Source organism: Panicum virgatum, chromosome 3K (genome assembly GCF_016808335.1).
Source record: "Panicum virgatum strain AP13 chromosome 3K, P.virgatum_v5, whole genome shotgun sequence".
In the NCBI taxonomy this organism is placed as follows: domain Eukaryota; kingdom Viridiplantae; phylum Streptophyta; class Magnoliopsida; order Poales; family Poaceae; genus Panicum; species Panicum virgatum.
In genome coordinates, this window is record NC_053138.1 from 13,683,800 (window position 1) to 13,815,884 (window position 132,085).

Genomic DNA, 132,085 nt, shown 5'->3' on the forward strand with positions numbered 1-132,085 from the left:
TGTATGCAGAACTTATGAACCACATCAGATTTTGCTTATGCAGGTAAAAAAAAATCATATATATATATTATGAATTTATAAACATAGAAATTATGCATAGAATTTTTTTACAGAAATAGATGCCTTGATCTCACCTGAATGCTTGAGAATTGGTGGGCTTCAAAGTCTTGTTTCCGAGCTATCAATGAGCCTTGGTCTCACCTGCACACATTAGGAGTTTAGTAAGCTTCTTGTTAATGTGGACACATCATGGTCACAACTCACAAAATAAAATTCACCATAATTTAGAAAAATAAAAGGACCCTACTGTGCAAATGCCTTGGCGAATTGCTACAAATACTAGCAACTCAAAACGCATTAGTTTCATTTTTTATGGAGAGTGCTAGGCACAGTAAGGTATTTTTTTCAAAAATAATAGTATTCATAAACTTTGTATTAGCACATCTTCGAACATTTTACTCCTAGATACAGAACTTTGTGCTCCAAAATCAGAAACTAACTTAAAACTTGGCATTTTGAAGTTGGGAACTTTGTACTAGACTATTAAAAACTTTTGGCTCTCATATATAAAACTTTTAACATATATATACAATATTTTCTATATCTAAACTCTCATATTGCATACCAGAATCTTTCTACTAGAATATTGCAAACTTCTAAATTATAAATATAGAACTTTGGTCTAGCATTCAAATTATGGATATAAACTGATGAATTTTGGCCAGAACACAAACTTTAAAGTAAAAAAATTTAAAAGAAAATTGAGGTTCAACCAATGTACAAAAACAATATATCTGCATGATTGAGGAGGCTATGTTTAGTTCAAAAAGATAATCTAGGTCTGTAGTGTAGTGCTGTTGTTTGTAAGATGTCGTATTGTGACAAAGGTATAGAACAATTATTAAGAAAAAAAATGCGCCCGGGGAGGGGGAGTTGAAACGCCCCCCACCGTATTTCATTAAGAGGAAGCGACAACGGCTTCTCCGTCTGCAGAAAAAAAACCAATCATGGCCATGCCCACAAGGGCCATGCCATTCGGCGAGCACATCGAAGGGTTTTTTTTAACCACGGGCTGAAATTCGCCCCAGCCGGGGTTCGAACTCGCGACCTGTAGGGTGCCAATCGGCTGCTGTCGCCACTTGGGCTAGCAACCTTAGGCATAGAACAATTATTAAGGCAATGATATTACTCATTCTAGTGCTAAAAGAGCACTTATCTAGCTAGTTTCTTTGAGGACTAGTTAGATGCAAGGTTAAACTTTCATGCAAAAAAGTTAAAGAGAGCCGAGAAAGGACCATTTGAGCATTTTTCAACTAGTAGTCTGCCCCATTGACTCATTGAGATGTTGGCTAGTTAGGGAGCATTGTACATACCGAAAATATTTTGGATAATTACATATTCACAAGTAAAAGCTTTTATATTACAGATTGCAATATTTTAGCCCATTGGGTATTGAAAAGATTTTAATTACATGTACAAAACTTCCTACTCATCATATATCTGAAACTTAGCGCTAGCATATATTGAACATTACATTTGTAGACCAAGAGTTTTATATAAAAACTCATTATCCTTTTCAAGTTGACTCATGATGCAGTAAACATAACCTAGTAGTGATATCTGAAACATACATCTAGCTAGTCCTAATATCATTCAAAAATAGCATGTACAAAAGAGAATCTATGCAAATCCCAGCCTGTGGGCAAATGAAGAGAATTTTAGAAAACATGGAAGAAATAATATGTACCTTCTTCTCCATGGCACAGTGCACTTGCTCCTACCAAAAAACAGTAAACTTTGCAGCTGTCTAGGCAAAAATATCCTGCAAAAAAATGGGAACATGCTAACATGTTGGTGTTTTTTATGTTGAAGAAACCTCTCCAAACAATGATACAGTCAAAAACTTTGGATGCTGCAAACTTTCAAGTATTATGGCAAAAACTTTGTAACTGAAAGCTAAATAACTATAATGTCATGTTCTAAAAACTTCATATGTCACTTTCTTTTCAAGCCACATGGCTAAAAACACATTCAGTGCATACTATTTGTAAACTTAGAATACATATAATCAATAGTTTTTCTCTAAATTTCAGATAATTACTTTGCCTATATGTAGCCCATGATGCCTCTATGTTGAAATTTTCAGAGAAAACAACTATGCATGCTTGTTTCTGAAAAGAAAATCTTGATGGGAACATGTCTTCCTTGTTAGTGAATAAAAAAAGAACAGAGGATCCTTGATTTGAACAATATGTATAATGATATGTTGAATTCAATCTCTCCGGTGATATTGCCAAAAGCCTGAAATCTTATAATGTTGTGATGAAAATTTACCTACTAAAGCTAGGCTTCTGCAGGCAGCTCATCAGATGAGATGAATAATCAGATGCAAAAACCTAAGATCAAAATCCTACGGATGCTTGTGTGCAGGTGCTTCCCCTAGCAAGGTGCTGTCGTGGTGGTGTGCAGGAGGAAGATATCGTGGTGCTATGCAGGAGGAACATGCCATGGATTCGAGGGACAGGCAGGAAGGGGCGATGTAGCTCACCTGAAATTGAAGGCCAGCGACGGTTGCTGCGGTCGATGTCAACGAGGAGGATAGATCCCCCCTCAAAAGCAGGGCGTCTCGAACAAAAAAGCAGCAGGGGAGGCAATTGCAATCCCCTTCTACCTCGGTGTCGATACGCATCGATCCACTAGGTGCAGGCGAAACGACGGCGCACGACGAGCTTGGCGTGGCTTCCCTTCTCTTCTCCGGTGTACTTCAGCTCGATGCAGACGAAACGAAGACGCAGAAAGCTCGGTGTGGCTTGCCTTCTCTTTCTCCGTCGTACTCTGCCTCGATGCAGTCAAAATGACGGCTGCGACATTGGCGCATCTGCCTCCTCGGCTCCGACATACCCCCACCCACGATGCAGGGAACTGAAGTGCGGCGGAGCTCGGTGCGGCTGCCTCCTCGTCTCCGGCGTACTCCCCACGAAGCAGGCAAAACGGAGGCGTGGCGAGCTCGGCGTCGGCGCAGCTTCCGCTCGCTTCTCGTGCGTAATCCGCCTCGGCGTGGATGAATCGCACGGCAAGCGCGGTGTGCGACGTCGAGATCAAGACGAATTTCTGGCGATTCGCCGCCTTGTCTCCCTCGAATCACCTCAAATCCAGTGATCCCCTTTTGCCTACACCTCGAGACCAAAGGAAGGGGAAAAGGGAAATGAATAAAAAAAAATGTGTCTAGAAATTTCGAAATAACGTTGGAATACGAATCAGTACCTGGGAAATGGCCGCCGCGGGCTGAATACGAAGTGAAATTGGGAAGCAGTATCTCTAGTAAGGACACGTGGCCATCGTTCGCTCCAATCAGTAGCGGCGCGCGAGCGCTCTATAAGGATTTCGTGTATCTACGCTAGCCAGCGGAGTACGTACAGTAACCCGTCCGTATAGCATGTGTCGGTGTCGCTAATTAGATAGGACCGTGGTGCTACGAAATCGTATGCATACGTGGCCAGGCACGAGCCAATTAATACGTACAGCTGCGAGTACCTAATTGTATACGCGTAAACAGACGATCCATAGCCATAGATACGGCAGATCGGTCGATCGACCGAGTGGGTGCCCATCACCATCATCATATATCACACACACACACACACACAAAAAAAACGGGACGTGCTAAACTTTGCGTATGTCTCGAGGTGCGACATGAGAAATATGAAATAACCAATCACTGAAACGATCAAAGTCTGTAGCCAATTTATTTTCATTCGCATTATTTTCGTTCTACGCGTAGCTTGTACACGTACGAACGGTCCCGTGCCGGGGCGACAGCTGTCTTGATCTTGCTATCTACGCCTACCTGCTGTTATCTTTAATTACTTAATTTGCACGTACGAGTACGACGCGTCCTTGGGCTACCTCTCGACGACGTGTACGAACGATTCTTCCTCCCATGGCGGCAACCGTCGCCGGTGAGGCTTCCGGCGACGACGGTGGTCGCGCATGGCTCAAGTTCACATGGCATGGGTGATCGAGACATGGATGGACCTTGCATTGCTTTTACCTGGGGTCCAATCCAACCCAACCCAACGGAATCCAAATTAAACGACCGATCCTTTGATCATCAGCGCCACTGGCAGCCAAACCGTGTGTAGCCATTCACCAATCCATCCATGAACCCATGGGTGAATAATACAAATAAGGTGACAAGGAAAGCCACAGCCGGGCTACCTCTACCTGCATGCATGCTAGTGTGGTCCGTATACATGTACACTACCAGTTGAGAGCTTCCATCAGCTAGCAGCGCACGGCCGAGATCACATCGACCAGCCATACTACTAGCTACTTGAGCGCGCGGCTGGCCGGCCGGGGTATTCCGAAGCGGGATGCATGTGAGCAACGGAGACCCATCATGCTGCATCCGTGCATGCGGTACCGTCCAATGTATGAAGGATGGTATTTCGGTGCATATGCGTGCGCGGACCCGAGCCAGATAGCTGATTATGTACATATATACACGCGTATATACACGTGAGGGAAAATGGCAAGAGAGATGGATATCCACCGATTAATCCATATAAGTACACGTGGCGGTTATATGCATATAGAGCCGATGCATTGTGCGGTTTGTCGAGACGCGTACGAGATGTTACGATATATACCTAGATAAGTGGTGCGTTTTTTAGACGGTCGTGATTTTTTCTCATTTTCTCGGTTATCATGATTAGGGGTACCCTAACCAGGTGTCTAAAATCGCCTTAAAACGCAAATACATGTTAGGCAACCCGGCCCACGAAGGCCTACAGCCTCCTTCCAATCCGGAAGAAAGTAAAGGACTCAAAGAAGCCCAATACGCGGCCCACGTACATAGTGCGGCCCATCCGCACCCCCCTCGAACCCGCGGGGCGATCTCCGCCTAGCTCGAGGGCTCCCCGCCGAGACCCCCGACCGCGCCCCGCGTCTCCGCCTCGCTCAAGGGTAGCGAGCCTACCCTTGGGGGAGCGGATCATCTCCGCCTCGCTCGAGGGTAGCGAGCCTACCCTCGAGGGAGCGGATCATCTCCGCCTCGCTCGAGGCCGCCCCTCAACGGAAAGGACAAACGGCCCTTCCGCTCACCCGCTCGCCGTACGGAGGCATTAAACGTCAACCACTCCTTCACAGCGCCCGGGTCAGACAGCGTCAGGCCGCCATTTCCCACAGTGGCTGTGACCGGAGTCCCGTCCGCCAACTCCGGTCACTGCTCCGCCATCCCGGATGCTGTGGCAACACTATGGGAACCTGCGACGCAGTGCAAGATGTACTCGGCACTGCTCCAGCCACTGTACTGCCAACTCCCCATACCTCCTTCGTACTTTCCCCTCTGCGGAGCCCTCGAACGACATGGGCACGACCCCCCGGAAGCGGCTTCAGCCTTGACCAGGACAAGACCCTGGCCTGCAAGACCCTCGGAACGTCGCCACGTCACGCCTGGAGGACGGTACCCCCTACAGTAACGACCACGCCGCCCGCTGGAGCAACAAGGACGCCGACGCGATCTCCGCAAGGCCAAGGACGACACCCAGGATGACTACCATGCCAGGCGCCATACCCCACGATGTACTTCCCACAGTGTTCAACCACTGCACCCCCGCGATTCGGGTAGAAGACGACGACTTCCACGACCTCCTAAGCATGTACACCCACTAGTAGAAAACAAGCCAAAGGTCCACTCTAAAAGTACCGTTATGAAAATGAACTAGCATAGGTACCGGTTCATCTTCATACCGGTACTTTTGGGGTTGATGGAATCTATGGATGAGCCTTAAATACCGGTTGGTAACACCAACCGGTACCTAAGGCTCACCATAGGTACCGGGTGATAACTTTTACATTAGTACCGGGTGGTACCATCAACCGGTACCTATGGATGAGCCTTAAGTACCGGTTGGTAACACCAACCGGTACCTTAAGAGCCTTAGGTACCGGTTGGTGTTACCAACCGGTACCTAAGGCTCATCCAAGGGTTACTTCAAAAGGAAAATATCTCTCTTCCCATCACAAGTGATGTGTAGGTGAGATGGTAAGAAAGGTGCACGTGACACAAGAAGTCACAAGTTCGAATCCCAGCCACCACCGCATGCATATTTTTGACAAAAATGAATGCCATTGGTACCGGTTGTGTTACCCGGTGCTAAAACCAAGAGCCTTTGGTCTTGGTTGCGGGGTACTGGTTGGAAAAACCGGTACCTAAGACCCTATTCAACCGGTGCCTAAGGGCCTTTTTCCAGTAGTGACCGCCCCTCCTTGCGTCTATAAAAGGAGGAGGCGGGCTTTATCTTGGGGGACCGGAGGATTCACACGCACGTAACTCGCAGAACATGCACACCCGCTCCCCAGAACACGATATTGGCACTCGCCTCAATCAACTCCTCTTCTAGCAGAGACCTAGGAGCCTCCCTCCCTCTTTCGCCTCGCTTGTACCCCCTACTACAGGCACCCTCGGTGCAAGACAGTACAGTGCTCTCGCACACCCCTTTGCTGGACGTACGGCCCCGCGGCCAGAACCAGGATAAAACCGTGCGTGACTATGTTGCCTCTTGCATCAAACATCTGGGACGAGTAACACGCAGCATCATCACTAGTTGGTGCCCGACCCCTGGGTCAGGACACCGACACACTTTTTTCCAACGTGGAAAATATATTCGCGTTATTCTCTGTCTTGTTGGATTGGATATATAGGCGTTATCCGTGCCTGCTCGTGAAAAGAAAAAAATTAAAATCCATATTCTATACTATATAAATGTTGAAACAACGGAAACTATTTCTCTCCAGAATAGGTCCACCTTGCTCCTCACGGAGGCCTCACTTGTCAGCACGCGCCGGAGGTTTGACAGGAGGTGTGGAGGGCCATGCTAATATTTTTTACACCAGCAATTTTCTATAACTATCTTTTATACTCTCTTATTACTTTCCTTTGGCACATTTTTTACTTTCCTTTGCACATACATTCACCCATAATTTGCGTCATTATTTGTTTTGGAAGAATAATAATTGACATCATTGTTTTATGGAATGAAAAAATGTGTATTATTTTTGAAAGGAAAATAAATGACATCGATAGAAAATTTAGATCTTACAGATAGACGTTTACATAAAAGGATTAAACTCACAATACAAAGCGAGGAAAAAATTCATGAAAAAAAACTAAGATATATCTGGGGCGCCACACGCTCGAAAGCGTAAATTGGTCTCCTCCTTAACCAACTGCAACACGGTGAATGGCTGGACCTCCTTGGCTTCAAAAATTCTCTTGTTCCTCTCTTTCCAAAGGTTCCAAGCAGTGTGCATTGATCATCGCCGCCTTAGTTCATCATTGATCCTTCGACATATTTTGCAATGACTAAATCCACCGGTACTCAGGGCCTGTTTGGCAGGGCTCCGGCTCCTCCAAAAACAGCTCCGACTCTGACTCCTCAGATGAAGCGGCTTCTCTGGTGGAGCTGGAGCCGTTTTAAAAAATGTTTGGCAAAATAGCTTCACTTGTTAGATTAATGTGTAAGCCGCGTGAAGCCACGATTTCATGGTTTCACCTTGCCTGTGTAAGCCGCCGATGGCTTCAGGACCGGCTTCACACGTGAAGCCGGTTACAAAACTACCGTTTGGGAGGGCTTCGCCTGGAGCCGCTCCAGAAGCCCTCCCAAACGGGCCTCAATGTTTGCATCCATTGCCGGCTTTGTAACTAAATCATCATGCGTCCAAATTTGAACTAGCTCCCACCCGCTGTGCAAAGGGGCACTGCTGCGAATTAATGTGCTGGGTTGTTTTATTTCAGGCGCTGAGCCGCGGAGTGGGCATAGGGGATTACAAGGCCAACACATATCAAGTGGGAGACAAGATGGTAGAATATCAAGAGATCACTCACCAGACAAATAGCCTGCTTGTGCTAGAGGAGGCTGCCACAGGCGCTGGAGACTGGAGTTGGACCAGACTGAAATGAATTACTGTTGCTCCCGAGCAGTTTAGCTCTTCAGCCTTCCCCACCCACAGCACAGCCAGTCAGCCACCGGCACTATGCGTGGCGATGCACTGGCTCCAACTGGCCGCCCACCATCTCGTGACTCATCTCGCGCACAAAATTACGAAGATGAGTCACAAAAAAAAAATACGAAGAAAGACAAGCAAACGGCCTTTCCTCTTTTTTTCCCTTTCTGTTTTCGAATATAAAAAAAAGACATTCACAATACACACGCAGCTCATTGCCACGACAAAATCACATCAACAAAAGACCGTTGAAAAGCTGAACGAAATTCATATCAATGCATTGCCATGGGAAAATTCAGTTCATTTCCTTCCAAGCACAAGAATAGTTTACATTAGCTTTTGTCCCTTTCTTATTTTTTTTTAAAGTTAGCCCTTTCTTAATTTGATTTGATTTATGTTTGTTTTGGGTCCTGTGGCCATGCTTTACCACTCCCCCTCCCTCCGAGTATTCGACTATTCCTTTCCTTCCCTCTCACTTCTTCCTCCTACCCCTCACTTTGCAGTTGTAGCTGGGCGCTCTCTCCCTCAGTTGGGAGAGGAGAGCACAGCACGGAGACCCACCGCCCATACATACACGCACCTCTCCTCCGTCTCTTCTCGGAGCGCCAACTCGCTTCTGTTGTCCTTGTTCACCAGCTGTGTACTTCTCTTGCATGCCTGCCTGCGCTTGGTCGCCGAGGGGAGAGCTGCTGCTCGTGTCGGCCGCTGCGCTGTGACCGAGCTCCGGGGATGGCCGAGGCTGACCGGATGCGCCTGCGCGCCGCGGCGCTCGCGCTCCACGACGACGAGGGCGTCAGGGACAAGCCGGATCGGAAGGCGGACGTCTTCGCGGATCTCGGCTCGCCGGTCTCGCCGCTGCGCCTGCGCCCGACCGCGGCGACGCCGTCGTCCTCGTCCTCGTCGGCCGGGTCCGCCAAGTCGCCGGCGCCTGGCAATGCGGCTGCGGCGGCCGTGGGGAGAGGCGGCAGCCGGGGGAACCACTCGGGCGAGCTGGACGGCAGCAACCCGCCGCGCCCGCCCGGCCACCGCCGCTCCGGATCTGGCCCGCTTATTTTCTCCGGCGGCAGCAGCAGCGCGGGGAGCGTCGGGGGATGTGGCGGCGGCGGCGGGAGCACCGCGAGCTCGCCGCTCACCAATGCGCTCCCCACGGGCAACATCTGCCCATCAGGCCGCGTCGCTGGGGCGGCGGCAGCGCCGCAGCCGCCGCGCGCTCGCCCGGTCGTGCTCGGATCCGGCACGGGGCACTACGGCCACGGCAGCATCATGCGCGGCGGCGGCGGAAGTGCCGGAGGAGCGACTCCCGCGAGAACCAGCATTGACGCGGCTCCGCTCCACAGCAGCTCGTCGAGGTCTCCGGCGAGCTGCCCGGCGCCGCCGCCGGCCAGCAGTTCTGGTCTTCAAGAAATCACTCGCACCGGGAACGAGTGGTACAAGAAGGGCCGCTACGGGGAGGCGCTGAGGCACTACGACCGTGCCGTGGCGCTGTGCCCGGACAGCGCCGCCTGCCGCAGCAACCGCGCCGCCGCGCTCATCGGGCTCGGCCGCCTGGCAGAAGCGTTCCGCGAGTGCGAGGAGGCCGTCCGTCTCGATCCGGCGAGCGGCCGTGCGCACGGCCGCCTCGCCGGCTTATGTGTCCGGTGAGATTTCTTACCCTTCTGCAGTGGAATGGAATTACATCCACAGATCTCGCCTCCTTGTCTCCGCTTTGCTTGCGTGCAAATCCCATATGCTGTTCCTTTTCTTGTCAGTTCCTTTCGTCATGTTTATCTGATTTGGGATCATTACAGTTATGGTGCTGATCATTACCATTTGTTCTGTTCCTTGTTTTGGAAGTAAAAGCTCTGATCCTGTGATTACATGAGAAGCATGAGAAAGTTTGCATCTTTAGTTGGTAGTATGTTGTAGTGAGTTAATGAGGCCTTAATACGATGTGCATCACACAATGCAGCTGACAGGGACTGCTTACCTGCAGTATCGATTGTGCTTTGACCACAACAGGCAGAATCGCATATTCGTTGAACAGTGGTCCTAGTTCTTCTTTTGAGTTTACAAGTGTACAATGACGAATGGAAGTTTTACCCCATTGCAAAATGATTACCGTATCGCAGGCTTGGGATGGTTGACAAGGCAAGGATGCACTTCACACTGGCTGGGAGTGTAAACCCATCTGATCATGCTGAGTGGCAGAAGCTGCATGAGGTGGAAAGCCATCAGGGGAGATGCATGGATGCAAGGAAAATCGGAGATTGGAAGAGTGCACTAAGGGAAGTTGATGCGGCAATTGCCAATGGAGCGGACTCCTCTCAATTGGTAACCCCTCCGTACATTGTACTTGAAATCATGTTACTTGTTCTCGGTAGTTGAACCATTCACAAGGGAATTAATTTTCGCCTGCAGCTTCTTGCCTTGAGGTCAGAAGCACTTCTTCGGTTGCACAAGTTAGAGGAAGCTGATTCAACTATTACAAGTTTATTGAAATTGGACAATGCATCACTACCTTCAATACCAACCAAACTCTCAGGAATGGCATCTGATTCTTACATGCTTATTGTCCAAGCCCAGGTCAACATGGCATTTGGAAGGTACAAATATCAAACCTTGAGAATTGTGATAACTACTTTCCCTGGCTGTACGTTGTAGTGACACAATTATTGAAATTTGTTTCTGCAGGTTTGATTCAGCTGTTCAATTGGCTGAGAAGGCTAGACTTATTGATCGTGGTAACTCAGAAGTTGAAGTGATCGTAAATAACGTGAGGCTAGTTGCAATGGCTCGAACCCAGGGGAATGACCTTTTTAAGGCTGGCAAGTTTGCTGAGGCGTCCATAGCCTATGGAGAGGGGCTCAAATATGATCCCTCAAATCCAGTACTTTACTGCAATCGGGCAGCTTGCTGGTCGAAGTTAGGTCGGTGGGTGAAAGCTGTTGAGGACTGCAATGAGGCCCTAAGAGTCCAACCTAACTACACAAAGGCGTTGTTAAGACGCGCAGCATCCTATGCAAAGGTAAGAAATTTACATGCATCGCTATGCCTATGATAATTCACCAATTGTCCAATCATGGTATTGACGCCTCCCTTAACACTTTCATAGCTTGAGCATTGGGCTGATTGTGTGCGGGACTATGAGGTGCTGCGCAAGGATCTTCCTGGTGACACAGAGGTTGCAGAATCTTTATTCCGTGCACAAGTCGCATTGAAGACAGCCCGTGGAGAGGAGGTGTCAAATATGAAGTTTGGAGGGGAGGTTGAGGCAGTTACGAGCTTAGAGCAACTCCGAGATGCTATCCATTCACCTGGTGAGTTTCTTCTCTAGTACAAATCTACTGTTGTACCCTAGGCCCTGGCCTGTCATAATCATTCTCACCTCCCTATTGATTCTCGCTGTGCTAATCAGTGGATAGATAACCAGGCCTGTATGTTGCAATATTTTCAGAATGTTGTTTCATATGTATAAATAACCTGTTATTTGTGTGGCCTGTCTGCAGGTGTATCTGTTCTTTACTTCATGGCAACAATTAATCAGCAATGCGCGCAGATTTCCCCATCCGTGGACTCCCTTTGCTCCGAGTGCCCTTCAGTGAATTTCCTGAAGGTATTCCACCAAATATATCACGCTATTAGACGCTGCACTTAATTGCATTTGACGAGAGCTCCAAAATCGCTAACCAATCATCTGTATACAAACGCGCAGGTAAATGTTGATGAGAGTCCTATGGTAGCAAGGGCAGAGAACGTGCGCGTAGTCCCAACCTTCAAGATTTACAAGGATGGCACGAGAGTGAAGGAGATGATCTGCCCTAGCTTACAGGTCTTGCGCTATTCAGTGAGGCACTATGTTGTCTCCAGCTCGTAAGGTCTGGTACTCAGTTCTTTGGTCCTGTTAGTGTCCACCTGCCAACATTTCACCAACAAATTGTTCCTATATAATATCGCAGCCTCCACAGCATTTTCACCAGCTCGGTATAACCCCCTATTAGGCATGTTGAGCAAGCTTGGTATACAAAGAAGGAACCTCCTATGCATTTCCCCCTTCCATGTGTTGCTAGTCTTGTGCATTCCTCCTCTTGCAACTATTTCTACCCACATTTGACCCAGCTTAAGCAACCCTTCCATCTCACGCATTGCTTGGCTTTGTGCCTAAATGACAATTGCGCTCCTGAAGAAAGCCTCCCTGTGATGTTCCTTGGATGCATGTCGCTATAGAGACGAGGATAGATGGCTGGCTGGCTTTCTCATTACATGTACATATAGCATATAGCAATACATCAAACCCATTGATAGATTGGTTTTCTGGTGGAGAGAAGGTGGTACCAGATTTGGGCATTTGGCGGCCGATGGAGATTGGACAGTAGAGGTGTAGTTGCCATTGTAGAGGAGGGGATAGTTGAAGAAAGATAATGTATTATTGGTATGTAGAGAGAGAGAGAGAGAGAGAGAGAGAGAGAGAGAGAGAGAGAGAGAGAAAGAGGGAGGTGTCTGGTGTCGTTGATGTCATTTGCATAGATATGCCTTTCTGGTGGCCTGTGGCGCTGATATACATATATATATATATATATATAGTTCATGCTGACATTGGTTTCTATGAATAAAAGATAGCTCGACATTCTTTCCCATTTTGGACTCAAGCTGGCAAATCTGCTCAATCTCCCTGTGGTTTCCATACTTGCAAGTGAGATTCCATTCTGCATCACACAGAAGGCCCATGTCATCAAACTCTAGGCTTTTGCTGTTGCTGATACTGTTGTGAGCTTTACTGTTGTTGACTGTCTAGCATGATAATACATGTCGGCATGTGGCATGAGAGGGCCGGATCATGTAGATGTAGGGATGAAGAAGCTAGGAATTGGACCCTGTGCCGTGTGTTGCTCGCTTGTCTGCTTGGGACTCGAGGCCCGTTCAGCGCCTGCCTAGACGAACCACCTACCATCTCGTCGGCTAGGAGTAGCAGGCACTTGTCAGTGCTCCCAACGGAGCTTTGGAGTGACAGAAAGGGAAGGCTTTTCAGCTGGAGATTGCTGGATCCGCCATAGATTGCATCTGCGAGCGAAGGGGGGCAATGATTTGGGTCCCGGTGCCGACTTCTCCAGTTCTCCTTCTGAAAGCGCTTCTTTTTAGCGCCTGAATGCGAATGCGTTGGTTGGTCGGTTGGTGCCGTTGATTGCTAGCTTGGGCACAGCATGACCAGTTCATATATGCTAATACTACACGCAAAAAAAATGCTAGTACTAACATGTCTGCGCAATCATAGGCTCATAGCGCAATGCAAAAGACCCCGGGCGATTCAGAATGGTTGCTACTCTGTCCATGTGTTCACGAGGCAAGATTGAGTATGGACGCCAAAGTTTTTCGAGTCCCAAATGGAGTTCCTGTACTAGTATATGTGTGTGTGTTCTCAGCGATGGAGTTGTACTGGACCTAGCTATAGATTATTATCCGCAGATGCTCTGCACGCGTGCCAAAGGCCTGCAGGCTCCATCTGTCTCTCTCCTTTCGAAGAAAACGCTCCCTGTCCGGAGCATTTTTTTTGTTCTCCCCTGTAGTACGTTCTGCTGCCGACAAGAGCATTTGAGCAAACAATGTTTCAGGCGTCCAATGAGGAAAGGAGCAAACAAACATAGGCCCTTGCTCTTGCAAGGTGTACAAGTCAAGTAACCTTTGCTCTTGCTCTATTCTGCGCAAGGAGTAGCAGCACGTCTAGAGAGAGAGAGAGAGAGAGAGAGAGAGAGAGAGAGAGAGAGAGAGAGAGAGAGAGAGATCTGATCTCGTTCGTGCCGTTGCGCGCCGCTCGGCCAGGCTGCCCTAGTCGAGCTTGGCTCGCAATACGAGCAGTGCCGTCGTCAGCCCGCGCCGACTTCGTCGTTCTGGCCGGCCGCGGCCGGAACAGAACGGAATTGTTTGGCACCGTCGGCCGTCGGGGTCCGGCCATGCCGACGCCTTGTGCCTAGGCCTGCGGCGGCAGCTTTTGCGTGGGATCCAGCGACACCGTCACGCGCGCGCCCTTGGTCCACCACGGTAATCGGCTCGCGGTCGCGCCGGTTGGGCGGCTCCGGCTCCGCTCCGGACAACAGCTAGCGTCGCGTAGAGAGCACGGCCGCCGGCACCTGGACTGCTCGTCGAACAGGGCTCGGGATTGGGAGACGTTGCGATGATCATGCGACGAGTACAATAGGTAAACGGTAAACCACCATGGATCTTTTCAAAAGATTAAAAAAATGAAAAAAAAGCCAGTTGAGAGTGTGATAACGGATGAGTGATGACACGGCAGCTTGCTAGTTGAAACTTACTTCGTTTCCTCTTTGAATGACAACTCTTGGTATTCTTAGCTTGTTTTGTTTGTAGCGATCTTTGTCAATTAACGTACAAATACAACTAAAAAACCGCCCTACAAAATAGTGTACCAAAGGAGTGGAGACTGATCCCAAATGTTCTACCGCTACTACAGTAGCTGATAGGCTTGCGCTGATGCCATTGTGACTTGTGGTCTGGTTGAGTATGATGCATTTCAACATCAACACGTGTGTGAGAGATTCAGAGGTGGTGATCGAAAAGAAGAAGGGGGTGCCTGTCTGCTTATGGCTTCTGTGAGAACCATCTAGGCTGCTAACACCCGACACTACTCCCACTATGGTTTGGACTTGGGAGTGACAGAATAAAGTTTATTTCAAAAAAAAAAGTGATAGAATAAAGAGAGGCTTTTCAGCTCTGCTTGCTGGATCAGCCGAGGCCAAGCCATAGAATAAAGAGATTGCAAGGGAGGGAGCAATAATTTGGATGTCGGTCCCAGTGCCGAGTTCTGACCAACGTCCTCCCAGAAATTTTCGTTTGTGGGGAAACGGAACTATCTGTAGAAATACAAAGAACTCAAAACCTTTGAGGCCAGTCTCAATGGAGATTTCATGGAGGGTTTCATGACATTAAATGCCATCAATTTTGCTGATGTGGCAAGGAGAGAGAAGCATGGAGTTTCATGAGATGTGAGGAGAGTTTCATCACCATGAAACTCATCTCGCATGGTTACCTAGTTTCCAGTCTAGGTATCTGTGCCTATGAAGCTCCCACTAAGACTGGCCTGAGAAATGGAGGGGGAAACGAAATTGAACAGGCCAATTTCTGGGAAATGGAGGTTCGAGTTCTACACTGTGTTCTGGGAAAGTTTGGTCGGATAATATCAGTTTTCCTAGAACAAGAATACTCAGACTTTCAACTATCTTTCCTCCCAGAAAGACAATTATCTGTATTTTTGTTTAGTTTGTGGGGATCCTCTAGTGTTAACCTAGAAATACAAAGAAGGCAGCCCTACAAAATCCTCTACAAAAGAGGTGGCAACTGCCTTTCGAAACCCTCCAATATCTAATGATTCCAAGTCTACTAACACACAAACTGATATTAGTTCTACGTTCTACTGAAAGTAGCAGCGCCTATACAGCTAAAACAAAATTCTGTCCTGATAGATGTCCAGTGACTCGATGATCTTCTGCAGGAGCATCTTCCGGTGCAGACGGTACCTGTGCATAGAATAAGGGAATGTAAACTTAACAAGCTAGTATTGAAAAGCTAAATATTTCATGACCTAATGCAGGCCCAAAGTTGAAAAAAAAATCACTAGCACCATAACAAATAGGTTGTTGACATACTTGACTGCAATTTCCCGCGTTTTGCTGATATGCACATCGGAATCTGGAACATTTGTCGGAATAAGTTTCAGCTCAAAGTGTAACTCAGAAACACAAAGTCGCTATGAAGAAACATGAAATAATTTACCTAAGATCTGCTGGTCTTGTTCAATAGTAGTTGAGAATGAATCCAACATTTGGCGGCACTCCTCTTGTAACACTTGAGCAGATTTTCTCTCCACACTCGGTATTGCAGGTACATCACCATCCGACCATGTTGGCAATGCTCTAGCTGCTGCTACAACAGCTCCATCCACGAAGTTAGTTTCTACTGAGGGCAATGCGGCTGAAAGCAAACACAAACAGGATGGCTTGAATTAATATTATGGGTTTAACAAACACAGTATGATTCATAGGGAAGTATTGCAGAACAGTTCCTACAGTTGTGGTACAGCTCGTCATGCAAACCGGCAATATTGAAGACTGATAAAAAGGAATCCATGTGAATCTTCGCAGGGCTCGAGAAATTTATAAGTTCCCAAGGATTCTGCAGAATTTGTTTCACACCAAGGCAGATAGGATGTCAATTAAAAAATGGTACACCAAAAGTTGTAGAAAATGGTTTTGTACAACAGGTTATTGTGATGCTTATGAAAGCAACAGAGAATATTTTAGTAAGCAAGATCTTTGAATCCAAAGTACAATTTTAACTGAAACAATTTTATGATACCAAACAAACGGTTAAAAAAACTTCCCTGCATCCTTGTACACAAAAAGAAGTGGTAACAAGATACAAGTGCATGCCCATACCGTTGGTGATGAGAAACCATATCTTTCCATAAATTTGCTGTTTACTCCACTCATATAATCTATTGTCATCTGTACATGGACCAAAGGCATACATAAGGAAAAAGAACTGGCCTGAAATTTTTGAAAGAATAGCCTTTGTGGAATAGTATACTTCAACTAAGACTAATAGAACAAGGTTGTGCGAAGATATTTCTCATATTTCTATTGCTATGTGCAGTAGTCGATTCACAAGTTCAATTTCAATATGAAACTGAATAAATTTGGCTTCACTAGCAACATAAACCAAGTAATTATTTGCTCAGAAAAAAGGTAAAGATGAGCACACATCCTAAACAATACCTCATCTCCTTTCTTGATTGCATGTCCAGCCTTAATCATAACTTCGAGCATACGATCTTTAAAGCGCCAATGCAGGAAGCAATTAGCATTGGGTGAGTGGTTCAACATATCTGGAAAGAAAATGACAAGTCATAATTTAGCTTTGGTATTCCTAATCAGAAGATTGGGAGGTGTGCTAGCAGTGACACGAATATAAATTGACTTAAGGTGAATAACTATAATGTTTGGGAGAATTAAAGATGCAAAGCACTTGTGTGAAATATGACAGTAGATGTATTTATTATGGCTTTTAGCTCAGGAGTTCTACTTTTGTGCAGGTAATAGTGTTAATATAAGAGAGATTATCTACTATTAGTATTTAACTTACATTTCATACTGATTCAAACACTCGAATATGCTGTATTATGCAGCAGTAAAAAAACAAGCATAGCAGCATACAAAGCCACAAAACAAAGTAGAGTTAAGGTCCAATGAAAGTACATGGTTAAATACAATTATTGTGATTATCATCTCTCAGGCTCATACACTAGAGCTTTGTTGTTGATTTTAGTACCTAATACATATTGAAAAGCTGTAAATAGGGAAACATGAAAAGAAAAAAAAAGGAAAAAAAAAAGAAATACCGGCATAAGGAGCTAGGATATTTGCATCTTGGATAAAGGCTCCCATTCTCATCTTCAAGTTGACAGAGCGAGACTGAACAATACTCAGTGCCCAGAGAAATCTCTCATGGTCACGGGCAAGGCGTTTTAGCTTTAGAGGAACTGCTTTGTCCTGGGACTCATAAAGCTAATGTTAGAGGAGCCCAGGAAGCAAAGCTGGTAAAATAATACAGTGTACAGAAGTGTACCCAATGCTTTTGCCAGAAGTCAATTGCTCGTTGCTGGTGTTTTAACATTTCTGAGGCAAGATCTTCATCTTCTAGTTCCATCAGATCCTCCTAGAAATCCAGGCATGTAAATTCATTCAAACTGTAGAATCAGATATAAGAAGCTTCTGGCTCAAAAAAAAAAGGACAAAGTAGAAGTTTACTTTTAGTTAGCTTTTGGATACCTTCGGTGCCAGCAGCAAACTAGTGCATTCATCAGGCCCTGGCAAAAAATCACCATATAACTGCCAAAAGTTGTCTTGTATATCAAATGCATAGAGAAGAAGGCAAGCCAATCTTAGATCCCAATCCATCTGCAGGAATAATACAAATCACATTAGCTTGCAGTCTGCATCACTATTGAAGCTTGACATCAGTGAAGGAGGAAAACATGATTTATGTTTTTGACAATGGTGTCATTTGTTCTCTTATTTAACAGTGAGGATAGTGAGTTGACAAATTCAATCATATAGATGGAATGTACAGTCGAATTGCTGTCGATTCTCAATTACTGTTCAACTGCCAGTGCTACAAGAACTAAAATATTCTATGAATACCGAAATTGCATGATATAAATGCAACTTCAACACAGAAGCATTAAAGGGCTCCAGACTTTTACAATGATGTATTCGATTACCACACCCACACTTATTTGCGTGAACAATCCATTCACCAAGCTAACTCAACTAAAACATCTAAAATAAACCAGCGAGTCTGCGACAGCATTAATAGTGTGGTTAATCCATTTACCTCTGGATCTGTTGATTCAATAATGTCGAATATAGGATGACCTAGTGGAATAATGTCAGGGAAAAACATCCAAGGTTTCTTTTGAGTTATAGTCAGCATTAGCTCTAAGGGAATCTCCATAATTACCTGAAAAAAGCAAGCAGAATCAATATTCATTTGAGCATATCAATACTGTGTACTAAAACTAAATTTATTATTGAAAAAGTTGGAGCATCCTCGTCAAATTGTATCATTGTTTCTGAACAAGACCATTGTACTACAGCATTATGAAGAAGTAACATGTGGGCATTGGATTTGGCAAAGTGCATGGGAACAAACTTGTAGTTCTATGCCATTATTTTTGGCAGCACCACGAAGTAGCATAAGCAACTGACTTCCACTGGCGATTATATAGAAGATACTATACATGGGCATGGAAATTGAAATATAGTGTTGGTAAAACACGCATTGACAAGAAGCAAGTACCAATTTAAACCACTATGCTGCAGAACTCACTTATTGACAAGGCAATGTCATGACTAATCACAAACTACATCCATCACACAAGAGACTAACTAATGTGGTGAATCGCATATTCGCATCCTGTTGCGTCGAACTGATGGTTTGAACCTCAAATTGATTAGAAGGCTCTAGTTAGAGGTCTGAGAATCACTGAAATGTCTCACTCTAGCTCTGCGGAGCGGCTCCACGTCCCGGGAAGCATACACACCCATCCCGTCCGGCCCTTCCAGGAACTCAATCCCGTACGCGCGCATCATCCGCGCGTATCCTATCCGGTAGAAATCAGGGTCCGCGGGCTCCATCTGCACAATGCCAACGCGCACATGAGCAATCCAAATGCCAGTACGACGGCCGAAACGGAGAAGACAAGGAGCATCACAAAGCCATGAGAAGCTCATTTCCATCGGCGGCAGAATCAGAAGCTTTCGCGGCAGTTTAAAACACCCAGGAACAAGAAATTCCAGGGGTTGGGAAGATACGGGGACCTCGGGCGGGAAGGGGTCCTCCTCCTGCGGCGGCTCGAGCAGCCTGAGCGGAGGCGTGACGTCCTGCTGCTCGGCGACCTCCTCCGCCGCGGGAGGCGCTGGCGGCGGCGCCTGCAGGCGCGGGCGGCCGGCGCGCAGAGGCTGCGCGAGGCGCCGGACGCCCGGGGCAGCGACGTGGCGGGGCGGGAGGCGAAGAGACGGAGGAGGGAGAGGGGAGGGGTGGAGGAGAGCGGAAGCCGTGGGGGTTGCCATGGCAGGGCAGGAAGGAGGGAAGCGGAGTGTGAAGTGGACCGAGACGTTATCTATTGGGTAGCGGGCGGCGCAGGGCATCTTGTTTCTTGAGTCCGCCTTCCAAACGGGGAGACGTAATCCTGGGCCGTTCCGTCTACTGGCGATATTCAAAAGAAATTTTGAATAGTATATAGCAGCAGCAATATACTGCATTTTCAAAATAAATTATGGAATCACATGTTGAAGAAATAGTATAAAATTTTATACTAAAGAGGGTTTGAGGTGCACTTAAGGGTCATCCATTTGCACCCCTAAAGAGCACCTTTGGAAAATATCGCTGATACAATACATGGTAACAAACCTTTCAAGATTTAAAACATTAAGGATAGAATCATGTGCCTTTTGGTCCAAGAAGGCCATAAATGTTAAGTTTTTATAAGAGATAAATGTACTTTAGCACATACAGTAGAACACGAGGTGTGTTTTACATACCTTTAACAACAGATGAATATGCTCGATTTTTTGTTATCAAAAATATGTGAAGCAGGTGGGGATCTTAACCCAAGAAATTGGTAAAAAAAAATGTAATTCCTGATTTATACTTTAATCCGACCACAAGTTCCTAGCAATTTATATTCGAAAAGTTCCTACGGCATGTTTCAATTTCATCAAGTTTTCAACTGACAAGCTCAGCACAAACAACAGCTTGAGCGGTTGGGCCTTCTCCCCACATTCCTGACATGTGGCCCATCCGTAATTCTCGGCCCGCATTTTTGCCCTTGGAGACCCAGTAGCAGGCGCCGCTCAGCCCGCGACAACACCGCCATGCCGCTCCGATACTTCCGACCGAACGCAAATTCTCATTGCTCGCTTACATCTGGGCCTAGAAAAATCTTAACCCCACACGTCAGTGTTCAAATAGCCACAGGACCAGGTCGCCCGACTCCCAGGTGTTCACGCCTCCCGAGCCACGTACGCACATTAAAAAATAATAATAAAATAAACCCGATAAAATTATTTAAGAAGGGAGGGCGAGAGCATGCTCCTCTCCTCCTCTTCTTCCCTTGCCTGGGCTTTCATCTGATCTCACCTCACGCGCACACTCTCCCGATCACTCCCCCCTTCTCCGCCTCCAGCTCATACCCACCGCCCCACCCCTTCCTCCCCCTCGCACTCAAATCCAGCGCCTCGCAGATCCGCCGCCTCCCCGATCCAATCGCCTCGGCATCCTCCCGATCGGATCCCACAGGTGAGCTCCGCCCCATTGCTCCGGCTCCCCGTGCGCGGTTTCCTGTTCGAATTTGAAGTGGCCTTGCATCTGAGCTCCGTGTCTGATGGTGCTGCTGCTGCTAGGGTTTGGGTGTCTGCTGCGATTTAGATGGTTTACGATGGCGCCGTGAAGGACCAGGATAGCGCGGCGAACACAGCGTCTTCATCGTCAGTGGTGTCGGAGGTGTCGGGGGATTCGCCCGCAGCGTCGGAGGCGGCGAGCGCGAGACCCTCGGCGAGGCCGCCGCACGATAAGAGGCTCGGCGTGCGGCACCCCTTAAGCACCGCCGGTTCCGTGCCGGGGGAGATGATGGTGGAGCCAGGAGGGGTGCCGCCCGCTCAGGCTGTGGCAGAAGGGGAGAAGGGGAGAAGGAGGAAGCCAGCGAGGTGGAAGAGGAAGAGGCGGCGGCTGAGGAGGAGGCCTCGTCCACGGAGACGGAGACGGAGCGAGGTGGGTACAAACGATGGAGGTGGAGGGGGGGGCGAAATGGAGGCATCACCTCAGCGGTGGCTGTGGGGGACACAGACGAGGTTTCGTCCATCACGGTGACGGTGGCACAGGGGGAGAGGAAGCAGAAGACCGCACCTGCAACTTCTACTGTTATATATACGGATCTTTTCTTCATCCACGCATGGTAATTTTTTTATCTTTAAAATTCTGAATTTATATTTTTTTTAGTTGTATTTGATATTGACTCTTTGGGTTAATGTATTTGTTAGTCGTATTGGCTATGGTCTCTTTAGCCTAGTCAATTGTTAGTTGTATTGAGCATGGACTCTTTAGGCTACTACAAGCCAATGTATTTGTTAGTCGTATCGGATACAGTCTCTTTATCCTAGTCAATTGTTAGTCGTATTGGAAATGTACTCTTTGGATTACTACAGACCGTCAGATCTTTATAAAATTCGACGGTCCAAATTCTTCTTTTTTTGAATTAATTATATTAGACGTGGACTCTTTGGGCTACTACATGCTAATATATTTGTTAGTCGTATCGGATACAGTCTCTTTAGCCTAGTCAATTGTTAGTCATATTGGATATGGACTCTTTAGGTTACTACAGACCGTCAGATCTTCATAAAATCCGACGGTCCAAATCCTTCTTTTTTTGAATTAACGTGGGAATTTATTGGCTTTCTCGGCGAACGTGATGGCTTCTTCTAACACTCAAAGATATTTATAAAATCCGACGGTCTAATTTTTTTAATTAATTGTATTGGATATGGACACTTTAGGCTACTACAGGCCAATGTATTTGTTAGTCGTATCGGATATAGTCTCTTTAGCCTATTTAATTGTTAGTTGTATTGAACATGGATTCTTTGGGTTACTACGGACCGTCAAATCTTTATAAAATCTAACGGTCAAAATCCTTCTTTTTTGAATTAACATGGGAATTTTTTTGACTCTCTCAACGAACGAACTAACAGCTTCTTCTAACACCATATAATAGATAGATTTATCGAGAGTCGACCTTGAGCCACCTGATCCAGGTCGAACTTTTCCCCACATTACTACTGCAATCGGACAAGACAGCAGCAAGATGTTTTGATTCCTCTTCTCTTTGCAACGGACAACGGGCAAGGCAGCAGCAAGATGTTTTGATTCCTCTGCTCTTTACAACAGCTTCTTGCCGCTGTAGCTGTAAATCGGGAATCTTGCGCGCTCTGTCTCCACAAGCGCTGCTGTGTCTGCTTGCGCTCGCTGCCTCGCTGGTTGTCGCGGGAACTGGCGCGGCTGGCCTGACGGGACGCGGCCTCCTAGATGGCAAGTGGCAACGGTATGTAGCCGAGGGGTATTGGTCACCTATATCCACATTTATCAAAACTAAATCTATCTATCTATTATATTAATATTTGAAGATCAAAGGAAGCTACCACGTTCGTCGAGAAGGTCTAGAAATTCTTACGTTAATTTAAAAAAGAAAAGTCCTCCACCGTCGAATTTTATGAAGATCTAACGGTCTAGATTCAAGAGAGCCTAGAAATTCCCACGTTAATCTGAAAAAAGAAAAAGGCATCTACCGTCGGATTTTATGAAGATCTAACGGTCTACATTCAAGAGGGCATATAAATTCCCACGTTAATCTGAAAAAAGAAAAACCCTCCACCATCGAATTTTATGAAGATCTAACAGTCTAGATTTAATATTATAATTAAATTATTTGAACATCAAAAGGAGCCACCACATTTAATCTGAAAAAAGAAAAAACCCTCCACCGTTGGATTTTATGAAGATCTAAGGATCAAAATTCAATATTATATTAATTGAGCCACCATGTTTAATCTGAAAAAAGAAAAATCCTCCACCGTCGGATTTTATGAAGATCTAACGGTTTAGATTCAATATTATATTAATTATTTGAAGATTAAAATGAGCCACCACGTTCGCCGAGAGGGCCTAGAAATTACTACATTGATCTGAAAAAAGAAAAGCCATCCACCGTCGGATTTTATGAAGATCTAACGGTCTAGATTCAACAGCCTAACAAATAATATTAGCCTTTCTGAAACGTGCTAAAAAAGGCAGAAGCACTGTGTTAATCCCAGGATAGTGGCCACACGGCAGCACGGGCCGACTTGGGCACAAGGTTAGGGCAGCAGCGGCGGGAGAGTAGCAGAAGCACCTCACCTAGGATTGCCATATCTTGGTGCCGCTGGGGGGTGGGAGAGGGAGGGAGTAACAACAAAACACCAGCAACGTACGAGCAGACGAGCCCAACAACTGCTTAGGGATGGGCAAAGCAGAGCATATGGTTAGCGTGGGAAAATGATAAAGAGCGAGGTTGAACGGACAAGGAAGGTAGAAAAAGTGAGAAGAGAAAAGGAAAGTAGAAAAATAAGAGAAATAACGAAGAAGGAGAAAATAAAAATTATTAATTTAATAAGTATGTTTATTATTATGTAATTTCATATAAAATTATATTATTATGAAATCATATTATAAATTATAGGAAAATATAAAATCCATCTATACAACGAGTTATATAGATAGAGTAATATATGATATTTGACATCTTCCATGTATTTGTGAACAAAATAGGTTCCAGCTCCATCCAAGAATGAAACTGTTCTACCAAATATATTTTTAAAAGATTCAGCTTCATCACAGAAGCTGCTTCATCTGAGGAGCCACAGTCAGAGACGTTTAATCCACAGTTAGAACTCTGCCAAACTATCTCTAAGCCGATAACTATAGATAGAAAACTGCATGTAGTATTCAACGAGAGCGAACGAGGGGTACGGTAAATAAAGTACCAAATACATCTATTCTATTAAGATAAAAATATCCAAAAACTAAATAAAAAAACTAGCTACCTGCACTAATAGCGTGGGCCACCTTGCTAGTTTTATCTATTGGGTTACCTATACCCAGTTAAAAAATGTTTCCATACTCGCACTCGCATGAGTAATTTATAACCAACAGGTAACCCGCACCCGAAAGCATACCCGAGAAATATATATAAATATCAGACATTCACATGAAAAATAAATCATTCCAAACTTCATTGCAACTAGATAATAGAAATACGGCATATGGCTCATTAGCTCGTTGCAGCAAGCTAATAGAAATTGGATTTGTGCCAAATTCATTGGGCATATGGGCTAAAATGAGTTAGGTACTTAGGCTGGCTTATTTTTTTCTGCAGGTATTTTTTACCCGCGGATAGACGGGTATGGGTAGTATACATCCGCACCCGTACCTGCCATACCCGATGGGTATAGGATTTTGCCCAATAACGTAACCACAGCTAGAAAACTTATTTCATACCTGTCTTCTTATCAGGTAAACCCGTCGGGTACTCGAGTTTCGGGTACCCGTTGCCATCTTGACTCTTAAGTCCACTCTTAAGTCCACGTCTAGATTGATATTTGAGGGTTTCTGGAGCTGCAAAAGAGGTGCTCCGCAACTCCATGTTATTTGCACTGCAGCTTTAGAGTTGGGGAAGCTCTAGAGTTAAGGAACATTAGGGTGTTGGCTAGAAAAATATTTGAAGCTGGTGGAGTTGAGTTCCAGAGCCATAATAGGCTCTAAGTTTTGGTGGGCTCAGGAAATTTGAGCAGCTCCCATTAGCCTTTAGAGGCCCTAAATTAGGGGCAATTGCTAGACTTGTTGCATGTGAAGAAAAATATATTTTAATATGTTGAGGATTTTATCATAACATACAAGGCCTGATGCAATAATATCAGCTTAAAGAAAAATATCATCTCATGTGGGGACGGCATGCAAAGCCGGACGCAACATGTTATTGCATATAGGGTCTGTTGGGTTATTTTTTTAACTCACCCCAAATAGCTCTAAATAGCTCAAGGGGAGCTAAACAAGAGGGCTATTGTAACATCCCGAAATTTACCGAATCAAATCGTTTGCTAAAACCGCCATTTTAATCGTTGAGCTCGGAACTTTTCCGCCCGATCTCCCGATCCCCGAAAGACCCGACCCCGACACCCGAATCCATCACCCTGTTCGCCCTTGACCCGTGCACGCGCCCGGCCGCGCACGCACCCGACCGTGCACGCGTGATCGGCGCTGCGCGTGGCCGACCGCGCGCCGCGGATCCGGCGCGAATCTCTCTCCCCCTCTCTTCTTTCTCTCTCCCCCTCTCTTCTTTCTCTCTCTCTCCCCTCCTTTTCTTTTTCTCCCTCCCATTTTCCTTATCTTCTTTTCTTTCCCTCTCTCCTTCCCTCCTCCTCTGCTGCGCGGCCCGACCGCGCCACCCTCCCCACTCCCGGCCCGCTCTGCTCCGCTTGGCCTAGCCCCCCTCCTCTCTCTCGCCTCCTGGTCGGCCCGCTCCAGCGCCGCGCCTCTCTCCTTCCCCGCGCGCTCGGCCCTTCAATCCTCTCTCTCTGCTCCCGAGCGCCGCCCGACCCGGCTTTTCCCCCCTCCTGCTCCGCTCGGCCGCGCGCACGCCGCCTGCCCGCGCGCGCCTCCTGGCCGTGCGCCCCGCCTGCCCAGCCCGCACACACGCACACACCACGCCGTGGCGCCCCGAGCCGTGCGCGCGCCCACGCCACGCCACGGCCGCCTGGCCGCGCCCGCGCGCGCCGCACCACGCCGTCCGGTCCCGCTCGCCCAGCACCCCTCGTGCACCGCCCCGCCGCTCGACGCGTCACATCGCCGGCCGCATCACCAACCCGCACGCACACGCCGTCGCCCCTGGGCGCACAGCGCCGCCTGCGACGGTCGCCGCCTGCCCGAGGCATCGCGTCACCTCTCCGTACGCGCCCCGCCCGCCGTTGACGCCCGCACAGCGCCGAGCCGGCCCCACAGCCATTAACTCGGTCGCCGGCCTCCGCCCGCGTCCCGCCAAGCCGTTACCGCCTTGCTCACCTATAAAGAGCCCCCCCCCCCGAGCTCCACAGCCACCGCCGCACAGCTTCCTCCCGAGCCCCAGCACCGCCACCGCCACCGTAGCCACCAAGTGCCGCCCGCAGCCGTGGAGAGCCATCCACAGGACGCCACTACCCAAGGTGAGCAGGTGAATCGAGTTCCCGGAGCCCCGTGATGCTTTTCCCCCTCCCCTTGCTCACTGTCGCGCCTCTGGGACGCTGGCCCGAAGCTACCGCCGCCCGCCGTCGCGGCCAGACCGCCCTGGGACCACCCCGCCCGAGCTGCGGCCGGGGATCGACCCCGCGGGCCTCCCCTCTCCTTTTCCCCTTAACCCGGAGCCGCCCCGAGCCCCTGACCGCCGGAATCGGCACCGCCGGTGAGCCGTCTCCCCCTCCCCTGTTTCCCAGTGCGAGGGGAGGAAGAGGACAGGGCATTTTGCCCATAACCCCCTGGCCCTTCCTCTATTTACTCAAAAACCCTTCCACCTTTTAACATGTTTGCAAATAAAACCCTTCTCTTTAATATATTTCGAAATAAACCCTCCTCCCATATAAACATAGTTATAAATAAACCCCTGACTCTTTTAGAATAACCCAAATAATTGATAAAATACAAACCAAGCCCCTGCCTTCTTAAACTTAATTACAAATAGGCCCCTGGACCCTGATTTAACCCCTAACCCTTTATGTAACCTATCATTTCTTGCACCAAACGAACTCTGATCAACCCGAAACTCTACCACACCTTTCTTAACCTAGTTTCGGCCATGCCATTAAGAAACCACCCAAAAATACTACTCCGAACTCCACATCTTAATTACTTCCGATTCGAGCTCAACGATAAAACTCTTATTTCTTTTTCTTGATTGTGTGTTTGCTTGTACGTGTCGTAGACCGCGGTGTGAACGAAGGAGAGCCCATTGACGAGCAGTCCTGTGAGCCTGTGAATGAAGACCAGATCCACGACCCCGAGCCCGAAGGACAGTGCTTCGACCAGGACACCCCCCCCCCCCGAAGGCTTCGAAGACGACAAGTTCAATCCCATCCTTTGATGCATATTTATGTCCTAGTTTTTATAAACACAACCCAATGGCCTGCTTTATAAAATTGCATATATTTTGCTTGCATAAAAACATGGTTGGATAGCCACCCCTTGATTTGTGATGACCATTCCTTGACCACCTAGATTAATGTCTGATTTTGCTTGGACGTTAATCGTTATTAGAATGCTTAGGACTTTACTCATAATACGATTTAATTTATAAGGAAAATGTGTGCGTATGTGGGATGGGATAAATGTGGTGTTTTTGTAAAGAAAGTTTAGACGGGATGGATGGCATTTCTCCGGATCTGCCATTTGGTGTGCTCGTGCCAATGTGGCAGGGCAAAGAAGGGAGATATCCATCTTGTCGTGTCTAAGGACCGAGTTGGTGTGTCATCTCACCTAACTCCACTATCATGCAAACCACTCGACCGTTGAATGGGCAACGGCTTAGCATAAACCCCACTAGTTGATGTGATAGCCATCAGGAGGGCTGAGAGCAACGGGTGATCAAGGAGAAGGGATATGTTCAGTATGACTTATACCCCGGTCGTACCTCAGAGATAGGTCGATGACCCCTTGGTGAATCCTGTGATGGCGAATCAGGTCTAGCTAAGGTGGGTAATGGCTATGTCGGGATCTACACCGACACTACGGTGTTCGTGTTGTGGTAACCCGCTTGTGGGTAAAGTTGCACACCAATGCAGAGTTAAAAGCTATTCGAGTAGCCGTGCCCACGGTATTGGGCGAGTTACGATGTGGTCACATAACTAGTGTTTCTTTGGGGATGGGTTAGCGTGAGTTGTTTTGGAGTTGTGTCCGGCAGTTGTGCCGTGTGCTACGACGGACGGGGAGTCCGGTAGCTGTTTAAAGCTTGAACTCCGTGTTACCCAATATAAAAACTAGTTTCTGAAATGTTTTTAGCTAAACAAACCCCTGCATAAAACTTAGCTTTCCGAAAATTAAACCGTAACCTTACCCTTGATTTATCTGTGCATATTATTCTGATATAACCCCCTCCGTGGGTGTGGTTGGACTTGCTTAGTACGTTTGTACTCACCCCCTTCTTACTTTTTATAGAGGAAGACCCAGACTTCATACCAGACGACGCCGAGTATGGTTATCATTCTACACCCAACCTTGCCTGTGGAACCGACCCTGTTCGAGATGATTTCGTTGACGCAGTACTCTGAGCCCGAGCTAGATCCCATGTGGATCGCGCTCTGGTGTTATGTCGTAGCTTGGTTACTTATTATTATCATCTGTATCGAGTGTCCTCCTCGGAGGTTTGTACGGTAATGAACCATCTGATGTAATAAATGTGGCATCAGCCTCCTGGGACTGATGTTTGTATCACGTTTAAGTTCTCTCTTATGAGGGGACGCTTCAGGTGGTATCAGAGCCGTAGGTTGGCCGTAGGACGTGACCCTAGGAGCGAAACCCTGTTTTAGGCCCTTTCACACTAGGATTTTTCCTTCCTTAACCCTTTCTTCACATAAACACTCAACGCTGGTTCTTGCCCTGTTCCAGATGGCTGACAATGGATGGATCGGCGGAATCTGTCACGCAGAGCCCGACCTTCCTTAGTTGTTGATACTCAGCCTGGAACGCATCGGAGTTGTGGACCCACCAGAGTTTCTTTACCGGGAGTACGACTCCAAGGGCACTCTTCGGTGCGACCTAATGATCTTCGTGGCAAGGAGCACCTGCTACCCTGATGTGGACCCTTGGTTCATTTCCACCACTGGTTTTCGCTTCCCGGACACCTATCGAAAAGCCGCCCGTAAAGCCTTGCGACGCCTACGCGTGATCTACACGCATCACCTTCAGCTGACTCCTATGGGATTTTTCCCGTCGACTGAAGGAAGAGGACGCACATGGATTGCCCGGATGAGGGGACTTGGAAGGGAAGAAGAAGACCTAGAAGACACGGTCTCTCACCTATCTATCTATCTCACCGGCCTGGATGAGCTCTACCGTGAACAAGCAGTACAACTGAAGCAACAAGTCCACAGAGCAGAGAAGACAACCCAAGAGCTGGAAGAACAACGGACAAGAGCAGTACACGCCGAGTATTCCCTATCCGCTCTCCAAATCCAAATGCAAGAGCGTGAGGCAGAACTGGAAGAACAACAGGCAAAAGCCACACGCGCCGAGAATTTCCTAGCCGCTCTCCAAGCCCGAATGCGAGAGTACGATGCTCGCAGAGGAATAGGTGGATGGATAGTGGAAGAAGAAGAAGAAGAGGAAGAACCCATGGAAACCCATTGGGATGTTGGTACTCAGACCGAAGAGGAAGAACCCGAAGAAACCCATTGGGATAAAGGTACTCAGACCGAAGATGACATGATGGATCAATATCTCCCACTGAAGAAGCGCCCTCTTAGGATCGAGGAAGAGTCTCCATGATAGGAGTAGCACCCCAAGCTAGAACCTTTGCCCTAATAATCGTGTAACCATGAAGTTGTACCCCACCATGTTGCAATAATAAATATCATCTACTCCCTTTGCGTACCTCAAATATTTGTGCAAGTTCTTCACTCTATCTTTGTTTTCTGATGGCTGAGGAAGGATGGACCCAGGGCGACTGCCAAGCTGCACCTGGCTTCCCCAGCCTCTTGATCAACGCCCTGGAAAGCCTTGGCGTCACGGAACGCCCAAGGTACTACAACAGAGAGTACGAGCATCATGGCACTCTCCGCTGTAGGGTGATCCTAGTCATCGCCAGAAGTGACCGCTACCCCGACATCCAGTCATGGCGAGTGACCGCTACAGGGTTTAGGCACCAGGACACCTATCCCTTAGCCGTCAGGAAAGCACTCCGTTACTTGTGCCGGATTTTCGAAAGACACCTCGCCCCCACACCAATGAGGTTCTTTCCGCCGGCCATCAGAACCCCAGTTTGGGAAGCTCGAATGAGAAGTCTGGAACGGCGCCGCCATGAAGAAGGCCTCCTGTACCAAGTGGCCACCTACCTAGCCTCCTTGGATCAGCTCTTTGACGAGCAAGCCAACTTGCTGAGGGAGCAGACCCATCGAGCCGAGCAAGCAGAACTCGCGGTAAGACTGCAACAGATCCGAGCAGTCCAAGCCGAGGCAAGAGGCGCAGCCGCGGTCAGCAGTGAAGCAGTTGCGCAGGAGAGCCTCAGGCAAGCCCGGGACCGGCGTATGCAGGAGTGGGCTAGAAGTGGAACCCCAGTCCCGGCAATAGGAGAAGACCATGTTCTGCTCGGAACGCCCGTCTTAGGATGGGGACCACTCTTTGGAAACCCACAAGCCCCACCCGAGAACCCTGGAAGGTCTACGGCCGCCGCCGCAAGAGAAGCCACTACGCAACCCCGGGAAAACGGAGATCTAGAGGACGACGAGCAAGGACCGCTCAGTCCCCTGGAAGACATGAGTTCTCTTCCAAGGGAAGAACCCACTCAAGCCAATGAGTTTGCCTAGGGCGCTAGCGACCGTCAAGGGATGAAGCCGTGTGGTCCGAAGAAGATTTGTGCCCCCCTTGTTCTTTTGAAGTTGTGTACCCAGATGTGTAGTACGCGTTGGCCTTGCCCCGTGTTGTACCCTCCTTTGCAGTAATAAATTTGTTTGTGCTTATTGTTTGGTATGTTGTGTGTTTGTGTGCTTTCGGCAGAAGGTAGATTCTGCCTTTTCAAAAATACGATTTAAACAACTTAAACATCACTTAACCCCAATCTCACAAAAACTCTACCCATTTTACAGATGGCTTCCCGAAGCGTTACGAGGGCCTCCCGCATTCGGAAACCTGCAGTCGCTGACATGGGAGTGCAGCCAAATGGGCAGAACCCTCCCCAGGATGAACAGGAAGTGAGCCAGGGCAGAGGAGAAAATGACGGAGTGCCACTGCCACCCCCCTCCACCCCTTGGAGACCTGGCACAGATAATCCACAATCAGACCCTCATCCTAGAAACACTGGCCAATGCCCTTGTCAATAGGCAGCCACGAGGACAAACCATGAATGACAAGCTGACAATTTTCCTGAGGACCAAGCCGCCCACCTATGCTGGATCCAGCAACCCTTTGGATGCAGATGACTGGCTGCGTGTGATCCAGAGGAAGCTTGAGCCATTCGAGTGCCAGGATCGAGATAAAGTTCTGCTGGCAGCACATCAACTCACCGGGTCTGCCTTAGCCTGGTGGGAGAATTACTGCGCTGCTGCCAAAGATGCCTCCACCATCACTTGGAATGAATTCGTGAAGGAGTTCCGCCGTTATCACATCCCCTTGGCCACCATGAAGCGCAAAGCAGATGAATTCTGTGCACTTCAGCAGGGAAGTATGTCGGTGGAAGAGTATACTCACCAATTTATGGAACTGGCTCGCTATGCACCAGAAGAAGTGAACGACGACGAGAAGAAGCAGGATATGTTCAAGAAGAGACTAAACCCAGAACTCAGGACCCTGCTCACCCCTCAGATCTATCCGGATTTCAACACCTTGATGAACAAGGCAATCCTCACCGAGAAGGCTAAGATTGATGAAAGGAAAGATAACAAGCGCAAGTTCCTGGAAAGCAAGTCTCGCCAGCAAGATCGTTTCCAGAAGCCCAGAAGCTTCAGCTATAACGCATCAAGGTCCCAAGCCCCAATGCAGTACAGAACTCAGTCTCAAGTGACAGGACCACGGGCCCCTAACACCCAGCCCAGAAGCCAGAACACCATGAGGGCCCCGCAGAGTAATGCAAGCCAGGTCACCACCAACAACAGCAATGTGAGGGCCTGCTTCAACTGCCGAGAGACGGGGCACTTCATCGCCGACTGTCCCTATGCCAAGAACAAGCCCGCTACGTCAGCATTCTCCAACACGGTGAACGGACCAAAGCCAGTCCTGACCGGTGCCAACCGAGTGCCCATCCGCAACAACAGCAACACCAACAACAACAGTCAACAGATGAGGCAGCCTCAACAGTCATTTGGACGAGCCCGCGTCAACCACATCGACGCACAGGAAGCTCAAGGAGCTCAGGGCGTAGTACTCGGTGAGTACCTAGTCAGCTCAACCCTCGCAACAGTACTGTTTGATTCTGGAGCATCACACTCATTCATATCCTCAAGTTTTGTGGAGAAACATAAAATACCTACAGTACTACTAAAAACACCCCTACTAACCCGGACACCCGGAGGTGACATTAGGTGTCAACTGGGTTGTCTACGGGTAAGGATCAATTTAAGTGGGGTAGAATTTCTAGCGGACCTAGTAGTACTTAAGTCAGAGAGGATAGACGTGATCCTTGGAATGGATTAGTTAAGCCGACACAATGGTCTCATAGGCTGTACTGATAAGGTGGTACACCTAACAAACCCAGAAGGAGTACGAGTGACCTGTCATACCCGAGAAAGTGGATCGAACCCCATGGTATTTAGCATAGAAGCCAAGTCCTTGGAAGAAGTCCCAGTAGTGAATGAGTACCCAGATGTTTTCCCCGAAGAACTTCCCGGAATGCCACCAGATAGGGATGTAGAGTTTGTTATTGACCTTGTCCCTGGAACTGCCCCTATAGCTAAGAGACCCTATAGAATGGCAGCCTCTGAATTGGTAGAACTGAAGAAACAACTAGAACAACTACAACGAATCGGCTTTATCAGGCCAAGTTCGTCTCCTTAGGGAGCCCCGGTTCTATTTGTCAAGAAGAAGGACGGAAGTATGAGGTTGTGTGTAGATTACCGGGCACTAAACGAAGTCACTATCAAGAACAAGTACCCCCCTTCCCAGGATCGATGACCTTTTTGATCAGTTAAAAGGAGCCAAGTACTTCTCCAAGATTGATCTCAGGTCAGGATATTTTCAGCTCAAGATTAGGGAGAGCGACATCCCAAAGACAGCTTTCGTCACCCGGTACGGGAAGTTTGAGTTCACTGTGATGTCCTTTGGACTCACTAATGTACCTGCATATTTCATGAATCTCATGAACAAGGTGTTTATGGACGAGTTAGATAAGTTTGTCGTAGTCTTCATCGACGACATACTTATTTACTCGAAGACTATTCAGGAGCACGAGCAGCACCTGAGGGTAGTTTTGGAAAAGCTGAGAGTGCATAGGCTATACGCCAAATTCAGCAAGTGTGAATTCTGGCTGGAGAAAGTAGCATTCCTTGGTCATATTCTGACCGTGGAAGGAGTAGCAGTGGATCTCGAGAAAGTCAGAGCAGTGTCCAACTGGCAGAAACCGATCAACGTCAGTGAGATCAGAAGTTTTCTGGGATTAGCTGGGTATTATCGGAGATTCATTGAAGGATTTTCTAAGATAGCCCGACCCATGACAGAGCTGCTCAAGAAGGAGAAGGAATTCACCTGGACAGAGTCATGTGAAAGGAGTTTCCAGGAACTGAAGCGAAGATTGACTACCGCTCCAGTACTGACCCTACCAGATATTCATCGGGATTTTGTCATCTATTGTGATGCATCCCGACAAAGATTGGGTTGTGTACTGATGCAAGACGGGAAAGTCGTCGCATATGCTTCCCGCCAGCTCAGGTCTCATGAGCAGAACTATCCGACCCATGATTTGGAACTTGCAGCCGTAGTGCACGCTCTTAAAATTTGGAGGCATTATTTAATCGGGAATAAATGCGAAATCTATACTGACCATAAGAGCCTGAAATACATCTTCACCCAGCCGGATCTGAACCTAAGGCAGAGAAGATGGCTGGAATTGGTTAAGGATTATAACTTGGAAATCCATTACCACCCGGGGAAAGCAAACGTAGTAGCCGATGCCCTAAGTCGGAAATCCTATGGACCCAAGGATGATCATCTGCGAGAGAAAATGGCACAATTAAATGTACACATTGTCCCTCGCGGTTCCAGCCAAGTGCTGAACGTTCAATCCACGCTAGAAGACAGAATCCGAAAGGCACAAAGTTCAGATAAGGGGCTGATGGAAATCCGGAGGCAGACTGGAGAAAATAAGGCACCGGATTTTAGAGTGGATAATAAGGGAATTGTAACTGTGACATCTCAGAGTTTTAAAATGCTAATCAAGAAAACTTAAACGTGATTTCATGCTTAATAAACAAGAGAATTTCAAATTATGCATTTCTTTTTGGAAAATAACTTATGTGTATGCATGTGTGTGTGTGTGTCAATGTGTTTGAGCACAGGTCAAAAAGAGTTAAATAACTATTAAAACGACGTCAGTAGACTTATGAGTTTGAGTTGGCATGTTACTAATATCACGATAAATCAAAGTCTAGTTAAAGTCAAAGTGAGAAAGTGAAGTTTTGCACATGAAATGACGCATAGTTTGAATCAAGGTTTTTAAAGATTTAAACTGTATTCTTTTCAAATTTTAAACAAATATTCTTAGAAAATAATTTCAAAACGTAGCTCAAACGAAGTTTTGCCCAAAACCAAAGTTGTAGCATTTTCAATGTGAAACAACTTTCATGTTCAAATATTTTCGAGTTTCCATACAATAGTTGAAGAAATTTTGAATTCAAACTCGAATCGACTGGTAACGTATGTTCGTCGGGATTTCAAATTAACTTTTGATTTGAGCCTCAAATGAAAACAAGCCTGAAACAAAAGTGGTAGGGTTTGAATTTTGGAACAATTTTCGTATTCAAAATTTTTCGAGTGTTAATTGAAAATTTTGACAAAAATTCAAATTTTGAATCAGTCAAAAATCTCTATCTACTCTCTCTCTCCCTCACCCTCCCCTGCTCAGTGACGAGTCGAGGCCGACGGCCACGCGCCGCCCTCGCCGTCCACGCGCCGCCCTCCCCGTCCACGGTTCCTTCCCGGTGCTTCTCGGCTTCGCCACGCGGCGCCGTTTCCGTGCCCGCACACCGAGGATTGCCGTCGACGCGCCACGACGACAGCAAGCCGTGCCGAGCCGGCCTTCTCGCGCCCCACTCTGTGTTCTGCTCTCCTCCCTCCCATTGCTTTGCAAGCACGCCTCCTACCTCCCCTCCCCTCTCCTCCCTGCTCTGAGCGCCCGGCCACGCCCTCACAGCGTCCAGAGTCGCCGCCGCCACCATTAGCGCCGCCCCTCTCTAGGTCGCCGCGGAGCTCACCCTTCCGTCCTCCCTCGCGCCCAGCAAACCCCATAGCTAGCTTCCTTGCTTCCCACTGGTGCTCCTCGACCCGCTCATCGCCGCCCCCGACCACCAGACCACCGCCGCCGCCGCAAACCGCCGCCGCCGGCCGCTGCTCTTCGCGGAGCCGCCGCTCCGGCCATTCCTAGCCCCAACCGAGCCCACCCCTGAGTTCCTCTCGGCGCCGTGGAGCTTTTCCCCCACTTCTCCCACGCCCCCGGTGAGCCCCCACGCCGGATTCCGGCCGCCCGCCCCTCCTCTGTTTCTCAAACCGGCCAGGGACCCACGGTGAGAAGGAGATAGAAGTCCAGGGGCCTAGATGCAAGTTTTCCTTTTCCTTTTCTTTTGTTTTCAAAAACAGCAAACTTTGAAAATGCCTATAAATTCGTAGAAAAATCATAAAAATGCAAATCCAAATGTTTTGGAATCCTTGCAATAAGATCTACAACTTTTGTTACATGCACATATTTATTTTCTGTCTGTATTTTAATCTAGGAAAAAGATTAGATTTTATATACTATATTTATTCTAGGAGTTATACTCAATGTCTATAGATGATTTTTGTCTAGTAGCTACTTCATGCCATGTTTTTCTTTGTGTAAAAATTTGAGCACCAGTTGACACTTGTAACTAGATGAAACCATAGTTTTGGCTAAATCTAGTAGAATAATCTACTTTTTATTTCTGGATGTTATGATATAGATATATGTATGAAACTTTTTCTGTATACTTGAAATACTAAATGAACACCACTGTCCAAGTTTCATTATTTTTAGATTTGTGTAGCTAACCCTGTGAATTAATCCTTAAAGATGGTGCTATTTTGTGATAAATATATGCTGCTGCTGGAAAAATCTGAAAATTTTACTGTGGATTAGTATTCAGAAGATAAACTAGAATATAAATTTTGAGAGCCAAAAACTCTTTGCAACTATCTGTACTAATTAGTCTTGTTATATGTGAGTAGGATTTGTCAATTTTATTACTCCTGATTTACGTCTAGAAAATTTCTGATAAATTTAAAGTGTGTTGAGGATCATATGTAGACTCCTCTGCAAAAATTTGAGATTTAGAATCTATGTGTAACTATAGTTTTAGATAAAACATGATATCGTTATTTTTGTTAAAGAAAGCCACTTTTGTATGTTTTGGTATATAACGAAAACTCCACTCGGAACTTATGCACTAACTAATATTATTTTCTACTCTATACACGATTGCCCAATGGAAGAAACATGACAGTGTTTATTGCTGTTTTGAGTCTTATTGGTTTACGCTTTTATGATGAAATAATTCATTAATTACTGCCATCACAACAACTCACTCATGTGCATTTCATATAGATACTACTACTCTCGCTGACGGAACTTACGAACTGGTGCCCGGGTCCGAGAGTGAGCAGCGTGAAGCTCAGGTGAATCTAACTGAAGTTACTGAAGACCCGAACCCGATTTCGGAAGAGCCCAGATCTAGTTGCGCCCAGGAAGGCAAGCCCCGGAGCATGTCCCTCTATTTTAAATTATGCAACTTATTATTGTTCATATCTATTTGTGCATTTAAGTTACAGGAGTTGACTGAAACCTTAGTTGCATAATCCTAGGTACCGATGCTTGAACACTAGTTGGTACAGGTCGTTAGTTAGCTATGCTAAAGGTTCGGTAGAAGTCGAGTGATTTCCGGTCACTCGCGAGAAATGATAGGGGTTGGTTGTTTATTACTTGCTATCACTATAAGGTCTACGGGCGGGGTCGTGTTACTCTGGATGCCCCGTCTGTTTAGTGAAAAATGATAAGGCCGCAGTGTGTGGTAGTGGTGGTTAAGCGTTTGAACGTACTAATCACATGCCGAGAATATGGTAATCGGTAAGCTTAAGTACTGGATTGAACCGCAGCCGGAATATACTCCCCACCGTCTTGAACTCGTTCACATCTAGCTAATGGCGAGTACAGAGTCGTCGTACTGCTGTACTTGAGGGCGGTGGGCCTGTTCCGTGAAGCGGGAATTGAAGGGAAATGTTGCACGTGTGACTCTGTGAGTAACCACGTGACGTGTGTTTAGGTCTGCCTGGCCAGGTTAACAAATTCGATTCGAATCGTCCGTTTCTCACCGGTTATTGAGACTGCTTAACCCTTTTGCCACATAGAGTAAGAAGTGGAAGATGATTATGATGATGAATATAGTTGATTGGTTGATGAAAAATAATCGTTTCCACCATGGATGCTATTGGATAGATGCTTACCTAGAATGGTTAATTGAACTAGAACATGAAGGCTAAAATATGAAATTAAGGATCTACTCTTTACTGCTTTTCGGCAAAACAAACCCCTCAAACCAAAAAAAAGCCTTGCATGTCTAGATAAAGGGCTAAGTATACCCTCAGTCGGGTAAGCCTTGCTGAGTATTAGAATACTCAGCCTTGCTTGTGGCTCATTTTGTTTCAGGAAATACTTTTGAGGACATGATTGCCAGTTTAACCTGGCCTTGTACCCTCCCGCCTGGTTGGTCCGTGGAGTGGGATCCGTCCCCGGCCAACGATGACAAGAGCGAGTGATGTCACGAATCGGGCTTCATCGTGACACCCATATCGTCGTTAGTTCACGTGTTTACTTTCCGCTGCAATAAAGAACTTTGGTGGACTTCTTTTATGTTGTTGTACAAAGCACTTTGTTAGATGTCGAACTTGGTTTGTATTACTGCAGATCGTTAAACTCTGTGTTGTAATTGTTGGTGTCGTGTTGTAATCTCTGGACTCGCCTTCGCGTGAGGGATGCTGCTTTGTTCGATCCAGGTTTAAGTGGTTTTATCGGGAATTTACCCGACAGCACTGCCGGATTTCTCCGTTTTAAGTGCGTGTTAACCCTGATTGTCGTTTTGATGATGGTTAGCGCACTTAAGCCGGTTTATGTCGGGCGGGGCTGCCACAGTAACGTCCCGCCTCCCTGAGGCCGGGCCCGCTTACATCTGGCTGCTTTCTAGGACATAGACTGTCCTCACAGACCAACACCAGTCTTTTCTGCAAACTTTGTCCTCACTCGTGCGCACCCGGAAAGAACTTCCCGGTCGGTCACCCATCCCCAAATTTCTCTGGGCCAAGCACGCTTAACCTCGGGGTTCTTTGGAGACCGGCTTCCAGAAAAGAAGTTGCAACTTGTTGGTATGAGTATCCTATTAATCATATCAAGCCCTGGGCTGGGGTGTCACGTGCTCACCCCCTTAAGAGACCGACGTCCTCGTCGGTCAATCCCAAGCTAGGAACGTCCTCTCTTGGCCACGTCCCGTACGTCCAGTGCCAGCAGCCCATGTGTCACTTCCGTGCGTCCAGTGCCAACGGTCCCTGTGCCACGTCCGTGCGTCCAGTGCCAACGGCGCATCCCAGATGCCCGCGCACTGACCCGCCACGCGCCCGTGCACATGCCGGTGGCATCTGCGCCCCCACGCGCCCGTGCTCATGCCTCCGCACTTATGCCAGTACGTGCCCGTGAAACCGCGAGAGTCGGCTCTGATACCATTCTGTAACATCCCGCCTCCCCGAGACCGGGTCTGCTTACATCTGGCTGCTTTCTAGGATATAGACTGTCCTCACAGACCAACACCAGTCTTTTCTGCACACTTTGTCCTCACTCGTGCGCATCCGGAAAGAACTTCCCGGTTGGTCACCCATCCCCAAATTTCTCCGGGCCAAGCACGCTTAACCTCGGGGTTCTTTGGAGACCGCCTTCCGGAAAAGAAGTTGCAACTTGTTGGTATGAGTATCCTATTAATCCTATTAAGCCCTGGGCTGGGGTGTCACAGGAACCCTATGGTATAAAGATAGAATTTGTGTACCCCAGAAAGGAGACTTCAGGCAAATGATCATGGATGAAGCTCACAACTCGGCATATTCCATTCACCCAGGATCCACCAAAATGTATATGGACTTAAAATAAAAATATTGGTGGAATGGGATGAAGACAGATATTGCACGATTTGTCACCCGGTGCGATACTTGTCAAAGGATCAAGGCCGAACATCAGAAACCAGCAGGGTTGTTACAACCCTTACCCATCCCGGTTTGGAAATGGGACGAGGTAGGAATGGATTTTATAGTAGGTCTGCCCAGGACTCAGAAAGGGCACGACTCCATATGGGTAATAGTGGATCGACTTACTAAATCAGCTCATTTCATACCCGTGCGAACCAATTATGGTGGAGAGAAGTTAGCCAAACTCTATGTGGAAAACATAGTGAGGTTGCATGGTGTGCCCAGCCGAATTGTTTCAGATAGAGGGACCCAGTTCACCTCTAGATTTTGGAAAAGTTTGCATAAAGCCATGGGCACCAAGTTAGATTTTAGCTCCGCTTTTCACCCGCAGACAGATGGCCAGACAGAAAGGGTAAACCAGATTATGGAAGATATGCTGAGAGCCAGATTATGGAAGATATGCTGAGAGCGTGTGTCCTCACGTATGGCAAAGATTGGGAGCAGAGTTTATCCTATGCCGAGTTCTCATACAACAATGGGTACCATGCAAGTTTAGGGATGTCACCGTTCAAAGCCCTCTATGGGAGGAAGTGCAGAACGCCGCTGATGTGGTCAGAAGTTGGAGAACGTGCCCTAGTCGGGCCCGCACTCATCAAGGAAGCAGAAGAAAGAGTTGCCGAGATTAGAGAGAAGTTGAAACCGGCCCAGTCAAGACAAAAGAGCTACGCCGACAAGAAAAGACGGGAAATAAGTTTCAACCCAGGAGATTTCGTATATCTCAAGGTGTCCCCCATTCGAGGAACCCGAAGATTTCAGGTAGAAGGAAAGTTGGCCCCCCGATACATTGGACCATACCAGGTTCTGAAGAAAGTTGGAGCAGTAGCATACCGCCTAGAGCTACCGGAGGAAATGTCGGATATCCACCCAGTGTTTCATGTCTCGCAATTAAGAAGGTGTTTGAGGGTACCCGAGGCAGAACACGTGCCAGTAGAAACAATAGATCTACAGCCAGACCTACGGTACCAGGAAATACCGGTCAAGATTCTAGACACTGTCACCAGGAGGACCAGAAACTCCGAAGTACGGATATGCAGAGTGCAGTGGAGCAGACACGGAATAGAAGAAGCGACGTGGGAACGCGAAGACGCTCTGAAGAAGGAGTTTCTCCACTTGTTTAGGAGCCAGCCGAATCTCGAGGACGAGATTCACTTTAAGTGGGGTAGGTTTGTAACATCCCGAAATTTACCGAATCAAATCGTTTGCTAAAACCGCCATTTTAATCGTTGAGCTCGGAACTTTTCCGCCCGATCTCCCATCCCCGAAAGACCCGACCCCGACACCCGAATCCATCACCCTGTTCGCCCTTGACCCGTGCACGCGCCCGGCCGCGCACGCACCCGACCGCGCACGCGTGATCGGCGCTGCGCATGGCCGACCGCGCGCCGCGGATCTGGCGCGAATATCTCTCCCTCTCTCTTCTTTCTCTCTCTCTCCCTTTCTTTTCTTTTTCTCTCTCCCATTTTCCTTTTTCCTTTTCTTCTTTTCTTTCCCTCTCTCCTTCCCTCCTCTGCCGCGCGGCCCGACCGCGCCACCCCTCCCTGCTCCCAGCCCGCCCTGCTCCGCTTGGCCTGGCCCCCCTCCTCTCTCTCGCCTCTTGGTCGGCCCGCTCCAGCGCCGCTCCTCTCTCCTTCCCCGCGCGCTCGGCCCTTCCCTCCTCTCTCTCTGCTCCCGAGCGCCGCCCGACCCGGCTTTTCCCCCTCCTACTCCGCTCAGCCGCGCGCACGCCGCCTGCCTGCGCGCGCCTCCTGGTCGTGCGCCCCGCCTGCCCAGCCCGCACACACATGCACACCACGCCGCGGCGCCTCGAGCCGTGCGCGCGCCCACGCCAGGCCACGACCGCCTGGCCGCGCCCGCGCGCGCCGCACCACGCCGTCCGGTCCCGCTCGCCCAGCACCCCTCGTGCACCGCCCCGCCGCTCGACACTTCACGTCGCCGGCCGCATCACCAACCCGCACGCACACGCCGTCGCCTTGGGCGCACAGCGCCGGCGACCTCGGCACAGCACCGCCTGCGATGGTCGCCGCCTGCCCGAGGCGTCGCGTCACCTCACCGTACGCGCCCCGCCCGCCGTTGACGCCCGCACAGCGCCGAGCCTGCCCCCACCGCCATTAACTCGGTCGCCGGCCTCCGCCAGTGTCCCGCCAAGCCGTCACCACCTTGCTCGCCTATAAAGAGCCCCCCCCCCCCCGAGCTCCACAGCCACCGCCGCACAGCTTCCTCCCGAGCCCTAGCACCGCCACCGCTACTGTAGCCACCAAGCGCCACCCGCGGCCGTGGAGAGCCATCCACAGGACGCCACTACCCAAGGTGAGCAGGTGAATCGAGTTCCCGGAGCCCCGTGATGCTTTTCCCCCTCCCCTTGCTCACTGCCGCGCCTCTGGGACGCTGGCTCGAAGCTATCGCCGTCCGCCGCCGCCCGCCGTCGCGGCCAGACCGCCCTGGGACCACCCCGCCCGAGCTGCGGCCGGGGATCGACCCCGCGGGCCTCCCCTCTCCTTTTCCCCTTAACCCGGAGCCGCCCCGAGCCCCTGGCCGCCGGAATCGGCACCGCCGGCGAGCCGTCTCCCCCTCCCCTGTTTCCCAACGCGAGGGGAGGAAGAGGACAGGGCATTTTGCCCATAACCCCCTGGCCCTTCCTCTATTTACTCAAAAACCCTTCCACCTTTTAACATGTTTGCAAATAAAACCCTTCTCTTTAATATATTTCGAAATAAACCCTCCTCCCATATAAACATAGTTATAAATAAACCCCTGACTCTTTTAGAATAACCCAAATAATTTCTAAAATACAAACCAAGCCCCTGCCTTCTTAAACTTAATTACAAATAGGCCCCTGGACCCTGATTTAACCCCTAACCCTTTATGTAACCTATCATTTCATGCACCAAACGAACTCTGATCAACCCGAAACTCTACCACGCCTTTCTTAACCTAGTTTCGGCCATGCCATTAAGAAACCAACCAAAAATACTACTCCAAACTTCTTATCTTAATTACTTCTGATTCGAGCTCAACGATAAAACTCTTATTTCTTTTTCTTGATTGTGTGTTTGCTTGTACGTGTCGTAAACCGCGGTGTGAACGAATGAGAGCCCGTTGACGAGCAGTACTGTGAGCCCGTGAACGAAGACCAGATCCACAACCCCGAGCCCGAAGGACAGTGCTTCGACCAGGACCCCCCCCCCCCCCCCCCGAAGGCTTGGAAGACGGCAAGTTCAATCTCATCCTTTGATGCATGTTTCTGTCCTAGTTTTTATAAACACAACCCAATGGCCTGCTTTATAAAATTGCATATGTTTTGCTTGCATAAAAACATGGTTGGATAGCCACCCCTTGATTTGTGATGACCATTCCTTGACCACCTAGATTAATGTCTGATTTTGCTTGGACGTTAATCGTTATTAGAATGCTTAGGACTTTACTCATAATACGATTTAATTTATAAGGAAAATGTGTGCGTATGTGGGATGGGATAAATGTGGTGTTTTTGTAAAGAAAGTTTAGACGGGATGGATGGCATTTCTCCGGATCTGCCATTTGGTGTGCTCGTGCCAATGTGGCAGGGCAAAGAAGGGAGATATCCATCTTGTCGTGTCTAAGGACCGAGTTGGTGTGTCATCTCACCTAACTCCACTATCATGCAAACCACTCGACCGTTGAATGGGCAACGGCTTAGCATAAACCCCACTAGTTGATGTGATAGCCATCAGGAGGGCTGAGAGCAACGGGTGATCAAGGAGAAGGGATATGTTCAGTATGACTTATACCCCGGTCGTACCTCAGAGATAGGTCGATGACCCCTTGGTGAATCCTGTGATGGCGAATCAGGTCTAGCTAAGGTGGGTAATGGCTATGTCGGGATCTACACCGACACTACGGTGTTCGTGTTGTGGTAACCCGCTTGTGGGTAAAGTTGCACACCAATGCAGAGTTAAAAGCTATTCGAGTAGCCGTGCCCACGGTATTGGGCGAGTTACGATGTGGTCACATAACTAGTGTTTCTTTGGGGATGGGTTAGCGTGAGTTGTTTTGGAGTTGTGTCCGGCAGTTGTGCCGTGTGCTACGACGGACGGGGAGTCCGGTAGCTGTTTAAAGCTTGAACTCCGTGTTACCCAATATAAAAACTAGTTTCTGAAATGTTTTTAGCTAAACAAACCCCTGCATAAAACTTAGCTTTCCGAAAATTAAACCGTAACCTTACCCTTGATTTATCTGTGCATATTATTCTGATATAACCCCCTCCGTGGGTGTGGTTGGACTTGCTTAGTACGTTTGTACTCACCCCCTTCTTACTTTTTATAGAGGAAGACCCAGACTTCATACCAGACGACGCCGAGTATGGTTATCATTCTACACCCAACCTTGCCTGTGGAACCGACCCTGTTCGAGATGATTTCGTTGACGCAGTACTCTGAGCCCGAGCTAGATCCCATGTGGATCGCGCTCTGGTGTTATGTCGTAGCTTGGTTACTTATTATTATCATCTGTATCGAGTGTCCTCCTCGGAGGTTTGTACGGTAATGAACCATCTGATGTAATAAATGTGGCATCAGCCTCCTGGGACTGATGTTTGTATCACGTTTAAGTTCTCTCTTATGAGGGGACGCTTCAGGTGGTATCAGAGCCGTAGGTTGGCCGTAGGACGTGACCCTAGGAGCGAAACCCTGTTTTAGGCCCTTTCACACTAGGATTTTTCCTTCCTTAACCCTTTCTTCACATAAACACTCAACGCTGGTTCTTGCCCTGTTCCAGATGGCTGACAATGGATGGATCGGCGGAATCTGTCACGCAGAGCCCGACCTTCCTTAGTTGTTGATACTCAGCCTGGAACGCATCGGAGTTGTGGACCCACCAGAGTTTCTTTACCGGGAGTACGACTCCAAGGGCACTCTTCGGTGCGACCTAATGATCTTCGTGGCAAGGAGCACCTGCTACCCTGATGTGGACCCTTGGTTCATTTCCACCACTGGTTTTCGCTTCCCGGACACCTATCGAAAAGCCGCCCGTAAAGCCTTGCGACGCCTACGCGTGATCTACACGCATCACCTTCAGCTGACTCCTATGGGATTTTTCCCGTCGACTGAAGGAAGAGGACGCACATGGATTGCCCGGATGAGGGGACTTGGAAGGGAAGAAGAAGACCTAGAAGACACGGTCTTTCACCTATCTATCTATCTCACCGGCCTGGATGAGCTCTACCGTGAACAAGCAGTACAACTGAAGCAACAAGTCCACAGAGCAGAGAAGACAACCCAAGAGCTGGAAGAACAACGGACAAGAGCAGTACACGCCGAGTATTCCCTATCCGCTCTCCAAATCCAAATGCAAGAGCGTGAGGCAGAACTGGAAGAACAACAGGCAAAAGCCACACGCGCCGAGAATTTCCTAGCCGCTCTCCAAGCCCGAATGCGAGAGTACGATGCTCGCAGAGGAATAGGTGGATGGATAGTGGAAGAAGAAGAAGAAGAGGAAGAACCCATGGAAACCCATTGGGATGTTGGTACTCAGACCGAAGAGGAAGAACCCGAAGAAACCCATTGGGATAAAGGTACTCAGACCGAAGATGACATGATGGATCAATATCTCCCACTGAAGAAGCGCCCTCTTAGGATCGAGGAAGAGTCTCCATGATAGGAGTAGCACCCCAAGCTAGAACCTTTGCCCTAATAATCGTGTAACCATGAAGTTGTACCCCACCATGTTGCAATAATAAATATCATCTACTCCCTTTGCGTACCTCAAATATTTGTGCAAGTTCTTCACTCTATCTTTGTTTTCTGATGGCTGAGGAAGGATGGACCCAGGGCGACTGCCAAGCTGCACCTGGCTTCCCCAGCCTCTTGATCAACGCCCTGGAAAGCCTTGGCGTCACGGAACGCCCAAGGTACTACAACAGAGAGTACGAGCATCATGGCACTCTCCGCTGTAGGGTGATCCTAGTCATCGCCAGAAGTGACCGCTACCCCGACATCCAGTCATGGCGAGTGACCGCTACAGGGTTTAGGCACCAGGACACCTATCCCTTAGCCGTCAGGAAAGCACTCCGTTACTTGTGCCGGATTTTCGAAAGACACCTCGCCCCCACACCAATGAGGTTCTTTCCGCCGGCCATCAGAACCCCAGTTTGGGAAGCTCGAATGAGAAGTCTGGAACGGCGCCGCCATGAAGAAGGCCTCCTGTACCAAGTGGCCACCTACCTAGCCTCCTTGGATCAGCTCTTTGACGAGCAAGCCAACTTGCTGAGGGAGCAGACCCATCGAGCCGAGCAAGCAGAACTCGCGGTAAGACTGCAACAGATCCGAGCAGTCCAAGCCGAGGCAAGAGGCGCAGCCGCGGTCAGCAGTGAAGCAGTTGCGCAGGAGAGCCTCAGGCAAGCCCGGGACCGGCGTATGCAGGAGTGGGCTAGAAGTGGAACCCCAGTCCCGGCAATAGGAGAAGACCATGTTCTGCTCGGAACGCCCGTCTTAGGATGGGGACCACTCTTTGGAAACCCACAAGCCCCACCCGAGAACCCTGGAAGGTCTACGGCCGCCGCCGCAAGAGAAGCCACTACGCAACCCCGGGAAAACGGAGATCTAGAGGACGACGAGCAAGGACCGCTCAGTCCCCTGGAAGACATGAGTTCTCTTCCAAGGGAAGAACCCACTCAAGCCAATGAGTTTGCCTAGGGCGCTAGCGACCGTCAAGGGATGAAGCCGTGTGGTCCGAAGAAGATTTGTGCCCCCCTTGTTCTTTTGAAGTTGTGTACCCAGATGTGTAGTACGCGTTGGCCTTGCCCCGTGTTGTACCCTCCTTTGCAGTAATAAATTTGTTTGTGCTTATTGTTTGGTATGTTGTGTGTTTGTGTGCTTTCGGCAGAAGGTAGATTCTGCCTTTTCAAAAATACGATTTAAACAACTTAAACATCACTTAACCCCAATCTCACAAAAACTCTACCCATTTTACAGATGGCTTCCCGAAGCGTTACGAGGGCCTCCCGCATTCGGAAACCTGCAGTCGCTGACATGGGAGTGCAGCCAAATGGGCAGAACCCTCCCCAGGATGAACAGGAAGTGAGCCAGGGCAGAGGAGAAAATGACGGAGTGCCACTGCCACCCCCTCCACCCCTTGGAGACCTGGCACAGATAATCCACAATCAGACCCTCATCCTAGAAACACTGGCCAATGCCCTTGTCAATAGGCAGCCACGAGGACAAACCATGAATGACAAGCTGACAATTTTCCTGAGGACCAAGCCGCCCACCTATGCTGGATCCAGCAACCCTTTGGATGCAGATGACTGGCTGCGTGTGATCCAGAGGAAGCTTGAGCCATTCGAGTGCCAGGATCGAGATAAAGTTCTGCTGGCAGCACATCAACTCACCGGGTCTGCCTTAGCCTGGTGGGAGAATTACTGCGCTGCTGCCAAAGATGCCTCCACCATCACTTGGAATGAATTCGTGAAGGAGTTCCGCCGTTATCACATCCCCTTGGCCACCATGAAGCGCAAAGCAGATGAATTCTGTGCACTTCAGCAGGGAAGTATGTCGGTGGAAGAGTATACTCACCAATTTATGGAACTGGCTCGCTATGCACCAGAAGAAGTGAACGACGACGAGAAGAAGCAGGATATGTTCAAGAAGAGACTAAACCCAGAACTCAGGACCCTGCTCACCCCTCAGATCTATCCGGATTTCAACACCTTGATGAACAAGGCAATCCTCACCGAGAAGGCTAAGATTGATGAAAGGAAAGATAACAAGCGCAAGTTCCTGGAAAGCAAGTCTCGCCAGCAAGATCGTTTCCAGAAGCCCAGAAGCTTCAGCTATAACGCATCAAGGTCCCAAGCCCCAATGCAGTACAGAACTCAGTCTCAAGTGACAGGACCACGGGCCCCTAACACCCAGCCCAGAAGCCAGAACACCATGAGGGCCCCGCAGAGTAATGCAAGCCAGGTCACCACCAACAACAGCAATGTGAGGGCCTGCTTCAACTGCCGAGAGACGGGGCACTTCATCGCCGACTGTCCCTATGCCAAGAACAAGCCCGCTACGTCAGCATTCTCCAACACGGTGAACGGACCAAAGCCAGTCCTGACCGGTGCCAACCGAGTGCCCATCCGCAACAACAGCAACACCAACAACAACAGTCAACAGATGAGGCAGCCTCAACAGTCATTTGGACGAGCCCGCGTCAACCACATCGACGCACAGGAAGCTCAAGGAGCTCAGGGCGTAGTACTCGGTGAGTACCTAGTCAGCTCAACCCTCGCAACAGTACTGTTTGATTCTGGAGCATCACACTCATTCATATCCTCAAGTTTTGTGGAGAAACATAAAATACCTACAGTACTACTAAAAACACCCCTACTAACCCGGACACCCGGAGGTGACATTAGGTGTCAACTGGGTTGTCTACGGGTAAGGATCAATTTAAGTGGGGTAGAATTTCTAGCGGACCTAGTAGTACTTAAGTCAGAGAGGATAGACGTGATCCTTGGAATGGATTAGTTAAGCCGACACAATGGTCTCATAGGCTGTACTGATAAGGTGGTACACCTAACAAACCCAGAAGGAGTACGAGTGACCTGTCATACCCGGGAAAGTGGATCGAACCCCATGGTATTTAGCATAGAAGCCAAGTCCTTGGAAGAAGTCCCAGTAGTGAATGAGTACCCAGATGTTTTCCCCGAAGAACTTCCCGGAATGCCACCAGATAGGGATGTAGAGTTTGTTATTGACCTTGTCCCTGGAACTGCCCCTATAGCTAAGAGACCCTATAGAATGGCAGCCTCTGAATTGGTAGAACTGAAGAAACAACTAGAACAACTACAACGAATCGGCTTTATCAGGCCAAGTTCGTCTCCTTAGGGAGCCCCGGTTCTATTTGTCAAGAAGAAGGACGGAAGTATGAGGTTGTGTGTAGATTACCGGGCACTAAACGAAGTCACTATCAAGAACAAGTACCCCCCTTCCCAGGATCGATGACCTTTTTGATCAGTTAAAAGGAGCCAAGTACTTCTCCAAGATTGATCTCAGGTCAGGATATTTTCAGCTCAAGATTAGGGAGAGCGACATCCCAAAGACAGCTTTCGTCACCCGGTACGGGAAGTTTGAGTTCACTGTGATGTCCTTTGGACTCACTAATGTACCTGCATATTTCATGAATCTCATGAACAAGGTGTTTATGGACGAGTTAGATAAGTTTGTCGTAGTCTTCATCGACGACATACTTATTTACTCGAAGACTATTCAGGAGCACGAGCAGCACCTGAGGGTAGTTTTGGAAAAGCTGAGAGTGCATAGGCTATACGCCAAATTCAGCAAGTGTGAATTCTGGCTGGAGAAAGTAGCATTCCTTGGTCATATTCTGACCGTGGAAGGAGTAGCAGTGGATCTCGAGAAAGTCAGAGCAGTGTCCAACTGGCAGAAACCGATCAACGTCAGTGAGATCAGAAGTTTTCTGGGATTAGCTGGGTATTATCGGAGATTCATTGAAGGATTTTCTAAGATAGCCCGACCCATGACAGAGCTGCTCAAGAAGGAGAAGGAATTCACCTGGACAGAGTCATGTGAAAGGAGTTTCCAGGAACTGAAGCGAAGATTGACTACCGCTCCAGTACTGACCCTACCAGATATTCATCGGGATTTTGTCATCTATTGTGATGCATCCCGACAAAGATTGGGTTGTGTACTGATGCAAGACGGGAAAGTCGTCGCATATGCTTCCCGCCAGCTCAGGTCTCATGAGCAGAACTATCCGACCCATGATTTGGAACTTGCAGCCGTAGTGCACGCTCTTAAAATTTGGAGGCATTATTTAATCGGGAATAAATGCGAAATCTATACTGACCATAAGAGCCTGAAATACATCTTCACCCAGCCGGATCTGAACCTAAGGCAGAGAAGATGGCTGGAATTGGTTAAGGATTATAACTTGGAAATCCATTACCACCCGGGGAAAGCAAACGTAGTAGCCGATGCCCTAAGTCGGAAATCCTATGGACCCAAGGATGATCATCTGCGAGAGAAAATGGCACAATTAAATGTACACATTGTCCCTCGCGGTTCCAGCCAAGTGCTGAACGTTCAATCCACGCTAGAAGACAGAATCCGAAAGGCACAAAGTTCAGATAAGGGGCTGATGGAAATCCGGAGGCAGACTGGAGAAAATAAGGCACCGGATTTTAGAGTGGATAATAAGGGAATTGTAACTGTGACATCTCAGAGTTTTAAAATGCTAATCAAGAAAACTTAAACGTGATTTCATGCTTAATAAACAAGAGAATTTCAAATTATGCATTTCTTTTTGGAAAATAACTTATGTGTATGCATGTGTGTGTGTGTGTCAATGTGTTTGAGCACAGGTCAAAAAGAGTTAAATAACTATTAAAACGACGTCAGTAGACTTATGAGTTTGAGTTGGCATGTTACTAATATCACGATAAATCAAAGTCTAGTTAAAGTCAAAGTGAGAAAGTGAAGTTTTGCACATGAAATGACGCATAGTTTGAATCAAGGTTTTTAAAGATTTAAACTGTATTCTTTTCAAATTTTAAACAAATATTCTTAGAAAATAATTTCAAAACGTAGCTCAAACGAAGTTTTGCCCAAAACCAAAGTTGTAGCATTTTCAATGTGAAACAACTTTCATGTTCAAATATTTTCGAGTTTCCATACAATAGTTGAAGAAATTTTGAATTCAAACTCGAATCGACTGGTAACGTATGTTCGTCGGGATTTCAAATTAACTTTTGATTTGAGCCTCAAATGAAAACAAGCCTGAAACAAAAGTGGTAGGGTTTGAATTTTGGAACAATTTTCGTATTCAAAATTTTTCGAGTGTTAATTGAAAATTTTGACAAAAATTCAAATTTTGAATCAGTCAAAAATCTCTATCTACTCTCTCTCTCCCTCACCCTCCCCTGCTCAGTGACGAGTCGAGGCCGACGGCCACGCGCCGCCCTCGCCGTCCACGCGCCGCCCTCCCCGTCCACGGTTCCTTCCCGGTGCTTCTCGGCTTCGCCACGCGGCGCCGTTTCCGTGCCCGCACACCGAGGATTGCCGTCGACGCGCCACGACGACAGCAAGCCGTGCCGAGCCGGCCTTCTCGCGCCCCACTCTGTGTTCTGCTCTCCTCCCTCCCATTGCTTTGCAAGCACGCCTCCTACCTCCCCTCCCCTCTCCTCCCTGCTCTGAGCGCCCGGCCACGCCCTCACAGCGTCCAGAGTCGCCGCCGCCACCATTAGCGCCGCCCCTCTCTAGGTCGCCGCGGAGCTCACCCTTCCGTCCTCCCTCGCGCCCAGCAAACCCCATAGCTAGCTTCCTTGCTTCCCACTGGTGCTCCTCGACCCGCTCATCGCCGCCCCCGACCACCAGACCACCGCCGCCGCCGCAAACCGCCGCCGCCGGCCGCTGCTCTTCGCGGAGCCGCCGCTCCGGCCATTCCTAGCCCCAACCGAGCCCACCCCTGAGTTCCTCTCGGCGCCGTGGAGCTTTTCCCCCACTTCTCCCACGCCCCCGGTGAGCCCCCACGCCGGATTCCGGCCGCCCGCCCCTCCTCTGTTTCTCAAACCGGCCAGGGACCCACGGTGAGAAGGAGATAGAAGTCCAGGGGCCTAGATGCAAGTTTTCCTTTTCCTTTTCTTTTGTTTTCAAAAACAGCAAACTTTGAAAATGCCTATAAATTCGTAGAAAAATCATAAAAATGCAAATCCAAATGTTTTGGAATCCTTGCAATAAGATCTACAACTTTTGTTACATGCACATATTTATTTTCTGTCTGTATTTTAATCTAGGAAAAAGATTAGATTTTATAGACTATATTTATTCTAGGAGTTATACTCAATGTCTATAGATGATTTTTGTCTAGTAGCTACTTCATGCCATGTTTTTCTTTGTGTAAAAATTTGAGCACCAGTTGACACTTGTAACTAGATGAAACCATAGTTTTGGCTAAATCTAGTAGAATAATCTACTTTTTATTTCTGGATGTTATGATATAGATATATGTATGAAACTTTTTCTGTATACTTGAAATACTAAATGAACACCACTGTCCAAGTTTCATTATTTTTAGATTTGTGTAGCTAACCCTGTGAATTAATCCTTAAAGATGGTGCTATTTTGTGATAAATATATGCTGCTGCTGGAAAAATCTGAAAATTTTACTGTGGATTAGTATTCAGAAGATAAACTAGAATATAAATTTTGAGAGCCAAAAACTCTTTGCAACTATCTGTACTAATTAGTCTTGTTATATGTGAGTAGGATTTGTCAATTTTATTACTCCTGATTTACGTCTAGAAAATTTCTGATAAATTTAAAGTGTGTTGAGGATCATATGTAGACTCCTCTGCAAAAATTTGAGATTTAGAATCTATGTGTAACTATAGTTTTAGATAAAACATGATATCGTTATTTTTGTTAAAGAAAGCCACTTTTGTATGTTTTGGTATATAACGAAAACTCCACTCGGAACTTATGCACTAACTAATATTATTTTCTACTCTATACACGATTGCCCAATGGAAGAAACATGACAGTGTTTATTGCTGTTTTGAGTCTTATTGGTTTACGCTTTTATGATGAAATAATTCATTAATTACTGCCATCACAACAACTCACTCATGTGCATTTCATATAGATACTACTACTCTCGCTGACGGAACTTACGAACTGGTGCCCGGGTCCGAGAGTGAGCAGCGTGAAGCTCAGGTGAATCTAACTGAAGTTACTGAAGACCCGAACCCGATTTCGGAAGAGCCCAGATCTAGTTGCGCCCAGGAAGGCAAGCCCCGGAGCATGTCCCTCTATTTTAAATTATGCAACTTATTATTGTTCATATCTATTTGTGCATTTAAGTTACAGGAGTTGACTGAAACCTTAGTTGCATAATCCTAGGTACCGATGCTTGAACACTAGTTGGTACAGGTCGTTAGTTAGCTATGCTAAAGGTTCGGTAGAAGTCGAGTGATTTCCGGTCACTCGCGAGAAATGATAGGGGTTGGTTGTTTATTACTTGCTATCACTATAAGGTCTACGGGCGGGGTCGTGTTACTCTGGATGCCCCGTCTGTTTAGTGAAAAATGATAAGGCCGCAGTGTGTGGTAGTGGTGGTTAAGCGTTTGAACGTACTAATCACATGCCGAGAATATGGTAATCGGTAAGCTTAAGTACTGGATTGAACCGCAGCCGGAATATACTCCCCACCGTCTTGAACTCGTTCACATCTAGCTAATGGCGAGTACAGAGTCGTCGTACTGCTGTACTTGAGGGCGGTGGGCCTGTTCCGTGAAGCGGGAATTGAAGGGAAATGTTGCACGTGTGACTCTGTGAGTAACCACGTGACGTGTGTTTAGGTCTGCCTGGCCAGGTTAACAAATTCGATTCGAATCGTCCGTTTCTCACCGGTTATTGAGACTGCTTAACCCTTTTGCCACATAGAGTAAGAAGTGGAAGATGATTATGATGATGAATATAGTTGATTGGTTGATGAAAAATAATCGTTTCCACCATGGATGCTATTGGATAGATGCTTACCTAGAATGGTTAATTGAACTAGAACATGAAGGCTAAAATATGAAATTAAGGATCTACTCTTTACTGCTTTTCGGCAAAACAAACCCCTCAAACCAAAAAAAAGCCTTGCATGTCTAGATAAAGGGCTAAGTATACCCTCAGTCGGGTAAGCCTTGCTGAGTATTAGAATACTCAGCCTTGCTTGTGGCTCATTTTGTTTCAGGAAATACTTTTGAGGACATGATTGCCAGTTTAACCTGGCCTTGTACCCTCCCGCCTGGTTGGTCCGTGGAGTGGGATCCGTCCCCGGCCAACGATGACAAGAGCGAGTGATGTCACGAATCGGGCTTCATCGTGACACCCATATCGTCGTTAGTTCACGTGTTTACTTTCCGCTGCAATAAAGAACTTTGGTGGACTTCTTTTATGTTGTTGTACAAAGCACTTTGTTAGATGTCGAACTTGGTTTGTATTACTGCAGATCGTTAAACTCTGTGTTGTAATTGTTGGTGTCGTGTTGTAATCTCTGGACTCGCCTTCGCGTGAGGGATGCTGCTTTGTTCGATCCAGGTTTAAGTGGTTTTATCGGGAATTTACCCGACAGCACTGCCGGATTTCTCCGTTTTAAGTGCGTGTTAACCCTGATTGTCGTTTTGATGATGGTTAGCGCACTTAAGCCGGTTTATGTCGGGCGGGGCTGCCACAGTAACGTCCCGCCTCCCTGAGGCCGGGCCCGCTTACATCTGGCTGCTTTCTAGGACATAGACTGTCCTCACAGACCAACACCAGTCTTTTCTGCAAACTTTGTCCTCACTCGTGCGCACCCGGAAAGAACTTCCCGGTCGGTCACCCATCCCCAAATTTCTCTGGGCCAAGCACGCTTAACCTCGGGGTTCTTTGGAGACCGGCTTCCAGAAAAGAAGTTGCAACTTGTTGGTATGAGTATCCTATTAATCATATCAAGCCCTGGGCTGGGGTGTCACGTGCTCACCCCCTTAAGAGACCGACGTCCTCGTCGGTCAATCCCAAGCTAGGAACGTCCTCTCTTGGCCACGTCCCGTACGTCCAGTGCCAGCAGCCCATGTGTCACTTCCGTGCGTCCAGTGCCAACGGTCCCTGTGCCACGTCCGTGCGTCCAGTGCCAACGGCGCATCCCAGATGCCCGCGCACTGACCCGCCACGCGCCCGTGCACATGCCGGTGGCATCTGCGCCCCCACGCGCCCGTGCTCATGCCTCCGCACTTATGCCAGTACGTGCCCGTGAAACCGCGAGAGTCGGCTCTGATACCATTCTGTAACATCCCGCCTCCCCGAGACCGGGTCTGCTTACATCTGGCTGCTTTCTAGGATATAGACTGTCCTCACAGACCAACACCAGTCTTTTCTGCACACTTTGTCCTCACTCGTGCGCATCCGGAAAGAACTTCCCGGTTGGTCACCCATCCCCAAATTTCTCCGGGCCAAGCACGCTTAACCTCGGGGTTCTTTGGAGACCGCCTTCCGGAAAAGAAGTTGCAACTTGTTGGTATGAGTATCCTATTAATCCTATTAAGCCCTGGGCTGGGGTGTCACAGGAACCCTATGGTATAAAGATAGAATTTGTGTACCCCAGAAAGGAGACTTCAGGCAAATGATCATGGATGAAGCTCACAACTCGGCATATTCCATTCACCCAGGATCCACCAAAATGTATATGGACTTAAAATAAAAATATTGGTGGAATGGGATGAAGACAGATATTGCACGATTTGTCACCCGGTGCGATACTTGTCAAAGGATCAAGGCCGAACATCAGAAACCAGCAGGGTTGTTACAACCCTTACCCATCCCGGTTTGGAAATGGGACGAGGTAGGAATGGATTTTATAGTAGGTCTGCCCAGGACTCAGAAAGGGCACGACTCCATATGGGTAATAGTGGATCGACTTACTAAATCAGCTCATTTCATACCCGTGCGAACCAATTATGGTGGAGAGAAGTTAGCCAAACTCTATGTGGAAAACATAGTGAGGTTGCATGGTGTGCCCAGCCGAATTGTTTCAGATAGAGGGACCCAGTTCACCTCTAGATTTTGGAAAAGTTTGCATAAAGCCATGGGCACCAAGTTAGATTTTAGCTCCGCTTTTCACCCGCAGACAGATGGCCAGACAGAAAGGGTAAACCAGATTATGGAAGATATGCTGAGAGCCAGATTATGGAAGATATGCTGAGAGCGTGTGTCCTCACGTATGGCAAAGATTGGGAGCAGAGTTTATCCTATGCCGAGTTCTCATACAACAATGGGTACCATGCAAGTTTAGGGATGTCACCGTTCAAAGCCCTCTATGGGAGGAAGTGCAGAACGCCGCTGATGTGGTCAGAAGTTGGAGAACGTGCCCTAGTCGGGCCCGCACTCATCAAGGAAGCAGAAGAAAGAGTTGCCGAGATTAGAGAGAAGTTGAAACCGGCCCAGTCAAGACAAAAGAGCTACGCCGACAAGAAAAGACGGGAAATAAGTTTCAACCCAGGAGATTTCGTATATCTCAAGGTGTCCCCCATTCGAGGAACCCGAAGATTTCAGGTAGAAGGAAAGTTGGCCCCCCGATACATTGGACCATACCAGGTTCTGAAGAAAGTTGGAGCAGTAGCATACCGCCTAGAGCTACCGGAGGAAATGTCGGATATCCACCCAGTGTTTCATGTCTCGCAATTAAGAAGGTGTTTGAGGGTACCCGAGGCAGAACACGTGCCAGTAGAAACAATAGATCTACAGCCAGACCTACGGTACCAGGAAATACCGGTCAAGATTCTAGACACTGTCACCAGGAGGACCAGAAACTCCGAAGTACGGATATGCAGAGTGCAGTGGAGCAGACACGGAATAGAAGAAGCGACGTGGGAACGCGAAGACGCTCTGAAGAAGGAGTTTCTCCACTTGTTTAGGAGCCAGCCGAATCTCGAGGACGAGATTCACTTTAAGTGGGGTAGGTTTGTAACATCCCGAAATTTACCGAATCAAATCGTTTGCTAAAACCGCCATTTTAATCGTTGAGCTCGGAACTTTTCCGCCCGATCTCCCATCCCCGAAAGACCCGACCCCGACACCCGAATCCATCACCCTGTTCGCCCTTGACCCGTGCACGCGCCCGGCCGCGCACGCACCCGACCGCGCACGCGTGATCGGCGCTGCGCATGGCCGACCGCGCGCCGCGGATCTGGCGCGAATATCTCTCCCTCTCTCTTCTTTCTCTCTCTCTCCCTTTCTTTTCTTTTTCTCTCTCCCATTTTCCTTTTTCCTTTTCTTCTTTTCTTTCCCTCTCTCCTTCCCTCCTCTGCCGCGCGGCCCGACCGCGCCACCCCTCCCTGCTCCCAGCCCGCCCTGCTCCGCTTGGCCTGGCCCCCCTCCTCTCTCTCGCCTCTTGGTCGGCCCGCTCCAGCGCCGCTCCTCTCTCCTTCCCCGCGCGCTCGGCCCTTCCCTCCTCTCTCTCTGCTCCCGAGCGCCGCCCGACCCGGCTTTTCCCCCTCCTACTCCGCTCAGCCGCGCGCACGCCGCCTGCCTGCGCGCGCCTCCTGGTCGTGCGCCCCGCCTGCCCAGCCCGCACACACATGCACACCACGCCGCGGCGCCTCGAGCCGTGCGCGCGCCCACGCCAGGCCACGACCGCCTGGCCGCGCCCGCGCGCGCCGCACCACGCCGTCCGGTCCCGCTCGCCCAGCACCCCTCGTGCACCGCCCCGCCGCTCGACACTTCACGTCGCCGGCCGCATCACCAACCCGCACGCACACGCCGTCGCCTTGGGCGCACAGCGCCGGCGACCTCGGCACAGCACCGCCTGCGATGGTCGCCGCCTGCCCGAGGCGTCGCGTCACCTCACCGTACGCGCCCCGCCCGCCGTTGACGCCCGCACAGCGCCGAGCCTGCCCCCACCGCCATTAACTCGGTCGCCGGCCTCCGCCAGTGTCCCGCCAAGCCGTCACCACCTTGCTCGCCTATAAAGAGCCCCCCCCCCCCGAGCTCCACAGCCACCGCCGCACAGCTTCCTCCCGAGCCCTAGCACCGCCACCGCTACTGTAGCCACCAAGCGCCACCCGCGGCCGTGGAGAGCCATCCACAGGACGCCACTACCCAAGGTGAGCAGGTGAATCGAGTTCCCGGAGCCCCGTGATGCTTTTCCCCCTCCCCTTGCTCACTGCCGCGCCTCTGGGACGCTGGCTCGAAGCTATCGCCGTCCGCCGCCGCCCGCCGTCGCGGCCAGACCGCCCTGGGACCACCCCGCCCGAGCTGCGGCCGGGGATCGACCCCGCGGGCCTCCCCTCTCCTTTTCCCCTTAACCCGGAGCCGCCCCGAGCCCCTGGCCGCCGGAATCGGCACCGCCGGCGAGCCGTCTCCCCCTCCCCTGTTTCCCAACGCGAGGGGAGGAAGAGGACAGGGCATTTTGCCCATAACCCCCTGGCCCTTCCTCTATTTACTCAAAAACCCTTCCACCTTTTAACATGTTTGCAAATAAAACCCTTCTCTTTAATATATTTCGAAATAAACCCTCCTCCCATATAAACATAGTTATAAATAAACCCCTGACTCTTTTAGAATAACCCAAATAATTTCTAAAATACAAACCAAGCCCCTGCCTTCTTAAACTTAATTACAAATAGGCCCCTGGACCCTGATTTAACCCCTAACCCTTTATGTAACCTATCATTTCATGCACCAAACGAACTCTGATCAACCCGAAACTCTACCACGCCTTTCTTAACCTAGTTTCGGCCATGCCATTAAGAAACCAACCAAAAATACTACTCCAAACTTCTTATCTTAATTACTTCTGATTCGAGCTCAACGATAAAACTCTTATTTCTTTTTCTTGATTGTGTGTTTGCTTGTACGTGTCGTAAACCGCGGTGTGAACGAATGAGAGCCCGTTGACGAGCAGTACTGTGAGCCCGTGAACGAAGACCAGATCCACAACCCCGAGCCCGAAGGACAGTGCTTCGACCAGGACCCCCCCCCCCCCCCCCCGAAGGCTTGGAAGACGGCAAGTTCAATCTCATCCTTTGATGCATGTTTCTGTCCTAGTTTTTATAAACACAACCCAATGGCCTGCTTTATAAAATTGCATATGTTTTGCTTGCATAAAAACATGGTTGGATAGCCACCCCTTGATTTGTGATGACCATTCCTTGACCACCTAGATTAATGTCTGATTTTGCTTGGACGTTAATCGTTATTAGAATGCTTAGGACTTTACTCATAATACGATTTAATTTATAAGGAAAATGTGTGCGTATGTGGGATGGGATAAATGTGGTGTTTTTGTAAAGAAAGTTTAGACGGGATGGATGGCATTTCTCCGGATCTGCCATTTGGTGTGCTCGTGCCAATGTGGCAGGGCAAAGAAGGGAGATATCCATCTTGTCGTGTCTAAGGACCGAGTTGGTGTGTCATCTCACCTAACTCCACTATCGTGCAAACCACTCGACCGTTGAATGGGCAACGGCTTAGCATAAACCCCACTAGTTGATGTGATAGCCATCAGGAGGGCTGAGAGCAACGGGTGATCAAGGAGAAGGGATATGTTCAGTATGACTTATAGCCCGGTCGTACCTCAGAGATAGGTCGATGACCCCTTGGTGAATCCTGTGATGGCGAATCAGGTCTAGCTAAGGTGGGTAATGGCTATGTCGGGATCTACACCGACACTACGATGTTCGTATTGTGGTAACCCGCTTGTGGGTAAAGTTGCACGCCTCTGCAGAGTTAAAAGCTATTCGAGTAGCCGTGCCCACGGTATTGAGCGAGTTACGGTGTGGTCACATAACTAGTGTTTCTTTGGGGATGGGTTAGCGTGAGTTGTTTTGGAGTTGTGTCCGGCAGTTGTGCCGTGTGCTACGACGGACGGGGAGTCCGGTAGCAGTTTAAAGCTTGAACTCCGTGTTACCCAATATAAAAACTGGTTTCTAAAATATTTTTAGCTAAACAAACCCCTGCATAAAACTTAGCTTTCCGAAAATTAAACCGTAACCTTACCCTTGATTTACATGTGCATATTATTCTGATATAACCCCCTCCGTGGGTGTGGTTGGACTTGCTAAGTACGTTTGTACTCACCCCTTCTTACTTTTTACAGAGGAAGACCCAGACTTCGTACCAGACGACGCCGAGTATGGTTATCGTTCTACACCCAACCTTGCATGTGGAACCGGCCCTGTTCGAGATGATTTCGCTGACGCAGTACTCTGAGCCCGAGCTAGATCCCATGTGGATCGCGCTCTGGTGTTATGTCGTAGCTTGGTTACTTATTATTATCATCTGTATCGAGTGTCCTCCTCGGAGGTTTGTACGGTAATGAACTATCTGATGTAATAAATGTGGCATCAGCCTCCTGGGACTGATGTTTGTATCACGTTTAAGTTCTCTCTTATGAGGGGACGCTTCAGCTATTTTTGGGCTATTTGCAAATAGTCCACCCAAAAAAACTATCCCCTCAAGGGGTGCTATTCGGGGCTATTTCGAGTAGGGCCCACCGATTCTCCCACTCTATCTTTTGGAAAAGTGGCAGGGCAATAATTGGAAAAGTGATTTGGAAGCCAAATAGCCCTCAGACCCAAACAGCTCAAAAGCAATTTCATTGAAAGACTATTTTTTTACTAAACTTTAATTTTTAAAATAACTCTCGGCTATTTCTCCAAAAAAAAGTATAGCTACGTGTTTGATTGATTTCCAACCTTGCCAGGCCTTAAGTTCGTCGTGGCGCCAGGTTCATAGCCCCACTTTTGGCGTGCTGCAGCGTTGTGCTAGTCACACCGTATTTGTGAAAGCTCCGGCTCCGCACAGAAAGAATGGAGCTTGAGCTGAAGCATGCGGAGCTTTATGGTTATACCTGCTCCACTTTCTCACAGACAAAGTTATTTCTACAGCTCTCACAGCTTCAGCGCGGAGCCGTTCCACCTCGAGAGCATTTATTAGCTCCAGCCGGAGCTGGAGCCCTCCAAACAAGCCCTCGGTTGCAGCGGCCGGTGCATTTTGATAAACAAGACCTGTATTAAACCAAACGTACGAGTACAACACCGACACCATACAGGTACATGCTAGAAACGTACAGAAGGGACAGCTGTCCGCACACATTTGCACAAAAGTCCCTAAGCAAACAAAAAATTACAACGAGGCCCCTAGGAACTCTTGCACTTGCGGTGACCGCCGTTCGTCGCCACTGCCGTCGTCTTCCTCCGCAGTGGCCTCGGGCAACATCAGAGGAAAACGACCGGAGCACCGGAGGCAGAAGGAACCCCCTCGCTTGAGAGCTTTGAAACGAGCCGCAACAGAAAAGAACCGGTGAAGCAAATCGGCCGGGGACGCACCCCGAGTTCCTCCAGCCATAGAACCGCCCTCGTCGCCGGCAAAACGGCAAGAGAAGAAGGACGACCCATCCACCTTGCAACCGCAAACCCAACAGGCACCCTTCTGCATACACCCGACGACCTCCACACCATACCTGGATGGAGCGCCGCGGCAAGACCCCTACAAAGGAGACGACGAGATCCGGAAGAAACACCGGCATGGTGACACCTTCCGAAGCTGCAACCTCCTCCCCCACGGATCCCTCGCCAGCGCCGGAGTACGCGCCACCGAGACGGGGACGGGATCGGGGGGACTTATTCCTCAACGACGATGACGCCGCCGACTCGCCACCATCGCCAGGACACCAAACCCTAGCTCTACTAGGACCTAATCTACACCACACGGCAAAGAGACGACGATTCCCCCCACCTCCGAGGCCGCGACGGCCATCGGAGGCGACGAGAATCGACGCTCCCGCCCGGCCGGTGCATTTTGACCGCCAGAGATTCGGCGCGGGCGCAAGCGCGGCAAGCTCTGGACGCACCACACACTAGCCAACCAAACAGATTTTTTTTTAATTTTAACCCATTTTAATCTAAAATTTTAATAATAATCTGTCTGGATCTAAATTTTCAAAAACTAGCCATTTGGTCACGCCAAAACTCGTGGCACGACTCATTGAAGGGTCGCGCCACGTGTTTTGGCGCGACCAACCTGCCACGCTGGCAGCTCAGCTGACCTGGCAAGATTGGGTCGTGCCACATGCTTTGGCGTGACTCTTCAGCGAGTCGTGCCTTGCGGCGTGGTGCGACTCTTGAAGGAGTCGTGCCGTCTGGCGTGGCGCGACTCTTCAAGGAGTAAAAGGAACACAAGAATTTAGACATGTTCAGACCGCCGGAGCGTAATACCCTACGTCGTGTGTGGTAGTTTGTATTTTCTTAGGTGTTGTTCGATATGTCTTGTCCCTTTTGAGGGAGTCCCTGATCGCCCTTATATAATCCGGGGGAACAGGGATACATGGAAAGTCCTAGTCGAGTTCTGTTAGGATCCTAGTCCGAGGGGTTTGGCTGGCTGATTTCCGAGTACTCGACTAGTTCTACTCCTATTCAGGCAGATACAAAAAAAGTAGGACATATTCATGTGATACTCCCTACTCTAGAATATTCCGTGCCCGTGGGCAGTCTCACTGTCCCGGGTCTGACAGGGTGTAACTATTTGCGATGAATCTAATGACGGTAATTAGACTTTATTTAATAATCTAAATTGGTGGCCAAATGTGCAAACAGTTTTCGCGAATTTTTTTCACCCCAAACCAAACAAGGCACATAATTCTTCTTTATGTTGAAAAGTTTATGATGCCAATGATCATGCCATGGAGGTGGAGGATAGAGTAAATTTTGAGGGGGGAGAGGTGGTGCCATGGAGAAGTTGGGTGGGAGGGCCGGGGGAAGAAACGGAGGAGGAAGAAGTGGTGATCGTTTATTTAGATGAATCGTGCCACGCCACACGGCGCGACTCCCTGAAGAGTCACGCCAAAGCATGTGGCGCGACTCAGTTTTACCAGGTCTGCTGAGTTGCCAGCGTGGCAGGTTGGTCGCGCCAAAGCATATGGCGCAACCCTTTAGTGAGTCGCGCCACAAATTTTGGCGTGACTAAAAGGGCTAGTTTCTTGGAAATTTAGATCCACTTAGGTTATTATTAAAATTTTAGATTAAAAAGGATTAAAATTTTAAAAAAAAATCCAACCAAACAGAGGGTGTGGAGTGGGTGATTTCTCTTTCTATTAGAAAAATGAGATCTCGTGGGTACGCGTTGACGTTGACTGGGCTCTTCCCCTCTTTCTCTGGTTTCATTCGGCAAGCTAAGTTCGATCTGGATCTATCCTTCTACCCAGCAAGCCAAGTGCAGGAGATGGAGTCCCTAATCGAGCACATCTTCCGGCCGCTGCAGCAAATTTTCACGCGCACAGTCGGCTACATCCTGTTCTGCGACTACTACGTCGGCCAGCTCCGGGGCGATGCCAGGTGGTTGAGGAGTCAGCGCGACGACGTGCGCAAGGAAGTGAGCTTGGCGGAGAGGCAGGGGATGGAGGCGACCAACCTGGTAAGCCAGTGGCTGGACGCCGCTGCGTCGCTGCTGCTTCGCGCCGATGACATCGTCGCCGAGTTACCAAGGGAGGGAGCCGGCGGGTCCTCGCTAGGCCGGCGAGCGGCATACCGCCTGAGCAAGCGGGCCGACGACGCGCGGGCGGAAATTGTCACCCTCCTCGAGCAAAGATCTACCTTCGAGAGAGTGGCCGACGCGCCCGTGTTCGTCCGCACCGAGATGCTCCCGGTGACGACCCCGTTGATTGGCCTAGATGCCCTCCTGGCGCGGCTCGGTGATGCCTTCCAGGTGGATGCCGGGAGCGGCGTCATCGGCATATACGGCATGCCGGGCGTCGGTAAGACCACTCTGCTGCGCCACTTCAACAACACCTCCCTCTCGGCGGTCGCGGTGTCCATGGACATACACCTCATCATCTACGTGGAGGTCACCGAGCACTACAGCGCGGCCGCGGTCCAGAGGGCGATCGGGGCTCGCCTGGGTCTCCGGTGGGACGACGAGAGGACCACCAAGGAGAAGGCGCTCGCCCTGTTCGCCTACCTCCACAAATGGAACTTCGTGCTCCTCCTGGACGACGTGTGGGAGCCACTGAACCTCGCGGAGATCGGGGTCCCCGTCCCCGGCCGCCAAGGGAGGAGCAAGGTCCTGCTCACGACGCGGCTCGAGCAGGTGTGCGACCAGATGGACGTGGCAATGAAGATCAAGGTGGAGTGCCTGGATGGCAACCACTCCTGGGAGCTGTTCGAGCACAAGGTGGGCAACGTGCTGAGCAGGGAGACCAGGCCTCTAGCTCAGGCCATGGTGTCGCGGTGCGGTGGCCTTCCACTTGCTCTCATCACAGTCGCGCGGGCCATGGCCTGCAAGAGGCTGACACAGGAGTGGGATCATAGCATGTCGGTGCTCAATCTGGCGCCGTGGAAGCTCGAGGGCCTCGATGTCGGCCTGCTCACCAGCTTGAAGCGGAGCTACGACAGCTTGCGGGACGACAGCCTCCGGAGCTGCCTCTTGTACAGCTCTTTGTTCAGGGGAGAGCTGCTCAAGGAATCGCTTGTGGAGTGCTTGATAGGAGAAGGATTCGTGAGTGATTTTACAGCGGACGACATGGATAATCTCTACAACAAAGGTCATTACATGCTTGGCATTCTGGTGACCTCCTCTTTGCTCGAAGCAGGCGGTGACTACCATCATGTCAAGATGCACCCGATGGTGCGTGCCATGGCCTTATGGGCGGCTACGGACTGCGGCAAGATGCAGGACAGATGGCTAGTCCGAACAGGTCTCCAGACAAGTGCAACACCCCGGGCCGAGAAATGGACCAACGCGGAGAGGGTATCGTTGACGCGCACTGATATCCACGAGCTGAACGAGGCACCGACATGCTCGATTCTGAAAACATTGCTTCTCCAGAGTAACCGGTTTCTAGGGAGGATATGCCACGGTTTCTTTGCCTCCATGCCTTGCCTCAGGTTGTTGGACTTGTCGGATACTCAGCTCGCCGCATTGCCATCCGAAATCAACCTGCTTGTCACCCTGCATTATCTCTGTCTCAACAACACAATCATCCGTTCCCTTCCAGACGGGATCGGGGCTCTGGTGAATTTGCGGTTCCTTTTGCTGTCCAAAGTGCCCGTCCAGAATATTGCCGCCGGCGTGCTCAACCCACTTACTGCTTTGCAAGTCCTGTGTATGGATCGCTGCTACAGCAGCTGGATCGACGTCGACAGCCGTGAGGTTGAATCGGGCAGCTCAAGGAAAAAAATTAGGAGGCAACCCAGGGAAGGCGTCAATCTGCGTGAACTAGAGAGCCTGAAGAGCTTGCATATACTTGACATAGCTGTGCAAACATTCTACTCCCTGGAGAAGCTGTCTCTGTCTCCCCATCTTGCAGGGCACTTGCGGAATCTGCACATAGAGGACTGCGGCGAATTGCGGACGCTCCTGTTTTCGCCTTCAAGCCTCTGGGAGTACATGAGTAAATTGAAGGGCATCAACATTACCGGTTGCTGCAATCTGGAGAAGGTGCTCGTTGTTGGAGGTGAATATAGCGGCCAGCAGCTCAGTTCATCTGATTCAGTCGTCAATATGAAACGTTTAGAGGTGCCTACTGAGCCCGTGGACATTGACAACTTGTTTCGTTCAATTACCGTGAGCAATACAAATAAGGCTATCCGTGCGAAGAGCTTAGAGCGTGCAAAACCAGTGACACTGTTGCCTTCTCTCCAAAGTATTATCCTTCACGACCTACCCAAGGCGAAGATCGTCTGGCAGGGTGGCAACCTCGAGCATCTATGTTCCTTGACCATTTCATCTTGCAGCAGTTTTGAGCAGCTTTTGTACTTAATCGAAGATAAAAGGATGCCTGGTGAAGAAGCGTCCAGGCAACAGTCGCTTACTAAATCTATCTTTCCGAATCTTAAGGAGCTAGAGCTGCAAGACTTGCCAAACATGAAGAGCATAAGTCCACAACATATCACAATAGATTTCCCAAATCTGGAGAAACTCAAAGTTGTTAGATGCAGTAAGCTCAAGAAGCTCAAGCTGGTGGCTGGATCCCTGAGAGAACTCCGATGTGAACAGTCGTGGTGGAACATGCTCGAATGGGACAATGAGAACCATAAATCCGCCTTCTCGCCTTCAGTGAAAAGCTTACACTGATTATATCTAATAAGTTGTAATGATTCTCACCGTCAGCATGCTTTGTCATCGGTGAAGAAATTATATCATCCACCAATAGATTCACGACTAGATGGCCCGTAGTAATCTTTTTGTTTCTTTGTTTTTCTTTTGCTACACTTTGTTAACCTCGTTTTTCTTTTATTAATATATAGCCAGTAGGGGAACTATCCTCCTGTTTCATAAAAAAGTGGTAATGAGTCTGTAACTCCAGCTCTCAGCTTCTAAAGCGGTTTGGATTTAAGGACAACCGTGGCGAGCTGATGCACTATCGACTGGATGTAGCCGTGGATTTTTAGGGCTATTCTTGGCACACTCAGAAAATTGCCGGAATACCTGTGGAAGCAAGGTGAAAAGAAATTACAGCTTCCATTTTGCCTCGAATGCTGCCAAAGACCTATACTAACAAAAAGCTAGACACCATATGCTGCCAAGTTTCCATTGGGGTGGGTGGGGGGGGGGGGGGGGGGGGGGGCGGGGGGCAATGACAAGTTGCTTGGGTGATCTTGAACTTTTTTTCCCCTTTTTGAGGGAGAGGTCTTGCACTATTATTTGCTCCGTACCTCTTTTACAATATGGTTGAGCTCAATCTTGAAATCTTGACTGAACGAATAACATTTTATTCCATGCATTTGACAGAGTTTTGGAACATTTCCTCCGTTTTCAGGACTTCTTCAAGCTCCCATCCATTTTCATAAGGCCTCGACAATTCAAAAATTCATTTTTATCTTACTAGTGAATTGCAACGATAGAGCATCTCCAACAGATCTCTTCCTCAACAACAATTTTTTTTACCAATTAACAAAAACTCATGTCCTCCCCCCTTGATGCAGGGGGATACCGTCTCCCCTATTGATAGTTAGGTTTGGAAACTGGTTTTTGATAGTGTATTATAGGAGTGATCCTCAAAAGCGCAAAAGTAGTTATTGGGAGAGTGGTGAAAATGTTTTAGTAATAAGGTATGAGTAGTCTTACAGAGATGTTCATAAAGCCTTAGTGAACACCTTTTGGTAAAAGAAAGGACACACAACGGCAAAAGGCCACCTCGTGGCTGGGTTTGTTCCATTGGCAAGCCGCTGCCTTTTGCTAGTGTAAAGAGCTAGTTTAGCGGGGCTCCGGTTTCTTTAAGAAGAATTTGAGCCGTGGCACCTCTGGCAAAGCATTTTTTTCTCTACATTATTCTTTCTCCTAATTATTTAAAATCATATAAAATATTAGATTACTCTTATTTTTTATTTTTCTTCCTAATTTCTTTTTATTCTTATCATGCCCGTGCGGGAGGGGCGTGCGGCCAGTGTGGCCGTACAGGGCCCCCATTTTTTAGGGCTCTATCCGCAGCCCATCACAATCAATTCTATTAACCCAACAATTATTAACTAGTTCTGATGTTTTCATAACCGGCCGGCTCAAATGTAACTAACATACGCTGGATGTAAGCTCTTAGCCAAAAGGCCGACCGCCTACTAGCTTGCCCAGTTGCCCTCAAGTTTTGTCATTTGCCGATTCTAGGGATGGTAACAGGTACGAAATATCTGCGTACCTGCGGATACTAAACCCGCTAGGCGCGAATTCGGGTCTGGGTTTGTGCCCGTGGGAACGGGCGCGAGTACGACTCTAAACACAACGGGTATCTTGTAACGGATTTGAAATTTTGATACCCAAACCCGAAAATCCGCAAACCCGCTGACATATAGGCTCTAATACCCTTGTATATAAAAGATCTAGGGTTTTCTCATTTCCTCCCCGGATCTGTGTTGGACAATGACTCTCGTTTGATTTTAATTTTGTGATTACTATATATATTAATTTTTACTTGCTGTTAAAATTGAATTATATGCTTGATTTTCTAAGGCTTGCGGGCACACAGGTGTGCCCGCGGGTATGCGGGTATCCGCAGATAGCGGGTACGAGTATTGTTTTTATACCTGTGGTGGGTAGTGGGCGTGGGTGCGGGCACGGGTTTGGGTTTGGGTTTGGGTTTGCGGGTGCAGGTCTGCGAGTCAGTATCCGCGTGGGTTTTACCCATTGCCATTATAGCCGATTCATCTTCATGCAATCATGCCGTCACGACTCACGTGCTCAAGTCTTGCTAGATTCCTTTGAATTTTTAATAGTTTAATTTTTATTCTTTCATATTTTGTGCCATAAAGATCGATTGAAGTCATATCTTCTGCGAATCGATCTAGAAATATGATTCCGGCAAATTGCTGATTTGGGCAAGATAGCGCTTGAGAGTTACATGTTGGAGAAGATTGATTATGTATCATTAAGGATTTTATTTCAAGAAACACGATAAAAATAAAGTTGTTTAAGTAAAGATTATACAACCAAGATTAAATGGATACTATTATTCTTATTATATTTTATCTCTGTAGAATATATTATATTATATTATATCTAATATTTGATTGTTGTATTTCTATTAGGCAACCGTTTAGAAGGGATCTTTGGGAGGGCGGAGCCGGAGCTGGAGAAGCGGAGTCATGTTTTGTGACTTCGTCTGTTCGCCCATAAAAAGGGCTCCTGCTCTACCAAAATCACCCACAGGAGTTGCCCACGGAGTACTGTGTTTGGTACAGGGTCCCAATTTATACCGGCAAGACCCTGCTTCTTCTGTTTTCCTACCCATCCTTTCTCTCCACCTCACCAGTTCTTCTCCCCCGGTCACCTCCCTATCCACTTCCACCCGCACCTCCTGCACTCGCCACTTCTCATCTCCACGCCCGTCGCCGGTCGCACTTGCCTCCACGCCCGCCCTGATCCCCGAGCCGCAATCGCGTCGGCCGCCAACTGCGAGCCAGATCGGTGCCCGCCTCCTTGCCTGCCGTCAACCACGCCCGCCGCTGGCTACCTCCACATGCACCTCACTCCATCCACCTCCTTCCTCGTCAGCGAGGCCAAGGATGAAAAACAGCGAGGAGACGCGGGGAGCCAGCTTTTCGCGCTCCAGCCTTGCTGAATGGCTTCAGTTAGCGGGATTTCGGGGGCTCCACCACCATAGCCGTTTAGTGCACACCCATTTGGTACTCAGGGGTGGATCTACTGTAGGTACATCCGTACATGGGCTACAGATTTACCCTAATTTTTTTAGAAATACCAAATATGCATACCCCATAATAATATATGGTATATATGCAACACCTAATATTTAAACCCAAAAGGCTCATCAGAGAGAAAAACAGCCCAGGCCCAGCCACACTTCCTTTCGAAGCCCAATGCACATGATGGAAATCAGGAAACGGAACGACGGAACTCCCGAACAGATCGTTTCAGAATCGACGTTCGGCTTCCTCGTCCGCCCTAAACCTTGTTGCCGCACACAAGGGGCTCCTGCGATCGCTGCTCAGCAGCCATGGGCAGGTGACGACCGGGCGACCGGTACGGCGGCACAGCGGCGCAGGTGTACTCCATACTCTAGGCAGCAAGCACCAGCAACAAGTTAGGAAAGGTAAACCTAGTTCTATTTTCTACCCTCCTCTCCAAATTATAATTCATTTTTTAACCTCAAATCTGACCGCCACGCCGCCCTGATACCTTCGACCGAACGCAAATTCTCTTGGCTCGCTTACATCTGGGCCTTGAAAAATCTTGACTCCACACGTCAGTGTTCAAATAGGCACAAGACCGGGTGGCCCGACTCCCAGGTGCTCACGCCTCCCGAGCCACGTACGCACATTAAAAAAAGCAAATAAATAATAAAAGAAACCCGATAAAATTATTTAAGAAGGGAGGGCGAGAGCATGCTCCTCTCCTCCTCTTCCTCCCTTGCCTGGGCTTCATCTGATCTCACCTCACGCGCGCACACCCCGGATCACTTCCCCCCTTCTCCGCCTCCAGCTCACACCCACGGCTCCACCCCATCCTCCCCCTCGCACTCAAATCCAGAGCCTCGCAGATCCGCCGCCTCCCCGATCCGATCACCTCCGCCTCCTCCCGATTGGATCCCGCAGGTGAGCTCCCGCACCATTGCTCCAGCTCCCCGTGCGCGGTTTCCTGTTCGAATTTGAAGCGGCCCTGCATCTGAGCTCCGTGTCTGATGGTGGTGGTGCTGCTGCTAGGGTTTGGGTGTCTGCGGCGATTTAGATGGTTTACGATGGCGCCGTGAAGGACCAGGAGAGCGCGGCGAACACAGCGTCAGCATCGTCGGCGGTGTCGGAGGTATCGGGGGATTCGCCCGCGGCGCCCGCGGCGTCGGAGGCGGCGGCGGTGAGCGCGAGGCCCTCGGCGAGGCCACCGCACGATAAGAGGCTCGGCGTGCGGCACCCCTTGAAGCACCGCCGGTTCCGTGCCGGGGGGAAGATGATGGTGGAGCCAGGAGGGGTGCCACCCGCTCAGGCTGTGGCAGAAGGGGAGGAGGAGGAAGCCAGCGAGGTGGAAGAGGAAGAGGTGGTGGAGGAGGAGGCCTCGTCCACGGAGACGGAGATGCAAGTTGCCGATGTGGAGGTGTCATCAGCGCCGGCAGCAGGGGTACAAGGGATGGAGGTGGACGGGAGCGAAATGGAGGCATCACCTGAGCCAGCGGTGGCTGTGGGGGACACAGAGTTGGAGGCCCAGCAAGAAGAGGAGGATGAGGTTTCGTCCATCGCGGTGGCACAGGGGGAGAGGAAGCAGGAGACTGCACCTGCAACTTCTACCGTGCTAGCTGTGGAGGCGCCCAAGGAGAATGATCAGGATAAGGAGAGGGAGAAGGAGAATAGGGACAAAGAGAGGGAAAGGCAGAAGGAGAGGGAGAGAGTGGATGAGGTTGGCTATATGAGTGGAGGATGGAAGAGGTAACACTTGCTGCCCAATGCCCTTCATTGCAGCTTACGTCTTGAACCATTGGTTCCGTTGGCGCTCTCTTTGCTTCATTTAATTTAGATCTGCCACGTAGTTCGCATACCGACAGGATTGAGTAGTACAATACACTACATGAATTAGATGTTGGCGCTTCTAGCGTTTGAGAAAGTAACGGCAGGGAGGCAGGGACTTACTACACATAGCTTTTCAAGCGTCATCGGGTATCCAGAATTGTATTAGTTTGGTAGGTTGGCAGTTATCCTTGTTGAATTTCAGTTCGTATGAGCTGGTACACTATCAAAGCTCAACCATGACAATTTAATTCTATTTTTCATATGGTCCCATGCAAATAAGAAAATAGATGTAACTGTAGTGTACACTGCTTCCAAATTTGTCGTAATTTCATTTTTTTTTCTTAATTTTTTATGGAAGTGCAGCGGTTGTTGCTAAAAATTCATCCACTGTGGATCCTTATAAACATAAATATTACCTTCGTTTTGATATTTAGAATTGCACATAGTTCCAGTGGAACATGACCTTGAGCCTACATACCTTTTGGGATTGCTCACAAATTGTAAGCTCAATTGTATGGTGCAGACGCACACCACTATAAGAAAGAAGCACATATAATTTTGTTGACGATTATAATGGATTGCGTTGTTCTGCTAGCTGGTGGTAGCTTGCTGGATTTCATGAATTACTATACTAGTACCCCTGTCAGCAGGAACCAAATTAAATGTGAAACTACTTTTGAGCTTTCGTATTAAAATTATCCTTGTGTCCTACCACATTGCAAATTTGATACCACACTTTGCTTCATAAGTCAGACCACAGATTGATCTAAAATATGCTACCAACCACTCTTCACGAAATGGCAATATTAGTAAGCTGCTTGGTAAAATAAGAGTAATGCTACTACATGATTTTGTTTATGTTGTATCTTGAGATGTTTCTACACTGTCTATGATCTTGATTGTCATCATTTCTATCAAACTTTGATGTACTACGACATGCTCAAGAGGTTTCTGACATCAAATTTAAATAAATACAATGCTACATGTATAAATATCTTATGTTACATGCATGGTATCAAAATACAAATTAGAAACTAGATCATATTATTGTTTATGCAATGATACTTCAGATTCTGTATTAGTTAGACATATCTCTTTTCTAAATCCTGTTTTTATTGTTGTTCGGAAAGAGAATTTTGTAATTTGTATGTAAGGAATAAATGACAGTTCTCAGATTCAAGTTACCTGTCGAATATTGTTCCGTATATCAATTAGAGCATTTAAGTTTGCTTTCTTTTCAAGTAGGTAGCCATTTGTATATTACTTTGGTTAGCTTTTTCCTAGAACAGAACATAAAATTGATTTTCCCTTAGAATGTGCAGGTGTTTGTTCGTCAATCATATTACAATAAGTCCTGTGTTTGTTTGACTGTTTGCAGTGTTGATGGAAGTCTGAATTGTGGGTATTCAAGTTTTAGAGGAAAAAGGGCAAGCATGGAAGATTTCTATGATATAAAATCATCTAAAATTGATGATAAACAAATAAGTCTCTTCGGAATTTTTGACGGTTAGAGATTTGTTCTTCTAGACTTTCTGTTGTCTCTCATTGCATTTATCTGAAACATTTCTATTCTCTCAGGTCATGGTGGTTCACGTGCTGCTGAGTATTTGAAGGAGCACTTGTTTGACAACCTCATGAAACATCCGGGGTTCATGACAGATACAAAATTAGCTATAAGTATGTATTGCACATAACATTTCCAATTATCCATGTACCTTCAAGTTATCCAGTCATCATCTGTCAACTTGCAGGTGAAACATATATAAAGACTGATTCAGAGTTCTTAGATGCTGAAAGGAACTCTCGTACAGATGATGGATCAACTGCGTCGACAGCAGTGTTGGTTGGTGATCATCTTTACGTGGCAAATGTTGGAGACTCAAGGGCTATTATATCGAAGGCTGGCAAAGGTAAGTTATTTGGAGATTCTGTGCTACTTAGATGAGAATGATGTGGCTGATTGAATAATTTTGAATGCAAGTATGTGGGCTCTGTGCCAGTCTGGCAGCATGTTTAATTCGCTATACCAGAGATTTATAACACATGAATTACGGTTACGGCATATTTAGTATTTTTAGTGACTATTGACTGTATTTTGATAGATAATGATTCTAAATAGTATTATGAATGAGTTGGTGTGTAAAAACTGGACAATTTGTGAGAAACATGTTCTTTCAGTATATCACCTAACATTACAATTGATATCAAAATGACACTCAAGAGGTTGGATGGATCAACCCAAACTGGTTTCTGAGAACAAAACTTAGTGAGTACTGCTGTAATTCTAATAAAATGTTATTGCTCTGATCATCTTTCTTTACTGGGTAAATTGTACAATTGTTAGCTTTTTAGATGAAATTGCTTGCTTGGCATGCACCAAGTTATTTGCACAACGTGAGATGGATTTATTAGACTCAATTGATGGTGGGAACATTAGTTCTCCTTTTCTGGTATCCTAGGGATGTCTGCATTGATGCTTAGGCAGGTCTTATGGGGTTATGTCTATAATCCAGATGTATTTGCCTGTTGCATTGTTTGTAAAATATCTCAGTTACCTCTTGCAGCTATTGCACTATCTGAAGACCACAAGCCGAACAGAAGTGATGAGAGGAAGCGAATTGAGAGTGCTGGTGGGACAGTAATATGGGCTGGTAAGCCCTGCACCGATCATGCCAAGTACACTTACATGATTGCATGTTTTAGCCAAAGTTCCTTGCCATGATCTTGCTCATAGTGGCCAATGTGCTTTTACAGGAACATGGAGGGTAGGTGGCGTACTTGCGATGTCTCGGGCATTTGGCAACCGTCTGCTAAAGCAATTTGTTATTGCAGAGCCTGAGATTCAGGTGACTAGATCGTAGCTTATCCTAGCATTGATGTTTTGTGGCTCTACATGTGATTTGTGGTTTGTAGACCTAATCTGTTCATTCTATTAGGAGTATAGAGTCCTCTTACATAAACGTTAGTAGAGTCCTTTTTGTGTACTCATGTTTAGATGCTCTCATATTATTATTGAATACAAGTGCTATTCATAACACACTTGAACCTTTTCTATTTTTGTTTGTTGTGTGTCAGGAACAAGAAATAAATGATGAATTGGAGTTTCTGATTGTAGCTAGTGATGGGCTGTGGGACCGGGTTCCGAATGAGGTTAGTTTACCATATAAATCCTTGACTTGTTTCGGGTTGCAGATATCCCTTTTCTACTGTTCTTCCTGGGCATTTGTGTAGTTGAGTAATTCAAACTTTTTATTGGGCCTTTGGAGCTTATGTGGATTTTTGGTCGTACATTTGCGCATTAAAAAACTATAATAGCACAAATAATTGGGAATTGCGTGTGATGCCCTGATAAGAACCATATGCCTTAGCCAACATAAGAGAAGTCATAGAAATATCAAAAGCAAATAATTTACCCCAAACTATATTATTATGATGTTGTTATTGACAACCTGTGTAAATTATATGGAACTTCTAGCATCTTTTCACTGTTTCCCCTCCTTTTTGAGCCTTCTCTGCTTCTTCACTGGATAATAGTCATGTGAGGTATATTTGTAGGTATCTATTGTGCTGCATAGCATTGTCTATTTTAGTAATTAGTAAATCGCTATTATTGCAGTTGGCATTGTATCTCGAGTGTTTTCAGAATAACGGCCTTTGAGGTTATTTTGGACTTCTGGGCATTGATGTCTCATGTCCGTTGCATGGGGAGCTTACCCATAGAAGGATTTTTCCTGACATTATCTTCATTGGGCCTCTTGCTAATGGTGCACTAAATCCCGCATTGGCTGCGTGACTCAGTCTCATCTTCTTCACGCAGGATGCGGTTTCACTTGTGAAGATGGAGGAGGAACCAGAGGCAGCAGCCCGGAAGCTGACAGAGACTGCATTCTCCCGCGGGAGCAGCGATAACATCACGTGCATAGTTGTGAAATTCCAGCACAACAAGCCGAGCGGTGATTCTCCCTCGCCTTCGGGCGACAAGAGTTGATTCCATTTGTTCGTTATACATGTTGTCGGTCCTTTCACCTTAAGCCGGATTTTCCTGGCCCCCATCCATGGTGATCCCCTTATAGCGGCACGGCTGGTGTATATGCCCCCCTAATTTTGGTCCTCCCGGTGGGTTACAGGTCGCAGTGCTATTTACAGATACGTTCACCACTGGTTCTCCCTGCACTGCATTGCTGTAGTAGTTGCTGTTGTATTAATGACTGTTAGGAAGGGAAGTCCCAAATGCCAGATACCGGTGTCGTCGAGGCTTTTCCACGCATCTGATTTTGCAGCTAGTCACTGCCCCTCCATCACCTATTCACCAAGCGACATCATGATGATATGATCTGCAGAGCAAGATCCGAAAGTCTGTTGGTGGAGGGTAGCTTGTGGAGATGATGGATGATTCGTTACTCGTTCGTCAGGAGAAACAGTATGCGTCTTGCCCGCTGCAGCTGCTGCTGCGTGGTCTTAACTCCACCAGCCCATCGCTTGCATCGTTCTGCATTACAAAATCAATCCATGGGCAGCCCAAGGAGCTCGAAGATGGGGGCTACGCTGCTGGCCCGGGCACGGCAGCACGGTGGTGGTGTCGATGGCTCGCTGCCGAGAAGCCTCTCAAGGCGCGAGGCATGTGCAGCTACTGGGGCTTTGCAGCTGCAGCCAAGATCTGGTAGCTGATGATGCAGCTGCTGGCTGCAGCGTCGGAGTAATAGGGGCACATGATCTACTTACGTGGACTGCGGATCGATGAACGCACAGATGTGCATGGCCCTACGCTCCTACCTCCGACTGCTTTTGACACAGCTGCTGGTTAAACGCAGCCTGGCGATATCAGATCGTCGTTCTGGCCCTCTGGCCTCTGCTAGGCCTTGGTAATTTGGTAGGGGCCAGGAAGAATTTACTTCCGAGTGGATGAGTGCGAGAACCAATCAAGGTCGTTAAAACAGAGGGCTTGGCGTGCCGGTAACATTAGCTTCAAGAGATTTAAATTCGACACCAAGATCAAGATATAGGCATAATTGTTCCCAAGCACACGGTGCGGGTAGCAGGTGGGTTAATCGCTTCGCTTAGCTGGGTAACCATTGCGAGCGTCCGGGCAGGCAGCAGCACGGCAGATTTGGTTTCCGTAATGGCGTTGAATACTGACAGCAGTGGGTTGGGACAAGATGACTACATTTGGGTTTTGGACCACATGTACCGTCACAGACTAGTACCGCCCGTATTTATGTGCAGTAGGATCACTGCACTTGCCAAAGAAAAAAGTGGTAATGCATGCCTAACCAAATCACCGAGAGCATCCTACTAAAAAAAGGGTTCATGTAACAAAAACTCAAGGAAAATATTAGATCATTCCATTTTATCCATCTAGAAATTTTTTTTACAACTTGGCCTACAAGTTTTTCTTATTTTTTCTGGACTGCATCCATGTGGGACTCCAAATGGGAGTGGGTGTGCTGACGACTGGTGTCTGAATTCTACAGGAGTGATGGGCCTAGGCCAGCTCACAGTCACACCGACCCTCCTCTAGTCCTCTTCCTGCCGCGTCTGGCGCCTGCCGACGCTGCCGTGCCACCCTGAAGCACCACTGCGGACTGCCCAGTAGCCGTTCCAAACGGCAAGGGACTGACCAGCCAAACCAAATCCACGGCCATCACTAGCAGGCAAAACAACAACTGCGTCTAGCGCACAGTCACATCGACGTCGCGCGTACATCCAACCACAAGACGGGGACGCACCAGCTTTTGCGCCCTGTACCCTCCTGCTCGTCACCCCGCCTCACTTTACTCCACTTCAGTGCTTCACTGCACTGCACCCACTGCTGCGGCGCGGCGCGCGCCAAGAAGGATGCCGACGCCGCCGCTGTGCCTGCTCGCGGCGGTGCTGCTGCTGCTGGCGCCGGCCGGGGCGCAGGAGACGTGCTCGGGGGCGGCGCCGGCCCCGCCGCGGCGCGGGGCGTGGATGTCCGTGGCGGGCTTCGGCGCCGTCGGGGACGGGCGGACGCTCAACACGGCGGCGTTCGCGCGAGCCGTGGCGCGCATCGAGCGCCGCCGCGGCGCGCGCGGAGGCACGCTGCTGTACGTGCCGCCCGGGGTGTGGCTGACGGGGCCTTTCAACCTCACCTCGCACATGACGCTCTTCCTCGCCCGCGGCGCCGTCATCCGCGCCACCCAGGTAGGCCGCCTCTCGAGCTCTGGTTATCCATGGCCGTCGGCTTCCTCCTCGTCTCTGGGACGGCCATACCTTGCCGTGGCACCCACGAGCAGTACTACGAGCTAAGCTTGCGCATCCTTGGAGCAGGACACGTCGAGCTGGCCGTTGGTCGACCCGCTGCCGTCGTACGGAAGAGGGCGCGAGCTGCCTGGTGGAAGATACATGAGCTTGATCCATGGCAATGGTCTCCAAGACGTCTTCATCACAGGTCCTTGCTCTGCGCAGACTGCGTACTGCCAGTCAGCCACTCCTTCCCTCGCCGGTTATGCAATGTGTCCGCATAGGTTGTCTCTACAGCACTAGGCAGCACGGTACTTGAGTGATTCACACTGAAAGCTCGGCATTTTGGAGCAGGTGAGAATGGCACCATTGATGGGCAAGGTAGCGTGTGGTGGGACATGTGGAAGAAGCGCACGCTGCCCTTCACAAGGCCGCACTTGCTGGAGCTCATGTACTCCACCGACGTGATCGTCTCCAATGTCGTCTTCCAGGACTCGCCGTTCTGGAACATTCACCCAGTTTACTGCAGGTGAGCACCCAGAGGATTCGCCTGATGTTACACAGAGGGAGCCACATTTTTTCAGTCCAATTTGTTTGCTTAATTTGCCTGTTCCACAGGGCTCCAGCTTGCACCTGGACAGGTTCCTGGCCTTGTTACGAGGTTGCAATGTAGTTTCAGGATCAAGTATTGAGCAATAAAATAGCATGAAAATCGATTCACAACTCAAAGACATCTGATTAACTGAACACTGATGTTGGGTCCAATGTATGCTACCTTTCTGTCAAACAGTTCAAGGGTCACAATCATAATCACCTTCTGAATGATCGTTACTTATGCATATGCAGCAATGTAGTAATAGCAAACGTGACTGTGTTGGCACCACATGATTCCCCAAACACTGATGGAGTCGATCTAGGTAATGGATGTTTCACTCGCTTAGTAAATCTGAGCAAAATTTGCGTGTGCATAAAAATTAAGTTACATCTGCATCTTGTACTGCAGATTCAAGCAATAATGTCTGCATCGAAGACTCCTATATTTCCACAGGAGATGACTTGATTTCCATCAAGAGTGGCTGGGATGAATATGGCATTGCCTTTGCTCGCCCAAGCTCTGGCATCACCATCCGGAGGATAACAGGGTCCGGCCCCTTTGCTGGGTTTGCAGTTGGAAGCGAAACCTCTGGTGGCGTGGAGAATGTCTTTGTGGAGCACCTGAATTTCTTTAGCATGGGTGTTGGGATCCATATCAAGACCAACTCAGGAAGGGGAGGATACATCCGGAACATTACTGTCTCCGAAGTGACCTTGAATGGAGCTCGATATGGTTTGAGGATTGCCGGTGACGTTGGGGGCCACCCTGATACATCCTACAACCCGAATGTGCTTCCTGTTGTCGACAGTGTGACAATTAAGAATGTTTGGGGTCAGAACATAAGGCAAGCTGGGCTGATAAGGGGCATTAGGAGCTCAGTTTTCAGTCGCATATGCCTCTCAAATGTAAAGCTCTATGGCAGTGCATCTATTGGGGCATGGAAATGCCGAGATGTCAGTGGCGGTGCACTTGATGTGCAACCATCGCCATGTACAGAGCTGGCTAGTACATCTGAGACAGGTTTCTGTACAACTTAGATCTGATTCTCCCAAGTGAATGTTGTTGCTCTCTGTTCCGGTTAGGCATATAAGTCCTCCTGAGAAATAGCAATAAAGATGTCAGCATTACTGTTTTTTGATTGGCAGAAATGTTTGCTGATTAACTGGAACATGTAACTTAACAATGACCTGTGACTATCCATCAGTCATTACCTTGTTCACAGGGACATTCAGTCCTCCCTTTGTTTCTCTGAAGGATCTCCTGCAGTTCAGCCCTCAGGCCTGATTGAATGGAATCACTTTCTTAAATCTGCTATTCACAGTGGATAATCCAACCTTTTACATGATATGCCATTCATTAGTCACCAGCAGTCATTGCAAGAGCATTTTCCCCCTGTAAAATGATGAAACCTATCGGCATCTCGAAGAATAATCTGCCGGTCACATAGAGCAGAGATATGCTTGGCCACCTCGTGGCAGTCATTGCACATCCTGGTGTTCTTGATCACTCTGATGGGTACCCTGCTTGCATCTGAATGGATCAACCCATAAGTGATCGCTAGCTTCTCAGTGTGGCTGAGCAGTAGCTTCTCCTCTTCTTCTGGAACGTTATATACTATGCAGCTGGTGTCTGGCACATATCCTGCCTTTCTGATCTGAAAAACCAAACCAATCAGCTCTTCATATATCTCTGCAGTATCCGGATGTGGCTTCCCCTCGACTTCAAATACATGGATACTTTGTTCAATCTGTATCCAGCTCCACCCAGGTCGACTATCCAGTGCTCTTGCTTTCATTGCATACTTCAGGCTCTCAGCTTCATCAAACATCTGTTCACGTTCGTACAAACTCACCATCTGCAAGTAGTTGGCTGAATTGTACGGCTCTAGTTTGAACAATTTTCTCGCAGCCACTTCGGCAAGAGCAAGATTCCCATGTACTGTGCAACCTGTTAGAAGGGCTCCCCATAAGCTTGCCGCTGACTTGAATGGTGACTTATTAATGAAGTCCAATGCTTCATCCAGGTAACCGCACCTTGACAACAGGTCAACCATGCAGGCATAGTTCTCAACTGTAGGTGTCACACCATATCCGCTTTCCATGCTATCAAAATACTCCCACCCTTCAGTAATCAACTCCATTGATCTGCAAGAAGTAAGCAGAGCTGTGAAGGTTATACTGTCTGGCTTCAATCCCGAATTACACATGTCGTGGAACAGCGCTATTGCCTCATGGCCTTGCCCATGGACTGCCAGCCCAGTCAACATTGCATTGCAAGACACCAAATTATTCTTCTGAATCCTTTCAAATATCCGCTTTGCACTCGTTAAGCTTCCTACCTTTGAGTACATGTCAATTAGCGCTGTTCTAACAACCATGTCATGATCATACGCTCTTCGCAGCGCAAAACAGTGCAGCTCCTTGCCTTTCTTTAGCAGAGCGAGCCCTGCACAAGCCCGCAGCAAGACTGACATGGTAACTAAGCTGGGCTGGACATCGTCCTTCTGCATCTCATTGAAGAAGTAGAACGAATCTTCATAGTCCCCATTATGGCAGCTCCCAGAGATCAATGAAGTCCATGAAACCACATTGGGAGTCAACCCGATTGCTTTGATCTGCCGGAGCAGCAGCACAGCCTGCGAACTCAGTCCGTTCATTGAGTAACCGGTGATCAGGCCATTCCAAGTGGTTATATCTGGATCAAGCCTATTTATCTTCATCTCCTCCACAAGCTTCAGTGCATTGTCAAACTGACCAGCATTTGCGTACCCTGAAACCAGCGAGTTCCATGTGGTCATGTTTCTAAGCTCCAGGGCGTCGAACACATTCTGGGCATAATCAAGCCGGCCACATTTCGCGTACATGTCAACGAACGCTGTCCCAGTGTACACGTCCGGCTCGAGTTGGTGCCTCAGGAAGAAGCAATGGGCTTCCATGCCATGCGCAAGCTGCCCCAAATTGGCCGCAGACTTGAGAAGGCTCGACATCGTGCTGGAGTCCGGCAGCAGCCCTTGCTCCAGCATGCTCCGAACAACGCCAAATGCTTCCCCGTCGCGCCCGTGCCGTGAGCAGCCGGACACCACGGTGTTCCATGTCGCCAAGCTGGGCTCGTGCCCCGACCACGCCATGCGCTCCGCGAGCTCCAGCGCGTCTTCCACGAGCCCGAGCCGCGCGCAGGAGGCGAGCACCGCGTTCCACGCGACTGCCGCGGCCTCCGTCGTCTCGAGCACCCGCGTGGCCGCGGCCACGTCCGCATTCTCGGCGTACATGCCGGCGAGGAACCCGGGCACGAGCGGGTGCGCGTCGACGTGCCTCGCCGTGACCGCGTGCGCGTGCACGGCCCTCCCCTCCCGCAGCGCCCCCGCGCGGCCGCACGCGTGGAGCACCCGCGCGCACGCGTACCCGTCGGCGGGCACCCCGCGCGCCTGCATCTCCCCGAACACGGCGATCGCCTCGCCCCACTCCTCCGCCTCGGCGAGCATGGCGACGTGCTTGTTCCACAGCACCGCGTCTTTGCCGCCCTCCGCGTCCGCCGCCTCCTCGAGCAGCCGGCGGCCCGACGCCCCGCGACCCAGCCGCGCGAGGAGGTCCACGAGCGCGCACGCGACGCGCGGGTCCCGCGCCCGCCCCGCGCGGACGGCCAGCGAGTGCAGCTGCGGCGCGAGCCGCCGGGATACGGAGACGCATTCGGCGTCCTGGCCGCCGCGGAGGAGCTCGGCGCACTGTCGCAGGAGGGAGACCAGGAGCCGCCCGTTGCGGAAGGAATCCACGCCTCGCAGCTCCTCGGAGAGGGAGCTGACCTTGAGGAGGTGGGGCGGCGGAGCGCGGGCGTGCTGGAGCGAGGGAGGCGGAGGTTTCGCATGGTGTGGTGGGGCGTGGTGGTGGTGGTGGTGGGTTGGCGGCGTGGGGAGCGAGAGGGAGATGGCTTGCGCGGCCATTGCAGCCTTGCCTGCCTTGCTCCTCGGAAGGTGGGAATGGGAAAAGGGTCACGATTGATTTGCTGTGCAGTGCGGATAAGGGGTTAAATACAAGGTAAATAAAATATCTTTTTTTAGGGGTAGGTAAATAAAATATCTGAGAACGGCGATGTAATCTCAAATGGGCCGGCCCATATGGCTCCGGCCTGTCCGGGCCGCTTCTTGCTCGATGTTTCAACGGCTCGAAGCTGAAGATGCACACAAGCAACATCTGCACCTCTATTATCTTGCATCAATGTTTCAAAGTTTGAACAAATCGCATACAGACGCACCATAGAGCATCTAAAAAAAACTGTACTGACACCGTATGTCATATCAGAATAGGTAAAGTTCATCCATAAGAATACTCCCTCCATCTTAAAAAGGATACAACTCTCATTTTCTAAGAAATCAAACAATTTTAAATTTAACTAAATTTATACAAAGTGGTGCATTAACATTTATATTACAAAATAAATATCCTTATATTGCTCGTGTAATATGATTTCATACTAACTCTATTTGCATATATAAATATTAGTAATCCTTTTTTATAAACTTAGTTACAATTAAAATTATTTGACTCATTGGGAAAGGAGAGTTACATTCTTATTCTTCTTCTTTTAGAACGGAGGGAGTATTACACACGCCTACGAGCGAGTTCACCACCACCGAGAAAAGTTAAGCAAAAAAACCCACAACCACCAATGCCAACACAGGGCCCAAACAATTTATTTGGCTCTTTTTTCCTTTTCTGTCACAACCTCTTTACAGCACGGGGGGAGAAGTTGTTACGTACGGCCGTGACGGACCGCCGGTAGCTAGGCTGAGTGGCTGACGCGATGGTTCGGCGACGAGCGGCGGCGCGTGTCGGTGATGAGGATCACCGAAGCTCGGTGGGCAGCGCCGCCCTCCTGGCGACCTCCTCCCAGTTGAGCGGCACGCGTCCCTCGCGGTCGCGGCTGAGCCGCTCCTGCGCGCCGCCGCGGAGCTTCTCCAGCCGCAGCGCGTCGCTCTGGTGCATCTTGAACACCTTGAGCACGTTGAGCAGCGCCGCCGCCAGCCACAGCAGGCTCCCCACCAGGCACAGCCACGCCCAGCTCCGGCCCTGCGCCCAACGCAGACGCACCCGGCACACGATCAGTCACGCGCCGCCGTCGGTACGGCACCCACTCGTCGGATCAGGCGGCTTACCACTAGGACGCCCGGCTCGCGGCGCCAGCTGCCGGAGACGCGGCGGCGGTTCACGACGGCGGCGACCAGGAAGAGCAGGCTCCCCAGGAGCAGGGGCACCTGCACGCTCGACTGCAGCAGCTGCGCGCGGCCGTCGGCGCGCTCGTACACCTGGCACGAGTTCAGCACCGAGCCCAGCAGCCACAGCACCGCCGCGGCGAGCAGCATGTTCGCCGCGTGCATCTCCCGCCCGTAGCTGTACCTCGCGCCCTCCTCGCCCTGCGTGTTCGGCCAATGCTCATCGACGGGACAGACAGAGGACCGATCGCCATGTATGTCCGATGCTGGAAAAGAATCGCTCGCGCGTGTACCTGGGAGACCAGCAAGGCCAAGCCGGCGACGGCGAGGACGCACCCCGCCGCGTGCAGCGCCGGCACGAGGAACTCCACGAGCCCGAGCTGGGCGTCGAAGCGCGCCAGCCCCACGCGCCAGTCGACGCCGGCGAGGTGCGCCGCGAGGTCGTGCGCGTTCACGGCCGCGACGGCCGCCAGCGCCACGGCGGCCGTGGCGAGCCCCGCCCTGCTGGCCCCGCCGCCCGCGGACAGCGCCGCGAGGCCCGCCGCCAGGAGCAGCGCCGCGAACGCGTACGCGCCCGCGTTAACGTACTCCCACCGGCGCACCGCCAGCGCTGGCCCGTACAGGCGCGCCTCCCTGGCCGTGGCAAGCTTCACCATGGCCGGTGCCGGTGCCGGTGCCGGTGCCGGACCCCGGATCGATCGCTGGGCTGCGATGGGAAATGGGGAAGCAAGCAAAGCTTCTTCTTCTTCTTCTTCTTGTCTGGCGCTCCAATCCAGAACGAAGCGGTTGCGCGATGGGTTAATGCGCCGGCGCGGCTTCAACTTCAAGGGAGAGGTGGAGGTGGGTGCGGACTGCGGAGACGGGGGGCACCACTAGTCACCGGTGCTCGCGTACGTGGCGGCGTGCATGGCGCCGCGAGGCCTGCGCTCAGACGAGAAGTTGGGACTTGCAAGCTTGGCATTTTGTGTCGGCGGACGAACATTTTGCAGCGCGCGGGCGTGGTCCGTTACATCTGGCATGCCCGCCGCTGCGTTCCTGCGCCATTCTGGAGTGGATAGGTTTTCTAGTCCTTTGTTCAAATGTTCAGTGAGACAGAGATGGATGGCTAGTTGTGGCATGGTTCAGAAACTGGATCAACACCAAATCCATAGAAAATGCATTATAAAAAAATCCGAGGAAATGAGTTTTCTTGATGTTCGACTTTCTTAGTTTCTCGCACCATGTATCGTATTCGTATCCATATACAATATAATGTATGGTAAGAATTACATGCGAGGTCTGCAATACAACCTCACCCGAATGAACTCACCTCTCATCAGGACTCTCACACACACACTGTTCCTGTTTATGTACATGTCTTCTATTACAACACGGACAGATTTCAGTGCAGTCCTGGATGAACTCTGCAGTCTATAGTGTGCACTGCGCAGTGCAGAGTAGCGGAGGGGTAGAAATATATACAGCAGAGCAACCACTCTGTTTTTTTTTTTCTCTTGTAGTACTGCTAGAACATGCTGGTACACCGGCATGCAATGCGTGGTGGCAGGTCCGAATGCTGAGCTGAGCTCACATGTACCTGCGCAGGTAGTCCACCCGCGTGGGGTGCTTGAGCTTCATCAGGGCCTTGAGCTCGTACTTGCGGACCATCTCCCGCGAGATGTTGAGGTTGCCGGCGATCTCGCTGAGCGTGCGCTTCCCCCGGCCGTCCAGCCCGAACCGCTGCCGGATCACCAGGCTCTCCTTGGGCTTCAGCGAATCCAGCTGCAGGCACCAGCCTTGCTCATCAATCTGTTTCCATTCCCGTCCTGAATGGTTCGTGTTCAGACAGAAAATAAAGGGGGTGGGGGGAAGGAGACTCATGACTCACGAGGTCGTCGATGGCCAGGCGGAGCAGCGTGTTGTGCTTGCCGGCGTCGACCCCGATAGCGTCGTCGTCGGTGACCTCGTTGATGAGCTCCTCCTGCGTCACGCGGTTCCGCGAGTGCAGCGAGTAGGTGGGGCGCGTCATCCTCAGCACGTCGCGGTACCTCTCCTGGGAGATGCCCACCCTCCCGATCACCTCCTCGTCCGTGGGAGCCCTCCCGAGCTCGAACGCCAGCTCCTCCCGGGCTTTGTTGATCTCCTGCCTCTCCTGCACACATGGTTCGTCGAAATGATTCAGAATTCTCTATCCTCTAGTCCCAAGAAAGAACGGAGTGGTCGTAGTACTGCTGCTCAATTGCAGGCTTGGCGATCATCTTACCGACTCCATGGCGAAGGGGAAGCGCGTGAAGTTGGAGAGCGTCATGGCGCGGACGATGGAGTGGCGGATCCAGAAGAGCGCGTAGGTGGAGATGCGGAAGCCGCGCTTGGGCTCGAAGCGGTCGATGGCGGTGATGAGGCCGTTGGCGCCGGCCTGGCAGAGGTCGTCGAACCTCTCGTCGCTGGCCATGTCCGGGTAGTACTTGTTGATGGCGTACAGCACCAGCCGGAGGTTGTGCTGCAATGCGACCACCCATCGGTCAGTGTGCTGTGCGCCTGTTCCCCTATCTGGTACTATAGCACCCACTACTACTACTGTCGAATATGAAGCTTCAGTTTCAGTTTCAGAGGAGGTTGTGGTCTTGTGGATCAGTGTACATACAGATAAACTACCAAGCAGTGCTCGTGCTTCAGTTCAAGTAGTGTTCAACTATCGGTGCAAGTCGAATTGCAAACAAAGAGTGTGCCATGCCTCTGTGTGTTACCTTGATGAGCTTGTTCCTGGCGGCCCGGCCGACGTCGAGGCGGCGGCGCAGCTGCTGGACGGTCATGCCGGTGGCCTCCGCGAGCTCGGCGTCGGCCGGGTCCCTCTGCAAGTCCTCCCGCAAGCTCTCCTGCACTTCGAAGATCGCCTGCGACGGTAATCATTTCACCCATCAGCCTCTAATTTCACCTCCACAGATTAAACGAAGAACGACCGCACGGTAATTTGGGTAGATCACTCAGATATGCTATCAGGCTAAGTACTAGTACTCACCTTCATGGGCTGCATGGTCTTGAAGAGGCGCGCGCTCTGCGCGGAGCTGAGCACCGGCGGGATCTTCATGCGCTTCCAGTCGAGGCTGCCCATGTCCGTGGACACCGAGTGCTCCCGGAGCAGCATCTCCTCGAACTCCCGCTCCACGTCCTGCCGCCCGCCGCCGGCGTCGTCCCCCCTGCTCTTCATCTCCACCCTCTTCCCCAGGTCCATCCTCCTCCCGCGCCGCCTCCGCCGGCTCCTCACGATCACCGTGCTCCTGCCCTGCACACAGAGGTGATTGATTGGTTCAGATGCTGGAACGGTGAATTGCCAGGAGAATAGGATCGATCGAGCAGCTGGCGCAGCGGCTCCTCACCACTCCGCCCTTCCCCTTCTTCCTGCCCTTCCTCTTGCCCTCGTCGTCGCCGTGCTTCTCCTCGACCACGGCGGGGCTGAGCTTGTAGATGCTCTCCAGCGCGGCCGCCACCTCGTTGTAGTCCGTCCTCTCCTTCTCCTCCGCCGCCGCGGCCCTCGACGGCCGCTGCGGTGGGGGGAGCTTGGCCGCCGTGCGCCGCTTCTCGGGCGACGCGACCGCCGAGCAGCTCGTGGACGGCGCCCGCCGCCGCGGGCCCTTGAGCGAGAGCACGGCGGGGCCGGACCGCCGCGGCCCGGCCGCGCGCCGGCACCCGGCGGCGAGCGGCCGGCTCGGCGTGGTCACGGTGGACGTCATGGTGCGCGCCGGGCCTAGCTCTAGCTGCCGCCCTCGATGTAGAGAAGCTTCTTGTGGCGCACAGGCGTTGCTAGCTGGACCGTGTGCCGCGCGAGCGAACGCAATGGCGTGGACGGATCGGAATCCCGAGCCTGGTGCGCGGCGCCACGCCATATAAGGGGCGGCGGGCGACGGCCGCCACGAGCCCGCGGCGCGCCATCCGACGGCCGGCGGGCCTCGAGGCGACGGATCCGGCGGCGGCGAGGGCGGATGCGTGGCGCGGCGGGGAGCAGGAGCGCGGCGGGAGATATGCGAGTGGGGGGCGCTGGGGGGGCCCTGGGGGAGCTGCGTGGATGAGGTGGCCGCCACGCGGCGCCATAAGCCGCGTCATATTTCTTCGGCGATCTCCCGCTGGGGGGTTGGGCGCGTGGGGACCACCAACCAGCTGGGGGAGTGGGACGTGGAGCCGCCCGGTGCACGAGAAACCCAGAAAACTCCGCGTATGGGAATGGGAACCCACGGACACGGACCCCGTCAGTTTTGGCCACGGGAAAATTCGCTACACAAAAGCACGGTGCAAAATTGAGTCGAGAGAAGAGGAGAGAATTTGTCTCGGTCCCTTCATTCACCGCGGCCACAGGAAATTTTTGCCACGGGAAGGGAAAAGTACGTCGGGTTGTTGCTTGTGAAACATTACCAGTTGGCCTGAAATCTGAGTAGACGGGCCTGAGCCCATGGTGGTGCTTCTCGTCTTGCGTGGTCCAAGACCTATCGAATTCATTCATCACTTGTCAGAAGAACCCTTGAAAAATTCACCTCCGAACGATCATAGTTTTGAAAAGCCGTGAGAATACCCATTAAGCACGAATAAAATTCACATGTAATCAGCCACCAGTTTCTACACAGGACATGAATCAATGCACACGTTAAGCCCTACAATTTCTTACTGCTACGATGCAGCAAAATCACTGCAGTGGTCGCACAGTAAAACATTTGAGAACAGAGATTGAACTAGCAGACGTCTAAAAAGATATTTCAAAACCATAGATACTCACAGTTCTACACGAGTAACACAACTATATACTCGGTTCATCATAAATTGTAGGCCGCTTTGGGTTATTCCAATTATAGTTCGAAATGTTGATACATGTATATGATCCATTGTTGCATAGTTTAAGAAAATGTTGTAGAGTGTTGGAGGTGGGAGGGTGGTTGGTGAGCTGCACTATAGGCTAAATGTAGCCGTGATTAGAGTTAAAGTTTCGTACTATTTGGAATGTGAGAGTATTTTCAAAAGTCTTTCTAAATTTTACTCTCTAAATTATCTTTTAGAGAGCCTTTTGTATAAAAATTGCTTTCTATATACTTTTACTCTCCAACAGCTTTTTTTAATCTTGTGTACACTCTAGAAAGCTATTTTTGTTATATATCTTTGGCGAGCGAAAAATGCGGAAGGGAGGATGGCTATATTTGGATAACCACTTAGAGAAACTGTTGTGGCCTTGAAGGTTATTTTTTATTAAAATATCTATTCCTGACAATGAAGAAAGATATAGAGAATCTCTTGGAGTTTCTCTAAGAGCATCTCCAAAAACCTAGATAAATTTCACTCTTCATATTACCATTTAACTATCCAAATAGCTAGCCTTCACTCTCCATTTGTTTGTGCTATCCAACAGACTAGCCATCAGACTTTTCTTTTCGCGTGCACTCATTCCCGCGCAAAATAGTGCTTGGACACTAGCACGACCTCGCCTAGACGTGTGGGCCTAGGGCCTGCTGGCCGCCGTCGCGACTTGGCACTGGATGTGTGGGCACGAGGGCCCTGCAGGAGTCGTCGTGCGCTGGACGCCGCCGGCCGCCGGGACCTGGCGCCAACTCCTCGCCTTCAGAGCAGCCAAGGCGCTGGCTGCCTCTATGGCCGCCGTCTCCCTCCCGGCCTTCATCACGCAGCTACGCCCAGCGCCGCTCTGCCTAGCTTCGCTCTGCCCCGTCTTCGCCGAGGAGGAGGTCCGCGTTGAGGAGAGCTTGCACCGGAGGTTCACGCCGGGGGGGGGGGGGGGGGGGGGGGGGGGAGCTCGTCCCGGGGAAATGAGTGCAGGAAGGGAGTGAGCGCGGCAGGCGAGCGCGGGAAGAAAGCTTGTGGCGCGCCGGGAGGGCGAGTTGGCGAGCGGTGGCAGCTCAGCAAATATGCCGAGGGAGGGGTGCAATATGGCGAGGGGCATGGCGAGCGTCGATGGATGAAGAGTCCGTTAAATATCTCCAAGAGCTATTGTATTATGTTAGCCAAATATGAAGAGTATACCCTTTTTGTAAAAATAGAAAACCACCTATTCTATGGGGGTAATCCAATAGACTATGTAAAAACTTGATTGGGTAAATTCAAAAGCGTTCCACATTGAGAAGAGAATCTCGATGGCCAGGACATAATATTTCTTTTAGATGATGGAAATAGAGGATGATCAGTGCGGACGGCATAAGAAGAGTGTCAGAGGCAGCCTGGTGCCCCTTCCCAGTCCTCTTCAGTCCAAGTAATGCATCCACAGCCTCGAGCTTTGCAGGAACTCGCTCCATCTTTTAATGTAGTTTCCATACTTGGAGAAGAATTTACAATCACATGACGAAGGGAAATATTATGTGACTTGCAACAACAATTGCGATCGGTCTTCCGACACTTGATTCCTTGTCAGAAGGTTGATCATAAATCCAAAATTGGGATACCCCATAAAGGTCACCCACGTCAACTTCTTGTTCCATAGGAAACCAATGTTAACAATGGCCGCCTAAGACATTTAGCGGCCAGTTTTCCAGAGGTTAAGAGAAAACCCACGTCAACAGGAACATTTTGAGGTTTTGTAAATTGAGTAATTAAGTTCAGAATTTATATGTACAGAACATCAAATCAAACATATACAGGTCACAAAGTTCATTACATCATGCACTGAAATACGTCAAGAGCTTCATTCCCTCATTACTGATGAAATACTAAGTTTTGTAAATAATGGAGCTTAATAGTATTGAAAATAGCAATGCATACTTCTGAGAAGCTTCTAGAAGATTAGAGAGTATGAACCATGATTCTCATGCTTCATGGTAAAATGTGGAATACTCTAGAAACTAGATATTTGTATGGTTAGATAAGTATGTGTCGGTGCCCTGACCCGGCGGTCCGGACCCAACCAGTGATGATGCTATGTGTTCCTCATCCCAGATGTTGATGCAAGAGGCAATACAGTAATGCACAGGTTTATCCTCGTTCCTGCCGTGGGCCCGTACGTCCAGCAAAGGGGTGTGCGAGAGCATTGTACTATCTTACACCAGGGGTGCCTGTAGTAGGGGGTACAAGCGAGGCGAGAGAGGGAGGGAAGCTTCCAAGTCTCCGCTAGAGGAGGAGTTGATTGAGGCGAGTGCCAATATCGGGGTTCAGAGGAGCGTATGTGCTCTGCTAGTAGTGCGAAGCGTCGTGTCCTACCGAAAGGTGGGCCAACCCCCCTTTTATAGACACAAGGAGGGATGGTGTACGTGCACAGGGGATCATGGAAGTTGTCGTCTTCTCCCCGAATCGCGGGGGTGCAGTGATCGAGTACTATGGGAAGTACACTGTGGGGTATGGCGCCGGTCGTGGCAGTCGTCCTGGGCATTGTCCTTGACTCCATCTCACCGGACCAATGGTCCCGGACCCGCTTACCGCTCGGGGATGGGTCCGGGGTCCCCATGTGTCCCAGAGGTGGAAATGCTCAGCACCTGTGGCCACGGACCCGGACCCCCGCAGGTGGGTCCAGGATTTCCACGTGCCATCAGGACTCCCGCGGATGGGTCTGGGACCTCCACGTGCCATCCGGACCCCCCGTGAGCTCTCGGCTCAGCTAGCTGCTCGGGAGGGGTCCGGAGGCGCCACGTGTCACGCAGACGCGGGCGCGGGCAGAGATCGCGCCGGCGTCCTGGTGGCTCCAGCGGGCGGCGTGGTCATCGCTGTGGGGGGGGGGTACTGTCCTCCAGGCGTGGCGTGGCGGCGTTCCGAGGGTCATACAGGCCAGGGTCTTGTCCCGGCCAAGGCCGGAGCAGCTTCCGAGGGTCGTGCCCATGCCGTTCGAGGGCTTCGCGGAAGGGAAAGTACGAAGGAGGTATGGGGAGTTGGCGGTATAGTAGCTGGAGCAGTGCCGAGCACGTCTTGTACTGCGTCGCAGGTTCCCACAGTGTCGCCACAGCGTCCGGAATGGCGGAGCAGTGACCGGAGTTGACGGACGAGACTCCGGTCATAGCCATTGTGGGGCATGGTGGCCTGACGCCGTCTGAGCCGGGCGCTGTGGAGTGGTTGGCATTAATGCCTCTATACGGTGGGCGGGTGAGTGGAAGGACCGTTTGTCCTTTCCGTCGAGGGGTGGCCTCGAGCGAGGCGGAGACGTTCTGCTCGCTTGAGGGCAGGCTCATTACCCTCGAGCGAGGCAGAGGTGCGGGGCGCGGTCGAGGGCTCCGGCGGGGAGCCCTCGAGCGAGGCGGAGATCACCCCGCGGGTCCGAGGGGGTGCGGATGGGCCGCACTGCGTACGTGGGCCGCGTGCTGAGCTTCTTTGAGTCCTTTCCTTTCTTCCAGGTTGGAAGGAGGCTATAGGCCTTTGTGGGCCCGGTTGCTCAGCATGCGTTTGCATTTTTAGGGCAGTTTTAGTCCCCTGATTAGGGTGCCCCTAATCATGGTACCCGACAATAGCCCCCGAGCCTTTGGTCGAGTCAGGGGATTCGGCCAAAGGGTATTTCGGCAAATTTACCCCTTGATGTGATCGATCGGTACTGCGCTCCCGCCAGACGCATCCGGATGCTGGCCTAGTGGATGCGACAACTCGTCGGCCGGGGTAGTGCGCCTGGAAAAAGTGCTCCGAGGCGCGCGCGCCTTCTTGTCTTATTCGGGTGGCGAGTCGCGTCAGCACGCTGAGCAGGCTAGGGCCATGGAGGCGCCTGCTGCTCTGCAGCTGGTGCTATTGCTACGCTGTCCCGCGTTCAGGGTCTCAGCCCTGCTTTCTCTGGTCGCCTTACGACGCGCCGTTCGAGGGCAGTCGGCTAGCGCCGATGCTGGGCTGTTCAGCGTCCAGAGGCTTGGCTTTGTATTGTTTGGTCACGTCTCGGCACGATAACCGAGGGCATCTTTTGCTCGTGGGGTGCCGCACCGTCACGGGCGGTCCAAGCCTTCCCCTTGCGATAGGCTTAAAGCTTGACGTCCGATGCGGCTATAAATAGGGATCGTGTGACTCCCTTTCCTCTCCAACTTCCCTGCTCTTACTTCTAGCATCGCCTAAGTCTAGTAATGTTTCCCTTTGCCTTTCACGGTCGTCCCCCGGACGGGGTGGCCTGGCTTCTTTAGGCTTTGATGCTAGAAGAATGTTTGCGAGCAGCGAGGGAAAGCTGGAGAGGGCATGCTCACCATCCCTCGGCTTCAGTGGGATTAGCAGAAGAACATTGGGCCCGAGGGGTCCTACCTCTGCGATGTCCCTCAGCCTGAAGGGGCGTTGAGACGCCTGACCATGGCGTCGGCGCCAGGTTTGGTGGCCATTCTTCGCATCGTCCCTCTTGGCGACAACATCGCTCTCGGGGAGATGGGGCAGAGAGTGCTGTCCGCTAGCTTGACCCCCCGCAAGGTCTTCGGTGGAGGAGATGCTAGAAGAAAGCTTGCGAGGAGGGCATCCCGCCGGACCCGTGCGGTCTGGGAGCTGCTCCTCGCAATCCCGAGCAGCATGGTCGCGATGTCGGCTAAGGACTCGGTGCTCTTCATCGGCGCTCGCACCTCTCCAAGACAGGGAAAATTGCCACACAGGTGGCAACCCTTTGTAATCTTTGTTTGTAAAGAGCAATGAAGTCTCGTTCTCCTTCGCGGAGAGGATGATCGAGGGTGTAAGGGTGAGTGTCACCCCTGCAGAGGATTTTGGTCCTCGAATGTGTGAAGTTTCCTCCGTGGGGGCGCGTCAGCGCACCCGCGGGTGTAGTCCCCGAGGCCTTGGAGGAGTGTTTGCACTCGTCTAAGGGCTATAAGCGTCGCCCTGCTTGGTTGCTTTACTGAGGTGGACGTCCAGCGTCTTTTTCAGCCGGCATCGGCACTCCTTTCAGCCGGCCTTGGCGTTTTTCGTGCTGGTACAGCGACCCAGAGTCCTGCTGAACCATCTGGCAGGCGCGCATTAAGAGTGGGAGTTTTGGTTAAACACATGGAACTTCATAATTGACGGTCGTGCTCCATGCTCGAGGGTAGCTTGTATGGCACATCCATGCAGTCCCTGACTCTGGCAATCTGGGGCGCCTGTCGAGCCCTTGACGAACCAGGCTTCGAACCCCTGATCAGTAAGGCCTCGGAATGAGGTTCCTTCGATGGTGAAGAGCCCTCTAAAGGAATATTCCATCACGGTTCGCAAATGGCGCGGAGTCGCAGGTCATGCGCACGGGTCTTTCGCTGGACGTGGGTGACGTGCCCCAGTACGTGCGGTGCAGTGCGGGCGCGCCTTTTCAGGCAGCTGCCTTAGGTAGGTGAAGAGGCGTGGGCGGCGGCTGATGGATAGAACAGTGCTACAATTGCGTCGCGCCTGTCGGTTACTGCGCCGTAATTATTGCCAAGTGCGTGTGTGGGAGACTCCGCAGTTGTGGGGCCCAGCCGTCAGCGACAGGAAAATCTACCGCATTGAATGCGGCGGATTCGGGCCACGGCGGCAAATCCGCCTATTTTGATAGATAAAAACGGGGAAGGGGATTGTTTGGGCTCACCTGGCCATTTTGCCTTCGTCTCCCCTGCCTTTTCCGCCTCCCCTGCATCCTGAGCCCAGAGCCGAGAGCGAGAGGAGGAAGAAAGAGAGAGCGAGAGCGCACCTTAGCCACCGTAAAGCTTGCCTTCCCGCACCCCCAGTGGTTCGAAGAGATGTCGGATGTCTAGGAGCCGTTATCGTGGGGGAAGTCCACCGCCACCGAGGCGGTTTTGGAGCAGCTGGTCGACGACAGGCTGCTGCCGGTGAACATCAACTCGAAGCGGCCGGCGTGGATCCCCCCGCGGCCAGAGGAGACCGAACTGAATCTCTACGAGCGGGGATTCAGCGTCCCCGTCGGCAGATTCATGCGGGCGCTGTGCGAGTACTACAGGGTGGAGCTGCACAACTTCGGCCCCAACTCCATCTCGCAGGCGGCGGTCTTCGTTGCTGTCTGCGAGGGGTATCTTGGGATCGAAGCATACTGGGTTCTGTGGATCCATTTGTTCCGCGGAGCTCTTCATCGAGAACATGCGGGGCCAGCCGAAGAGGTTCGCCCGCGCCGGCGGTCTGATGCTCCACTTGCGCCCAACCCGGAGGAGTTTGTACATCCCCAATAGGATGATGATGAACAACGCCGGGTGGACTCGAGGGTGGTTTTACCTGCGCAACTTCGGCAACCAGCTCCCGGCGTTCACCAATAAGGTGCTCCGGGAGAGGCCGGAGAAGTGGGACTGGGGGGTATCGCCCCCAGCGCATCAGGCCAGGCTCGAAGTGCTCTCTGAGGCATTGCGGCACCTGGCAAGGAAGGGGTTGACGGCGGCAGTTGTCATCGTGAACTTTCATCGGCAGAGGGTGATTCCTCTCACGGAGAGGAGCCTGCCGATTTTCGACCTCACCCCCGAGGCCCGTGCCTCGGTGTAAGGATCACCGGGGTGTCCGACCCTAGAGGGGGAGGGGGTGAATAGGGTCGCTAATCGCTTTCTATCCTAAGGCTTAATCTATTTGCATAAGATAAACCTAACACGTCCTACACATGCTAGTTATGACTAAGGTTTATCTATGCTACTCTCTACTTACCCCTAAAAGACTTGCAACCTATAGCCAATCCTAATCAAACTAACTAGGAAAGTAAAGGCACGCAAGATAGAGTAAATGCGGAAACGTAATACGGTAAGTAAAGAGGTAAGGGATAGAATATGCAAACTCCCGTGAAGACACCAAGACACACGATTTAACGTGGTTCGGTTAGGACACCAAGTCCCTCCCTACGTCCACGGTCACTTGTCCAACAAGAACAAGTGTGATGCCAAGTCTCTTCGCTTGATCATCATCTTGCGTTCGCCACCAAGGCTCTCGGCAAGCAAAGGCTAAGTGACCCCAAGTCACCAAGACAAGGCCACCGCCGCCGTCTCTCTCGAAGCGTCACCAATGGCACCGTCTTCACTATCAGAGCTTCTCACCGAGAGGGGTCTCCTTCCCCGCACAAAGTGTCGTTGCCGCTCCATACCAAGTCGGAGGGTCACACGATGAATACACAAGATGCTTGCCGTAGCAAGACTTCTCTCAAGGGAGCTCTCGCAAGAACTAATCCCTATTACAAGCACTAAGCACTCTCACAAGTGTGCTTAAGCCTATATGATGTACAATGAAGCTCTATGGTGGTTGGAGGTGTTCTTCAAATGTAGTATGCTTCCTTAGTCTCCAGGAACCTCAAATGACCCGGCCTTAGTGGTATATATAGGCAGCCCAAGCAGAGGCAGAGCTAGCAAAAAATTCTAGGTGGGGCAGGCCGGCAAGGGGCCGCCGGCGCCGGCATCGGCGGCTCAACCGGACGGAGCCCAACCAACCTGATCGGCCGGCCGGCCGCTCGCCACCGAGGTTAGTGAGCTAGTAGGGGCTCTGTCCCTGCACGTTGCCATGCGGGTTGTAGAGGCAGAGCGTGAGCGTGGCGCAGGACGCCTGCGCGCACCCGAGCTCGGCGGAGCGGCGCCACACCACCTGCGTGTAGGTGCCGCCCTGCCGCCCAGCGGCGCAGGTGTTGCTGGCGTGGGTGTAGTACCGCCCCTGCGCCACCCACGACGCCACCACCTCGGCGGGCCGCGCACGGTAGCTCGCCCACCCCTGGTTCGCGCCGTAGGGGCTGCCGCCCATGTCCACGAACGCGCACCCGACATGCCGTTGCTGCTGCGCCACGACCTCCGCTGCGGTCGATGCCAGGTCCGCGCTCCACCGCAGCGGGGGCACGCCCACCGCCGCGCGCGCCTGGTTGTGCGGCGCCAGGTACTCGTCCGCCGCCGCCGATGTCGCGTTGCTGCCGGTGCCACCCTACTGCGCCTTGGTCACCTCGCCCGCGCGGCCCGGCAGCTAGGTGGGGCATATGCCCCACCCTGCGTGACGGGTGACTCCGCCACTGAGCCCAAGCAAATATAGCCATTGGAGAAAAGCTGCCAGAAAAACTCTTATCGCCGATTAATCCGACGCACCTCCAAAAGTCATCGTCGGTTCAACCGGTGATGCTAAACTGCCCGCCTCAAAAACTAGCCGTTACGTGTACGGGCAATCAACCGATGCTGCGTCGGTTTAACCGGTGAGTGTAGTTGTTCTGAAAACAACTCTCTGGACAACTGCACCGACGTTCACCAATATCCAATTGTCGGTTCATCCGGTGTATAGTCTTTGCCTCAGCTTCTGGGTCCAATGCACTGACGTATTCAAATTGCCTAACGTCGGTTCAACCGGTGATACCAGAATTCTTGGTGTGCTCTAAGTCAATGCACCGACGTATGTAACTTTCTCAGCGTCGGTTTAACCGGTGATACTAAAGTATCTCTGTCTTGATTTCTTTGACTTGGATTTCTTCACGGTCTCTTCAATTCTTGTCCCTTGGACCGAAGAGGTTTCAGGGCGCGACCCTGAGACCCGCGAGGGGTGGAACCACCGTAGGGGCGGCCCTTCGGGCCTAGCTATGCCTATCTTCTCTTTGTCATCACTTGAATCTAAAAGCCTGACAATGGTAATCTTAACAATCATATTAGTCCAAGTGTTGTGTGTGTCATCAATCGCCAAAACATTATATTGAAATATGGCATGAGAGGCCATTTTCGCTACACTTGGGCTCGAGGACGTCGCTTGTGCTGCTCCCCCGTGACGTCGCTGCCCGGAGGGCGAGGAATGCGGTGGCAGAGTTCCCTGACAACCCCGAGGATCTTTGAAAGATCAAGATGCGCGCCGAGGCGGGGTACCTTTCTGTGGTGAGTTCCAGTTTCAATTCGTTGCCGATTTGTGCTTCTTCTCTCCCCACTCCCTGATTCTGACTGGGTTGCGTTTCGCAGGGGTTGAGCCGCAGGGGCTACACCTCGAGGCCTCCGGTCCCGGAGGAATGCGAAGTCAACAGCCTGCACGCAGAGGCGGTGAAGAAGCAGAAGGATGCGGTGGAGGCGGCCGCCGCCAGGAAGAGGAAGAGGAAGGAAAAGCACGATAAGGCATGCAAAATTGCGCACGCGGAGGGGAAGCCACGGCCCACTACTCCCGAGTCCACCGAGGAGGAGGAGGGCTCCTCGGATGCTGAGATCAACTTCTCAAACGACGACGAGGCGGCGACAGGCGCGGGTTCCCCGCCAGTCTATCGAGGGGCTGGCGACGAGGATGTGCCCGTTACACTGGGTGAGGCGAGGCTCACGCCAGGGTCGTTGGTGGGTCTGCCCCTCATAGGGGCAGAGCGGAGATCGCCCACGCCAGCGGCGGGATGAAGGTCGCCCACGCCGCAGCGGGCGGGAGATCGTCTACACCCACAACAGGACAGAGGTCGTCTCCACCGGCGACGGGTAGGAGGACACCCACGCCCGCGCTGTCGACGGGTGGCGACGGGTCCGCGGTGAGCGCGGAGACATCCGCACAGAGGGCCTCGAGGCTCGAGGCCGATCCGGGGACGATGCCCTCGGGTCAGTCGTCGAGAGGTGTCAATGTGCCGCGGGCCCGAAGGAGCGGCTCGGGCAAGCGCAGCATGAGCACCCGATCAGGGTAAGTGATTTTGATTTTATTCTTCGCATTCGTTTAATTGGCCTCCCAATCCTGCTGACTTCAGCGCTTCTTCCCCGATTAGCAGCTCCGGGGCCATCTCTAGGGATGCAGCCCCGCTTGCGCCGACCAAGGCCCTCAAGACCGGGGCGCGCGCCACACCGCACACGGTACCGCAGCCCCTGCCCGTCGTGGATATTGTGGCCGACGCCGCAAAGCTCCAGGAGGCGATGGCTCGAGGGGCCCAGAAGTCCCCACAGGCTCGAGCGCCGGAGAGCAAGGGCGACGCTGGCCAGGGCAGTGCTGTAACAGCCACTCAGGCTGACGCCGAGGGGGAGGTCGACCGGGGCGGCGCAAATGACACCACCCGGCCGGACGTCGAAGTCGGGGCCGATCGGGGCGACGCGGATAGCGCCGCCCGGCCGGTCGCAGGAAAAGGGGAAACTGGTGGGGCGCGTAGGAATTCCCCGCCAGCCAAATAGGGGTGGAGACCCTCGTCCTCGAACCCCCAAGGGCTGGGGTCGAGGGTGTCGCGGAGGAGGAGTCAGCGCCAGGGGCGCCGGCAGAGGTGGAAACCCGTTGCAGCGGTGACGGCGCAAGCGGCGCCATAGAACGTGGTGCTGGTGGTGCAACTGCCGGAGAGCAACGAGGAGTACGGGGACTCAAGGGACATCGACCCTGCTGCTGCTGCCAGCGCTGCCGACTGGATTGCCGAGTTCACGTCGGCCTCCGAGGAGGTAGTCAATGCGGGGACGTCCAAGGGGCCCCGTCCCGGGGCGGTCGCTCAGTCCGGGGTCCCTCTGGAGTTTCTCCGCAGCGAGCAGGAGGAGGAAGCCGTCTGGAAGGCACAGCTCAAGGCCGGCTCTCAGATTCTTGGCCACCTCGACCGCGCCTTAGAGCTTCATAGAACGACGGATTTCTAGATCAGCCAGGTAGGTGGTTTTCTCCCCGGAATTGTTAGTATTTGGCTTTGATTTTGTTTGTTTCATTCATGCTCTTCCACTTGCAGCGGCTGAGGGACATCTCGCGCAAAAAGAGTGATGAGCTGAACCGACTGTACTTCCAAATGCTCTGGCTTGGGCAGCACAATGCCGACTTGGTGCTGAAGAACATCGACGCCAACACCAAGATGACAGATCTGGGGGCGCGTCAGCAGGCGCTAGAGGAAGAGTTGGCGCGGACCGCCGGCGAGCGCGACGTCCAAAGGGCCGCGGCGGAGAAGAAGGCTCAGGAGGCCGAGGCGTGGACTGCCGAGCTGCAGCGTGTGAGGGCGGCGCTCGAGCAGAAGGAGGCCGAGCTCCAGCACAAGGAGGCCGAACTCCAAGGCAAGGAGGCCGAGCTCCAACGCGAGAAGACGACCGTCGCCACGCTCTCCGGGACCCTCGAGGAAAAGGGCATAGCCCTCAAGGAAAAGGAGGTGGCCATCTGGAACGCGGAGGCCGCCCTCAAGGAGAAGGAGGACTGTTTGTCCTCGCTCGAAGAGGCCGCCCGAGTCAAGCAGGAGGAAGCGCAGAAGAATATCACGGGAGAGTGCTCGAGATTTCGCTATTGTCGGATCCTAATTCATCGCAGCTTATCTTAGTTCCTTTGACCAGAGCTGAGGCAGAGAGTGGCAGACGAGACTGCGACGAAGGAGGCAGTCAACACTGCGCTCATGGCGGCGCAGGCTGAATATACGGACCTGGAGCGGACCGCTGGGAGCGTGTGCCAGGAGCTCGAGGGGGAGGGCGCCGTGTCTGGTAGCTCGGTGATCAGCCGCCTGCGAGCGCTAGGTGGTCGGATCCCCGAGCACGCCAAGAGCACCTTCCGCCTTGGTGTCCTGCGAGCCCTCGTTGTGGACTCGACGCACTACATCATGGACCTCCAGAGGGTGTCGTCGGGGTACGTCGTCCCAACCGATGCCGATGCGGATGCTGCGTCGACCATCATGGATGACGCCTCCGCCGCCGCCGAGGAGTTCGCCACCGTCCGGGCCGCGAAGCTGGAAGCCGACATCCCCCCATAGCCGAATTCGATGCTGCAGAAGATCCGTAAGGAGGGGATGATAACCTGTAGGTAGTCTGGGCCTCGGAGCCCATGTAATGTGTTAGTACTTTATCATAATAGTACATGTAGATGTAAGACATTGGTAATTGTAAATCGACAGTGTGGCCCATCGAGGCCTTATACGTTCGAGCCCTCGTTTTCTTTACTCTTTTTCCGTGTTCTCGTATGCGACTTTGGTAAACTTCTGCGAGGAATTTCGCGTTCATAAGCGACTTATGCATGAGGTGGTGAGGGGGGTGCCGTATCCCGGAGGCGTAGGCAGCCCCACGACTCGGTCGGCCTCGTACCGTAGTTGCTTATGACTCGCGTCCCTTTTTTCCCAAGTATACGAGAAACTTAGATACGGAAATTTTCCAAAAAAACGTTGGCGATTTTTTGGGGACGTTCGGGGGTTCCCCCCGTAGTAGCCCCCGAGGGAGGCTTGGCTTTGCCGAGGGTAAAGCCAGGCGTACCTTAGTGTTTGTGTGCCTCCGAGCCCCCGAGGGTCCGGAAGGTTCCCAAAAGATAAGCAAGTAAAGCATACTCCTTTATTATTTCTGGAAATCGTAAATGCGAGTACAAATGATGTACAAATAGCTTGGAACTCTAAGGATAGAAGCGATGTAGCTGCTGTATGTTCCAAGCATTGGTGAGGACTTCGCCGTTTTCGTTCACCAGCTTGTACGTGCCAGGCTTGATCACCTCGGCGATGATATATGGGCCTTCCCACGGTGGTGAGAGCTTGTGGCGGCCCCTGTTGTCCTGTCGAAGCCTCAGCACCAAGTCCCCTTTGTTGAGGTCTCGGCGCCAAACTCTCTGCGCTTGATATCTTCGCAGGGATTGCTGATAACGCGCAGAGTGTAGGAGCGCCACGTCTCGAGCCTCGTCCACTTGATCCAGTGAGTCCTCGCGGGCTTGCTGGTTCTGCTGCTCTTGATAGGTCTTGAGCCTCGGTGACCCGTACTCCAGGTCCGTGGGGAGCATGGCCTCGGCGCCATAGACGAGGAAGAACGGGGTAAAGCCCATGGCTCTGCTTGGGGTCGTCCTCAGGCTCCAAATAACCGAGGGTAGCTCTGTGAGCCACCTTTGGCAAAACTTGTTCAGCTTGTTGAAGATCCTCGGCTTCAGTCCTTGGAGAATCATACCATTGGCACGCTCCACTTGTCCGTTCGTCTGTGGGTGTGCCACAGCCGACCAGTCCACGCGTATGTGGTAGATGTCGCAGAATGCCAAGAATTTCTTGCCTGTGAACTGGGTACCATTGTCGGTGATGATCGAGTTCGGGACCCTGAACCTGAAGACAATGTCAGTAAAGAACAGAACAGCTTGCTCGGATCTAATCTTGCTGATGGGTCGAGCCTCGATCCACTTGGAGAATTTGTCGATTGCCACCAACAAGTGGGTGAAGCCCCCGGGCGCCTTCTGCAACGGGCCGACGAGGTCCAGCCCCCAGACGGCAAATGGACACGTGATGGGGATGGTCTGCAGAGCTTGGGCCGGGAGGTGCGTCTTTCGAGCGTAGAACTGGCAACCCTCACAGGTCCACACGACGTCGGTGGCGTCGGTGACCGCGGTGGGCCAGTAAAAGCCTTGTCGAAATGCGTTACCCACGAGGGTGTGTGGCGCGGCGTGATGACCGCAGATGCCAGCGTGGATGTCAAGGATCAGCTCCTTGCTCTCGGGGATGGGGATGCATCACTGTAAAACACCCGAGGGACTACGTTTGTATAGCTCGTTGTCGCTTAGGACAAAGGACTTGGCCCGCCTAGCGAGGCACCGCGCCTGAGCGCGGTCTGAGGGCAGGATCCCTCGAATCATCCAGTCAAGGTACAGGGTACGCCAATCTTGCGAAGTTGGGGCCTCGTTGATCTCCATTGCTTTGGCCTCGTCCATGGATTCAACGGAGGGCTTGGTGATGTCGCAAGCGAAGATGTTCGGGGGGACGGTGGTCCGCCCTGACGGAGGGCTTGGTGATGTCGCGAGCGAAGATGTTCGGTCGAACTTGTCTTCGAGGCGGCGTACTGCATTGCAGTATGCCTCCATCTTCAGGTCGTGACAGCTAGACTCCTTCATCACTTGGTCGATGATGAGCTGAGAGTCACCGCGTACATCGAGGCGCTTGACGCCAAGCTCGATGGTGATGCGGAGGCCACTGAGTAGGGCCTCGTACTCCGCCATGTTGTTAGACGCAGGGAAGTGCAGGCGTATTACGTAGCGCATGTGATCTCCAAGGGGTGAGATGAAGAAGAGGCCGGCGCCGGCGCCAGTTTTCATCACCGACCCGTCGAAGTACATGGTCCAGCATTCAGCTTGGATTTGTGGTGGGGGTAGCTGAGTGTACGTCCACTCAGCGACGAAGTCGACCAAGACTTTGGACTTGATCGCCTTGCGAGGGGCGTAGGTGAGAGTTTCTCCCATCAGCTCCACGGACCACTTGGCAATTCTACCCTCGGCTTCCCTGTTGCGGACTATCTCTCCCAGAGGGAAAGACGAGACCATGGTGATGGGATGAGCCTCGAAGTAGTGGCGCAGCTTGTGCCGAGCCAAAATCACTACGTATAGCAGCTTCTGAATCTGCGGATAGCGTGTCTTGGTTTCGGACAATACCTCGCTGATGTAGTACACCGGCCGTTGGATAGGCAGAGCATGGCCCTCCTCTTGTCTTTCGACAACGACCACCGCGCTGACCACTTGGGTCGTCGCAGCTACGTACAGATAGAGGGGCTCGCCATCTATGGGTGGTGTGAGAATGGGGGCGTGAGTGAGTGATGCCTTCAGCCTGTTGAGGGCTTCTTGAGCCTCGGGGGTCCACATGAAGCACTTGGTTTTCCTCAGGAGTCGATACAGGGGTAAGCTTTTCTCGCCGAGACGCGAGATGAATTGGCTGAGGGACGCTAGGCATCCCATGACCCTCTGTACCCCTTTAGGTCTCGGATCAGTCCCATCTAAGTGATGGCCGAGACTTTCTCAGGGTTGGGTTCGATGCCCTGCTGGGAGACAATGAAGCCCAAGAGCATGCCTCGAGGGACTCCGAACACGCACTTCTCGGGGTTGAGTTTTACCCCTTTGGCCCTTAGGCAATCGAATGCGATCCTGAGATCGGCTACCAGGTCGTCCGCCTTCCTGGATTTTACGATGATGTCGTCGACATAAGCTTCTACGTTCCGCCCGAGATGGTCCCCGAATACGTGGAGCATTGTGACATCCCAGAGTTTTAAAATGCTAAACAAGAAAAATTAGATATGATAACATGCAAAATTAACTAAGAAAAACTGAATCGAATACATTTATGTGTGCATGCATGTGTATGTGTATATGTGCATAGGTCAGAAACCTTAAATAATTTTTAATCCAATGCAAGTATACATGTGAAATCGAATAGGCGTCTCATTAAAGTCATGTTAAACCAAAGTCTTGTTGAAGTCAAAGAGAGAAAATAAAGTTTTGAACATAAAATGACAGGTCATTTGAACCGTAGAATTCAAAGATTTAAATTATCTTTCAAATCGTAAAGAACATGTTTTAAAAATGAATTTTAAACTATTGCTCAAATGAATTTTTGCCCAAAACCAATTTTATAGGTTTTCAAATGAAGAACAACTTTTGTGTACAAAGTTTTTCGAGTTGGTATACAAAAATAGGAGGAAAAGTTGATTTCCGAAGTGTATACGACATTTTCAAATGCATTCAAGTTTTAATTTTTATCTTTCAAACCTTTATTCAAATGGAAAAGTGCCTAAAACGAAAGTTGTAGATCTTAAAATTTTAAGCAAGTTTGGTATTCAAAAGTTTTTCATTTGACCTTTATAATAGGGATAAAAATTGAGTTTATAAACTGAAGTTTTGAAACTTCGTTTTAATTACGGAATTGCCCTCACTCCATCTCCATTCTCTGTTTCCCGCCGTGCCGGCGTCGCCGTCTCGCCGTCGGCCACGCGCTGCGCCCTCACCGTGCCCCCGGCCAAAGCCACCTCACGCCCCCTCGAGTTCGCTCGAAACCGCTCGCCCTAGCGCCCTCCCGCGCTCGCCACGCGCCCCGCCAGCCTCTCTGCTCGACATGCCGACGAAGCCGTCGCCATTCCCGGCCGCTGCGCCGTTGCTCTCGCCACCGCTTAAGCCATCTCTAGTCCACTTGAGAGCAAAGTCCGACTTCCCTGCTTCCTCTCCTCGCGCTGGAGCCAGAGCTCAAGCTCCCCTGCGCCCAGAGCATCTCCCGCCGCTAGCCATGGCCGCCGCCCCTTAGCAGCTCGCCGTGGCGCCGCCCGTACGCTCACCCATGGCCCGAATCGAGTACCCCAATACCTTCCTAGCCTCTCCGTGAAGCTTCTCAGCCCAGCCAAGCCGCCTCCCCCTCGCCGGAGCGGTGCAGCCGCAATGCAGGGCCGCCGGCGGCCACCGCGGGGAGACCTCCTACAGCCCTCTCCCGACGAGCTACGACCACCGTTAGTTGCGCCTTGAGCCCCTCTCTATTTCCCCTAACTTTCCCCTCACCTCCAGGGCCGGACTTTGCCGGAAACGGCGCCTCCCATCCCTCCCCTGCACTGAAACCCGACCAGGGACCTCCTATGAGAAGAAACGAAACTTCGAGGTCTAATCTGTAAAAACACCCTTAAGACAGCAAACTTGAAAATTCCATATAAAATCTTAAAAAAATAAGAAAAATGAAAACTAAAATGTTTTGGAATCCTTAGATCAAATCCTACAACTTTTGTTATAGACACATGTTGGTAATATGCTTCTATTTTAATCTAGGATAAAGATTAGATTAAGTAGCACACAAATGTATCTCCTGTTGTAGTCATGAATTAAGGCTAGTTTTTGGACAGTGTGCTAAACCCTAGATGAATAGATTACTGTAAAAATTTGAGGACATTTTGACAAATCTAGATATAGGTTTCATTAGATCTTGGTTTATGCCTTTGTTAAATAGAATTAAATTCACAGGGTTCTATACTTGTGTTATTGAGCTGAAATTTTTACAACAACCTTAAATTTGTTTATAGATGCTATAAAAAATTATGGGGATTTTTAGTAATGTATAACTAGTCCTTTTGATTTATTCATGAATAAACTTTGTAAATCAAAAACCCTAGTTTCCTTCATTAGAAAAATCTCATATTTTTACTAGAGCTTGGTTTTCAGAACATGATCATGCCTGTGAAATTTTAGCCACTGAAATTAAGTAGTTTACTCTATAGATTTGTAGTTAGATAAATGCCTAGGAAATGAATCTAAATTCCTATGCTTGCTGTATAGCTTAATAAATTATGAAAACATTACCACAAGCTCATCTTAAGGAATCTAACCTACTGGTCAAATTTCATTACCAGCACTTACATTCCCTAGCTTGGAGAATTATTTTTGGTTAGAAATGCTTTTTCTGTACTAATATAAAAGAAAAACAACACACCCAGCTCTTTTATGAGTTAGTATAGATAAAATTAATACTCTATAAATGACAGCCCAGGAGGTGTTAATTAAGAAGTTTCACATCCAAACTCACATCATGTTGGACTACAACTTTATCGTGAAGGAAAAATAATAACATCTACATTGTTGAGCAACTCGAAACTGTGCATTCATACATATGCGTTGTCGCATTTTATTTAGGTACGATAGAAGAACCGCGGGAATGACGTGATGATGGAGTCGAGCCAGAAGACGGTGAATGTGGACACGTCTAAAAAAAGATGGACAGATGGATCCCGATGTGCACGACCGAAGGAAGATGCTCGCCGAGCAATTATCCTTTAACTGACACTAACCTAGTGTTAATCCCAGGCAAGCCCCGGAGCATGTCCTATCTATTTTAAATTTATGCAACTTATTATTGTTCCTATATACTTGCGCATTTAAGTTTACAGGAGTTGCTTGGAACCTTAGCTGCATGATCCTAGGTACCTATGCTTGAACACTAGTATGTGTAGGTCGCTAGATCGCTAGGCTAATGGTTCGGTAGAAGTCGAGTGATTTCCTATCACTCGCGAGAACTATAGGAGTTGGATATCTACTACATGCTGCAATCATAAGGTTTACGGGCGGGGTTGTTGTACTTGTGATACCCCGTCTGTTTAGTGAAAATAGATAAGGCCGCAGTGTGTGGTAGTGGTGGTTAAGCTTTTGAACATACTAACCACATGCCGAGAAATATGGTAATCGGTAAGCTTAAGTACCTGATCGGCCCGGCGAGTGGACTTTACTCTCACCCTCTTTGAACGTTGTTCTAATGCGGCCACATGCGGGTGCAAGAAGGCTCACGACCCGACGTACGGTGGCGTGTATTCTTGTACTCGAAGTGGGTGACCCTGATCCACAACCGGGAAAGAAAGGGGAAAAGTCGCGTGGGCGAAGCGAGATGTCGATCCCCATGCGTGTGTGTTAGGTTTGCCTGGCCAGGTTAACAAATTCGATTCGAATCGTCCGCTTCTCACGGTTTGGGACTACTTAACCCTTCTGCTACATAGAGTAAGAAGTGAAAGATGATGATGAATATGGTTGGTTGGATGATGAAAGATATTTGTTTCCACCATGTATGCTATTGGATAGATGCTCACTTAGAATGATTAATTGAACTAGAACCTGGAAGCTAAAACCTGAAATTAAGGATCTACTCTTTACTGCTTTTCAGCAAAACAAATCCCTTAAGCCAAAAGCCTTGCATGTCTAGATAAGGGGCTAAGTATACCCTTAGTCGGGTAAGCCTTGCTGAGTATTAGTATACTCAGCCTTGCTTGTGGCTTTGTTTTTCAGGTGGTGCATCGGAGGTTACAGTTGACGTCATGTACGGGCTTCATCATGACGTCTGGTTTCGACGCTAGACTATCGTTCGTTTTTTCGTCAAACTTGAACTCTGTTGTCTTTTTATAAATTCAAACTTGGTTTGTAATAATAATTCAATTTCATACTCTGTGCTGTAAAATTTGTGGAATGTTGCACGCTCTGAACTGCTTTGTCGATCCTGTTTCAAGTGGTTTAATCGGGATTTTACCTGACAGCACTGCCCGATGACTCCGTTTTAAGTGCGTGTTAACCCTAGTTACCGTTTCGGTAATGGTTAGCGCACTTAAGCCGGATTAATTTAGACGGGGCTGCCACAGCTGGTATCAGAGCTGCAAAGCATACTCTAGCTACAAACCTTAAAAACCTGTTTTCTTAAAACTCGATCACCAAAAATCGCGTTTGCAAATGCGTTGGTTCGTTAAGGATTGTGCATAGTTCGTAAAGCCCTAGGGAAAATTTTGGGAGTTTTGCTAGGTGGCTATCTATTTTTGGTTTATTTATTTCTGACTTCCAGCACTTTATATTTTTGTCAAACCTTACTTTTGTGCACAATCAATCCTTAAATTCTGTAACTACGCACCTACGCTAAGGTAAGAATGTAAGGATCCTCAGTCAGCTGAGAGGGTCTGACCTTCCCGTCGGTGATGCGATCCGAACGCTGCCCTCAAGCAGTGGCTTACTTGAGGTGCTGCCAATATACCAACTACCGGTTGACTATATTGGGAGTAAAGTATACTTAGTCAGCGGAGGGAGACTGACCTTCCCGTCGGTGATGCGAACTGAACGCTGTGCTCAAGCAGTGGCCTACTTGAGCTGCTGCCAATATACCACCATCAGTCGATTATATTGGGAGTAAAGGAACTCGTAAATATGCTATTTTGATGGCGTATGTTAACGTTGGCCATACTGCGGATATTGTATGGCTGTCGTTTCTATAGTGAACGGTAATGTATGGGTGAATATGTGGGCATCTGCCTATGCGTTACCCATGTGGCGTAGTACACATAGGGGCCGTTCGTGAGTGCTGGCACGAAGGGTCCAGTCGTGAATATTTATATATCTATATGTTGTCAATTTCCTACAGGTACGCTAACTCCGATTGCGATAGGTTAAGAACGAGTAGCATTCGGCTAGTTATATATAGGGAGAGACGTAATTTATGCCATGCCACCGGCGCTAACCCCGTAAGTCCAAAGCTATTTGGCAATTATTTGTTTGTGAGGACGAATAGGACGTGCATGCATCATGATCATAAACTGAAACTAAACCAAAAATTGAGTATGGATAGTTGGAAATTCTAGGGTTGCACAAGAGCACTGTCCATTCGATCGCCTAAGATCTATCTAGAAATCTGTCTTTCTGTTGTATCTGGGAAAAACAAAATTAATTGGCCTAGTATGTGACCTGATCTATAGTTGATCCTGTGGAAAGTTTTGTTCGAAAACATGTTCTCTAGCTGCTATTAAATTTCCCTAGTTAATGAAAGAATTACACAATGCAGATGGTGCAAGGGACACACAATGCTCCTGCAGGGTTGGGAAGTGCTAGTGATAGCGGACAGCCACTACTGTCCAACCTGGCTGAACTCATGGCTGCCCAGACCGAACTACTCCAGCAACTTGCTCAGAGACAGCAAGAGATTTATCAACTCCTACAGCAGCAACACCAGCTAGGGGATGGGTATAATGTCCCCCAACCTCGGGTTGCGGAATATCAAGAGCTCAATGAAGAAATAAAGGAGACGAGGGATGTTTACTTAGACTCCCTAACGCCACCATTGCGACCTCCGATGAAACTTAAGGCTCACCAAGCAAAGCGTCGGACTCTCAAGCATGGCCCAAGCGACATAGACTTGACTGGATGGGAAATTACCTGCACAGAATTCGTCCCACGTGATAGAGGGCACACTAGCAAAACTATCAATGCCAATACAGTCTTACGAGCAATAACTCGCTCGCCTATCCGGGAACCGACGAACCCTGGTAGATGCACTACACCCGCGAAAGGTTCAGTAGGTGTGCCGGTCATTGCACCCTTAGTTATTAAACCGCCCGGTGGTTCAGGCAAAATAAAACGTTGCTTCAATTGTGGGAATCCTAACCACTTCGCTCGAGACTGCTCCCAGCCTAGACAACCAAAACAGGGTCAAGATTCTATACAGAACAACAAAAATAAGGGCAAGAGACAGGCTAGTTTACAAGGAAGGATTGGAAGCACCCCACTTGCCGATCTTCCTGAAGGTGCACCGGATATGACGGGTATATTCTCTATTCCCAAACCATCTAGCCCATACTTTGCATATCAAAGGGAAATCTCATTACCCTCCTTGCTCGTATAACTCTCCTTGAAAACTAAAAAGAGCGGCAATCAAGAATACTAGAATAACGCGCAGGATCATTACTTGCATGGTTGTTGCATGGCCATTACTTAAACCTGTGCATCATGGGGCTCAATTACAATTAACATCATATGCATCTGGGAAGAGTTTTGCGTTTATCACCTAGCCCTCCGTCTTTCTTTCTAGCCATGCACATTATTAGGTTGCTATATTTTTACCTTGTCGTGGTGTCTGTCACTGACCAATGGTTCCGCGATGGGACCTAGGGCCTCGTGTGTGCTGCAGTCATACGTTTGTGCCACTAGGAGCGCGCTGGTATCTTGGTACGTGTAAGAAATACCACGACCATCCATTTTTCGCGACCTGAATATTGTGTTGACTTGGGGTTCTGATTCGGCCAACAAAAAAAACGTGAGTTTTTGGTATATCCTTCTGGGTCACTAACCTGCATTGCAACATATGCACCATAAGCCCATATGCACACCAAACACATAACCATGAGCATTATCATTATTCAACGAGCATCATGACAAATGCATCACGCCATATGCATCATTTATCAATGCATGGGTCTTCTCATCCGCGTATTGCATCATTGCAGATATACATCCAATTGGTGCATTAACTAAATGCAACAACACATCTGCACCATAAGTCATTACATTACATCATCAGTCTCGTGACACGAATGCATTTCCATAATACATCATGGCATTGAACAAGTGTGCATTTTTCAAATACCGACTTCTTCAAATAAAAGCGATCTTGAGCAAGAATATCTTGAGAAAACTTTGTTGTGCCAAAGAATAAGATCTCAAGCCTAGAAAAGAAAAAAAACCCTCTTGTTGTAGTAAATTTGATCCTACCATTTTCCATGCTTTGCATGTGCCGGTGTAACTATTCATTTGAGTACCTCACATTGATGATTCCCACCGAGATCGTTGAACAAACGGAAATATTAGTAGAACCGGACCTCACTTGTGCCAATTTTAAGGCACCCCTTCATCGGAATCTCAGGACGATATTCTTTTTAAGGGGTGGTAGGCTGTGATATCCCAGAGTTTTAAAATGCTAAGCAAGAAAAATTAGATATGATAACATGCAAAATCAACTAAGAAAAACTGAATTGAATACATTTATGTGTGCATGCATGTGTATGTGTATATGTGCATAGGTCAGAAACCTTAAATAATTTTTAATCCAATGCAAGTATACATATGAAATTGAATAGGCGTCTCATTAAAGTCATGTTAAACCAAAGTCTTGTTGAAGTCAAAGAGAGAAAATAAAGTTTTGAACATAAAATGACAGGTCATTTGAACCGTAGTATTCAAAGATTTAAATTATCTTTCAAATCGTAACGAACAGGTTTTAAAAATGAATTTTAACTATTGCTCAAATGAATTTTTGCCCAAAACCAATTTTATAGGTTTTCGAATGACGAACAACTTTCGTGTTCAAAGTTTTTCGAGTTGCTACACAAAAATAGGAGGAAAAGTTGATTTCCGAAGTGTATACGACATTTTCAAATGCATTCAAGTTTTAATTTTATATTTCAAATCTTTGTTCAAATGAAAAAGTGACTAAAACGAAAGTTGTAGATCTCAAAATTTTAAGCAAGTTTGGTATTCAAAAGTTTTTCATTTGACCTTAATAATAGGGATAAAAATTGAGTTTATAAACTGGAGTTTTCAAACTTCGTTTTAATTACGGAATTGCCCTCACTCCATCTCCCTTCTCTGTTTCCGGCCGTGACGGCGTCGCCGTCTCGCCATCGGCCACGCGCCACGCCCTCTCCGCGCCCCCGGCCAAAGCCACCTCGCGCCCCCTCGAGTTCGCTCGAAACCGCTCGCCCTGGCGCCCTCCCGCGCTCGCCACGCGCCCCGCCAGCCTCTCTGCTCGACACGCCGACGAAGCCGTCGCCGTTCCCGGCCGCTGCGCCGTTGCTCTCACCGCCGCTTAAGCCATCTCCAGTCCACTTGAGAGCAAAGTACGACTTCCTCGCTTCCTCTCCTCGCGCTGGAGCCAGAGCTCAAGCTCCCCTGCGCCCAGAGCATCTCCCGCCGCTAGCCATGGCCGCCGCCCCTTAGCAGCTCGCCGTGGCGCCGCCCGTACGCTCACCCATGGCCCGAATCGAGTACCCCAATACCTTCCTAGTCTCTCCGTGAAGCTTCTCAGCCCAGCCAAGCCGCCTCCCCCTCGCCGGAGCGGTGCAGCCGCAACGCAGGGCCGCCGTCGGCCACCACGGGGAGCCCTCCTACAGCCCTCTCCCGACGAGCTACGACCACCGTTAGGTGCGCCTTGAGCCCCTCTCTATTTCCCCTAACTTTCCCCTCGCCTCCAGGGCCGGACTTTGCCGGAAACGGCGCCTCCCATCCCTCCCCTATACTGAAACCCGACCAGGGACCTCCTATGAGAAGAAACGAAACTTCGAGGTCTAATCTGTAAAAACACCCTTAAGACAGCAAACTTGTAAATTCCATATAAAATCGTAAAAAAATAAAAAAAATCAAAATAATTTTTTTTGGAATCCTTAGAACAAAACCTACAACTTTTGTTACAGACACATTCGTATTATGCTTCTATTTTAATCTAGGATAAAGATTAGATTAAGTAGCACATAAATGTATCTCCTGTTGTGGTCATGAATTAAGGCTAGGTTTTGGTTAATGTGCTAAACCCTAGATGAATAGATTACTGTAAAAATTTGAGGACATTTTGACAAATCTAGATATAGGTTTCATTAGATCTTGGTTTATACCTTTGTTAAATAGAATAAAATTCACAAGGTTCTATACTAGTGTTATTGAGATGAAATTTTTACAACGTCCTTACATTTGTATCTAGATGCTACAGAAAAATTTTAGGGATTTTTAGTAATGTATAACTAGTCCTTTTGATTTATTCATGAATAAACTTTGTAAATCAAAAACCCTAGTTTCCTTCATTAGAAAAATCTCATATTTTTACTAGAGCTTGGTTTTCAGAACATGATCATGCCTGTGAAATTTTAGCCACTAATACTAAGTAGTTTACTCTGTAGATTTGTAGTTAGATAAATGCCTAGGAAATGAATCTAAATTCCTATGCTTGCTGTATAGCTTAATAAATTATGAAAACTTTACCACAAGCTCATCTTAAGGAATCTAACCTACTGGTCAAATTTCATTACCAGCACTTACATTCCCTAGCTTGTAGAATTATTTTTGTGTAGAAATGCTTTTTCTGTACTAATATAAAAGAAAAGCAACACACCCGGCTCTTTTATGAGTTAGTATAGATAAAATTACTACTCTATAAATGACAGCCCAGGAGGTGTTAATTAAGAAGTTTCACATCCAAACTCACATCATGTTGGACTACAACTTTATCGTGACGGAAAAATAATAACATCTACATTGTTGAGCAACTCGAAACTGTGCATTCATACATATGCGTTGTCGCATTTCATTTAGGTACGATAGAAGAACCGCGGGAATGACGTGATGATGGAGTCGAGCCAGAAGACGGTGAATGTGGACACGTCTAAAAGATGGACGGATGGATCCCGATGTGCTCGACCGAAGAAAGATGCTCACCGAGCAATTATCCTTTAACTGACACTAACCTAGTGTTAAGCCCAGGCAAGCCCCGGAGCATGTCCTATCTATTTTAAATTTATGCAACTTATTATTGTTCCTATATACTTGCGAATTTAAGTTTACAAGTGTTGCTTGGAACCTTAGCTGCATGATCCTAGGTACCTATGCTTGAACACTAGTATGTGTAGGTCGCTAGATCGCTAGGCTAATGGTTCGGTAGAAGTCGAGTGATTTCCCGTCACTCGCGAGAACTATAGGAGTTGAATATCTACTACATGCTGCAATCATAAGGTTTACGGGCGGGGTTGTTGTACTTGTGATACCCCGTCTGTTTAGTGAAAATAGATAAGGCCGCAGTGTGTGGTAGTGGTGGTTAAGCTTTTGAACGTACTAACCACATGCCGAGAAATATGGTAATCGGTAAGCTTAAGTACATGATCGGCCCGGTGAGTGGACTTTACTCTCACCCTCTCTGAACGTTGTTCTCATGCGGCCACATGCGGGTGCAAGAAGGCTCACGACCCGACGTACGGTGGCGTGTATTCTTGTACTCGAAGTGGGTGACCCTGATCCACAACCCGAAAAGAAAGGGGAAATGTCGATTGGGTTGCGAGGGCCTCGTCCTCCGCTTGAGCCTCCGCGTGCTCGATGCACTCAACGTCGCACTCGTAGGCGAGCTCGAACGAGGAGCCGACGGTGATGACACCCTTTGGACCCGGCATCTTCATCTTGAGGTAGGTGTAGTTGGGGATGGCCATGAACTTGGCGTAGCAGGGACGGCCAAGGATGGCGTGGTAGGCTCCCCGAATCCCCACCACCTCGAAGGTGAGCACTTCCTTGCGGAAGTTTGTTGCCGTGCCGAAACAGACGGGTAGGTCGATCTGGCCGAGGGGTTGGACTCGCTTCCCCGGTGCAACGCCATGGAATGGCGACTTGCTGGGGCGGAGCTTGTTCAATCCGATCCCCATGAACTCCATTGTGTGGGCGTACATGATGTTGAGGCTGCTGCCTCCGTCCATGAGCACCTTGGAGAAGCGGGTGTTGCCGATGATGGGGTCGACAACGAGCGGGTACCGTCCCGGGTGTGGGACGTAGTCGGGGTGGTCCTCGCGGCCGAAGGAAATGGTGTCCTTCAACCAGTCGAGGTAGGATGGCGTGGCCTTGGTGACGGTGAAGACTTCCCGGCGCTCACGCTTGCGCTGCAGAGAGGTCATGTTCGTCGTCGGCCCTCCAAAGATGAAGAAGACGTTCTCCACCGGGGGGAACTCGTCGTCTCCACCTTTGTCGCCAGCATCCTTCTTCTTGTCCTCGTCGCGATGCGCAACGCAGTTGTAGTACTTCTGGAGCATCTCGCACTGCTCGAGGGTGTGGTTGACTGAGCCCTTGTGGTAAGGACACGGCTTCTTGAGTATGTTGTCCAACAGGCCGCCACCGCCTCGAGGGGGGCCTCGAGGTCCTTTGCGGTCCGGGGCAGCGACGAAGGCCTCGTCGCAGTCTTCTGCCTGCCCCGGTCCATGCTTTTTTGCTGGGGCCGGCTTCTTCCCTTTCTTCCCCTGCTTTTGTTTCTTGGCGGGGGCGTTGATCTTGGCGTTGCTGCCCTCTGCGGGCGCATCTTCCTTGCGCTTGTTCGGCTTATCGTCGAAAATGGCACCAACGGCCTCCTCGCCGGCGGCGTAGTTGGTGGCAGCGTCGAACAACTCATTGGTGTTGGCGGGACGGCTTCGCGCAAGCTCGTGCTCCAGGTTCCTACACGTCGTGCCCTCGAGGAAGGCGTTGATGACCTCGATGTGGGTGACGCTTGGGAGCTCGGTGCATTGCTTGGAGAAGCGCCGCACGTAGTCGCGCAGGAACTCATTGGGCTTCTGCCGAAACCCTTTGAGGTCCCAGTAGTTCCCAGGGCGCACATACGTGCCCTGGAAGTTGCCCACGAAGATTTGTACTAAGTCGGCCCAGTTGTGGATCAGGTCCGCGGGCAAGTGCTCAAGCCACGTTCGTGTAGCATCAGCAAGGTGAAGGGGAAGGTTGCGGATGATGACCGCGTCGTCCATCGCACCGCCCAGCTGACATGCTAGGCGGTAGTCGTTGAGCCAGACTGCGGGATCAGTCTTGCCCAAATACTTGATGAGGGTTGTAGGTTGTCGAAAGCGTGGGGGAAAAGGAGCGGTACGAATCTCCCGGCTGAACACACGGGTGCCCGGAGGCTCCGGTGACTCGCCCCTGTCATGCTCGGGGTCGAAGCGTCCACCCCGTCGAGGGGTGTACTTCTTGCCGTTGATGATGTAGCGGGCATCGCCATCGCCGGCATGTCCGCGCGTGTCATGGAGTCGCTCCCTTGCGGGAGTCTTTCCAATGCGGTCGTGCACCGAGGGTGCCTTTGCATCATGCACTGTGACTGCCTTTCCCTTCCCTCCTGGTGGAGTGTGCACCAAGGCCTCGTGGTCCTGCCGTGCTGTCCCACCGGGATGCTTCGGGACTATCGAGCGCATGCGAGACGCAGAGCTCTTGGCCTGCTGCACAGCGGCTTGCTCGATGAGCACCTGTGCCTCGTGGCGCAGGTTGCGAACCAAAGTCGTCGATGGCTCGGGCATCACTTGGAGTAGGTAGGCCGCAGCAACGAGTTTTTCGCCGGCCGTTTTCAGTTCCGGAGGTTTGTCGATGTTGTCGTCGACTAGGATCCGCTCCCGGGCAACGCATGCAGCCGCCTGGGCATGTGCGCCACGCGCAGTACGCTGCTGCTCGAGTGCGGTGCGCAGCTCCTGAGTTTGCCGACGCTGCTCGTCGAGCTTGGCTTGAAGCTCCTTGAGCTGCGCCAGCTGTGCCTGCCGCGCCGCCGAGCTTGACGAAGAAGAAGGGGCCGCAGCTGGCACCACCAGTTGGTTTGCCTGCGCGTTTGCCCCGCCGTTCCCGTCATCGCCCGGAGCGTTGTCCTCTTGCCCGTCCGCGAGCTGGACCATGAAGCACTCCCGGGTGGGATTGTAATCCCCCTCGCTGGAGTCCTCGGAGCATGTGAAGCAGTAAGTCACCGCGAGCTGTAACGAGCGGAAAGCGTTGGGGTCGCGGACCCCGGAGTAGTCCTCGGCCTCCTCGGCCGTGAAGTTGTCCATGAAGAAGCTGATGTCATCGGCGATCGAGCTCGCCGTCTCGGGGTAGGAGTCGTCAGGAGACGATGCGATGAGGTTGTGGATCAACAGGAGGTGATGACCCGGCAGATCCTCATACTCGATGAAGTTGGTGCTGGACGAAGAGGCGTAGGTGGCAGCGTTGCGCATCCCGAAGGGGTAGGGCGACGGCGCAGTCGCGCCCCCCTAGGAGGCACTGGGGCTGCAGTTGATGATGGTGCCGACGTAGGTGACACCGAGGCACGTGATGACGAAGCGGTGGCCCCGTCGGCCACGACGTTGAGCTGTGACATGGCAACCTCAACCCACGTGGGGGAGCTGAGGCGTGCCGCCCGGCGCCGCTCCATGCGCGCTGGTCGCGAGCGCTGGCCTGAGCGCCTGTTGCGCCGGGCTGGTGAAGTCGGAGTGTCAGGGTTGCGTCTGGGCGAGAGGAGCTCCATGAGGTAACCGTTGTCGGTTGCTCTGAACTCAAGACTCCCGAACCAGATCACGTATCCCGCTGGGAGCGGATCCGAGGCGCCCATGGGGAATGGGTTGGATCTGCTCGCCAGCCCTGGAGATCAAATGTGAACAAAAGAGAAAATATCACGCAGCGCCCCTACCTGGCGCGCCAACTGTCGGTGCCCTGACCCGGCGGTCCGGACCCAACCAGTGATGATGCTGCATGTTCCTCGTCCCAAATATTGATGCAAGAGGCACTACAGTAACGCACGGGTTTATCCTGGTTCCGGTCGTGGGGTCGTACGTCCAGCAAAGGGGTGTGCGAGAGCACTGTACTATCTTGCACCGGGGGTGCCTGTAGTAGGGGGTACAAGTGAAGCAAGAGAGGGAGGAAAGCTCCCAAGTCTCCGCTAGAGGAGGAGTTGATTGATGCGAGTGCCAAGATCGGGGTTCAGAGGAGCGTATGTGCTCTGCTAGTAGTGCGAAGCGTCGTGTCCTACCGAAAGGTGGGCCGACCCCCCTTTTATAGACACAAGGAGGGACGGTGTACATGCACAGGGGATCATGGAAGTCGTCATCTTCTCCCTGAATCGCGGGGGTGCAGCGATCGAGTACTATGGGAAGTACACTGTGGGGCATGGCGCCGGTCGTGGTAGTCGTCCTGGGCATCGTCTTTGACTCCATCTCACCGGACCAACAGTCCCGGACCCGCTTCCCGCTAGGGGACGGGTTCGGGGTCCCCACGTGTCCCAGAGATGGAAATGCTCAGCACCTGTGGCCGCGGACCCGGACTCCCGCAGGTGGGTCCGGGACCTCCACGTGCCATCCGGACTCCCGCGGATGGGTCCGGGACCTCCACGTGCCATCCGGACCCCCATGAGCTCTTGGCTCAAATAGCTGCTCGGGAGGGGTCTGGAGGCGCCACATGTCACATAGACGCGGGCGTGGGCGGAGATCGCGTCGGCGTCCTGGCGGCTCCAGCGGGCGGCATGGTCGTCACTGTGGGGGGTACCGTTCTCCAGGCGTGGCGTGGCGGCGTTCCGATGGTCCTACAGGCCAGGGTCTTGTCCTGGTCTAGGCCGGAGCCGCTTCCGAGGGTCGTGCCCATGCCGTTCGAGGGCTCCATGGAAGGGAAAGTACGAAGGAGGTGTGGGGAGTTGGCAGTATAGTAGCTGGAGCACTGCCGAGCACGTCTTGTACTGCGTCGCAGGTTCCCACAGTGTCGCCACAGCGTGCAGAATGGCAGAGCAGTGACCGGAGTTGGCGAACGAGACTCCGGTCATAGCCACTGTGGGGCATGGCGGCCTGACGCCGTCTGACCCGGGCGCTGTGGAGGAGTAGTTGGCATTAATGCCTCTGTACAGCGGGCGGGTGAGTGGAAGGACCGTTTGTCCTTTCCGTCGAGGGGTGGCCTCGAGCGAGGCGGAGACGTTCTGCTCGCTCGAGGGCAGGCTCGCTACCCTCGAGCGAGGCGGAGGCACGGGGCGCGGTCGAGGGCTCCGGCGGGGAGCCCTCGAGCGAGACGGAGATCACCCCGCGGGTCCGAGGGGGGTGCGGATGGGTCGCACTGCGTACGTGGGCCGCGTGCTGAGCTTCTTTGAGTCCTTTCCTTTCTTCCAGATTGGAAGGAGGCTGTAGGCCTTCGTGGGCCCGGTTGCTCAGCATGCGTTTGCGTTTTTAGGGTGGTTTTAGTCCCCTGATTAGGGTGCCCCTAATCATGGTACTTGACAGCATGTGAAAAATTTTAGAGTTAAATATTTTGTAGTTAGTGTGTAGAAGATGGACATGAGCCATGGAATCCTATACATAGGGGGGCTCCCCTCCTCTCTTGCCATACTATAGCATAAGAGGTCTCAAATAAAAGATGGCAATATTGTCATGTAAAGTAGTAGTGTTATAGTAGGGTAGCCACACAAAAAGTGTAAGAGTTTTGTGTTGTTCTTAGTTACGGTGAAGATCTTCTTGCTATAGTGTGGGTATAGGCTTCGCGAAAAAAAGATAGATATCCTATCACAAGCCATTTTTCAGAAGCTATCATAACCGGTCAATCAGCTATATATTGACAGGATCTGACAGTTGTTGGATATGCTACACTGACAATGATCCGAGAAACTTTGCTCAAGTCAAAAAAGCTACAACCAGCTACGGACATCTACCAATACCCCGTAAAGCACACCACAGTACCTTGGGATCTGTGTCGTAAAATCAGCGTTATTGGTCATCATCTTATGCATACACCGAAGAGCTAACAGTGCATCAGACCCAGCATGATGGGCATCCTCGATGCGCTCCACTGTAGCGCCTCTCATACCTTGGCCAATCTGTCATGGATGACCTTCTTCCTTTCGCGCCCAAGCTTGGTGAACACTCGCACGTCGTATTACCGTGGGAAGAGCTCCCAAAAAAGGTTGAGGAAGCCAAGCTGGTCTCCGGGCAGAGCCTCTTGCCGGGTTAGCAGCCGAACTAGGAACCCAAAGTCGGGGTATCCCATAAAGCTAATCCAAGTGAGCTTTGGGTTTGTGATCATTGCAGAGCTTGCGAGCCAATCAATAAACTGGGTTGCAGGTATTCCGTGGCTAGCATGCTCCTCTAGCTTCACCTTGGCTTCGTCCCTGAGGAAGGCAACACCAGCGTGCCACGATGCACGCCATGAGCTCTGAAACTGAATGTTAAACTGGCAGACACCTAAGACATTGAAATTTGCATCAGCTACTGCAAAACAACTTGGGCCAAATTGTCATCGTTCACCATTTTGTAGAGTTATTCGTAGTGCACGTTGGCTGGTGGTGGCTCCCTACCCAAAGAGACCACGCCATCGGGAATTGCAAAACTCTAAATCAATCCCGATCATGTAGTCAGCCTAAGAACCTCTATGCAGAAGTGCGGTGATGTTTGCAAATGCATCCTTAGTTGTCTCAGCTCAGACATCATGCAGCGTCAGAGTACAATGCAGCATAGCAAACGAGCTGGGCACAAGCATCCCTGCAACACCAGCGTCAGAGTACAATGCAGCATAGCAAACACCAAGGGGTGACCAAAGAAGGAGAATTCGAAAACCACTCACCTGGTGGAGGGTCTCTTGAATGTGCCGGCTAGTACGATGTGGAGGCTTCGAGCATTCATACATGGAAAAAGAATCGGAGTTTCCGAAGCATTAGCTCAATCAAGTTATTTGTATAGACAAAACTGTGATTTCAAAGAGCAGCCATGTTCTATTAACCCTAATATGAAGTATATGCTAGTTGTGTAGAATGTTTCACTTCAGCTGGTTCAGCTAATGCATTATGTAGAATTTGATAAAATCCATTTTGAGCCAATACAGATCAGAAAAGGACAGCTAATGCATTATGTACAAGTTGATGAAATCCACTTTCAGGCAATATGGCAGAAACAGAAAAACATCTTAATCACTGCAGTGGTCGCACAGTAAAATATTTGACAACAGAGATTGAACTAGCAGACGTCTAAAAAGATCTTTCAAAACCATAGATACTCACAGTTCTACACGAGTAACACAACTATATACTCGGTTCATCATAAACTGTAGGCCGCTTTGGGTTATTCCAATTATATTTCGAAATATTGATACATGTATGATCCATTGTTGCATCAAGTTTAAGAAAATGGTGTAGTGTGTTCGGGGTGGCAGGGTAGTTGGTGAGCTGCACTATCGGCTAAAGGTAGCCGTGATCAGAGTTAAAGTTTCGTACTATTTGGAACGTAAGAGTTTCTCTGAAAGTTTTTCTAAATTTTACTCTCTAAATTATCATTTAGAGATCCTTTTATATAAAAATTCCGTTCACTCTCCAATAGCTTTTCTTAATCTTGTGTACACTCTAGAAAGCTATTTTCGTTATATATCTTTGGCTAGCGGAAAAATGCGGAATGGAGTGTGGCTACATTTGGATAACCACTTAGAGAAGTTGTTGGAGGTTATTTTTCTTATCAAAATATATATTCCTAGCAATGAAGAAAGATATATAAAATCTCTTGGAGTTTCTCTAAGAGCATATCCAAAAGCCTAGGTAAATTTTACTCTTTATATTACCATTTCGCTATCCAAATAGCCAGCCTTCACTATCCATGTGTCTGTGCTATCCAACAGACTAGCCATCAGACTTTTCTTTACCTGTCCAAGAACTCATTCCCGCCGCAAAATAGCGCTTGGACACTAGCGCGACCTCGCCTAACGTGTGGGCGTAGGGCCCGCCGGTTGCCGCCGCGACTTGGCACCTAGATGTGTGGGCGCGAGGGCCCTACAAGAGTCATCGTGCGCTGGACACCGCTGGCCACCGCAACCTGGCGCCAGATCCTTCTCGCCTTCACCACAGCCAAGGCGTTGGCTGCCTCTATGGCCACCGTCCCCCTCCCGGCCTTCATCCCGCATCTCCGCCCAGCACCGCTCTGCCTAGCTTCGCTCCGCCCTTTCTTCGCCGATGAGGAGGTCCACGTCGAGAAGAGCTTGCATCGGAGGTCCATGCGGGGGGGGGGGTGAGGAGGGGAGCTCGGCACGGCAAAATGAGTGCAAGAAGGGACTGAGCACAGCAGACGAGTGCGGGAAGGAGGCGAGCGGCGCATCGGGAGGGCGAGTTGGCGAGCGGCGGCAGCTCGACAAATATTCTTAGGGAGCGGTGCAGTATGGCGAGGGGGATGGCGAGCGTCGATGAATGAAGAGTCCGTTATAGCATCTCCAAGAGCTCTTGTATATATGTTAGCTAAATCTGAAGATTATACCCCATTTGTAAAAAAGAAAAGCCGCCTATTCTATAGGGGTAATCCAAGAGACTATGTAAAAACTTGATTGGGTAAATTCAAAAGCGTTCCACATTGAGAAGAGAATCTCGATGGCTAGGATATAATATTTCTTTTTAGAGGATGGAAATAGAGCATAACCAATGCAGACGGCATAAGAAGAGCGTCAGAGGCAGCATGGTGCCCCTTCCCAGTCCTCTTCACTCCAAGTACAGCAGCCACAACCTCTAGCTTTCCAGGAACTCACTCCATCTTTTGATGTAGTTGCCACACTTGGAGAAAAATTTGCAATCACATGACGAAGGGAAATATTACGTGACTTGCAACAGCAACTGCGATCGGTCTTCCGACGGTAGATTCCTTGTCAGAAGGTTGATCATGAATCCAAAATCGGGATACCCCATAAAGGTCACCCACGTCAACTTCTTGTTCCATAGGAAACCAATGTTAACAATGGCGGTTTAAGACGTTTAGCGGTCAGTTTTCCAGAGGCAAGAGAAAACCCACATCAATAGGAACATTTTGAGGTTTTACAAATTGAGTAATTAAGTTCTGAATTTATATGTACAAAACATCAAATCAAACATATACAGGTCACAAAGTTTACTACACCATACACTGAAGTACGTCTAGAGCTTCATTGCCTCATTATTGATGAAATACTAAGTTTTGTAAATGATGGAGTTTAATAGTATTGAAAATAGCAATGCATACTTGTGAGAAGTTTCTAGAAGATTAGAGAATATGAACCATAGTTGTCATGCTTCATGGTAAAATGTAGAATACTCTAGAAACTAGATATCTGTATGGTTAGGTTAGATAAGCATAAGAAAAATTCTAGAGTTAGATATTTTGTAGGAAGTGTGTAGAAGATGGATATGAGCCATGGAAATCTATACATAGGGGTGCTCCCCTCCTCTCTTACCATACTATAGCATAAGAGGTCTAAGTAAAAAAATGGCAAGATTGTTATGTAAAGTAGTAGTGTTATGGTAGGGTAGCCACATAAAGAGTGTAAGAGTCTTGTGTTATTCTTAGTTATGGTGAATAAAGATTTGAGTCCCCAAATAGAGTTAGTCTCTCATACTGGTGTTTAGGTGAAGATATTCTTGGTATAGTGTGGGTATAGGCTTCGCGAAAAAAAATGAATATCCTAACCTTCTTCTCTCCCAAAGGCTGTAACGGTGGCTATAACCGACTATTTTAAACATTACAGTAGACCAAACTGATATAATATGTTCATGAATTCCAAAGCTGGAAGTCCCCTTATGGACTGCTCCTCTAATCTCAGCCCACTTTTTCTCAGGAATTTCACTCCATAGTGGTCAGACGATCTATCGGTGGGGTCAAAGAATAGATTGGACTAGAACACTTTACCTTCAATGAGGTTGAACTCCATATCTGCAAGCCTAATCCTGATTTTTACAAGGTCTCCACCATCTACATATGACGGTGAATAGTGTGCATCGGACCTAGCAAAATTAAGTCAATACCCAAAATTGTAGGAATAGTGTGCATCGAGTGTCGGTGGTTCATATAGTAATACATTAATGCCATCCAAGATGCAAAATTCCGTATCAAGGGCCATGTAGCGGTTGTCACTTCAAATTGACACTAGGATTGAGCCAATTTCAGAAAAAGTTGCAATCTCTCCAAATCTCAACAATCTTCACGTCATGTGGCCCCAGTGGAGGTGGCACCAAGACGAGGTGATGGGTGTAGAACGCACCGAAGAACAGAGGGCTGGTGAAGTGGACAAGGAGGAAGACGGGGCCGACGGCAAGGACGTATGGCCAAATGTCGGAATGCTCCTGAAGCGTCGTTGCCTGCCCCTCCACGTCCACGTCGCCTGGGGCGAGGCCGACGCAGACGTACCGACTAAGGATCACCCACGGCGTCGCCATGGGGACTTAGGCGCTTGGCGCAGCAAGCGAATGAGAAAAGGGGGCGCGAGTTGAAGGCAGCGATAGGAGGGCAGTGGGGTTTAGGCCGGCTTGAGGGTTGCGATACTTGGTGGGCGATGGGGTACTTATACGGGATTCCAGTGATCACCCGGATATCGAGCAGGGTGCGACGTGCGAGCACAAGAGTATGTATAACAAGTGCACAAGAGGGAGGCGAGAATCAAGATGGCTCACCGAAAATGGCAGGAGTCGAAGGGGTTGGTGGCGACGAGGACTGTCAGCTCGCAGATGCCATGGTACGACGCAGAGGAAGGAGTCATTCCTCTCGCGCTCGTCATGGCTGCTTCTTCTGCACCGCGGCTCCAGAGCGTGCTCAAGGTCGATCAATTTCGTCATGTTCCCGGCGATGTAGATAGACTTGTTCTTGGGAAACAGGGAATGAGCATCAGCAAAGAACAGAGCAAAGCAGAGGGCATGGACGGAGGCTCACCAAGGAGCGGGAGAGCGACCGAGGAATGCTTGGACTGTAATGCCTCGATTCGCATGCTGAGCCAAGTTAGTTTGGATTGAGTTCTTAGAAATTCCACATTGCGGCTATCACTATTTCTGTTGCTGGGAATAAATCTCAGGTTGAACTGATTTACTTTGTCTGCCAAAATAGTAAACTCAGGATCACTTAGCATGATGCCCACTAGGACAAGATCGCCTTCATCGACTATTCTGCGAGCTTGCTGATAATGAGCTTCTTCGGATTAGGGTTTATGCTCGAGATCGGTAACTCCATCCAGCCGACAGAACTCAGTATCCATTCCAACAATCCAACTGGTTCTAGTTTCAATTGCTACCTGCATTTCCTAGAAAGCCTCTTCCATGCCATCATCCCAGATATCGACGATTGTTGGCTTGGTATCTTGACCCTCTTCTGAAGTAAGTGGTACTGTGCCAAAGCGGATATCCCGTGGAAGTCGGCCTAAATGCCACCACAAGGACCCAATCAAATTGACGCACATAGTCAATGGCAACAAACTAATAGTACGTGTTGGCACAAACGCTTACTGGCTACACTCGACGTGGCGGCGCGCTCCTGCACGAGACCCTGCGTTGTAACACCCCAGGGGTTCCTACGAAATTAGTGAAACCCTAAACATGCTTAACCAAAACTAATTGGCTTGATTGTCTGTTGCTCGTCATCGCCGTGGTCAAGTTGGCCACGAACGCCGCCCGCATACGTTGCGCGCGACGCGCAACGCGTGCCCATGCCGTGCCCATCCCGCCGCACCCTTATCCCTTCGCCTAGGTGCCTCACCCTCTCCTCTCCTTCCCAGACCACACCGGCCTCCCTTGCTTGCGCCCGAGCTCCACCACCGGTTGTCCTGGCCACCGAGATCCACTTGGTGGTGAAATCCCACTTCCGGCCATCATCTTCGACAACCAACGGCTAGAATCGAGTTCCCTCGACTCGCTGAAGCTCATGCTCTCCTCGTTCCATCGCGTTCCGTGAGTTTCTGCACCTGTTCCCGAGCCATGCCGCCGCCGGCAAGCTACTGCTCGCCGCGAGCCGCGCGCACGCGCCCCTGCGCTGGGCCGCCGAGCGCCCCCGCTCCGCCCAGCCGCGCTGCTTGCCGCGCCGCCCCGCCCCGCCGTCAACCCGTCTCGCCGCCGGCCAGAACGCCATCACCGACCGCCGCCGTGCACTGCTCCCGTGGACAGCACGCCTCCGGCCGCCTCTCGTCGCTCCAAGACCACCCCAAGGTAGCTCGTGACCTCTTGCTCCTCCCCCACCTAGCTCTCGCCGCCGGTGAGCGAGCTCACCGGAATCGAGCTCCCTGAGCCTCCTGTGTTCTAAAAATCGTGACTAGAGACCCCAGACAACAATAGAAAGAAGTGCAGGGGCCTTTTTGCGAAGTTCATGACTCAGGTGAATAGTCCTGCGAAGGGTTCTTTTGTAATAAATTGGCTGAAACTTTAAAAAATCATAGTAAATCATAGAAAAATCAGAAAAATGCAAACTAAAATTTATTATATTCTTGTTCTAAGATATACAACTTTTCTTATAGGTTGATCTTCAATTTCTAAATAGTTTTTTCTCTAATTTACATATTAGTTTAAGTGGCTGTCAATTTTGAAAATACACAGTAATTGGTAGCAAAATGATAAAATGGTGAAACCAATTTTGTTAGCTTTGTATTCATGCCTAGTATCTGTGGTAATTTTCTTGGATTTGTTTAGGTAAGTTTGGATGCCTTTTCGGAATTAACTTGTATAGGACAGCTGAAAATTTTGATTTTTGTAAATAATTCTAGAAAAATGCTTTTACAGCAAATCCAATTTTCGTGAGTTCTTTGTAATTCCCTCTATATGCCCAGTTTATCCCATGATTTGTGTGAACTGTTTGTTCTCCTAGTTTCAAATTGTTTGCCCTAGGGTTATTTTGCCTAGATAGGGTTTAACGCTCGATTGACGTGGTCATAATTGTGTATGTGCCATTGCATGTTATTTCATCTATGTTTCATTCATAGCATGTTATGTTTATGTCACCACATCATACTAATGCATGCGTCTCATACATGCATTATAGTGACTGAATCGTCGGAGGTCGAACCCGTTGAGCCTGCCGAGTCCAGCGAGCCTAAACCCGGAGTCCCGTTCGTGGTCGAGCCGGAAGTTAACCAAGGCAAGCAGCTAAGTATGATTCCTTGCTCCTATTTAATCTGAAGTAAATAGTTATCTCACCGGGTAATGTTGGCGTTATATATATATATATGAGTGTGGATTTGCTACAACGGTGGCCGGCTGCCCACCCCCCACTGTCAACATGAAACATGTTTATCTGACTGCTATGGTTTCAAGGCGCGTCGCTTCCGACTGCTAACAACACTGCAAGTTATGTCTGGAAGATGTAGGCTGCTAGGTGTGCAAGGGGTGTGTCCTTTGAAAGTAGTTGGGTGTTTGGCAGAGTAGGCATTTATTTTAATTAGCCTGTTGGATTGGACGTTCTGGAAAATTACTGCGTACGTAAATTCAACACCCACCCAGCTGGCCTGCGTGCTATTAATCCGGAGCCTTTCAATGTTGGGTTTGTCTCCATGGATCCATTGCTTCCCTCGATTTTTCTGTGTCTTCCTCTGCCATCACTATTGCCCCCTTTCCTTTGGCCGCTGCCCACCCACCCACTGTCAATGCTAAACGCATAAAAACTCCCTGCAATGGTCTTTCTGTCCATAGTGCTGATCACGTCTACACATGTAGGGGCATGGCGCACCACCGGGGTGTCCTTGCTACGCCTCCTGTTGGTCAGCAGGATACGCCATTCAATGTCCATTTGCTGGGTTGACACGACGTTCCCTGAGAAATAAAAACGATTGGACACTTTTGCTGTACGTTGCCGGTACATGGTAAAAAACGGTGTGCCGTGGAGTGAAATGAAGCAGCCAGATGCTAGATTGTCGTACATGCGCTGGATACGTTTTAAATGTCACCGATTTCCTTCGTGCAGACCAGAAAAAAAAGGATGGGTCTTCCACGGTTTTTACGAGACGGAAATTTGACACAACGGCGATCAATGGGATTGCTTGATGAGACGAGTACCGTCTGACAACGTTTATTGGCGAGCAAAAAAAGGTGATCTACTCCAAAGCGCTGGAAGGAGCGACGCGGGTGGCGGGGGCGAGCATCGTACGTGAGAGGATGGAGAAGAAGGGGGCAACGCGCAGCTCTGTCGGCATGCCGCAGGCACGTTTCCCACTGGGGCGGCAACCCCCCCGGCTACGGTGCAAACCCAAGCAGCAACCAGTACCGGGTGAATCCGCACGAGATCTCACTGAACCTGCATGCATCAACCAGCAAATCAATGATAAAAAGAAATCTGCCGTCCACTCGCACACCCCCTGCATGAAATGTGTGTCAGGTAGGCTAGTACATGCAGTACAGAAAAAAAAAAGCACCCCTCCCTAACCAATCGTTTCAGCTGTAGCGTGTCAGATGGAAGTTGTAGGCCTGCAAACTAACTGCGCCCATGCCTAGTGACTTAGTTAATTACCCCTGCGATCGTGCCGTCCGATCGGCATCCAATGTAGCTGCCGTGGAAGGGCAGCTACCACCCGTTGTAGCTGGTAATTTCCGATATATATATATATATATATATATATATATATATATATATATATATATATATATATATATATATATATATATATATGTGTATATATGTATATGTGTATATATGTATATGTGTATATATGTATATGTGTATATATATATGTATGTATATATATGTATGTATGTATATATATGTATATATGTATATATATAGTATGTATTGCATTCTTGTACCTATCTGCGTGCATTATTCTTTCTTGATTTGTTATCCTTGTTCTTGGCATTAGTTAGTCAGTTAATTACTTAACCTGACTAGATGCTTAGCCCTACTTAGAATATTTATATCGCTCGCTAGACAGGAATAGTTTGGAGGATCACATTTACCGGTTACCCTTGATCGCACTGGTTCGGTTTAGTTGTTAAGGGTTTGGTAGCCTCGAGGTTCGAGCGGAATGGTAGGGCCTAGTGAATGGAGTCACATGGTCAAGTCCGCTTGGATCGTTTAAGGACCGTCCGTGGATGACGTCGGCTTTGAGCACCTTTCCGTGCTACCACATATCCAATATAATTGTACGGATAAGCCAATTACCTTTTTTTGACTTGATCATTGATGTGCAGTCCTAGATACGTGGCTAAGGGCTATGCAGAGAGGCTTAGAGGTGTCCCCGGGTGGACCTATGTGTAGGAAAGTTTAGAGATGTCCCCGGTGGAAACTAAGTCTCTACGCGTAAGCTAGGTGTGAAGATTTCAATGACCGAGCCTTGTTGGGAATGGTTGACGTGAGTACCCCCTTGCCCGGCGTGATCGGTTGGGTGAGTCGCATGGTCCTCGCGTCGTGTGGGTAAAGTAGTACACCCTTGCAAGGTTAAATCAATTCAAATTGCCGCGCTCTCGGTTATGGGCAAGCTCTTTGTCCGTTGAACTCTTCGTAGAAAGTTTCGGTTATGATGGAAATAGTTTACGGCACCTCTGTGACTCGTTATATGTTATACTCTAATTTAACTAAAAGTTAATGGGGGGTTTTGGGCAATTTTAACTAATCTTGATAGGTGATAGTGTAGATAGCTCATGCTTATACAATAAATACTTAACCTTAAAGCTTTTACTTGAGCCATTGCATGATCCTTGTTTATTTAATCGCGTAAGTCTTGCGAGTACCTTTTGTACTCAGGTTGCTTTCTAAACCTAGTTGCAGGTGAGCCGAAATTGGTGTTCGGCCACTTCTACCCCGCTGATCCAAATGCAGGGGAGGAGTAGGTCGTTGTGGCTGTAATGATGTCCTTGAGCAAGGCATCATTATCTTAGGTATGTTTTTTATCGTAGCCGAACTCCGTGAGAGTATGTAAATACAATAAACTTTAAACTTTAAGTTTCTGTTTAATATGACTTTCGTGATCCCAAGGCTTGTAATGTAAGTTAGTTTGAACCCTCCTATATCGAACTTGTAATATTAAATGTGTAAAACTGCTCTTTGTGAATCATCGGCAATGTACGTGCTTGTATAACGGTACGTGTGCTTAATCCTGGGCATGTGGCAAACACGTACCGGGACTACCGTGTTTGCTCTCGTTCTATGTGAATTGTGTTGATTAAGTGCCTCTAAGGTATGGTTTAGCACGTGGCGTGTCGAGAGACGGACACGTGCTAGCCCCCATCTTAAAAGATTAATCAATAGTTTCACCTAAACCGAGTGCAAATTGGGCGGTTCTCACAACGCCCTGGCCATGCTCGCGGGGCCCCCGCTCACCGCCTTCAATCTTCTGAGCTACTATTCAGAAATGAAGTGTTTAATGTGCAGATAAAAAGTACATGCTAATTGCGTAAAATCTGCCATCTCAACTAGTTTAGCTAATTCACTATGTAGAAGTTGATGAAATCCATTCGGGTAATACGGATAAAAAACAGAAGAATATCTTAATCAGCATGTAAGCTTGATTTGCATACATTGAATATGGAAACAAGCTAGACTGATATCAGGAATCGTGCAATGTTTTTTATCGTATTGCAAAACAGAAAACTCCACATGATTGCATACTTGCGTACAATATTCAGATAAATTGATCGTGTAATGTTGTTCCCATTTAAACCATGTAATTGCAAACTACAAGGTTTCCTCAAAAAATTGCAAACCAAGCACTAGATAAACGACACAAGCAGTAATCAGCAGTGACATCTACAAAGCAGCACATATGATGAAACAACAAGCAAGCAAGCCCAACAGAATTTGCTGAACCGTAGCATTGCTTACCTGGGGCAACATCCGCTGGCAGGTCCCATGGAACGATGTAGCCGCCGGAGAGTGGCCGCAGCGGCCCTGGCAATTCCACCAGCTCAGAGGCCTCGCTGTGCACGACTCTGAGCGCGGGCACATTGATGCCGACGAGGTGTTGCTACAGGAATAAGTAGATTAAGTCAGGGTCCGACGGGCACACGATGGCGAGCCTGGGGACTAGTCGCGGCAGCCCGGTATTCTTGTAGCTGTCGTCGTCCCAGATCTTCTCGATGCTCATCGCGTACTTCCTGTACCATCTCCATCCGTCCTCACCGTTCATATGTGTCCACATGCACACCTTGGCTGCTTCGCCCTCGGCAATGATCTCCACGTACCGCAGCTTGTTCCAGTTGGCGGTGATGCAGCGCTTGGTGTGGATGTCCGGCGTGGCCTCAGCGAGAGAATGGGAACTCGGGAGATGACGAAACAGCAAACGCGGCTCCCCGAGTGAGATGCCGTAGCTGACGATCCCCCATGAGAGGTCGAACCACCAGAGCTTGCCGTCGGCGGAGGCGGCGCCGTGGGGAAGCCACTCCCGGTCGTCCGCGGGCAGGGGGTACGCCAAATGCTTGACAAACCACCCATCGCCGCCCGATTGGTGGTAGACGAGCGTGGCGCGGTCGCTGCCCTTCTCAATCTGGAGCTCAGCGATCATGTATGCCCCTGCATCGTTGGTGTGGAGGACCACGTTCCCAATGTTGCAGAGGTTGGGGACGCGGTCGCGTCGGTCCGGGACGGGCTCGGCGGAGGGCGCCGTCATGCCCTCAGCCAAGTTGAAGTCGCGCACGAGGACGAGCTTGCCGTTTGGGGGGGTGGGGGGGGGGGGGCGACGGCGAGGTACTTGACGAGGAGGTAGAGGGGCCCGGCGGTGATGATGACTGGGTGCTCGTCGGAGTTGCCTCCGCGGCGCGCGGTGAGGAAGCTGACCCGCGGTGGCATCTCTCCCTACGAATCCCGGCCAATTCTGAGGACAGGAAAGCAGGTGGCCGTTCCCGGCTGTCGAATCGGCCGGGTGGACGGTCCATATCGTGCTTCTCCCGGTCATTTTGCAAAAAAAATCTCGAACTTAAGAGAAATCAATCCGTGGTCCAAGTTCCTCTTTCAAAAAAATTTGCAAAAAAACTCTTAATTTTTCTCAAAATCAACCTGCAGTCCAACAGTACTGGTTGAAGGAAATTTGCAAATAAAACCTTAAGTTTTCATAAAATCAACCCGCCGTCCTTATCCTCTCTCAGTTTTTTTCAAAAAAACCCTCAGATTTTAATTGAATCAAACCACAACCCGTTTCATCCATTACTTCCACACGAGCAACATTATACGTACAATTTAAACACCAAAACGTGTTGGAATCAAAAGTTGCTCAACATAAAATTTAATCAAAAATTCAAAAACTACAACTTCATTATAGAGCAAATTTTAAAATTCAAAATGCTTTCGCAATTCATTAAAACAAACATTTACATGCGACCCGTTGCACCTATAATTTTGACACCAAAATATCTTTAAATAAAAAGTGATCAATACAAAAGTTGTCTAAAAATTCAAAATCTACAACTTCACTGTATAGCAAAGTTTTTTAAATTCAAAGTATTTTTATAATTTGTTTAACATAATATTATAATTTACTAAAAATATAATATCGTATCACCGTTCTTCTATAGCTTCTCATGCTACCTCCATAATAACATGTCATATTTAGTACAACCACCGCTCTCTTATAAAAAAAATGCGCTACTAATTACAATATACTTTCGCAAATACATTAAGTACACAACTAATTGTGCTCCAACCTCCTTAATAAATTATCTAACCCTTCTTTCACCACAATTATTTCCATAATCCATTCAACAGAACATATTATTTTGTTAAAAAAATATTGTACTACTGTTTCTGACGGTTCCTCGTGCAATCTCCACAATAACGTGATATATTTTAATATATTTATAAATTTTTTAAAAATATCACATCTATTAATTATCACATGATTTCACAAACTATATTAAGTATCCGACTAATTGTGCTCCGCGTCATCACCCTCCGTAATAAATTATTTTACCCTTTCTTTCACCATAATAAATACAGCAACAAATGTCATACCTCCATTTCGATACCCAAAATATTATAGTACTTAAATATTAACGTCACGACAATTGAATGCTCAAATCATACCAACTGCAACAGCAGGCTGCAGACCATGATACCTATGCAAAAATAATGGAACAGTGGATTCAACTTAACTACGTTGGTTTAAAAAATTATATATTTGCATGTACACAACAACTACATGCATGAACTAAAATCCACATCAACTACCGTACTACAACGCGGGATACAGACTACAATAGCAACACTATACGTATAATTCGATCACCATTCTTCTATGGCTTTTCATGCTACCTCCACAATAATGCATCATATTTAAATATAACCACCACTTCCTAAAAAAATGACACATCTACTAACCGCAATATGTTTTTGCAAATACATTAAGTATCGGACTAATTGTGCTCCACCCTCACTAATAAACTATCTTATCCCTTCTTTCACCAAAAAAAAACATTTCAATACCCAAAATAATATTTAAAGTTTCATACAATACAAAAAAATATTAAAAATCAGGTCGTTCCCAGATAGTTTCCAATAGTTACATAACCTTTTAAATTTACAAAACATAGCCATCTTATTTTAAAAAAATTTTGCAAATATTGTACATTCGTCTTATTTAAAAAAAATTGTGCAAATATTGTCAAGCTTAAGCCATCTTTTGAAGAACTTGTATTGATAAAAACACAACAAAAGAAGGAATAATTTGCATAAATTTTTGAATAAGATGAGTGGTCAAATTTAAGACTAAAATATAAAATGACCTGTAATTTGAAACGGAGAGAGTAGTTGCCAAACATGCATGCCAAACTTGGTGCCATTTTTTTTCATTTGCTCTTGGTACGTAAGTAACATGGTACATTTGGACTATACTAGTGTGCTGGTAAAAATAGGAGAAACTTGGAGTGTTAATTGTGGCCCGCTTTTGTTACTAATAGCCATTATGATTATGCCGATTGAATGCTATAGTATTCTAGAACATGAACTTATTTTGCTCTCTGAGCTGGTTAAACTGATGTACAATGACGATTTGATCTTTTTGGTAAGTGTTGCCATAATGGAGTTCCCATATTCTGTCATGACCACAACGTCCTACTATATAGTAGGGTGTGTAACTAAGATCTCTGGTGAGTTTTTTTAGCATTAAACAACTATTAGAGAAAACACTCCCCCTCCTTTTGAAATGCTCTTCCGCAAAGTTCGATTTTCTTTCTGTTGGAGTAATGGGCTTGGCCCATTCATTCTAAAACATTAAAAGAATTTAAAGCCCACTATTAATGCTAGGGAATCAATGCTTAATTCCGTACCGGGAATTGAGGAGGATCTCAACCGACTTAAAAGGTGGACTTCGTGTACACCACTTGTGAAGCCGGTAAGAGGAGGACGGTGAACCACACGCGCGCGCGCGCTCGCTCGCCTCGCCGGGCCGGGCCGTGGCCGAGGCGCGGCCGGCCGTGCGGTGCGATGGCTATTTTGCCGTTGACAGCAATTAATCGTGCAATTAAACGTGCAATTAAATCTGTAATTAATAGCCATAACAGCATCTCCTAAATGACTCTGATGGTGTCCAGGTTCAACGATCCTGAGCACCTGAGTCACTATATAAGGAGTGCCATTCCCCTCATCCATTCCGCACCAGAGCACTGAGGCAACTCGGCTCCTCTCTTCTCCCTCTCCAGTTGCAACAACTGAGTTCCCCAACGCTAATTTCTGCGCGCACAGAATTAGCGTGAGCAGGCCTCCGAAACCTTGCTCGCCTTGAGATCCTGCACGGGATAGGCGGGCAATCAGGTTTTTGGGTAACGCTTTAGCGTGACTGCTCAAAAATACTAAGGCTTTGCCCGATTGTACGACTACTTCCTGGTGGACGAGCCGAACGACTACGTCGACTACATTCTGGTGGCCGAACGACTGCGTCGACTACATCTTGGTGACCGTTCGCGGGACTGCACTGCGAACTTCTTCCTGCACCGATTTAGTTCGACTACTTCGACTGAGGCCAACCGAGTAGATGTCTACTCCAGTTGGTAACAGCGCAGCCAATGCCTCCGGCAACGGCCCCGCTTCAGAGTACTCCCTAAAACTTTGATTATTTATATTGTTTATGCTTATATGTGTGATAAGTATAAACATGTTCACATGTTTTATTTTACTCCTTAAAGTCATAGAAATATTGTTAGTTTATACATTTAATTTTGGAATTAAAATATACCGAAAATTGACTAGATATCTAACACTTTCAGTTGAAACATACAAAAAACGTGGTACATTTTGCTCAAATATTCCTTGAAGCAAGGTTGAGCTGAATTTATCAAGTCACATCACAACCCAATGTCGCTCCAACATTTCAGCTATTTTGCTAAAAAATAATCGAAATAAATTGTACATACATACATACATACATGTGTTTTGTGGATTTAGGTTTATTTCTAATCCTAGCTTAGCCACACAATGAGACAAACAAGCTTGCTCCC

General features: G+C 49.7%; 9 protein-coding genes across 13 annotated transcripts; 4 read left to right on the forward strand and 5 right to left on the reverse strand.

Annotated features, from left to right (window-relative positions):
• Nucleotides 1-8,462: 8,462 nt before the first annotated feature.
• Nucleotides 8,463-12,434, forward strand: LOC120697689 (TPR repeat-containing thioredoxin TTL1-like). Its single transcript, XM_039980982.1, has 7 exons — nt 8,463-9,644; nt 10,116-10,317; nt 10,405-10,589; nt 10,678-11,011; nt 11,099-11,303; nt 11,493-11,599; nt 11,699-12,434. Exons 1-7 carry the CDS (start codon nt 8,737-8,739, stop codon nt 11,858-11,860), a joined length of 2,103 nt encoding a protein of 700 aa, XP_039836916.1. The 5' UTR covers nt 8,463-8,736; the 3' UTR covers nt 11,861-12,434.
• A 2,741-nt stretch (nt 12,435-15,175) lies between these two features.
• LOC120697693 (protein PLASTID TRANSCRIPTIONALLY ACTIVE 14-like) lies at nt 15,176-19,665 on the reverse strand. 2 transcript variants are annotated; one of them, XM_039980986.1, is made up of 12 exons: nt 19,374-19,665; nt 19,053-19,190; nt 18,388-18,513; nt 17,823-17,951; nt 17,620-17,709; nt 17,393-17,543; nt 16,770-16,879; nt 16,431-16,499; nt 16,062-16,167; nt 15,769-15,966; nt 15,642-15,684; nt 15,176-15,512 (listed from the first exon to the last, which is right to left on the reverse strand). In XM_039980986.1, exons 1-12 carry the CDS (start codon nt 19,623-19,625, stop codon nt 15,434-15,436), a joined length of 1,491 nt encoding a protein of 496 aa, XP_039836920.1. In that variant the 5' UTR covers nt 19,626-19,665; the 3' UTR covers nt 15,176-15,433. The 2 variants fall into 2 exon arrangements, with proteins under 2 accessions (XP_039836920.1, XP_039836921.1); XM_039980987.1 differs by lacking the exon at nt 19,374-19,665 and adding an exon at nt 19,268-19,286.
• Nucleotides 19,666-20,674: 1,009 nt separating this feature from the next.
• On the forward strand, nt 20,675-74,039 carry LOC120697694 (probable protein phosphatase 2C 52). Of its 3 annotated transcripts, none has more exons than XM_039980989.1 (9): nt 20,675-20,853; nt 68,978-69,691; nt 71,151-71,278; nt 71,351-71,449; nt 71,524-71,682; nt 72,337-72,423; nt 72,527-72,618; nt 72,848-72,922; nt 73,590-74,039. In XM_039980989.1, the coding sequence occupies exons 2-9, from the start codon at nt 69,003-69,005 to the stop codon at nt 73,758-73,760; spliced, it is 1,500 nt and encodes a 499-aa protein (XP_039836923.1). In that variant the 5' UTR covers nt 20,675-20,853; nt 68,978-69,002; the 3' UTR covers nt 73,761-74,039. The 3 variants fall into 3 exon arrangements, with proteins under 3 accessions (XP_039836923.1, XP_039836922.1, XP_039836925.1); XM_039980988.1 differs by lacking the exon at nt 20,675-20,853 and adding an exon at nt 68,629-68,869; XM_039980991.1 differs by lacking the exons at nt 20,675-20,853; nt 72,848-72,922 and adding an exon at nt 68,670-68,869.
• On the forward strand, nt 61,946-65,100 carry LOC120697690 (disease resistance protein RPS2-like). Its single transcript, XM_039980983.1, has one exon. The coding sequence runs from the start codon at nt 62,052-62,054 to the stop codon at nt 64,899-64,901; it is 2,850 nt and encodes a 949-aa protein (XP_039836917.1). The 5' UTR covers nt 61,946-62,051; the 3' UTR covers nt 64,902-65,100.
• A 1,131-nt stretch (nt 74,040-75,170) lies between the features above and the next one.
• Nucleotides 75,171-77,821, forward strand: LOC120697695 (probable polygalacturonase). The gene is made up of 5 exons (XM_039980992.1): nt 75,171-75,934; nt 76,061-76,181; nt 76,328-76,502; nt 76,820-76,890; nt 76,977-77,821. The coding sequence occupies exons 1-5, from the start codon at nt 75,608-75,610 to the stop codon at nt 77,603-77,605; spliced, it is 1,323 nt and encodes a 440-aa protein (XP_039836926.1). The 5' UTR covers nt 75,171-75,607; the 3' UTR covers nt 77,606-77,821.
• On the reverse strand, nt 76,712-80,742 carry LOC120697691 (pentatricopeptide repeat-containing protein At4g01030, mitochondrial-like). Of its 2 annotated transcripts, XM_039980985.1 has the most exons (3): nt 78,037-80,563; nt 77,780-77,960; nt 76,712-77,664 (listed from the first exon to the last, which is right to left on the reverse strand). In XM_039980985.1, the coding sequence occupies exons 1-2, from the start codon at nt 80,503-80,505 to the stop codon at nt 77,925-77,927; spliced, it is 2,505 nt and encodes an 834-aa protein (XP_039836919.1). In that variant the 5' UTR covers nt 80,506-80,563; the 3' UTR covers nt 76,712-77,664; nt 77,780-77,924. The 2 variants fall into 2 exon arrangements, with proteins under 2 accessions (XP_039836919.1, XP_039836918.1); XM_039980984.1 differs by having other exon boundaries at nt 77,780-80,742.
• A 440-nt stretch (nt 80,743-81,182) lies between these two features.
• LOC120701232 lies at nt 81,183-82,430 on the reverse strand. The gene is made up of 3 exons (XM_039985360.1): nt 82,068-82,430; nt 81,718-81,975; nt 81,183-81,631 (listed from the first exon to the last, which is right to left on the reverse strand). Exons 1-3 carry the CDS (start codon nt 82,428-82,430, stop codon nt 81,407-81,409), a joined length of 846 nt encoding a protein of 281 aa, XP_039841294.1. The 3' UTR covers nt 81,183-81,406.
• A 517-nt stretch (nt 82,431-82,947) lies between these two features.
• LOC120697696 (RNA polymerase sigma factor sigE, chloroplastic/mitochondrial-like) lies at nt 82,948-85,614 on the reverse strand. The gene is made up of 6 exons (XM_039980993.1): nt 85,131-85,614; nt 84,773-85,036; nt 84,501-84,647; nt 84,017-84,253; nt 83,642-83,905; nt 82,948-83,535 (listed from the first exon to the last, which is right to left on the reverse strand). Exons 1-6 carry the CDS (start codon nt 85,482-85,484, stop codon nt 83,341-83,343), a joined length of 1,461 nt encoding a protein of 486 aa, XP_039836927.1. The 5' UTR covers nt 85,485-85,614; the 3' UTR covers nt 82,948-83,340.
• An 8,454-nt stretch (nt 85,615-94,068) lies between these two features.
• On the reverse strand, nt 94,069-95,890 carry LOC120700616 (STS14 protein-like). Its single transcript, XM_039984864.1, has 2 exons — nt 95,840-95,890; nt 94,069-94,506 (listed from the first exon to the last, which is right to left on the reverse strand). The coding sequence occupies exons 1-2, from the start codon at nt 95,888-95,890 to the stop codon at nt 94,069-94,071; spliced, it is 489 nt and encodes a 162-aa protein (XP_039840798.1).
• Between the last annotated feature and the right edge of the window lie 36,195 nt (nt 95,891-132,085).

Bases quoted from the DNA above. Each gene is read 5' to 3' on its own strand.
- LOC120697695 (XM_039980992.1), top strand. From the start codon at position 75,608: ATGCCGACGCCGCCGCTGTGCCTGCTCGCGGCGGTGCTGCTGCTGCTG. The intron at 76,503-76,819 runs GTGAGCACCCAG...ATGCATATGCAG, and splicing joins ATTCACCCAGTTTACTGCAG to CAATGTAGTAATAGCAAACG. The intron at 76,891-76,976 runs GTAATGGATGTT...CTTGTACTGCAG, and splicing joins CACTGATGGAGTCGATCTAG to ATTCAAGCAATAATGTCTGC.
- LOC120697696 (XM_039980993.1), bottom strand. From the start codon at position 85,484: ATGACGTCCACCGTGACCACGCCGAGCCGGCCGCTCGCCGCCGGGTGC. The intron at 84,254-84,500 runs GTAACACACAGA...GTCGCATTGCAG, and splicing joins CCAGGAACAAGCTCATCAAG to CACAACCTCCGGCTGGTGCT. The intron at 83,906-84,016 runs GTAAGATGATCG...CCATGTGTGCAG, and splicing joins TCCCCTTCGCCATGGAGTCG to GAGAGGCAGGAGATCAACAA.
- LOC120697691 (XM_039980984.1), bottom strand. From the start codon at position 80,505: ATGGCCGCGCAAGCCATCTCCCTCTCGCTCCCCACGCCGCCAACCCAC.
- LOC120697694 (XM_039980989.1), top strand. From the start codon at position 69,003: ATGGTTTACGATGGCGCCGTGAAGGACCAGGAGAGCGCGGCGAACACA. The intron at 69,692-71,150 runs GTAACACTTGCT...GACTGTTTGCAG, and splicing joins ATGAGTGGAGGATGGAAGAG to TGTTGATGGAAGTCTGAATT. The intron at 71,450-71,523 runs GTATGTATTGCA...GTCAACTTGCAG, and splicing joins AGATACAAAATTAGCTATAA to GTGAAACATATATAAAGACT.
- LOC120697689 (XM_039980982.1), top strand. From the start codon at position 8,737: ATGGCCGAGGCTGACCGGATGCGCCTGCGCGCCGCGGCGCTCGCGCTC. The intron at 10,318-10,404 runs GTAACCCCTCCG...TTTCGCCTGCAG, and splicing joins GAGCGGACTCCTCTCAATTG to CTTCTTGCCTTGAGGTCAGA. The intron at 10,590-10,677 runs GTACAAATATCA...TTGTTTCTGCAG, and splicing joins GTCAACATGGCATTTGGAAG to GTTTGATTCAGCTGTTCAAT.
- LOC120697693 (XM_039980986.1), bottom strand. From the start codon at position 19,625: ATGGCAACCCCCACGGCTTCCGCTCTCCTCCACCCCTCCCCTCTCCCT. The intron at 17,710-17,822 runs GTATCCAAAAGC...CTGGATTTCTAG, and splicing joins GTTTGCTGCTGGCACCGAAG to GAGGATCTGATGGAACTAGA. The intron at 16,168-16,430 runs GTATGGGCATGC...CAAATTCTGCAG, and splicing joins ATGGTTTCTCATCACCAACG to AATCCTTGGGAACTTATAAA.
- LOC120697690 (XM_039980983.1), top strand. From the start codon at position 62,052: ATGGAGTCCCTAATCGAGCACATCTTCCGGCCGCTGCAGCAAATTTTC.
- LOC120700616 (XM_039984864.1), bottom strand. From the start codon at position 95,890: ATGAGGGGCAGACCCACCAACGACCCTGGCGTGAGCCTCGCCTCACCC. The intron at 94,507-95,839 runs GTAACGGGCACA...AAGGCGCAGTAG, and splicing joins TGAGCCTCGCCTCACCCAGT to GGTGGCACCGGCAGCAACGC.
- LOC120701232 (XM_039985360.1), bottom strand. From the start codon at position 82,430: ATGGTGAAGCTTGCCACGGCCAGGGAGGCGCGCCTGTACGGGCCAGCG. The intron at 81,976-82,067 runs GTACACGCGCGA...CCGAACACGCAG, and splicing joins TGGCCTTGCTGGTCTCCCAG to GGCGAGGAGGGCGCGAGGTA. The intron at 81,632-81,717 runs GTAAGCCGCCTG...CGTTGGGCGCAG, and splicing joins GCGAGCCGGGCGTCCTAGTG to GGCCGGAGCTGGGCGTGGCT.